At 38.0% G+C, this 110,451-nt stretch overlaps 10 protein-coding genes and 1 pseudogene across 32 annotated transcripts; 4 read left to right on the top strand and 7 right to left on the bottom strand.

Annotated features, from left to right (window-relative positions):
- The first annotated feature begins 10,942 nt into the window (after positions 1-10,942).
- On the top strand, positions 10,943-29,910 carry LOC103998755 (ASI1-immunoprecipitated protein 2). 17 transcript variants are annotated; one of them, XR_010479762.1, is made up of 17 exons: positions 10,954-11,350; positions 11,815-11,895; positions 14,596-14,676; positions 18,196-19,425; positions 22,171-22,256; positions 22,339-22,865; positions 22,993-23,445; positions 23,527-23,648; positions 23,728-24,347; positions 24,480-24,710; positions 24,800-24,924; positions 25,101-25,651; positions 27,920-28,040; positions 28,121-28,932; positions 29,073-29,118; positions 29,254-29,376; positions 29,461-29,910. XR_010479762.1 is itself a non-coding variant. In XM_065083873.1 (17 exons), exons 5-15 carry the CDS (start codon positions 18,331-18,333, stop codon positions 28,927-28,929), a joined length of 4,740 nt encoding a protein of 1,579 aa, XP_064939945.1. In that variant the 5' UTR covers positions 10,954-11,354; positions 11,815-11,895; positions 14,369-14,420; positions 14,538-14,676; positions 18,196-18,330; the 3' UTR covers positions 28,930-28,932; positions 29,073-29,118; positions 29,249-29,910. The 17 variants fall into 17 exon arrangements, 14 of the variants coding, with proteins under 14 accessions (XP_009418602.2, XP_064939945.1, XP_064939950.1 ...); XR_001975584.2 differs by having other exon boundaries at positions 29,249-29,376; XR_010479761.1 differs by having other exon boundaries at positions 29,230-29,376.
- A 15,324-nt stretch (positions 29,911-45,234) lies between these two features.
- LOC103998974 (protein HAIKU1-like) lies at positions 45,235-45,774 on the top strand. Its single transcript, XM_009420604.2, has one exon. It carries the CDS (start codon positions 45,235-45,237, stop codon positions 45,772-45,774), a length of 540 nt encoding a protein of 179 aa, XP_009418879.2.
- A 1,120-nt stretch (positions 45,775-46,894) lies between these two features.
- LOC103998754 (uncharacterized membrane protein At4g09580) lies at positions 46,895-50,468 on the bottom strand. Its single transcript, XM_009420326.3, has 4 exons — positions 50,102-50,468; positions 48,178-48,448; positions 47,476-47,646; positions 46,895-47,403 (listed from the first exon to the last, which is right to left on the bottom strand). The coding sequence occupies exons 1-4, from the start codon at positions 50,266-50,268 to the stop codon at positions 47,278-47,280; spliced, it is 735 nt and encodes a 244-aa protein (XP_009418601.2). The 5' UTR covers positions 50,269-50,468; the 3' UTR covers positions 46,895-47,277.
- Positions 50,469-51,363: 895 nt separating this feature from the next.
- Positions 51,364-59,280, bottom strand: LOC135593663 (cell division cycle 5-like protein). Of its 3 annotated transcripts, none has more exons than XM_065083871.1 (5): positions 59,163-59,280; positions 58,747-59,042; positions 56,304-58,025; positions 53,079-53,360; positions 51,364-52,793 (listed from the first exon to the last, which is right to left on the bottom strand). In XM_065083871.1, exons 2-5 carry the CDS (start codon positions 58,921-58,923, stop codon positions 51,639-51,641), a joined length of 3,336 nt encoding a protein of 1,111 aa, XP_064939943.1. In that variant the 5' UTR covers positions 58,924-59,042; positions 59,163-59,280; the 3' UTR covers positions 51,364-51,638. The 3 variants fall into 3 exon arrangements, with proteins under 3 accessions (XP_064939943.1, XP_064939941.1, XP_064939942.1); XM_065083869.1 differs by having other exon boundaries at positions 58,747-59,097; positions 59,163-59,279; XM_065083870.1 differs by having other exon boundaries at positions 58,747-59,053; positions 59,163-59,279.
- A 1,462-nt stretch (positions 59,281-60,742) lies between these two features.
- LOC103998752 (binding partner of ACD11 1) lies at positions 60,743-64,852 on the bottom strand. The gene is made up of 5 exons (XM_009420320.3): positions 64,718-64,852; positions 62,348-62,451; positions 62,189-62,264; positions 61,611-61,694; positions 60,743-61,523 (listed from the first exon to the last, which is right to left on the bottom strand). Exons 1-5 carry the CDS (start codon positions 64,721-64,723, stop codon positions 61,059-61,061), a joined length of 735 nt encoding a protein of 244 aa, XP_009418595.2. The 5' UTR covers positions 64,724-64,852; the 3' UTR covers positions 60,743-61,058.
- A 2,405-nt stretch (positions 64,853-67,257) lies between these two features.
- On the top strand, positions 67,258-72,324 carry LOC135594133 (probable transcription factor KAN2). The gene is made up of 6 exons (XM_065084548.1): positions 67,258-68,066; positions 68,157-68,233; positions 70,399-70,444; positions 70,563-70,701; positions 72,010-72,070; positions 72,211-72,324. The coding sequence occupies exons 1-6, from the start codon at positions 67,493-67,495 to the stop codon at positions 72,322-72,324; spliced, it is 1,011 nt and encodes a 336-aa protein (XP_064940620.1). The 5' UTR covers positions 67,258-67,492.
- Positions 72,325-73,889: 1,565 nt separating this feature from the next.
- LOC103998751 (DNA-directed RNA polymerases II, IV and V subunit 8B) lies at positions 73,890-78,505 on the bottom strand. Its single transcript, XM_009420319.3, has 5 exons — positions 78,367-78,505; positions 76,226-76,340; positions 75,507-75,664; positions 75,134-75,231; positions 73,890-74,189 (listed from the first exon to the last, which is right to left on the bottom strand). The coding sequence occupies exons 2-5, from the start codon at positions 76,296-76,298 to the stop codon at positions 74,078-74,080; spliced, it is 441 nt and encodes a 146-aa protein (XP_009418594.1). The 5' UTR covers positions 76,299-76,340; positions 78,367-78,505; the 3' UTR covers positions 73,890-74,077.
- A 1,402-nt stretch (positions 78,506-79,907) lies between these two features.
- LOC135593662 (uncharacterized) lies at positions 79,908-84,833 on the bottom strand. The gene is made up of 3 exons (XM_065083868.1): positions 84,279-84,833; positions 83,117-83,544; positions 79,908-80,594 (listed from the first exon to the last, which is right to left on the bottom strand). Exons 1-3 carry the CDS (start codon positions 84,441-84,443, stop codon positions 80,156-80,158), a joined length of 1,032 nt encoding a protein of 343 aa, XP_064939940.1. The 5' UTR covers positions 84,444-84,833; the 3' UTR covers positions 79,908-80,155.
- Positions 84,834-85,455: 622 nt separating this feature from the next.
- Positions 85,456-88,248, top strand: LOC135584928 (uncharacterized). Of its 4 annotated transcripts, XR_010479759.1 has the most exons (3): positions 85,456-86,647; positions 87,363-87,404; positions 87,521-88,248. XR_010479759.1 is itself a non-coding variant. In XM_065083865.1 (2 exons), exon 1 carries the CDS (start codon positions 85,481-85,483, stop codon positions 86,633-86,635), a length of 1,155 nt encoding a protein of 384 aa, XP_064939937.1. In that variant the 5' UTR covers positions 85,456-85,480; the 3' UTR covers positions 86,636-86,647; positions 87,950-88,248. The 4 variants fall into 4 exon arrangements, 3 of the variants coding, with proteins under 3 accessions (XP_064939937.1, XP_064939939.1, XP_064939938.1); XM_065083865.1 differs by lacking the exon at positions 87,363-87,404 and having other exon boundaries at positions 87,950-88,248; XM_065083867.1 differs by lacking the exon at positions 87,363-87,404 and having other exon boundaries at positions 87,753-88,248.
- Positions 88,249-89,199: 951 nt separating this feature from the next.
- On the bottom strand, positions 89,200-97,151 carry LOC135593660 (transmembrane 9 superfamily member 2-like; annotated as a pseudogene).
- A 149-nt stretch (positions 97,152-97,300) lies between these two features.
- LOC103998748 (ruBisCO large subunit-binding protein subunit beta, chloroplastic) lies at positions 97,301-104,478 on the bottom strand. Of its 2 annotated transcripts, none has more exons than XM_009420315.3 (15): positions 104,321-104,478; positions 102,518-102,772; positions 102,281-102,406; positions 101,302-101,439; positions 101,130-101,225; positions 100,764-101,006; positions 100,249-100,483; positions 99,980-100,149; positions 99,830-99,907; positions 99,609-99,680; positions 99,400-99,504; positions 99,172-99,264; positions 98,993-99,085; positions 97,636-97,759; positions 97,301-97,534 (listed from the first exon to the last, which is right to left on the bottom strand). In XM_009420315.3, exons 2-15 carry the CDS (start codon positions 102,767-102,769, stop codon positions 97,521-97,523), a joined length of 1,839 nt encoding a protein of 612 aa, XP_009418590.2. In that variant the 5' UTR covers positions 102,770-102,772; positions 104,321-104,478; the 3' UTR covers positions 97,301-97,520. The 2 variants fall into 2 exon arrangements, with proteins under 2 accessions (XP_009418590.2, XP_064939936.1); XM_065083864.1 differs by lacking the exon at positions 104,321-104,478 and adding an exon at positions 104,178-104,198.
- Between the last annotated feature and the right edge of the window lie 5,973 nt (positions 104,479-110,451).

The following is a 110,451-nucleotide window of genomic DNA, read 5'->3' as shown; positions in this document are numbered from 1 at the left end:
TGGGGGAGGAGGGAGCACGTGCGCGCGGTCTCCGAGTCTAAAGGCCGCAAGGGAGCGGCAGGTCCACTGTAATCATGTCGGCCATGTCTCGGAGACACCCCACCCCACCCCCCACCTCCTATTGCTTCGCTCCCTCCACCTCCTCCTCCTCCTCCTCCTCCTCCGCCTCCTCATCTCTCATCGGGAATGGCTCCCTCGTCCTGCTTGACTCAAAGTGGCGCCCCTCCCCGCCCGCAAATCCCGGGCTACGTGCACCATGAAGCGACCAGCAGAAAGATTGAGCTTTAAAGACTGATACACACCATTTAGTGGAGAGAGAGAGAGAGAGAGAGAGAGGGAGAGAGAGATCAGCCAATAACATAACACTAGTGGCAGTACGTATGTGACATTAACCAACAACGTAATACTATTTACAATTGAATAAAATACAAGACTAAAATCTTGTCTTCATCATTTATTATTTTCAAAAATAAAAAAAACATAAGTTGGATTCAATAACAAATGGTTTATAATATACGCAAAAGCAGAAAGGTCGATTAATATTGGATCGATGCATCAAACTGAAACACAGTAATATAATCTTCAGAGGGGCCAAAAGGAACAAAGCACGCAGAATGACTGACGCATACTTTGTTTGTCGCCTTCGTCTATCGCTATTGTGCCCGGCGGCCCCAACGCTTCCCGCTCCCTCTTCGCCATCCATCTCCTTCCACGTCAGAACCAACCCCACGTGTTGTCTCCCTCACCGCGTTCTGGTCCTCCGCGGTCTCATTCACGCCCACTGCCGTCGCCCCAAATATACTTAGGAGATTTCTCATTATTTGTAATTTATTTCTAAGATATTTCTTTATAAATGAACATAAATATCTTTGAATCACTTAATTTCAACCTTTTTCCCAACTCTTTTGATGCAATCTGTTTATTATTATTATTTTTTTTATCCTCCTCTTAATTATCAGAGATAATCAAAAGGGGTTTACATTCCTAGCGATGATTGACCATGATAGAGAATATACTATCGACTAGATATGTAACCATCAGATGGAGTCCAAGTCACCTTTTATCTTTAGATAAGAGTCCAAAGAATATTTCATAGAATATTTTTTCCATAATATTTCATAGAATATTTTACCCCCTTGAATCAAATACAAAAACACACTCTTAACAGAATGAGAAGGGAACTTATCTTTTTTTGGACTACTCCCGTCCATACTCTCAAACTTGTTACTAACTTGAGTATTGGAGGGATTAGGTCGAGAAATCTCTCCCGATTTTGATCTTCATTAGATGATACTTCGGAAACTCGATATTTTTACCTTGGAGGTACCTTGGACAATCATATATATACAAGTACAGACCATATTAGATTGATTAAAACGTCAATAATATATTCCCTCATCAAGTTGAGAGATCGTCAATAGCAATCTCCTATAATTAACCTCCGCAAGAGCAGTAAGCATATATATATCGATACATTAGAATACTGTATGCCGGTTAAAATGCCAACAACACATAATAACATCTGCCCTCTTGATCGAGCAATTGGACATCTCCCAAGTCGGTGTGCTCGGCAGATCAGTTCAGAAGATATCAACCCGTTCATCATGATAGATTGGTTCTTTGCTACATTGAGCTGTACATGTGAACCCACATTAATCTTTCTTGATCGATCGATGGCTTTACATTAACATATATGCGTTCAGCGACACTGCTGTCGCAACACTATTTATCTTCTTTCTCCTTCAATGGTGATCAAGTCATCGAGCATGGAAACCATGATGTATTCAACTCTCTTGACACGGCCGTACCGAGTGGCCAAAGTTGGTGATTCGGTAAAAGATTAGACGACGACTTCCACCATTTGCCGATTAGCTTTAGCTTTAAGAAAGTTATAACAAGTGTTCTTTGTTGTCAACGATCCCTGTCGTGATCTTATGGTGGCGTGAGAGACTTGAACAGGTTGATTCGGATTATTGACCGAAGAAATTAAGCCGTTCTTAATTCAAGTTGGTGGAAGTTATAGTCATTGTTTGAACTTAGAGTTGAGACCTTTTCCAATCTCAAGGTTTCAGCTTTGGTGCTCTTAAATTAAGTTGTGGAAAAGCTTCGATTAATTATTATGCTTCCTTACACACACTACATGCTATCCAAAAAGTTCTGTGAAAGGGCAATTGATAGCAACGATAATATTGGTAACTTCAAATAACTTGATGTACTTTAGAACTTATTGCCTAAATCCAAGGAAGATTCTCCAATCCAATCATTCTATATATGATGAGAACTCTCTTAGTATATGTAGAGATCAAGTGCTACCAATTAGATATTTGCAACATACATGGATCTTTGTAGCAGAAAGAAAAAAAAAAGGAATTCTTTTGTGGTTTTCTATAGGAAGAAAAGTTGATTGGAGTAAAAGAACAAGAAGACATAATCTATCTTCTCTATCAACATATTATAAACTCATCAAATGAGGCAAGACATTGTCTATGTTATTAAGTCAAATGCTAGAATATAAGAAACTATAATCTTGTGTAACCTTTATGTTAGAGTTAAAAACTGGAAACTAGTATCTTTTAGGGTGTCATGAAGTTAATTAATGTAGAGAATGAGAGGGAGCAAAAGGTAACTAATGAAATCCCTAAGCTTGTCACCTTCAAGCATTGATGCCTCCAACAAGTTCCTTTTCGAAGGTCAATTTTGATTAGATTATAAAATGACTAGATAAAGAAATTATTATTAGTTTAATAATAAGTGGCAAAGCTTTTTCTTAAACTATGTGTTTGTCAGTGAGATTTGGTTGGTGTATCAATTTTATAGCTATCTACATGATGAAATGATAAAGTTTGTCACAACCTAAGTTGGAAGCCAACAGATTTGCTTTTGGGAGATGCCATGACTAGGACTCAACTAGTGTTAATTATGGAGTTAGTATGTTATTTTAGGACTAATTATAGATTATCTTTGTAGTTATACCTGTTAGCATCTCGATTTCTAAGTTTAAAAAAATTTACATTGGAGTTCATATAATTAATCCTCTTTAATATCTTGATTCCTAGATTTAAAAAATTTATATTGAAATATCTATAATTATGAAAGTGAAATATTTAATCTCATTTACTGACAAAAGATATAGATCGAATCAAAATTATCTTTTGAGCTACCGTTTTTGTGTCGTTCATTATATCGATAAGGCCGATCATCATGTTGTTCTAGCGTATCACCATCACAATAGTTACCCACAACATCATCATTATCCATCATGACTATTAAAATTATTTTTTTGTTCATTATTTTTATACCATCCATACACATATTATCACGTGTTATATCTTTCAATAGTAAAATTGATAATGTTGGATAAATAGGATTAAATATCTCATTTTCATAATTATAAGGATTTTCGATATAAATTTATTAAATATAAGAATCAAAATATAAAAAAACTAATTATCGGATTAATATGTAATTAACTCTTTATTTTACCTTACACATTACATATAATTGGTGTTGTTGTTTTACAGTACCATCTAACTTAGAGAATGGAATCCTCACAAGCTTCATGGTTTCATAACCATCATGGAAAAAGAAGTGCCTCAATCAAGTGCAACACAGCCCAAAATTTTCTTGAACTAACTTGGGAATAAAACAAGGGCTCAAGTCTTGGTTGTCCAAAATTTGGACATTCAACTGATACCATCTTGGGTGCTGATCTTTAGGTTTGATTGGATATACATATACATATCGATCACCATATCGCTCCATGTACCAACACATAGTATGTTAATATATATATATGTATATATATATATATATGTATATATATATATATGTATATATATACATATATATATATATATACATATATATATACATGTATATATATATATATACATATATATATATACATGTATATATATATGTATATATATATATGTATATGTATATATGTATATATATATGTATATATATATGTATATGTATATATGTATATGTATATATATATGTATATATATATATATGTATATGTATATATATATATATATGTGTGTGTGTATATATATATATATATGTATGTATATATATGTGTGTATATATATATATATATGTATACATATATATATGTATACATATATATATATACATATATATATATATATAATATGTCCAATGTATTCCCCAGAACAATCCACTTGAAATGATATTTTGGTGGTACATATCAGTCTGGGTGTGGACGGATACACGGATTATCCTATTTCAGGTAATTTATATTAAAATAATAAAAAATTAAAAAATGATGGGCCCTAATCTATTTCGTCATAAAAAAATATAGTAGGCTCTTCTTGCGTTTGCGTATGAAGCCATGACACTGCCTCTTCACCATAGTGATGATGTAGCGATGATGCCTCTTCGTTGCTTCACTACTGTGATGATGCAATGGCATTCTCTTCATCGCTTCTTCATCGCTTCACTACTGTGATGTTGCAACAATGCTATCTTTTTATCGCTTCACCATTGTGATGCTGTAGCCATACCGCCTCTTCCTTTTGATGTTGTCGTCGTTGTCGTTACTTCATAGGTATTATTGCACTTCTTCTCCTAATTTTTTTTTTTCCCTTCATCCTCTTTGTTCTGCCATCAGACCTTCCTTTTCAATCTCTGTTTTTTTTTTCTCATTGAAGCATAGATATATATTAACATACTATGTGTTGGTACATGGAGCGATATGGTGATTGATCGACACTCTAGCTCAGATCGATAAATCAAACTTATTTATATATAGAGAAAGAAAGTATTTCTTATATATATATATATATATATATATATAGAGAGAGAGAGAGAGAGAGAGAGAGAGAGAGAGAGAGAGAGAGAGAGAGGATGGTCCAGCCATAAAAAAATGCCTTTCGCTTTGGCACGTTCGATTGACGACGGAACGAGCCTCGATGCGTGCATGTGCCCCCCATCTCGCACGAACAACTCATCCACGTGAAGGGAGCACATTAAACCCATCAAATAATAATAATATATTGTTCTTTACGCACGTTTCCACGTGAGCCAACCTACCTCTGTCCTCCATAAAATTTCAAGGTTTCTGAGTGCGAAGTTTGTGATCCTAACAAGACCTTAGTTATTATGGCCAATGAACACTTTTATATATTACTCCAAATTTGGTGTTTTGTTATATTTAGTCCATCTAAACTTTAGCTTAGCATAGATTTCCATGTAAAGCCAAGAAATTTTTTGTATCATTAAATAGTTACAACAAAGATGTTCAAGTTCTTTAAGGGTGATAATTAGTAATTGAATGTCATGTTTAGCAATGGTTAATGTGAGCTTTTTTGGAAGAGACATGTATGTTATACAAGCAAGTACACAAGTTTGAAACTTGGCAAGGATGATTTACCTAAACATATTTATTTTAGGGTTGTTGTGGATGTCAGAAGTATTTTGTGCATGATTTTAATGTGGGATTCCCCTAACTACATCCTGTATGCTTTTAGATTCCAACTCAAATAAATTAACACTGTGGTGCATAAAATATTTGGCTGTAAATGAGCTCTCTTTTGATGGATTACCTCATCACATTTACAATGCAGCAATGTAATTTAAGATGGTCTCTTTTGTTTTTGTTTCTTTTGATGAGGTATGATTTAAGCTGAGTAGGATGATGATTGATCTGTAGCTTTCTATCAGGTGGCAAACACTTACTGATACAAAAGTGTAATTACCAGCAATTCTTCTTATTTACATGTGAAATACCAAAGATATGTATGAAGCATGAAAGACAATTATAATCAAATACTTGAAATGTAGTCATCTTGTTGCATAACATATGCTGTATTATGCTAATTGAGAACATCACAATAAGATCTCCTCTTAACAAAGAGTGTGAGAGCAGTATGTTTGAACAGGTGGATTTAAAGGTTCACAGCAATAAAAGAATACATAGATCCAAAAACAATGCTACCAACTCCTCTTGACTGCTGAGCTAGAAATTATGGTAAACTGAAACCAGTCAACAGTGTAAGCCTGATGGAATCTGAGGATTCAATCATGTTTGTACAAAACAACAAAACTGAAAGTGTTTCAGTGGATCAGCAAAATGAGGAATTGTTGAGCTACTGCATGGTGAACTTTAGCTTTCTAATGCAATGATGCTGCTGTCATTTGCCACAGTGATTCTTGATGTTTACTCAACTTTTTTCTTAAATGATTGCAAGATGACCATTTTTATATGTTTTTTTTCGCTTCAGAGTATTTACAATGACTTGAAGCCTAACTTTCAGATAAATCAGAGGGATATGCATATCATTTCGATATATGTATTCAAGGATTCCTGCACTATGAACATACATTCACATGGGAAGTTTAGAGATAGCTTACCAATTCTCAATTTGTCATGTAACTTGGAAAGACTTGCCACAATTTATCTCAAAATTTAATTATGCTTTTTCATGAAGAAGCAAGGATTGATTTCTTGAGAAGTTTCTTTTTTTTATGTAATAGTTATGCCATTTATCCCTCACAAGCCTTTCACATTAGTACTTTTTCAGCAGTCACAGCAGAGCTTGAGACTAAGGCTAAGAATATTCATGTTCTCTGAAGATAAGGAATGTCATGTTGATTCAAAGAATGCAGATTTTATGGAAGGAATATATTTTCTGATTGAGATTGTGAATTACTTGCTAACTAATGAGGGTAGAACATAGAACAATGAAGCAATCATGATTTCAAAATTATTGTTGTCTTTATTAGGCTCTTGTTCAATGAAGACTATGACTTGGCAATTTGCTAGAAATTTAGTGATCCATGATTTCTACTTCAATTGTTGGAATCCTTAGCCCTTCTACTTTGAGGAAAGGAAAACTTGTTTGATGTCTTTGTAGATAATATTCTTCTGTGACATTCTTTCCCCACCTTATCTGTTATGTACTATGTTCAACAGCTGCCAAAAGAATCCTAATTGGATTTATTTGTGCTTCCATATGTTCTTTTGGCTGGCCACTGCACCAAATAGACATGTATTGGAGATGAGACATATGAGAATGATGAAGTCTACCATGTAATTATTTCTAGCAACAAAAGTTCATACTGTTCCTTCAAAATAAAAAAAAAAATTTATTAAGTTCCCACTCAACACCATCATATCTATACTCCAACAAAAGGACAAAATGATCCATTCTTATGATTAAAGATCATTCACTCATTTATCCAAGGACATGAATGAAAGATTATCCCTTGAAGAAACTCAAAAAATCTCATGATTCTAACATCTTTATTTGTGGTGAATTCATAGGCTCAAAGTGAAAAAGAAAATTCACAAGAAATTGGTTACTTCCATATGCTTATTCCAATGGGAACTGACAGTAGGAGCCTAAAGATGCAATTCCAACTTTCTGAAACTATCCTTCTTTATTCCAGCCTGGGAGGACATCAAGTGGAACCCTGGAAAATGAGTCACTAACTATTTTTGGCTCTTGTAATTTTGGAATTTTCAGAGAGAATATGGTTCTTATACAATTTGATGGATCTTAGTGAATGAAAGTGCACCTTCTTTCTCAAAAGAAAGAAAAAAAAGAGTACATACACATGTCTTGCTTGCCAGACTCCAAGTTAATACAGCATAATCAAGTTTTGGTTCAATCAAACATAATCAAATGGATCTACCAAACATAATATGAACCATCTGGCTTATGTTTGAAGGAACCAAACCTAACATGGCCTAGTCAAAGGCAGAAAAATCTTAAATGGACCTCAAACAGCTTAGTTGAGTCTGTCCAAGTAAGCCACCAGCTTATGCCATTAGAATACAGCTTCCTTTTCATGACTGAATCCAAGACAAACACATTCTTTTAGACTGGCCCAAGAATTAGTCCTATACTTAAACTTTCGTCAAACTTAGCTGGTTTCTTTTTCTTGTGTCAGCCAAAACATCACTGGATACATTAATGTACAAAGAAACAAGTCCTTCAAAAAGAATCAAGCTCATACTTTGAGTAGTATTGTCAAGTCCACATATTGCTTGGGATTCTGGACTGGCCATGAACAATGTGAGGTAAACATGTGTTGATAACTTTAAGAGTCCAACAAGTTAGGGAATAAAAACCATGATAAGGAGTTGCACTATTGTCATGTTTGAATGATCATCCAATTTTCCCCTTTGATTGAGAGAAAAAATGTATTTCCTCGAAAATTGGAGAGAGAAGCTTATGAGAAAATGTGGACGGAAGAATACAAAGCCAGGTCAATAGTCTTTTCTACTATGCAGGAAACCTGGCTTATTAAAGTTTGTATACTTCTTATGACTTCCAACTTGCTCTTCTAATCAGTTAAACAGATTGGTGCTTTGTTTTCCAAAGTCTATTCTTACTAATATGAGAGAGAGAGAGAGAGAGAGAGAGAGAGAGAGAGAGAGAGAGAGAGTCTCATAAAACTTCTTCAGAAAGTCAATGGTAATAAATGTAGAAAATAATTCTGAAATTTGGAAAGTAGTAATCAATGATATTGAGTGGTCCAAGAATCAAAGATGTGAAAGTGGTTGGAATTTATCTCAAGTGAAACAAACAAGTGGAGAGCCTGGATGAGATGAAGTTACTTGAGGGAGGAAGATGACAAGGAATACAATTTAGCACAGAATTGATGGTGAATCAGCTTTCCTGCTTTGGTCAGTTGGCAGCCTAATTGATGGCATGATTGATGATGGCATCACAAAAAGATTAGAGAGGTCACATATAAGCCACATGGGCTTGACATGGAGCTTTCTGACATTGAAGAATCAAGATGAAGCATTTGAAGATCACAAGCAAGTGGGTCTTATAGATCACTGATTTACACTTGCCATCTGCTTTAACCAGTCTTTAGGCAACTTTTTTACTTGGATGATGCTGGTATTGAAGACTTCTAGACACTGTAATGGAGATTAATTTATTACATGCTGCTTACTTCAAACACAAGACAAGGAAATCAGCTTGCAACATGTTGCTTTTCTTTGAATAATGGGGAAGAAAGCAGTAAACATGTCTTGATCAACTGCCCATGGTGGGGTCTTTTAAAATGTAATGCAATTTCTTCTTCAATTGAGCAGCTAAAGGACAAATTTAGAGACTCTTGAAAGAAATCTTTGCAACCTACAACTTGGTAGACAAGGAAGAAGAGCAATAGAAGGATATTTGGGAAAGTTACTGTGGGAATGTTCAAAGTCCATGCAAATGATAAAGACTCACATGAGTTTAGTAGTTCAAAATAAACTTATATAATCTTGACTAAGTAAAATCTTTTAGCAATTAGTTTCAAAAGTAGATAAGAATATTAGTTTCTAAAATCATAGTAATGATGGACTACAAAAAGGTAATATTGTTTGGAGCTAAAGTGAAGTTCTTTACATAGTGCATTTTTGTGGAGCTGATCTAATCATGTGCTCCTGTATGGCTTAAACCATTACTTTTGTTGGATTTCAAGATAGCGCAGGGAGAATACACAGACATCTTCAAAGACTGCTTCTTGACATTAAATTTGATTGATAGAATCAAAAGCTTAAATAAAAAATGTATTAAGTGTCATTTCAGTTTATTTTTTCCAGCCTACAAGCAAGAAAAAATAAATTGAAGGTATATGATTTGTAGGATTTTGTGCTTTCTTCTCAGTGCTTCTAATGTGTTCATACATTTTTCTTTTCCTTTCTAAATTCTTGGTGGAAACCAGTTATATAAACTATTATTTCCTTCCTTTAGTTTTAGGGTGTCATGACTCCACCATTACAAAGAACCAAGGATATGATCATCTTAACTCAACTTTCTTCTCCAGGAAATGGTTGCATTGAAGTTCCACACCCAAGTAGTTTCAGGCCTTTGGACTATTCCTATGTAAGAATACTGCAGTTGCAGAAATGCTATATCTGTAGCTTCAGCTTTGATCCAAGGTTAAGAGCTGAGGAAGAGTAATTATTCATCTAGCAGAAGCCTCATTTATGTGATGTAGTCTGATGTGGTAGGACTTTCAGCACAGTGATTACTGAGCTTTTGTGATAAGTTCTGAAACATGTTCCTAAAGTTTTGCACTGTTCAATCACATTCTTCCCAGAATACTTTCCACTGACAGTACATAAGAGATTCAAGGCTGGCTATGACTGCTTACACTTTACAGATTCTCTTCATTGCTGAATTCAAACCATTCTGACAGAACAAATGTGATTGTACTAACCAATTGGCATGCAGTGACTTCATTTTTCTTTGGCCATGTCAAGCATTCTCAATGACCACCCCATGGGGGGGAGAGAGAGAGAGAGAGAGAGAGAGAGAGAGAGAGAGAGAGAGATGAAAAACTACTGAATTTTTAGCACCCAACACTTTGATACAATATGTCAGTAATATTGGAATTAATATCTAAATTGATCATCTCAATATCGGTCAAATCGATGAGCTCCCAAATGATAAAAAAAATTAAATTAAATTTCAGAAAAAAGAAGATAAAATAAAAATGAATGAGTATCCATGAGCATGAATTTTCATTTTAATAATTCAGTCATAAATTTCCCTTAAACTAATTTAATAATTAAGAGCAACATTAATACTTAAATGATACTACCATTATATCAGTTTATGGACATAAATAATTTATAGTTGGAACTGCTGAAGTTTAAGGACATAAATAATTTTGATTTAGTTTCCGACTATTTCGAATCAATTCTCCATATAATTTAATTTTCAGGAAAAAAAATTGTATCATTAATATAATACGAGAGGGAGATTAGAATTCACGCCATAGAGATTTGCGTCGCCTCCCCTAAAAGAGTGCATACACGTGCGACTCACGTGCATATCATCACGTGTTTCACAGGTGCTACTTTGGAGTCGCACACAATTGACATCATGTGCAAGTCACGTGACAATGAGATTTTCTCGATTTTTATTATTTTTGTTTTCTTTTTTTTATTAAGAGGAGTAGCCTTCTCTTTCATCTCTCCCTTTGCCTCGCCTGCCCCCTTCTCCCCTTCTCTCCTTCCTCTCTCCCGTCTTCTCTCTCTCTCATCGCCTCTCCGCTTCCGATAAAGCCCACAAGAAAATTAAGCGTGACCCCCCATCGGTGCACGCCGATCCTCCCTTCCACCGGCTCACGATAGCCGTCGCACCCCCACTTCCTCCCCTTCTGTAACCCCACTCTCCAATCTGCGCCCTCTTCTTCTCCTAGGAAGCCTCGAAAGCCCTGATTCCGGTCGCGGCGGAGACGGATGGAACCCTGACGGGGGGTAATCCGATCGGGACCGATAGGGACCAGCGCGGGAGGGATGAGGAACCGCCGGGATCGCGCCCTGGCTGAGCTCTACGACGCCACCGAGAGTCTCTCGCGACCGGAGGCATGTAAAGAGATCCCCTTCACTGCTCTTTGATCGTGTTCCCATATTCGCCTCATCAGTTGGATCTGTCTCGGTCTTTGCGGAATGATTTGTTTGATTTGGTCCTTTTCTGCTCCGTTCTCCATCTTATTCGCGCGTGCAATCAATTGGAAACGGAAACTGGGTTCTTTGCAAATTTTCTTGTCGCTAGTTGGAGAAAGATTGATTCTTTTTTGCATATTAATTTGCTGTACTTTGTGGTTTTTAGGCATTTTGATACGGCCCCATGGTTCGAATTCTCTTGTGCATCTGGTTTAGTAGGTAGGAAAATGGATAATCATAGTAATGGCAGATCTTGATGTGTCGTCTGATGAGGCCTTTTGTTCAATGATTTAATAGTGGTGATAAAATTTTCTTTTTTGAATTAATGGGTTTGGTTCCTCTACGCTGATTGTTATAATTGATGTGGTCTGAACCTGCTCTAGATCACGCCAATACTGCAAGGAACTTGCCACATTCAAGGTCCTGTTGATGAGTATGACTATGAGCTTCAGGGGACAGATACGGTGAGACACTCAACCAAGATGAGTGAGTTGCATACTACAACGGCAATTTTTGATCCCTTAATTTTAGTCTTATTGCTTTTACAGCACTATCGTCAGAATTTTCTTTAAGGAGACAATATGATTGCATTATTGCATTCTCATTAACTACTTAACAGGAGTAGAAGACAACTCATTTGAGCATAATGATTGCAATCTTTTAAGTCACTTAGATAGTTTCTTTTAGCTTGCATGTGAGATTGGATAAGTTCAAGCCACATACGTAGTAAATATTAACCTTTTTCTGATGATTTGTGTGTGTGAGTGTTTATGTAGCTATCTTATCTACTTTACATTTCTTTTATAAAATCCTGTTGAACCAGTGGAAAACATTGTTCTCTTTTAAATCGACATCCTCCTTGCTCGAAATATAGTCAAATTAGCATTGTAATCATTTTATTCCTGCCAGTATTAAGTGTTGTTTGATACCTCAATTACATGACTATAGACTTCCAGCAAAAGAGCCGTATTATTTTATTGTTTCCTTGACTTTTTAGGAATCATAACTACAAACCTCACTTGGAACCATAACAAAGAAATACAAATATGATGGCTTCTACTTAATTTTCTTCTTGAAGAAATGGTTGCATAATTGCATTGGAGTTTCACGCCTAAAACCTACCTGTGCAGTGAGGTTTTTGGACTTTGTTTGTGTTAGATGATTTCAATTGCAAATAATCTATTTTATGCTGCAGCAAAGAATCATTCTTTGCATAGAAGATTATTTATGATGAACACTAAGTTATAATAACATTCCACAGTGCTCTCGGTGTTTTTAATTTTGATCCAAGGTTGAGATATGCAGTTTTTTATTACATAAGGTTATATAGAAAGCTTTGATAGTTGTGGAAGAATAACTATTAATCTAACAGAAACTTTAATGAAGATTCACATTTACATTGGTATGATATAGTTGGATATAGGATTTCAGCATAATGAACATTGATTTTGTTTTGAGATTTGAAATATTTTCTTGAAGTTCCACTACTCATTCATATCTTTCTCAAATTAGTCCGAGGTGGTACCACAAACTCTAAGGCTGATTTTGACTATATGTAGTTGTCTTCATTACTATATTTTACCATTCTGACAAAATAATTGTGGTTTTACTATTATTGGCTCTAAATTGTGAACCTTTTGATAGAGACTTAACTTTTATGGGGATGTTTGGCATCGGCAATTGTCACTCTAGAGGAGAAAAAACATCATAAGATAATAACAAAAGTAACTGTCTTTTAGCAAAATTTGGTATTTGGATCATCCAGTGGCATAAAACTCATTATCATCTAGATCAGTCGGATCAAATTGACTGTATCGGAATTGGCCAAAAAATACTGTATTAAAAAAATAAAAAAGAAGAAAGTAAAATTGATGAGTATTCATGGCTGAGTTCGTGTTTTGATGTAATAATATTTAAGTTCAAATTAAGCTTGTTTACTAGTTGAATTGTCTAATATAATATATATTAAATTGCTTAATATTATTATATATCACTTTATATATAAATCTAGTTTAAACTTATAAGTGCAATATAAATTGCTTAATATGCAAGTCACAGGTTTAAATAAGGGGAAGTTAACTTGTATATTATACATATATTATATTTCCTAATATAAATATATAATATGATACAAAAGTTGTATAAAATTTATGTTATAATTGAAATTGCATAAAATATAAATTTAAATGAAAAATTTCTTTTCGTGCTATTATTAGCTATTGATATTAGGTCCCCCACATGAGAAGCAATTGCAAGAACCATATATTATATATAAATTTAATTCAAAAGATAAATTATATTTGTTAGTTACAATTTGAATTTTGTAATATATAAATTATAATTGAAATTGCTCAATATATATGTTTAACTAAAGAAAATAAATTTGTTTCTTTCACTAGGAATCAAACCCAGGTGCCCCACACGAACCAGTTCCCCTAGCCACTGGACCAGACCAAACCTGACCTGAATGATTGTGTCCTTAGAACTAAATTGGCTAAAGCCCGATGTTCATTTTTATATTTTTCCAGTAGTAAGTCTAGGTACCATTGGATGGTTCATTCTTACCAATTTCTGTTGATTTCTAGCTGATTCTTGGCATTTTGCTAGTTTGTTGGGGACTATCTGATTGCTGTCCAGTCTGGCAGGGCTTTATGATGCCACCAGGAGGATCTCTCAACCGAAGGAATGTAGAAATGCCCCGTTACTGCCCTTGATCATGATCCTGCATTTGCCTATGTGATCAATTGGATCTCTTTTGGTCCTTTGGCTTTCTTGGTGGAATGATTTGTTTGATTTGTTTATAGCTTGCATTTTGATGCTATCTGCTTGTATAACTGATTGTTGTGGGAATTGGATATTTTTTTTCAGACACTATTTGTTTCTTGTTGGAAAGAATGATTCTTTTGCATATTAATTTACATAGTTTGTGGATCTTAGGCATTTTGACGTGGCTGCATGGTTCCATTCCCTTGAGCATCTGCTTTACTAGGTAGGGAAAATGATTGATGATGGTAAATGACATTTTTGGATGTGTATATTGATGAGTTCTTTTGTTTGATGGTTTACTGGTGGTGATAATTTTTTTTGCTTTTTCTTTGTCTGGTAGGTTTAGTTCTGCTATGCTGATTGTTATAATTGATATGGGTTCTGAAACTGCTTTCTAGATCACACAAATACTCCAAGGAGCTTGCCACATCCAAGGTCCTGTTAACGAGTATGACCATGAGCCTCAGACGACGGATTTGGTGAGACACTCAACCGAGATAGGTTGTTAGTCCTTTTTTTGTAATTTTTGAGCCCTTAGTTTAGCCTTATACTTCTTTATATATTGTTGACATTTGTCCTTCTTGACATAATTTTCTTAGGACATCTTCAGTAAAGCTAACTTCTTTCTTAAAAAGTAGCTTTTGAAAATGCTTCATTTGAAGGAGCTTTATGGATGGAAGGATGGTGAATATATTTGGTTAGAAAAGGCTTTCTAGTTTGCGAAAGTACTTCTCTTACAAAATAAATGTTTGACAAAGCAACTTCTAGAAAAATGTTGCTGGTAATATATCTAATAATGCCAACTGTGTTTTTTGCTAATAGTGGTAGCAGTGCTAGTGCAAGTGATAGCTGTGGTAGAGATGACAGTGGAAGTTATTGATGAAGATGATGCTGGTAGCGACAGGGGTAAAGGTGGTGGTGATAGTGGCAGCGACCTCAGTGGTAGTTGCTGTGGTTGTTGGTGGTAACAGTTATGAAGGTGGTGGCACTGGTGGTGGCAGGTGTTGATGAAGGTGGATGTAGAGGTAGAGGTGGTGGTAATAGCCATGGTGGCGGTGATCATGATAATGGTAGTATTGGTAGTAGTAACAATGGGTGGTGGCAATAATGGTGGTGACAATAGTGATGACAGAATCAATGATAGTGATAATTGTGGTGGTGGTGGATATGGTTGTAGTGGTGGTGAAGGGAGTAGCGATATTGGCCGTGGTAAATGATGATGGTAGCTAGAACAGCAGTGTTGGCTGTGATGATAGTAGTAATGGTGATAATGATGGTTGGTGATAGTGATAACCAGTGATGATGGTGGCAGTGGTCAGTGTTGGTGGCGGTGTTTGTATGAAGGTAGTGCTTATCAAGAAGTGGTTAAAGATGGTGAGCCGATGATGATGGTCGATGGGGGTGGTAGATGGTCACCATACAGGTGGGTGTCAGGATCAGGAGATATTTTATCATAAATTCTTTTATGAGAAATCAGGAGGTCTTGACCTCCTACTAAAAGCAATTTTTTAATTGCTCCTCCCAAAAGCCCTTTTCAGAAAATGATACCAAACACTCAATATTTTGTGAAATCAACTTTTTATATTTAAAAGTTGTAGAAGTCCTTCAAAAGCCTAAGCCAAACATGCCCTTAGGCCTAAGTTCAGTACTCACGGTAAAAGTACAATGTTGCTTTGTTAAAGCTTTCAGTTGTTGGTGGTATTCCATTTAAACTTCAGTAGTATGGAAGGACAGGTTTTAAGTTCTTATAGAATCCCACTGCATGTGGTTGACACGTAACTTTAACATTCTAGACTTGAATTTTGGCTAATAGATGCAATTGTTTTGTTGGATTTTCTTATAATTATGTTGGTTCTTATGTAAATATCACGGTATCCCCTTGATGCTTAACTCTTTTGCATGTCTTATGTGTGTTTTCCCCTGGTGGCTAACCCTCATGGCATTCTTATTGTTCTCAAACCTGTAACATTCTAGACTATAACTTTTCATTAAAATAGGGATGCAACTGTTTTGCTGGATTTTCTTACAATTCCCGACATATTATTAATACTTTGTTCGAACATGTATCATTTCTTTATGTATGATAATCCACTGGCTTCTTTAACTAAATTTATATTTTTTCCTTGCAAAACGCAGATTATTGATGTCTAGCAAAATTTTGTGTGTATAGCTATGAGTACAAACCTTTGTGAGAAGTTTTGTTTGTTAAGATTCATTTTCAGATTTATTATTTTTAGGGGTATTATGATAAAAAAATGACAAGCCTACTATATGTTTTGTCAAGTTTAAGATAAAGCAATATTGTCAAAAGTGCTAGGCTCCAAAAGACACTACGGTCCAAAAACGCTTGAGGTGCTAGGTGTTCCATAATATTATAATTTTAAAATTATATATCATGATTAATAAAAATAAACTAAAACTAAAATAACACATCAAACTTATATTCATTTAAAGTACCAAACTACATTGTCCTTATCTAATAACAGCAGGAAAGAGATACACGGGTCGTATAAGGAGGGGAAGAGGGAAGAGTGAGCGGGGAAGGGGGCATGCTGCGGCAACAACAGGAAAGCTCAATCACGTTCTCCATAATAATTGACATTTTACTATTGATTCAGTCCAATAAGCAAGTTGACTACAGTAGGAAAGCTCATATGAACAACTAATACCACTGTATATTTATAAGTTATATTGACAAACAGCAAAGAGGGAAATTGCAGCAACAAGGGAAGAGGGAAGAGCGATTGGGGAAGGGGGAGGGCTACAGCGAGGCGAAGGGAGTTGCAGTGAGAGGGAGGAGGGAGGAGAAAGAGAGAAATATACCAAAAGGGAGGGGAAGAAGTCGCCGCTAGAGGAAGACGTCGCTACTGTCATTGTTCACTGATGGGAGGAAGTTTGTTGCCATGTAGAAACACTGTGGGAAAGAGAGAGTTCTACATTAGGGCACACGACTTGTGTGGGGTGTTGGAGTGTTAGATAACTGGTTCAGTCGAACCAGATAGGAAACTAATTTGGTTTGACACAGGCTCGACTTGGCCTGAGTTGAACCACGTGGGCGCCTAGCCCACCGAACTCTTGGGCCCAAGCGAGCACCTGGATTGCACTTGAGTGAAGTCGCCCACCCGGCCCAATAGGCAAGTGCTCAGGCCACTCCTCGAGTCACCCGGCGCCTAGGTGAGCGCTTGGGCGCCTAATGACTTCACTAAGATAAAGCGGCTCAACACATGAGACTTCTGCCAATGTAAGTAGGGGTTTTGCTTCTTTGACTAGAGTGTTATCACCCAAGTCACAAAGGAGTGGCCTTATTGCGGCGCCAAGGCATGTCCTCTAGTTTTCTGTCAAGCTTCTACAATAATAGTTTATAATCTTTTAGGCATAATATTTCTGCTGTGTAATGTCAGTTATTTTAGAATTGAATTAAATTTTATTAGTTGCAATGTTGCTTGATAATCCATTCATGCCATTCTTTATGCTGGCCTTTCTAAAGATCACACCTCCTTTTCTGATGGCAATGTTGCAATGTTCCATGAATTGTTTCAAGTTTGAAAACTGTCATAACTATGTGAGTTTCTAGTGCTTGTGTGTACATGTGTGCTTTTATTTACAGTTATAGTTTTGATGGTGCATCAGAGCTCGTCTTTACTGTTGTCTTATATAAGCTTTTGGGTAATATCTTGATATGCACATGGTGTGTTATCTTGATACTGAAGTAGGAATTTGTCTCAACTTATGGATTCTTCTTTTTTATTCCAAATCAGATTTGCTTTTTCTGAGATTTCTGAGCACCTATTTTTGTGAGCTCAGACATTAGAATCTTCCACAGTTCGTTTGCTTTTGTTGTAACTCTGGGAACATAAAGTCACCCATCTAGAATATGGTGAACATGTGTGGTATTTTTTTGTGCCTATGGAACCCCTTGCTATACATATAATGAAATTTCAACATGAGTTCAAATCATGTGTCCAAGTTACATTTGACCTTTTTTTGGTTATTTACAGGAACAATTTCCAGTTGAAACTAAATGCTTAAACATACTCAAGGGTCCTCACACCAGTAGAGCAGAACCTGGGACATGCAACGTGTGCTCTGCTCCTTGCTCTTCCTGTTTGCACTTTAATCGACTTTCACCACTTATGGAATCAAAAATTGAGGACGGACAATCTGATAATATTTCTTCCAGAAAAGAAGATGATAGTAGCTCTTGTATTGCTGCTAGTGGTTATGTTGTTAAGAGCAGAGTGCATGATAAGCTGAACAATGCATTTTATGAAACTAGCCATTTATCTAGTTCAAGTTTTGATTCATCTATCGAAAATGCTGAGAGCAAAGAATTATCTAGAGCATCAGAAGCACATGATGCATCTGATAATGTTGTTGTAAATTCAAAGGTTTCTTTAGATGCCGCTGAAGATAATAATTTTCTTCATGAAGAAACTAGTTACACAACTGGTAATCCTTTTGTACTAAATGACAGTACAACATCTGAGTTGCATCAGAGGAAAGCTTCAGCTATTACTGTAGAAAAGAATAGACAAGAGTGTCATATAGAAAATAATTCACATATTTCTGGATTTAAAGATGCCAATAATGCAATTCATGCTTGTCTTGGGGAACTGGGTGAGAAAGTCATAGGAGGCAGCTCTGTGTCAACCGATAATTTGCTTGTCAGAAATGATGAAGAGGCAATTCAGAAAGAGGCTGCCCAACAATGTAATAATAGTGAAATTGAAGAGAATCAGAAGTCTAGCAGAAATGGAAAATCCTCAGTGAAAAATAGTAACACTTCTAGTTTTAGAGATGATGTCTTGTGTCAGAAGATTGACAACATCGAAGACCCATGCTCAAGTAGTAATATATCTCTAAAAGCACAATTTCCATGTTCAGGTTCCTCAAAGAACATAAGTCTTTCTCAGTGCTCCATGGATGATGAAAAACCTCCAGTAGAGGGAAAACTAGTTGCAGGTAATGTTGATGGTAAAAAAGATATCACACTTGGAGTTACCAAAGAAGATAGTGGAAAGAGTCAGCCTCAGTTAAGTTCTCTAAAAGATTCTGATGAATGTCTGGGAGCTGAGAATGGTGATAACAGTAGGTTCCAGCTTCACGTGGCAACAAATAGCAGGGGTGCTAACCAGCAATCTGATAAGCCTATGTCAAACTCACAGTCATCTCAGGTGCCATCGGAGCCAAACTCAATGTGTGAAGTTTCAACAGAAATTGAAGATGATGTAAGTTCATAATTTTTTTTTCTTCGGTTTCTGAGATATTTTTAATAATATTATTCATTTAGATTTTTTCTGCAGTCAGGTGACTGTCAGTGTGCTTAATGTGATGCTTGATTATAATAAAATACTAAATCATTTGCCTGTAGAAATAATTACTCGGAAACAAGATAAAATATGTCAGCTAAATGCACTACAGTCTCACCAATAAGGGGCCTAGGTTGTGCAATGTTTCATACATTGTATATGCTTAAGTGACAAGCAGGATTTCACATATGCTGTAAAATTGCCATTTTAGATTTGTTAAAAAGAATCTTTTGCTGTTCACTCTTTCTGCACTTATTTTTTCTTAAGATATTAAAGGGATTTCTAGTTTTCTACTATTTCTTTCTCAATGTTGTGTGCTTCTTAAATCTGTCAACCAAACATGTGGGAGTTCTTTGTTGATGAGCTTGGGTATGAATAAAAGAAAATTGCTCATGGCTGACTTTAAGAATTTGCAGAACTTCTATGAAGCTTTTGGCTATTGGATGAAGTGTAAAATGGACATCCAGCTCAGGATTCCTTTTGACTGTCTGCAAAGGGTACCTATTAAGTATTAACTATTTGACTTTAACAGGAAACAGAAATGGAATGTCTAAAATATTCTACTTTTACTGTTGAAATATGAAGAACAGTGCAGCATTAATGCATGAACTGATTATTGAATCAAAATTTCTGTAAGATATGTGCAAAATTTGTCATGGAATTTTATGATATCTGAATCAGCAACATAGGGTATATCAATTGACTGCTTGCAAATCTGATCAAATTCTATACATACAGCAACCATCTCCATAGAGTGACTACAGCCATAATAACCAATCTTGACCCTAATCAGTTGTCGCTATTTTCAGTTTTAGTCATGCTGTACATGGTAATTGCCATCATGAAAATGACTGAAGCCAGAATCTGAAGTAGTTCCAATGATATATATTAATACCCCTCATGTTAATAGAAGAGCCTGTAGAATATATAAACATAATGAAGTTGATGCTTATTAGAATCATGATATAAAAATTTGATGGTTGGTGGTAGTGCTTAAATGACTACTTGAACTCTCCCACCCTCTGATTTCAGAAAACTAGATGTGTTTTTGTTTTCTTTTTATTAAAGAGTAACTCCCATTTTTATATAAAGCATCTCTTCCATTTCCTCTTGTGGCCGCAAGGATGCTTTAGGTATAGATGTATACTTTGAATTCCTTGCTTGTTTGTTAGATCATTCAGAATTTTCTATAAAACACAAATTCTAACTTTGTGCTGTGTTCATATTAGATACTGTGTTGGATCTGATACTTACAGGATTTTCTGGACATGTTTGAGACATTTCCTAAGTATAATTATTAAATTGTCGAATAATTTTGGGGTACCCTATGGAAAAGTTTTGAATACTTGTCTAATATTGAGTTTGATAACTTGTTGGACCAATACAATACTGGTATTCCAGACAGTAAACCAACCTATATTGCCTGGCATAGAATAATGAAAACTAAATCTGAAGTGGTACTGAACTATATGTTCAATTTTGGGTTCCTGATCTGATTGGCAAATCTCAAGCGGTATGTATCTATTCAACAATTCTTTAAAACTATGCTCTAGGATGCTTTGTGAACATTTCTATACAACTTTTGTTCTCATTTGTATGTTGATCTCTTGACCACAGTTAAGATGGATTTATGATAAATTGAAGAATCATATTGTGATAAATGCAATTAAAATATTGCTCTTCATTTAATTTTCTAATATCTATCTTCTCTGTATTATTGGATTATTATGTTATTATTAATTATTTTATTCATGATTATAATTTAAGGTTGCTAGTCAGTTGCTTCATTTATCATGACAGGTAACTACATTTTTTAACGTTTGAAAGTTTTATTCCCTTGCTCCATTTTTAACCATGTCAAGAATATTGCATATTTCTATGTATATAATGTTTTAAGTACTTTTGTGTTGCCATATCCATGCCATGTTATATCTTATGGTTTTCAAGAATCAGCATATCATATTTGTGTCCTATATCTTTGTCTGTATTTTGTTGGAAATTCCAAAATCTAACCTGAGCAAATATCAGAATAGTTAATGTTGTCAGGCCACCATTTATTTTCCTCTTACTGCCTTTTGAAGCCTGAGCAGAATGAAACATTTTTATGGGTGATTTTCTAGGTTATATTATTTTTGTATCTGCAATCCCAAATAGTTAGGACTTCATGGCTTTGTTATTGTATCTATGTATGTCTGTCCTATATCTAATGTACGCTAAGCATGCCATATCATATTGGTTCATTTCTTATTAATCTTTATTTTTACGGTGAAACCAAGAAAAAATGAGGGAGAAAAGATGCTAGATGCCTCCTGTAAATGCAAAAAATTAGTTTCAATAATCCATTGATTCCTAATGTAAGAATGGATTTTGTTAAATTGTTTCCCATATGCTTGTGATAAATGTACTACTTATTGATTTTTTATCATGTAAATTGTATGGTTCATTAGCAGATTAGTAACACTAGTGGTTATATCAGATCTTTCTGCAGAAGGTCCAGTCAACTTTCAATTTCAGTATAGTTTTGATGCCTCATGCACATGACAAAATGCTTAGCAGCCTTGTCCATATTGATTATGCACAATTTGTTGATCCATTTGTAATTTACTTCTGAAGAGGTTGATAGCATGCAATTGGTTGTTATCTTCCATATTAATTTTATTGCAGGTAAAAGTTTGTGATATCTGTGGAGATGCAGGACAGGAAGAGTTGCTTGCTATTTGTAGTAGGTGCAGTGATGGTGCAGAGCATACGTAAGATCAAAATGAGTGAATTTTTTCTTATTGAATGCTTTTCATTGGATATTGCGTTTAACAGAAAATTTCTTTTGATCAGTTACTGTATGCGAATAATGTTGGATAAAGTTCCTGAAGGTGAGTGGCTATGTGAAGAATGCCAACTCAAGGAGGCTGAAAATCAAATGATAGGAAAATCTGAAGCACAAACTGAAGCAATAGAAGCACCATCTGTATATGAATATAATCAGATCACTGGGAGCACATCAAATAGTTTTCCTTGTGTAGAAAATAAGGGAGACAATGCAGATATTAGGACAGATAATAAAGAACTTGGAAACTCCAATTCATTTAAAAGGAAGGGGGAGAATTTGGAGGTTACCTGTGTTACAAAAGAGAAAATCTCCGAAGCATGTGGTGCTTCCACTAAGACAACCATTCCAATGAAACCTACTCTGCACTCCCATGAGAACTCCTCTAACAAACCTGATTTTGTTAAGGTAAAACCATCTGCCCTGATAACATCATGTGGTCAGCCAGAAGTTATCTCTCAACCTGTTCTTCGCTCACAAACTTCTTCGGTTCCTGATTTGTCCAAGCCACAAGCACATCTTGAACCAACAAGGGGTAATTTCATATTGCTGTATGATTGTAGATTTATATTCTTTTATTTTTTTCTTTTATATTAGACAATTATTGTGTACCATTCCTACTTCCACATATTTATAAACTTTACAAATTATAAATTTGGTAGGGCTTCTATCAAAGTCAGCTTCTTTTAACAACTCAAAAGTGCCAAAAGTGAAACAGTTGGTGGAGAATATTCCTCAAAATAAAAAAATGACCAGAGAATTTAATTCAAGCAGTATAAGAAAAGAAGGCCCATTGCGAACGATTACAAAATCGGCATCATTCAGAAGTGAGAGTTCAGGCTTCTCGAGTGTCAAGACAATGAGCAAAGTGCAGTCACTTAACCCACCACAGCCTGATGATCCTAGAGGTGTGAAACAGCAGAAAGAAAGGAGTGCCGTAGATCTTAAAGGTTCTATACCTGGTTCCCGCTTTGTCAGTCCATCAGCATCTACCACCAGTATTTCTCCTCTGAAGGTCGACTCAAAGGTTCAACAAAATGATCCCAGACTAAAAAGGACATCTGATTCCAGCAATCTTGGCAACAATAGAGGATCAAATGATGCAGCTACTTTAGGTAAAGTATCCTGCTTTGTTTTTGTAGCTTAGTCATATATTGTTCATCTTTTTAATCAAGTTAATAACTGACTGTTGGGAGGTTCATTAGCTAATGAAGTGAAGAAGCAGCCATCATCATCTTTGTCACAAACTTCTGCATGTACATCTTCAATTAGATCGTGTAAGAATGAAGATCAAAAGCCTTTTCAACTTGTACCCAAGGTAAATATCCACCAAAATCTCTGTTTTTCTTACTAGATGATGCAGTAACCTAATATTGCAACACTTCAATACACCTCAGGCTGCAGAACTGACACATAGAGATGATAAAACCAAGGACCACACATTTTCAAGCAATTCTAGGCAGGCAGCCTCAGCCAGCAATCGATTACCTCGTTGCCATAGGTGTAATGAAACAGGTCATTCAACACAGTTCTGTGCAGTTGACAAACTTCGCATATCTGCCATGAAGCCTTCTTCTGAACGAAGTTTAAGGGATATGGATAACAGAAATGTGAAGTCGAAAGATGGCGCTGAGGTGTTGGGTTGGAAACTTGTAACAAAAAGGACTTCTAGATCACCTGATCAATCTGAGGAAGCTTCTTTGTGCAGTGCCGATGCAAATTCTGAATTAACAGCTAAAGATTTTTCATCAAGTTCTTTAAATTTTAGAAACTTGCCATCCCTGGAAGGTACATCTGATGTGCAAAATTTTAGCAAAGCAACAAATGCCATTCATGCACACCAGAAAGTGGAAAACCATAAGAAAGCTATGCTTATTGCTGGAGAAGGGATAGCTCTTGACATTGGAGATGACTTGAATCTAAAGAAGCCCATCATACAAACCTTGCCCAATGAAGCTTCCATTCCAATGCATCCATTAAGAGCTTCAGTAATTCCGGAGCTCGACTACATTTGGCAGTATGATATGTTCTTTTTAGTTCATACGTTGCCTTTAAATTCGTCTTTAGCCATCTAATCTTATAGATGATGCAATACCATTTATAGAATTTCCAGCATTATAATTTTTCTACTTTTGTTTATTATGTGCAGAGGTGCTTTTGAGGTGCTGAGAACTGCCGAGGCTCCTACACTTTTTGATGGTTTTCAGGCCCACTTGTCTACTTATGTCTCCCCTAAAGCACTTGAAGTGGCATCTCAATTTCCTTGCAAAATCCAACTGGAGGAAGTACCTCGTCTAAGATCCTGGCCTTTGCAGTTTCACATAAACAGTCCTAAAGATGATAACATTGCTCTTTTTTTCTTTGCTAAAGACATTGAAAGGTGATTTATTAAGTACTTTCTCCCTGTGAATTGCCTTTTGAACTATATATTGACAAAATAATTGATATTTTGTGCTTCATCTTGAGCAGTTATGGAAAATACTATTGGAAGCTGCTGGAAAATATGCTAAAAAATGATTTAGCCCTCATAGGGAATATTGATACTGTGGAACTTCTTATATTCCCATCGAACATGTTACCAGAGAATTCCCAACGTAAGCAATGGCCTTAGCAGTAATATTCATAGTAAGAGGGAGAATGAAAAGGATTACTTTTGTCGACTTTGTTTTATAAGTTATCTAGATCTGCAAATTTCATGTGATCTTATGCATTATTTATATTTCTATAGCACTAATAATCATCTAACTTGTGGGTTGCTGTGCTGTTTCAGGCTGGAACAAGTTATTTTTTCTTTGGGGTGTATTTAGAGGAAGACAGATAAATAGCTTGGTGGACCTGCCTGGTCTGGAGAAAAAACCTTCTGTTTGCAATTTGAACTCAAAAACTATTATCCAAGATCTGCCAACCATTTTTGATTCTGGACTTTGTTGCTCTCTTCATGCAACTGATGAGGATTCTAAGGAGCTATCAGAATCTGACAGATCACCGAAGGAAAAGCCATCTAAATCTGGTGCCTGCACTGATCCTGTGGTTATTCCATCAGGAAACAACAATGGGATACACAACACAGAGAAACCTCCTATTGTCCAGAAGACCTTACGTCAAGTTGTTGCTGATGATAAAGTGCTGAGAGAGAAGGCTTCATGCTTGCTTTCTGAAAATTGCTCGTTTAAGAACATTACTTTTCTTCCTAGTACTCCTATTGCATATCCAGAGCCAAAGCTTCAGATTCCTAGTGTCCCTGTTGCTTATTCGGAGCCAAAGTTTCAGATAGATATTGAACGATTGCCTTCGGAAATCGAAAATGATCTCACTAGCCTAGTAAGCTCAGTTTTTTCTGCTGCATATTTTTTTATCTTTACTTTTTCCAATATCAATTATATGCCCATGCTTATTGATTAGAGAAGCATCTTTGATGGTTACAGCTACCGCTGGAAATTATTTACATCTTAGAAATAAATGATGGATCCTGTGTGTAATTGATCCTTGTGTTGTTTTAATAACTTACTCAACAACTATTATCTTTCTGAACTTATAGAAAAAATGAGATACCTTCTTTTCTTTCATTTCTTGCACTGAATATCAGATGTCATATAACAGTTATGTTTGGCCTGTGGTCAGATGCTTAGTGCTTACACTAAATTCACCATGAGCCCCATAGCCATATATTGATATGAGTTGTGTTGGTTTTGGTACCTTCTTACATGTCTTATAATTCACCGAAAAGAACAAATCAGAAATTATCTCTTATCTTTCTCGAAAACCATTCAAAATGGTATGGACATGACCAATGGAGATTAATAAATGCTCCAGTTACACAAGTTTAGTCACATAAGATTCATAATGCAAGGAGAGATAGAACACCTAATGAAGCTTTATTATAAACAATAAAAAGAGATTCAATTGTTTGTAGCTTGACTAGAGTTTAATAGCAGTAAATGATCCATGTTGCCAACCCTCAATTTTGGAATATTATGGTTGTTCGTTGTATTAGTTGGTCCTATACAAGTCCTAAATCATTTCTGTGCAGATCTAATGTGGGAATAAAAACACAAACGAAGCAGATCTTGATGATTAATCATATCTATTTTTTTTTCTTAAATGTGTTTTCTTCCACAAACAAGTTACTTGATATGTATATGTATTCTCATATCCACCTAGTTTATTGTCAAAGATGATCGACCTTCCAAAGATGCAACTTTAATTGTATCATTATTAAAATCTTAAACAATAGTTTAAACTAATATCAGTAAAAAAAGTGAATCCGAAATCAAATTTACTCTTGTTCATTGTATAGTCTACTGAAGAACACTTTTTCCATGCAAACATGACTTGATTGGATTTTCCAATCCATGTAAGTCTAGCAAAATAAATAAATATCAAGTAAATTGATATAGTAGGATTATATTAGAAACAAAGATGTATAGAGTTTCTTGGAGCTATATTGAAATTTATCAAGTTTCCACTCAACATTAATATGTCAGTTTCCATTCTTCTTTTGTTTTGGTGACTGCCCAAATAGTATTTTGCCTATAGGGTTAAGGTCTATTTCAGTCTCTGTAGTTTTGGTCGTGGACCTCTTAAGCTCTTATAGTTTACTCGTGTCTAAAATAATCCTTATATTTTTAAAAACGTAGCATATAAGCCCCTCCTGTCAAGTTTGAGTTAACAGACGTTAGAGTTTGTTTACGTGGCATACTGATTCACAATAAACCATTAATATAATGACATATGTAATTTAGGGTTAAGGTACATTTGAACTCCTGTGGTTTTGACCATAGATCTCTTAAGCCCTTATGATTTACTTATGTTTAAAATAACCTCTATATATTTAGAAACATAGCATATAAGTTCCTCCCGTCAAGTCTGAGTTAATAAACGTTAGAATCTGTTTATATGACATGCTGACTCATGATAAACCATTAATATAATGACATAATTTAAGTTTAAGAAAAAAATCGAGACCTCCATCAATGGCATGAGGAGGCGTCGTCATGGAAGAGACCAGCAGCAGCAGCAGCAGCAGCATCGAGCCGCTGTTGGCTAGCAGGGCGTCGGAAGCTCTTGAGCTCGTCGTTAGCACGACAGAGATTGCGTGCCTACAACGCCCTACTAGGCAGTCGCGGCTCGGTGTTGTTGCTGGCGGTCGCTTCGGAAATCGAAATCGCAGCACTAGCGTTTTTTTCTTCTTCCCTCTCCTTTTCCTCCACCATCTCCTCTTCTTCCTCTTCGGTACATAGGTGTACCAACACTCAGCGGTATCAACTGTACGAAATTGCAATATTTGAGACCCTCTATGTCTTTCTTAAACACTTGAGGCATTCTGGGATGTTTGCATGCACAGGTCTCAAACATGTGGTTAGCCAAGTGACTTGGCCTCCTTGCATGTAACTATAATCTTTGTTCAAATTGTACTGCATGCTGGTGTACATGAAATGGTCAACCTTCCTCCAAAGGGAAAAAAACTTGCAACAGTCAAGTATGTTGTAGTTAATTTTAAATCAAATCGAGTGTATTGATATTGTATCATGTCTTCATCTGTTGGCTCTTTAATCTCACCAATTTGGTTAACGTTTTGTTATGTGCTAGGACAATCTCGCTGGTGATTCAGATAGCAGAGAAGTTTTTGTACATCATGTTCCTGCTAATAATAAAAAAGTCAGTGATTATGAAGGCCCCACTTATTCAGTTTCATTAAATTGTGGCCAAGGTGAGTTGTCTTGAGGTTGACTTACATTTTATGATTTGTTATACAAGTGTTCTCATTTTTCCTCCATTTTCTGCATGCAGGGAATGACAGTAAAGTTCAGAATTTCAAGCAGAAAGAGAACTTCATTACAAGTGAATCTATTTTAAATAATCAATTATCAGAAAATGTTGAGGTGGACCGGCTTAGCTGGAAACTAAAGCCTAATCAGAAACGTGCACAACCCATCTCATTTGAAACAATTAAAAATTCTTCTGGTTGTATGTTAAAACGCTCTTCTGATGTAATGCTTTGGAAAGATGAAGCAAGCTGCACATCTCTGACTGATGAAAAGGTGCACAAAAAGATGAGGCTTGATAGTGGAGGGCATCTCCCTTGTATATCCACGGGAGAAAATCTAAGCAGTAGCATATCCTCAGAGATGCAACCTTTACTGTCTTGCTTAACAAATGATAGCATCTACTGTGAAAATGTATCTGAGAGCTTAAAAAATGCTGAAAGACACTTCTTCCCAATTGATCCAGGTCCTCAAACAAGTACAAAGGCAGACAATTTAGTATATGTCCTTTCATCGGATGATGAAGATTCACCTGAATCTAATGCCCCTGATCTTGAACTTGGTCTGGGAAGAAAGAAGAGACCAATAGAGCAGGATATCTTTCCTTTGTTATCTCCAAAGGTTGGAGAAAAGAGTCATCGAGATAAGATGCCCGCTTCTGCAGTGGATTGTGATGATTTAAGAGCTTCGCTTTCACTCTCACTAGCTTTTCCTGCCTCTGAGAAGGCACAAACGGTCAAACCAATTCCACAAGCAGAGCAGCTTTTGCCTGATAAGCCCTGTATTAATACTTTGCTTCTTTTTGGCGGCTACAAAGATTCAGAGCATGGATAGCTTGTAAGTTGTCATCTGTTAGTGTAGTCAGAATATAGTTTCCTGAGAATATTACAAGGCTTTATCAGGGCCTTGAGCATCTTTCACTGACAGTACAACATGCAACTATTTTAACCTTTTTTTTTCCTGATTTTTGCTTTCAGGTGCTAGCACCATGGTTGTGTATAAGAGAAGTCTAACCAGGATCAGGTTAGTGGGGCTCCATTGTTATGTTCCATCTATGTTGTCATGATTATATACTTTCTTTGGCTCTAAAGTTCATGAAAAAAGTTCTTTATGTGTTAACTCATGCATTTCTAGGTATAAATTCTTATTGCAGTACAGTCCTGTACCTGGGAATCAAGAGGCATGATGATAGCATGATGTTCCTGGGAATCAAGTGACATTGGTCATCCTTGAGCCAGCTGGCTCCATTAGCTTTACTTGTACATTGCTGACCGAAATGTGGTTAGTTTACTGCTGCCCACTTCCCCTTCCTGATGCTGAACAATGATTTGGAGCCTACCTGACAGCATTGGACAATTATCGCAGGCCATCAGGGTGCAGCAGATAAACCTACGAGATTGAAGTTAAGGCAAATATTGTCATTGTATCTCGTTTTTTAGTTCTTAGCTAAACTTTCAGAGTTAGGTTTCAAGTTCAGTTCATACATGCAGCTGAAGGTAAATGCCATCATGCCCTGTAATTAGTACATAGTTTGAAAAACAAGGAGAGGTCAAGAAAATAAGTCAGGGGATTGATGCATCCACAGTCATGCCGAAGTAGAAGTATTTTACATGCTGGTCTGTTCGGGAAGATGAATTTGGGTTCTCAAAGTATGGTGTACATGCTGGTCCGAATTAGCTCTAGTTTTCCTTTTTCTGTTTTTTTAACAAGAGGCAAGTTTTTTTTTTTTTCTGTTTTCTTCTTAAATGTCCGATAAGTGTCAGCACCAGATTAATGGTCCCGAATATGCAAATATATACTGTTTGTTGCTTCTTATTTTTGTTGGGAAGATCCATGTTGAGTCCATCTACCCTTGGAGAAATTAAAACTTTGAGCTTTGCTTTAAAGCTCTATTTCCAGCCAAGATCGCATTCAGCTGAGCTTGGTAATTGGGATCTGATAAAATTTTCATTCAGGGTAGGATCTTGGTGGGCTGATAATAAGAGCTTCAGTGATATCCCAATCTAGAGAAGCTTTGCCCATTTGTGAGCTGAATAATTTATAGTTCTATGAAACCTTGCAGTAATGTTTGGAACTTATCCTAAGGTGTTTCATCACATCAGATTATCCTGTGAATATAATCTGTTCTTATGTGCTAATCAGACATGTTATTGTTTCAATGTACAAAGCTATCTTGCATATAAATGGCAGGAGGTAATCGCTAAATCTTTGTGATCTCATATCTAAAACATTCTTTCAGGGTGAAGACAAAATGGAGACAATAAACAACTTTGCTAAGTTGGATAAATGTAATAGATTGGTGTGGGAACTTTCCTATGTAGGAGAAATCATTTATACACGAGATTTTTTTATTAATATAAATAAGGGTTATGGTTCATTTTAGTTCATATGGTTTTAGTCATTGATTTCTTAAGTCTTTTAGGTTTATTCGTGTCTAAAATAATTTTTATATTTTTAAAAATATAATATATAAGTTTCTTTCGTCAAGTCTGAGTTAATAAACATTGAAGTTTATTTACGTATCATATTGATTTATTATAAATTATTAATATAATGATACATAATTTATTAAAAAAATATTCATTTTAGTTTTGTGATTTGGATTACTTTCAACTCTTATGGTTTTGTTTATATTTAAAATAATTTTTTTATTTTTAAAAATATAATATATAAGTCTTTCTCATTAAGTTTAAGTTGATAAACGTTAAAATTTGTTTATATGGCATGGTGACTCATAATAAATTATTAATATAATAATATGTATAATTTAAGTTTTAAAAAAAGTCTATCTTGTTGAGGAAGAGGAAGCAATCGAGGCTGACGAAGGCGTATAAGCAACGGTAGGAGAGGCCAACGATAAAGGTAAGGGAGAGCTAGACTATTACATCGTAGGCGCGATGAGTGGGGGCACATGAGATGATGAAATGGGAGGTGGTGTGGACGAAGACGCCTAGGAGGAGGAAGAGGGAACAAGAGACCATTGTATGCTTAGCGTCGGATTAGTCGATGCACATCCACTTAAGACAGAACCGGCTCCTAAGCTCATTGTCAATGCGGGAGAGACTATGTGCGTATGATACCCTACTAAGTAGTAGTGACTCGATGCTACTACTAGTTGTCTCTACCATGACGATGTCTCCTCCCGTCATTGATTATGATCTTAATTTTTTTAATTTAAATCACATATATTATTATATTAATAATTTATTATGAGTCAACATATCACATCACGTAAATAAACTCTAAGGGCTTATATGCTATATTTTTTAAAATGAAAAGTTTATTTTAAACATGAGCAATATCTTAAGGGCTTAAAAGATTCATAACCAAAATCACGAGGGCTAAATAGATTTTTTTTTTTATAACTTAAATTACGTATGTCATTATATTAATAGTTTATTATGAGTCAACATACTATATAAGCAGATTCTAACCTCTATTAACTTAGATTTATCAAAATAAACTTATATATTACGTTTTTAAAAATATATGAATTATTTTAAACATAAGTAAACTTTAAGTGATCCATCCAAAAACTTGAGCTAATCAGCCACCAATGTTATGGTAAACCTATTTGATTTAAGTCTTCTATACTATGAGATCCATTCTTTTCGCAAGATTTTTATTTGACCTGTTTGAATCATTAATCAACAGAAATCAGTTGAGCTAAAACATTGCATGCATTATGCTACAGTAAATATGAAAATGGTGTAAAATTACAAAGGAGATTGCTATTGCCGAACCCCCCCTTTTTTTTATCGGCAATACTCTTATTTCATATGCTTACCTAAAATATATATATAATTTACTAAATATAATTCCTTAATTATCAATCATATCCTTATTTTTCATGACTTCTCAATTATCATTATTTGATACTAAAGAAAAGAATAGAAGATAAGAACAATTATTGAAAAAACTTTATGGAAGAAGCAAAGAAGCTTTATTGAAGTAACTTTAGCCTTATTGAAGAAATGAAAATACTTCAATTCATTAACATGTTTCCTCTCCTATTTAATACAATCTATTTCATTTGTTGGTCAATCATCCTCGCCAGTAGTGCTAGGACTAGAACCCTAGTTGTATCCCCTTTGATCATTTTCAGAACCTTAATTGCTCCAATGTTGCTTCAATCATCTCCAACACATGTCGATGATCTATGATGCCATAAAACATGTGAATGTGTCAATAGTGATGATCTTTGATGCTGCATCAACATTGCAAGTTGTCAATTCGTCTTCGTCATCGGATATCTCCCTAACGATTTGACACAAAGGTAACCTTAAATCGACCTCATCTCCCCTTGCCCTTTTAGAAGTCAGTTGACTTCCATCAAACGAATTAATTCAAAGGAAAAAGACATATTGTGTGTCCCAACTAAACCTTTTCTACCATACCCAAAGTATTTATATTTTGGGCTTTTTCAAGATACATCTTCTAAGCACCGCCTACATATGAAATTAAATAATAATTTAAGGATATTTATATCTATTTATCGATGGATATATCATGAATATTAAAAGTTCTTCATGAGATTGTAAAGGAGATTACGATTTGTAACCCCCTCTTTATTATTTACCACCTTATTTAAAAAAAATTAATATATCAAAACTATCCTTTTGGAAATGAACATAAATATCATCTTATAGTTTCTCCTTTTTTTTTTCTCCTTAGAGGATAGTGTCAAGGGGGTGACGAGTGAGGTCAAAGCACAAGCGGGGGTCGACAATCAATGATGAGCGTTGACTTGGATGTGATGATTGGTGGGAACATAAGTTAGGAGGCAATAATCGATGATAGGGAGTTAGGAAGTATCGATAGCTATAAAGTGCACAGGTGGCTATCACAAGGGATGTGGGGAATGAAAAAAAAAAAGAGTAATATTAAAACTAAAAAGGTTATAAATAAAAAATATATTATTTGATTAATTTTTTAAGAGATTATGAATAGTAGACATTGTCAATAGTTAAAAAAGTATTCTGATTAAATGGCTAACACTCTGCACCACTCTACGGAGCTAGAAAACCCATAAAATGACTATCTCGATGGCTTGTTTCTGGATAGTTTTGGCCTTTGCACGATGATTGCACTCAACATATATTTATAAGCCTAAAACGATCATAAAAACCAACCAAAATATGGTTGTCAAGCTTACTGCAAACCCTCTACATACTATGAAAAGTATGAGCAAAGCTAAAAGATACCGAGATACATGAGTATTATCAAACATCCAATGTATAGCTTTGTTCATGATAGCTAGTTTGTCTCATATGCCTCTTTAATGATTCAACATAAAGGTAATTTTAAATCAATCTCACCTTCTGCTACGCACTCGAAAGTCAATCGAATTCCATCAGAAGGGCTGATTCAAAAGAGAAGAAAAACGTGGTGTATCCTAAAATATATTTCAAGCATTTTCAAGACCACTCGGAAGATGCATCTTCTAGACACTTACATATGAAATTAAATAATAAGTTGAGGATATTTATATCTATTTATTAAGGGATATATTAGGAATATTAAAAGTTCTTCATGAGATTACAAAGGAGATTACTATTTACAACCCCCTCTTTATTATTTATCACCTTATTTAATTTCTTTTTAGATAAGTAAAACTATCCTTTCATAAATGGATATAAATATCATCTTCTTCCTCTTCATCCTCTTTTTTTTCTTCTTCCTCCTCTTCTTTTTTTCTCTCCTCGGATGATGATAATGATAGTGTCTAGGGAGTGACAAGCGAGGTCATAACATAAGTCAGGGGTCGACAATCGATGACGAGCGTAGACTAAGATGTGATGATTGGTGGGGAATACAGGTTAAGAGGCAACGATCAACAATAGAAAGTTGGGAAGCGTCGATAACGACAGGGTGCACAGGTGGCTATCACAAGAGATATGAGAAAAGGAAAAAAATAAAAGAGTAAAATTTAAATTAAAGAGATTATAAATAAAAAAAATATTATTTTATTAATTTTTAAAGAGATTATGAATGGTAAGACATTATGAATAGTTAAAAAGTACTCCTTGTAAATAATAAAAAGAGACTGAATATAAATCTTCTTTCAAAATAAATAATTAAAACAAAAGAAAAAATGAAATATTGAACGACTAAATCAAAGAACCCAATTAATGAGACTTGTAACTAACTGCAAGCAGTCAAAATTATCCAAAGATATCCTCTTTTTACTCGAAATTATCCGTCGGGATAAGTATTTGCTCGATAAAATGATCCAAAAGGAATTCTTTTCTCCTCCATAGTCTCTGTCAGGATAAGCATTCTAAGAGGTTTTACGTCTGTCTACCTCTCAAAATACCCTTAACATGGCATAAAATCACATTAATGCCCTTAACCTTTTCACTGTTATCCCCTTTGTCAAAGACAAAGGTGATGGCAACTTTGTAATATAAGGCTCTTCCGTGTGCAAAGATTAGAGCAACCCGGTCAACCCCTGGCACGAACACTTGCATGGTGCCGTCCCTCCATGGAAATGGCTCGACCAAAGCTGTGCAGGCCTCATCTCCTCCTCCGCCTCCACCCCATATAAGAGATCTTGGACCTTCATCTCCTCCCCAATGATCTCAACTCCTCCCTGCCTTCTTCTCCAACGCCGAGCAGAATGAGCCTGAACTGCCTATCGTGCGGCGGGCACTCGGAGCCCAGGAGGGACACGAAGCTGGAGCATGGCCGCGACGACGTCCCGTGGGCGGCGAGGTGCTTCGGGGTCGGCCGGAGCTGGTCGGGGGAGCTGACCCCGCCGCCCCTCTACGCTCACCTGAGGAGCAGTTCCATCCCCGTGGACCCCCCCGACGACAAGCAGAAGGGTCACCGCAAGATCGCGAGCACCGGCAGCGCTCTGTTCGGTGGCAGCACGGACCGTCGAGAGGCGGGGGCGGCGACGGAGGAGGAGCCGTGGCTGGTGCGCAGCGGAGGCATGCGGCGGGACTGGAGCTTCGAGGATCCGCGCGAACGCATGGCCGGGGTGGTGAAGGGTTTAGATAGAGGGGCGTGGTGATTGTGTGATGGGAACTTGGTGGGCTGCATGATGCAAGCTTGTCTCATATGAAGCTTTAGGGTTCGAGTTGACGGCTTTGGAGGATGACAATGGCGATGTGGAGTTGACTCACCGTGTTATGTAGATTCGTTTCATGTCACTGAATAGTTCTTTCTTTTTTTTTTTTATTGTCACGTACAAAATTGTAGAACTGATATAATGTTGTTTATGTCTGGATTTTGTTTATACTTTACATAATAGAGGACTTAAAGTAAATCCATTTTGATTAATTTTTATGATCGTTTTAAGTCTATAAACATAATTTATGTGTAATCATTGTATAAAGATAAAATTATCCATAAATAGATAATTCAAATGGTTATTTTGAAAGTTTTCTAGTTTCATAGATTGCTGTAGAGTGTCAATACACAAAGTGATAGATAGGATTTTCGATGTAATGCTAGTATATGTTTGTATCTTTCGATTTTATTCATATTTTACATAGTATATACATGGCTTAAGTAAGTTTGGTAGTCCTATTTTGGGTAACTTTTGTGGTTGTTTTAGGATTATAAATGAAAGTTACGTGTAATCATCACATAAAGATAAAACTATCCAAAAATAAACTATCCAAACAATCATTTTAGGAGTTTTTTAGTTCAGTAGAGTGGTATAGAGTGTCAGCCAATATATAGTACCCAGGAGCTACCCGGGTAGCATATAGTTGGATAGGCCTTTGGTATAGTGTATAAGGCTAGTTTCTTACCTTGTTTTACAACAGTATCAACTTGTGAGGGATTTTGACAATGATGAATTACTTTGGACTCTTTATTATGCAATTATTTAGAGTTTACGAAATCTATATTTGTAATTTGTATTATTTATCAAGTGTTTACTGAAATGACTGTTTATGGATCCTAAGTTAAATGATTGTACTAACTCGTCTTCTCTTTTACATATCTTTAAGGGGTCCATAAAGGGTTTCGAGAAGGCTGACCATTTAGAGATGGACATACAAGGGTGTTGCATGATTTAGGTAAAACCATCTAAATCCGTGACAGATGATATAAGAGTGACAAGCATATTTAGAAACACTTATCATTCAAACATAGAGGACCTAGCGGGTTAACATTGAGGGCAACCAGCACGCACGATCATTTGAGAGAAACTGACATTAAAATGTAGGGAAATAAGTTACTTAAAGGAATGAGTATATAAGATTGTCATTCCAATGGATAGTCAATCCTTCGCATTAAAGGCATCGTGAGGATAAGTAAGCTAGAAAGAACGCATAACACATAAAAGTTGGAATGATTAAGTTTGAGTTATGGCTCAATGTTAACAACTAAACTAAATGATGCTCAAGGCATGTAATGCTCTTAGTAAAAGATGAGACCATATAAGAAGATATGAGTTGCTTAATGACAAAAAGTTGTACAAAGTTCACATATATGTGAGGGAAATTGCTAATTCGAAAAATTCGATATACATACAAGAGTTTGTATATGGACACCGGACTATTCATGGTCATCCCAAGATGATCAAAACACTGTAGAAATCAAATGACTATCCATTGTGTATGCAAATTTCTGTCCATGTGTTTAGGATTTGACTGGATAGTGTGAGCACCTCCATATACAAAGATCCTTTTCAATACTTATCCATTGGTAATAGAAATCTTATTTCTCTACTTGATGATAATGTTGATTCCAAAGTAAATTCTTGCTGCGGAAGGTATAAGCATTCAGAATGATTAGCCAAAATCAGTCAATGACCACTTCTTGGAAGCTGATGCCAGTGCGTGAACTAAAACTATATTTTTCTGTGTTTCCTTCTTCTACCTCTCAGTTTCGTTTAGAAATAAGATGATATGCATAGATATCCAATCCTCAGGATTTTCATAGACTAGAGTAGCCATTCAATGGTGGTAATTAAGGCATTCATTTTGGAACCAAGGTCGATATTCTCAAAGTTAGCTGATACATCTCTCGACCAATGTTAGTAATCATCGAGCTTGAAACTGTGTCTTCTCCGTTGATTCTATTTAAGCCTGTTATTATTAGTGACTTTGTTTTATTTTCCGATATGTACCAGTTGTCAATTTGTGTTGTAGATTGTCAATAATTCCTTGTATTTAGTGTGAACTGATACCCCTTATTTAGAAGTTAAAATGTGTGTCAGATTGATCATCATAAATATTCCCAGTAGATTATATTTTGTTTTAACAGTAGGATGTCTTCTTGTAAGGTACCAAAGATGATGTAGTGAATTGGCTTTATGGACATGGTTTATGGAAACTAGCGAAAGAACCATACGATCCCTTACGGATCAAAGGAGGAGGTCATTGCAATTACATCCGTCACCTATGCAAGTTCATTCAAGAAATGGAGAACCTGACGACTGCAACCCGGCTCAAGAAGATCCGACAAACTCTCAAACTCCCTGTCAAAGCTACCGCAACCACCAGCACCACCACCTTCACGACCAACTATTGCTGCCAAATTAGATGCAGGAAACCCGATTGCTGGAGCTGCCCACGGAGAGGATGTCTGATGGTGCGATGCTCCAAGGGATCTGCATACCTGTGCAACTGGTGTTGTGGAGATTGGCATTGATGGTGGCATCCGCTTTACAGATTTGCTCAAACTTCTAAACCTATCTATTGTATCGAGTTATGTATTATGTAGTCATTGCCAATTTGACGATGGTGTGCTTATGTTGCTAAATATATGTAAGATTATGAGAGGCAATGGTGTGCACAAAATCTATTTCAATACAGTTGCAGCTCTGTTGTTCTCATTCATGGTTTAAAGTGATGTCAATGAGCAATCAAATACACTGTTCAGCTACAGGGCTTCATCAGTATCCTTTAAATCTCCACAATAACAACATCATGGATCACATAAAAATGATTTACTGGATGATGGTTAGAAGAAGTCATCCAAATGTCTGACTTTGATATATGGTCAACCCACCCATGACTGTTTCTCCCTGAGGACGGTGACCAACTATGATTTGTTGATGCATGAGGACGAGACAGTGATATCTCAAATTATGAGTTCATTAACTACACCATTTCATATAAATACCAACGTATGAAGGAAACAACAATACATGGGATGAAAATTGAACTTTATTGTCGCCAATATTTACATGAACATGAATTTTCTTTTCCTTCCAGTATTATGATATACATGAACAAACAACATTTTCCATACAAGCTTTCATACAAGCAAGCTACTGCTCCAGCCACGAGATCATTGCCGAATCCACAGGTGTGTCATCGGACTTCATGAGGGCATCAATCTCTTGCATGAAGTCGTCGACATCATCTACGTTCTCCGTCTCCTCACACCCAACAAAGTCGTTCGACGATGACGACGAAACCGCTTCGGCCGTGGTCGAATCGGTGCCGGTGCCATGAGACATCAACGAGACTTGCAACTCTTTCGGGGTTGTCGAGCGAGCGTTGTCCACGCACTCCGTTTGTTCCGCGGCAACGCCGGTTGAGGATGAGAGCGAGGCCCCTGAGATCGTAGTCGAGGCAGCGAAGGTGTCATCGGACATCAGGAAGGCATGGACCTCTTCCAGGATCGGAAAGAAGGGATCGTCGGTGAAGTACATCTTCTCACACGCGACGAAGTCGATCGACGACGATGACGAGGAAACCTCTACGACCGTGGTCGAATCAATTCGAGTATCATCGAGTATCAAGAGAAGATCGACAAGGCCTGACGGCGAGGCCTTCGGGATGGTAGTCGAGGCTGTGTCGGTGTCATCCGACATCAAGGAGGCTTCAACCTCTCTGGTGAAGAAAGCATCGTCGATGCAGTTCTGTTCACCGCCATGATCGACCGACGGCGAAGACGAAGCCAAGAATGCTTCGAGTTCTTCCGCAGTTATCACGAGCTCACCTCCACTGACATCCGTTGACGATAGAGCGGCGGATGGGACTCCGGCTTCGTTCGGTGCAACTGAATCGACCGAGGAAAGATGACTCTCCGGGGGTGTCACAGCACGAGCCAATATGGGATGTTGCACCACCGCGGTTGGAGGTGGTGAGACGTCGGACTGCAATGCTCCGCTGGAATGTGCTGGCTTCTTTGAGAGAGTCGATGCTTTTGCTGAGAGAGTAGAAGATTCCTCTCTATTTCTCTTCTGCCCAACGAGGCTGCCGCCGGAGACCGTCTCTGTCGCGGCCTCCGTGAACGTCGACTCAACCTTTTTGATGAAATTGCCGCCGGAGATGGCATGATGCGAGCTCTTCTTAACGTGACAGAGAACTCGTCTCTCGAAGCCCGAGGAACACATCTCAAACTCGTACATGGTCCACCCGGAGTTTTTCCGCCGGCCATCGTTGAAGGAGAGGAAGCTCTTTCGTCCCACCACCATCTCGCGCCCGTCGACGATGGACTTGACTGGTTCTTGCTTTTTGTTCAGAGTCCAAGAACCGGTGCCGGCCTTTCGATCGACGCGCGAGCCGCCGCTGTTCTTGGGCTTGCGCTCCGCAAAGAAATAGCCCTCCTGTCGATCGCTGCAGAGAAGATTCCACGGCTCGGTGCCGTAGACATCGGCGAAGGCGACAGCGCGGCTTGGGAGCGGTGTGCCGGCAACGCAGTTGGCGAGGTAGTCGACCACGAGTTCCTCCGCCGTGGGAAGGAACCTGTAACCACTCGGAACGAGGTCGACGGGCTCCATGGACGACTAAAGACGGTTTCTTGACTAAGAGAGGTGAGGAAATCAACGAGGAGGAGGAGAAGGAGAATGGAGCAGAGGAGAGGCGAGAGGCAGGCGAGAAGACAGAGTGGGAGTGGGAGAGGAGAGGGATACGCCTATATAGGCAATGGCCGCGCGGGATTGGACAGATTCGATTCTTGAATCGAATCCAATAAGTTAGTTCTGGAAGCCCCCAAATTAATTAGACTAATTAGATTTTATCGTTGCATTATATATATATTTAATTTGAAATTAACTTTCGCACGTGCCTTCAGCTTCTTTGTATGTATCGCCGAGATCCACCAGCGAGCCGATCGCCCCCTTCGGTCTTCCTCGGCTCGGGAACGAAGGTGAGCAAGCCTCTTCTTTCAGCGAAACGTATGGACTTTAGGGCTGATCATGTCCCCCTGTATGCCAATTAGGTCGGACCTTTCCACAACCCCAGGTGATTTCCTTTCGATTCTTGCGTCATTATCGGTTTCGAATTCCTCCTTCGTCGCTGAATTTGCTATTTAGGTTCGTGTTTTGCGCATCATTTGAAGCGAATAGATCTTTGTCTGTGTCCCTTTCTTTTCTTCAAGAATGCGATCATCTGTTTGCTTGTTTTGTGATTTAGAATGAACGCAGGATCATGAGTCGCTTTTGTAGTTTAATTTTATTTCTCTTAGTCGGTGGTTTTTGTTTTATCGATAGAAATACCGAAGTCTCCATTAAGCGTCATTCAAAGCTAAAAATCGTCTTTGATTTCGCATGCTTCGTGTTTTCGTCGCTCCGATCGTTCACTGTTTTGTAAGCTTATTTTGATTCGCGTGGATAGTTGCTTTTTCATTAAATAAGTCAAATTCCGCATTCAAGATTAGGGATTTGTGATCTTGGATCATTTGCATGCTTCTTGATTTCTGAGTCCGATCAAGCAAAGCTAATTTTTGAGTGCTTCATGTTTTAGTAGTGTTTCCGATCCTTTACCATCGATTGTTATTTTGGTTTCTCAATAGTTTCTTTTATGAAAAACCAAACTCTATTAAATCTCAGGGATTTTATACTTTGGTGTGCTTCACATTGTAGTGGTATCAGTTCTGCTGGTTGGATTGTGAGCCAGGCCCTGTTAATTCTGCTGCCTTTGACCCTGTCTTTGGCATTCTAATGATGCTCTTGTTTTAGGATATTTATCATTTACTTTTAACATTTCAGTGTTTCTTGAATGTGACAGTCATATTTCCCTTTTGCATCTGCAGCGAGACATATCGTTCCTATGACTTGCCATTCTGCTCACCAGGTTATTATTATTCACTTATCCTTACTGTTCCATCGACTTCTGAGCTGCATGATGAGTCCTGTTAGCAAACACTATTTGTACGTTTATGAGTGTGTACAACTCTTTACGAAACTTTGTTGATTTAGAGCATGTTACCGAAAAGACGGAAGCCCTTGGGGAAGAAGTTCTAAATGGTGATCGTTTGGTCGATGCACCGTACGAATTATATTTTCTTGGAGGAGCAGCAGTCAAAAGTCTCTTTGTCAAAAAAAACATGTCAAAAGAAGATGTTGCAAAGTTCAGACATGCTGCTGTATCAAAGGACTATTACTTATGATCTGCCTTCATGGGGTTTGATGGGCAAGATTGAGGGGGTCATTCGGGCAAAGACAAGTACTTTATCTTTAAACACATCCACTTCAATATCCTTTACGATGATGATCGGGTCATAGAGATCAATGTACAAACATACCCCAATATTAATGTGGATATGTCGGAGGATAGGGAATTGGATGTTGAGTTTTTTTTTTTTTTGTGACATGGAAAAAGGCTGATGTATCTTTTGAAGAAAGGATGGCAAAGTACTCAAGAAGGACATCCTCTATGCCCCAACATTTAGAGATTCATTGGTTCTTAATTGTTAATTCATGTGTGAACTGGATTTCTTGCTACTATTCTCATGTGTGTGTTCAAAAATGATTTTGTAAGGTAAGATATTCTCTCGTTGAGTTTGTTCAGCAAGGCATAGTAGTCTAAGGGGATGATGATCTTCGAAATTCTAAAGGGAAGAATGCGACGAGAAAAGTTGTTCCAATATGACATATATCTAAGAACGATAAGTCTCGATTCTCCAAAAAGAGAATCATGTGTAATGGATCACATATGTTGAGTAGGTCTTAAGACAAAAATTTTATAAAACTCAATGGAATAAGTGAGTAGCAAAGATTTGTCACATGATCTTGCATAAGGTAATGCATTACGAGATTGAGGGAGCGACTCAAGGCAATACCAAATGAATGCACACTTAGAGTTGATGTGAAGATTATACTCAACAGAGAACTGACCCGTGAAATGGCAGGTACGAGGGCCACCATCAACTCAATGCAAACCGATGATGGGAGCAACTTAAGTGAAACTTAGTGAAGTGAACAAGCCACATAAAGAGAGTCGACATAGAAAAGAGAACATGATGCCAAATTTGAATAATACTTCGAGGAGTATGCATTTTATTTCGACGAAGCATTTGATGGAGGAACTAACGTGACTCACCTTACAAAAGCAAAGTTGGGGCTAAAATGTCTTAGTACGAGAAAATAGGGTACAAAGGTAGATACTCTTGAAGAATATCATAGTACTACCATTTAAGTTGCTGCAAAGGATATGGTGCGCAACAAAAATTATGTTGGGGGGTAGACGCCTAGGATCTAAACAGTGGTGCACCAATTTCAACGAAGTCAATGGCCTTCGAGGGCTGCTAGGCAACGAACTATCTTAAGGCTATACTTCATCCGGGTGTGACCCGAGAGCGGATGGATGAAGATTGATTCTCAAAGGAGCGAACACAATTAAAGGTGACAGAGGACCTACGATGTGCTAGCAAAGACCACATATGGAGATATTGTACTCCGAGTTCATCCCACAAAGATAAAAAAAAAGTAATGGAGATATTACTAGTAGGTGATATGGTACAATGGATCATGGTAGAATAGTTCAATCCTTTACTCTTATTGAGGGAGAGCGCTTGGATGTGAAAGAAGCCCAGGAGATAGAGAATGCAAAGCAAACTCCAAGTACCAAGGTAAAATTAAAGGGTAGAGGCTAGGGAACTTCGTAAGACTAGTGTTAATGAGCTTCTCATCAATATTGGCAAAAATGAGAGACTTCGGGGTAATATATGAATGCTCGACTAAGGAATGAAATAGGCAATATATGATATTATACTTTTTCTACTCAAAGGAGTAGGCGACAGAGATAATGGAGAAGATAGCATAATCCTAGAGGTGACCAAAACTAATGGACACTTACTCTAAGTTAGGACAAAATTTTTTCTTTTCGAGTAAAACTTTTAGCATTCCAGAAATTTGATAGGAGTGAAAAGGTGAATTATAGTAACTAACTCAATATAATGAGTACAAATACTTCGAGTATTTCAGAAGTATAAGTAAAGAACAAGCGAAGGCTAATAACTAGCTTAATGCATAGGGTGTAACTCTCAAGGTGATGAGTGAAATTAAGTAATCTTTACCTTCTTAACTCTGAAGAGAATGAGTAAAACCGAGTATTTCAGTTCTCCTATTTATCTAGTAGATGAGCTCTACATACATTCAAAGACCTTTCGAAGAAAGTGAAAGATAATAGTTATCAAATTCTCACTAATGGTGATCGGTTCTATTAAGAGTAGATTGTTCATTTTATTTTCCAACAAAATATCAATCGAAAGCAAAAGTGATGCAAACTAACTTAGACACGACAACTAAGTAGAAGAGAAATCGATAGGCTAATTTTGTGGAGGAAAAAGCAAAAAAATTTAAAGTCTATGAGGCGATGTTTATTAAAGCTCTAATAGGCATTCACCTAGTTCAAGTAGCATGAGATGTTTGAGAGATTAGTACATAACAAGAAAGATATTTTTCGAAGAATTCGTAAGAACCAATTAAGATTAACACAATTTGGTCGATCTCATACCACAATCAATGTCATTAGCAAGTAGAAGTAGCATGGTAGGTCAAAGTTTGACTACTCAGCAACAACGACAAAGAGCAGCTAAGAGCCAAGAGGCGTGTTGCAATTGGAGCAAAAGATTGAAGATTCAATAAAGGCGAGGAGATACAGCATCTACAAAAGCTTCGACGAGGATATTGAAGGAATAAATGAGGGAGAATATTATTGACAAAGCTATAAATAAAGTATTCGATGTAATACTCATGTGCGTCCAAGTCTTTCAATTTTATTCATACTTTACACAATATATAGGTAGTAGATTTGGTAGTCTATTTTGATTAACTTTTATAGTCATTTTAGGCTTATAAATATAGGTGTGTGTAGTTGTCTCGTAGATGCATAACTACTCAAAAACAAGTCATCCAAGCAACTATTTTAAGGGTTTTCTAACTCTAAAGAGTGGTGTAGAGTGTCAAACAACACAATACCCAAGAGCTACCCAGGTGACACATAATTGGATGAGTATTTGGGGTAGTGTCGAGGTCTGATTCACTGTCTTGTTCCATAGTAGTGTTATGTGGGAACTTTTGATCATGGCAGACCACCTTAGATCCTTTGTCGTGTGTCCGTTTAGAATTACGAAGTTTGTAATTTACATTGCCTAGTATTTGTTAAAATAGTTGTTTGTAGTTCTCGAGCTAAATACTTTCTCTAATTCGTCTTCTCTTTTATAGATTCTAAATGAACCATAATAGGTTTATGGAAGACTGACTCTCTGTGGACAAATACGTAAGGATACCATATGGCTTAGACAAATCAACTAGGTTCAAGATATTATGGTATAATTAAAATAGATACTAAATTTTTAAAATATTTTATGAAAAAAATACCTCTCAAACTTTGTGTCAAATATCTTCAATAAATCAATCATCTCAAATTCATACGGGGATACAATTTCGATGTCGAATAGATGAAGTAATATCTAATAGACGATAAGATTATATATATATATATATATATATATATATATATATATATATATATATAAACTGCTGTTACCACTTAGGCTATCTATATTCCTCGATTGATATAATACCAATAACAACGTTTGGGGTCGATTGATGATTTATTAGTGTGATATCGGTTGACATGAATACAGTCTCTTGTGTTTCCCCTTCCTCACCATTCCCTCCTTGACTCTCCCTGCCCTCTGAAGTCACCCCAAAGAACAACTCAAAGTCAATGGTCAGAGCTCTATGTATAAATGAACTGATGTGTAAGCATCTACATGTGTAATATAATGTGTCTTAACCTTTGACTCATTGACGTCCACTATCTCTCTCTCTCTCCTAAATACGCGGTTTTAGATACTTATCCTCCAACTTCCCCATCCTAAACGACAGTCTGAAACAAAGACCAACGCAAACCTCTCCTTCTGACACTGTCTTATCGATTCTCGCAGCTCTCTTTGAATCAAGCACAGAGGAAAGGAAGAAGAAGAGAATATCGAGGAATGGAGAACTCCAAGAACCACAATGGTCTCGGAGTCAACAAGGTCATCAAGAAGGAGGCCGCAGCCGTCAACCGCGGGCCGCCACTCCCGCGCCAGCCGCGCGTCTACAACATCCGCAGTAGCGACTTCCGGTCAGTGGTTCAGCAGCTCACCGGCGCCTCCTCTGCCCTTCCTCGCCCGCGCCGCCTCAACCAGTCCCGTCCCCCGCCGCTACAGGCTCCCGTTCCTCCCCGCCCCGCCCCTCTCGCGCCGCCACCCGCCGAGTCTCCCTTCTCCGCCTACTTGCGCTTCCTGGAGACCTCCCTCCTCCACTCCGACGGGCCCCGCCGCGCCGCCGCCTCGTCCCTTCATCCTCCTTCTCCGCCGCCGCTCGACCTTCAGTCGCCCAGCGAGTTCTTGCACCTGCAGTCACCTGGGTTCCTCCACCCTCAGCTGCCTCTCTCTCCCAGCAACCCGTTCTCGCCGCTGGCCTTTCAACCTCTGCCGCCGCCGTCGCCGGACGTGCTCTTCCCTCGGTCTCCTATCTGGAAGGATCTGTAACATGTTTCTTGCATCCGTTGGTTGATTGGGAGTACGAAGGACGAAATCTTCCCATTATATTTCTTTGTTTGTAGAATTAACTTCATGCAGTAGAAGAAAACTGCAAACTGAAAGCAGTTCATATAATAATCAACAAAACCTGTCCTCCTTCTCTTGCTATGAAGAACATGTGAAGCTCTAAAGCACGAGTAAGTTGTGGACAAAGCAGTAATATCCTAACTATTTAAGGTCTCTAATATATGGATCTTTTACGTTAATTAGACTAAAAAAAAAAAATCAATATTTATAGTTTCTAGTAAAATCTATTATGTCTATTATCTCTCTCTATCTCTACATACACATATATCATCTTACTAGGGTTATACTTAGTAAGATATTAGCTATCTTACATGATAAGATTCTTAATTCTTCAAAATATGATCCCTTGATCAAATTTTACACACACATAAACATATATATATATATATGTATATATATATATATATATATATATATATATGTATGTATATATATATATATGTATATATATGTATATATATATATATGTATATATATATGTATATATATATACATATATATATATACATATATATATATATATGTATGTATATATATATATATATATATATATATATATATGTATGTATGTATATATATATATATATATGTATATATATATATATACAAACATACATATATATATATATATATATATATGTATGTTTGTATATATATATATATAGATGTATATGTATATAACTATCAAACATTGAGATCCATATAGTGAAAAAATAAAAATAAACATAAAAAACTATTTAAGTAGGTTGGGATTTATGCATGGCAGCATGTGTATAAATTTCATTTTATTGTACATGCACAACAGCATTAAATAAAATTTGCAGTCAAAATTTGTGCATACATTTCTTGCAGTCAAAAATAAATTTAGAGTCAACCTGTCAAGATTTAAGGAACAAATGCTGATTAATTTTGATTTGTTCAACTGTGTAATAGCACACGGGCTTCTTGCAATGTTTGCTAAAGAAACAAGTCAACTCATCACAAACTGACATAGAATGAACCTTTGATTCAAGTGTCTATCCAATCTAACATTATTCAAGTGTGACTCAGCACATAGACTTCTTTGATCATTGCAATAATAAAACATCAACGAATTCAGATGAGTTCAGCAGCATAGCACTCAACAGATGTTTCTTAATCATTTAATGTGGCAGGTCACAGAAGGAATGGCTGATTTATTTGATTACATGTTCAGTAGAAGCGAGCATCAGAAGTTGTTCAGATAAGTTGGGTCAACTGAGCAAACATAGCATAGCATCAGAGAATTGACTCCAAGCAAAACCCATGTTGGCTATTGCCACTGAAGATTGAGTCTTCTATGAGGATTGGAAGAGAATGGTCTTCTACTGAAGTTGAAATACACAGATGGATGATCAGATAACTTTGCATCCAAGGAATGATTGTTTCCAACTGAGATCATGCACTTCACTTCTGACCCTTGCTTAAAAATGTAGGTGTCAATGTAACAATTCCTATGAAGAAGATTGTAGCTATTGATTGGAAATCATACAGGTCGGCCACCGACTTTAATTCACCAAGAGCTGTTCCTGCCTGGGAATCAAACAAGGTGATCAGTACCTACTTGGGCAATTTCATGATGAAGCAGAACGGAAGGAATGATACCCGCACGGTGACGTATGCTGCAGGGATGAGCCCAATTGAAGTAGCCAAGAAGAAAACACGGTAGGGCACATTGACTATGGGAGAAGCCATGTTAATGAATGTGTTCGGCAGTGTCGGCGTGACTCGAAGGAACAGCAGGTAGTTAAACAACTTCTCTCTTCGTTTTGCAACCTGTCAGCACAGATACTGCATCAAGCAGATTAAGATGCAATGTAAGATGCAGAGAAATGAGGAAATACTATTTTGTAAATTGTGAGGAAAGGATGGGCAAGATAAACAAAGATTTCAAGATTTCAAATGATCAAAATCTAACATAGCAATGAGAAATCACAGTTCAACATTCAAGGTCATAAGTATAAATTTAATGCCTAAATAAATTGGTAAGAACAAATTGAGATGTCTATGCTAATGAGAGAACATAGGCGATATCATATATGCACCACTTAGATTGTTTGCTGCTGTAGAAAATTTAAATTGAAGATTTTCTAGATGGTACAAGCAAGATGAATCAATCAAATCCCTTAGAACATAGGGCAGTGTTTCTCGTAGCACAACTCTTAAATCAGAATGGTTATAAACATGAAATTTCAAGCACTCAGTAAGCAAGATTGAATTAAACCAATTTTAAATTCCAAGTCCTGGTTATTATAAAGGACTATCATGAAACTTATGGTAGCAACACATAATGTTCTTCCAGTTTACCTGAGCCTGGAAAAAAGTCAGCTTATCTGGCCACAATGAGAAAACCAGGGGCCTTCCTATCATCTTCGACAGGAAAAAACAGGAAGAGGCACCGGCAGTTGCAGCAACAATCACCAAAACCATGCCTCCAGCAACTCCAAAGAGGGCTCCAGCTAGTAGTGACATAAACACAGTTCCTGGGATCATGAAGGTCTGCATAAAGATGTAAACTGTAAAGTAGCACATCAAGACCTGCATAGTGTAGTCGCTTGTGTAGCTTTCTAGATGATCCCTGCACATGGTTCAAAATTCTCAGCGTTTGTCTTGGTTCATAAAAAAATTCCAACTTATGCAAGAGAACATTTGAAGTGAACAAAGTTCTTAAGGCATAATTGTTGAATTTAGAACTACTAAGTTTGCAGTTAGTAACTGTAGCTAGTGACCTAAATAAAGTAAAAGAAAATCTAGCATACCTTGTCTTTATCCAATTTGGAGCTGCTAGGATCAGAACCAACAGAATGTAAAAAAGTATAGAAAGCTGAGGTTGTACAAAGCTGACATATGGGCACATGATGGCACACCACCAGCAATATAACACAGATAAAGTAATGGTAACAAATAAATTGGCATGAGGTAGTGTGTCCACTCCTCTAACCTCAGCTTTCTATACTTTTTACTAAGTTTGCAGTTAGTAACTGTAGCTAGTGACCTAAAGTAAAAGAAAATCTAGCATACCTTGTCTTTATCCAATTTGGAACAGCTAGAATGACAAACCACAGAATGTAAAAAGTATAGAAAGCTGACATATGGGCACATGTAGTGTGACCACTCCTCAAACCATTTTGCATCTGACTTTTGACCAGAACTAGTGTTACATCTGAGAGGTACAACTTTCTACAATTTAAATTTTAAGATAAAAATTATTCAAGAGTGGGAAAAGGGAAATCCTAATCTTCGGGCCCAAGTGAATTATGAAAGAGTTATGCCTTGAAATTTGGAAGAAGACATCCACTAATGTGTACTTTTAGCAGCTTTCTTTGACCTAATGGCTGCTGACATATGACTCATAGGTTTTAATCTTTGTCAATTTTCTTAAAGACATTGAGTAGTCCGATGTCAATTCAATTTACTGCACAACTTCAACATGGTCTGGGTCATTGCTTCACATGCGCAATAAATATACATAACCTTTTTTCTACTTCTTTCTAGAATTAACAAATAACTTAGTTCATCCCATGCAAATATTAACCAAGCCAAATTATTTTGAGTAAATTTTCATTATTATTCTAAAAAGTTTAAGCAAAAGGTGATTCTTTGCGAAAGCCTACATGAAATCTCTAACACTAGGTACCTAAAAAATACTTAATATGTCAAGATTTAAATTTTTTTTAATGCAGGTGACTATGAAAGTTAGATAGATCATAAGCAAGCAAATAAACCAAAAAGTGGTACTTGACAGAATAAGGTAGCCATCTCTGCCTACCCAGAAAGACCACTCGGCTGTGCTCAGAAAAATTACCAATCTTTCTATGAATCTACAGAGCATTCTTCTTCAAACAACTATCCTCTTGTCTTGACAAATTCTAACGCACGGAAGGTTAGCTCATGGAATCAAAATGTGAAATATGTACATTGTTCTTCGTAAAGATACTGTAAATTGACAATTACGTAGCTCATTACCCGTTTACACATTCACCAACTCAATTCACCGAAGCAATGCAATATTCAAAAGAAATCCAAGAAATAAGATCCACATAACAATATAGGTACTGCTCCATTCCCTTCATCGAGATCTAATCGGTGAAGAACAAGCAGAACCGAATCAAGAACCCAAACAATCAAGCCACCCGAAAGACACCCTTGAACACCAAAACATAAAAAAGCACGCGAACTTTAAGCCAAAGATGAGCTATCGACGACGAGGAAAGCATATCCGGGTCCAAACCTGAGGATCCGGAGGTCCTCGAGGGTGCGAGGGAGTTTAAGGAAGCGGTAGTCAGAGGCGGGCATCGTCAGGTACAGCCCCACGAGCCCCAACATGTAGCTCGCCAAAACCCCCGTGGCCGCCGCCACCTCCAGGCGGGACAACGGGAACCTCCGACGGCCGCCCATCTCCCGGCTTCCCCCCACCCTGTACAGATCAGACCCCGTTCCCACGGAAAGAAAACGGCGATGCAGGAGGGGAGAGGAGGAGGAGGAGAAGAAGAAAGGAAACGAAAGCCTCGGCCTTTCTTCTTCCGCTGCCGTTTGGAGGAGGGGAAGGTGGTGGTTTGTTATGAGGAGTTTAGCAGATAGCGTGTTCCGCAGGGGCAGAGGAACCCGTGGCGAATATTCTCCGTCACCGTGGTATTAGACGCAACGGAAACGTGTCGGTCAGTTTCTTCACGTGACCGTTACCTCCAGTCGGATCCGTGTCACCTGTCCCGTCCGAAGCCACCGAAGTCGTATTTCGACAGCACCTGTTGGCGGGGCCCAACTGTTGACGAATCATGCGTCTAATTATGTCTATTTGGCCGCTCGGTCAAGACATAGAGACAAGACATAGTAGCGCATGTGCTTCACAACAGCGGTTCCTTGAGAGACTTGCTTCTCATCGTGTGTGTCAATATGCAAACGTGAGTCACGGACGTGAAGAATAGCACCACCTGGTATTATAACCCTATTAAATATTACGATCATAATCATATAAGTCATCATAATTTAATCCAAAATTGTCCCTGTTGCTGGTGCTATAACATTCGACTTCAACGTCAACAACAGCATCAATTAATAATAGATAAATTATATATAAATATTGGATTTGTCTCAGATAGATATTTATACGAATTGTGATTATTGAGATGTTTGACTGATATCATAAAACAAACATATCTCGAGTTATTTGGATACCAAGCAGCCAATGATGGCAACCAAGAAATCATATATCTTTAATTGCAATCGATATAGCTTCTAGATTCTGTAATGTTAGTTTTCAAACTTCTAATATCTGGAATAAGTATGTGCACACATCAAACACAACCAAGAAATTTAAATAAATGCAAGCATCATTTTGAAATATTAAGTTTCCTTCAATTTCTTCCGCAAATACTTATTAAAAAGAAGACAACAAAGTATACTATTTAATGGCATTAAAATGATAAAACATGTCAAATTATGGCCTAATGGAATATGAATGACAAACTTGCAAACCAAGAAACTGCAAACGACTGCAAAAATAGATGCTCATTGTCCATAAAGGTAAAAGAGGTGATGCCCCTTTACATTTTAATTTTCAGAACTAATCGGGCCGAACTCAAAAGGAGGAATGCTAAAACCGAAACAACAAGTTCTAAGAACAACATGATTAAGAAGTTTGCAGATTAATAGAGATTACATATACCTAATATTGCCAGCCGTATAAAATCTAGTGAAAGATGGCTGCAACTGGCTAAAGACTCTGCATCATTGAAGAAGTTCTGACCTTCCACAATAATTGAAGAACATTACACCTTTGCTGCATCATGATCCATCGAGTTGCCAGAAATCTGAACAGCAGGATTGGCCGATATCTCTGAACTAATCATAACTGTTTCTGAACTCAAACCACCAGATGCATCATCGGTCACACTTGGATTTACATTTACATTGTCCACATGAGCATCTGCGTTAGAGACACTACCATCTACTACAAGGTTGCCAGAGTCGACCAACTCCAACCCAACTTGCTGCTCGTCATCCTGAGCCATCTGACCGCCTATGTCAGAGGCAGAAGCTTCATTTGTGTTTTGCAAAGACAAAATAGGTTGTGTCATTGATGCAGTAACTTCTTGATTACTGACATCTGAAATTGTTGCATCCTCCATGCCAACTGAAGCACCAACAACATCTGAGTTTAAAACACCAGAATCAGCTTGAGGAATAACAACGGTGCTTTCAACCAGAACAATGGGGAGCATGTTGTCATCAACTGGGTTCAGAGTCATCTTATCATCAACCATCATTTTCTCTTCGGTCACAAGCTGAGGCATGTCACCAGACACAATAACACTATTGGCAACAGGCATCTGCTCCTTGAGATCATCCGTACCATTAGAAATAATACCCACACAATGGGTAGCTTCACCTTGAATAGGCTCTTCGTTAGAAGTGCCATCTTCAGCATGATCTGAATCAAGATGATCCTTCTTATCTGCCAGTTCCTCATTCATTGCATGATTGTTCGCTGCCGTTTCTTCCCGAGTAACATTTTTCTCAGCAGCTTCCTCCACAGGAACAGGATTCCTTGCAGCAGCTTCCTCCTCAAGAGCACGATTCATTGCAGCAGCTTCCTCCTCAAGAGCACGATTCCTTGCAGCAGCTTCTTCCTCAAGAGCTCGGTTCCTTGCAGCAATTTCTTCTTCCATACGCAGCCGCATCTTATGTTCCTCAAACAGCCTTTTAACTCGATCATGCTCAGCCAAGAGATCCCCATAACGATGCTGTAGATTCTGTTCTAGTGCTTTTTGCTTGGTGACTTCTTCAACTAAGCTATTAACTCTGTAAGTAGCTGCTAGCAGTTCCTGCTTTTGTAACACTTGAAAGCATTCAAGTTCTGTTGCAGCGGTATCCACTTGCTTGAATGTGGCCTCCACCTGTGACCATAATTTTCCAGCCCTTGCCTGCTCATTCAGAAATGAAGAGAATTAAACTGATATCAGGCTGACAATGAGAAGCAAAGAATCACGAAAAGGAAATGAAACGGCAAAATTTTTGGACAAAAATAGTTTTCAGTATGTTTAAGCATCCAACTGGTCTTTCACCGAGACAAGCAAGGGTACAAAATTTTATTAGCATCGTTGTCAATAAAATCTTGTTCGAAAAATTTAGGCAAAATTGTCAAAGTCACATGACATTTCAGGGGAAATAAATACTATATTGAAAGCAGAAAAATGATTATAGCATACTTGGTAACCATGCGTGAGAATTTTAATTTTCTGTTCAAGTCGTGTTGCCCTCTTTGCTTCATCATCCATTCTCTTCTTCACAATCTCAAATTCATTTTGTAAAGCAGCAAGTTTCTCATTGTTCCCAGCAACACTTGCAAGACCATAGGTACTACGAGCAGGAAAAAACATGAGATCTTCCTGGCATGCATCACGTGCTTTGACAAAATCATCAAAAGACTCATTCTCATGCCCCATCACCACTCGCAAAAACTGAATTTCTTCCTTTATCAAAGAATCAGCCTGCAAAAACAGCGAATAACAATTACATAATTTCCGATGATGTGCAGGCTTCCACAAGAATTGAGGCATAAACAAGCAAGAATATCAAAAATATGAAGTTGTAATTTTGGAATGAAAATTGCAGATATATCACTTTGGAATAAGTTTTCTGTGTAGTATATATAGAGAGACAAATTTTGTAGCCGGACTATGGAAAAGTACATTGAAAAGAGGTACACGAAACTATATATATATAGTAGACAAGAACAGAAGCAATGTGTGTACCAACAAACATGATATTGGTTCAGCCACAGAGGTCCATTAGGCTTAGAGAGAGAATTTCAGCCAAGAGAAACATACGATTGCCAGAAAATAGCCATACAGGTGCCTTACTTTCCCTTTGAAGTTTTCCAAGAAATCCAATTGGAGTTCAACCCTCGTACAATCAGAGGTTACACAAGCAGGGACTAAATTGCTTAGAGAAACATTTAAATGTGTTACAATGAAAGGTGCAGGCTAGCACCTCATGAGCAGGATTTGGCTTCGACTAAACCTGCTAATGGCTAACTTTGCTCAGTAAGTCATTTACCAGTACAAAAAGGATTAGACAGCCCTGTCTGAGAGCATACAACTCCAGATGAATCCTGTTCATATTGCTAGACATATTCAAACAATAAGAAAATCAGTGAACAGCGCCACGGACACAATGAGGAGCTTAGTAGCTGTTTTACCAAAAACTATGAAGCAAAAGGAAAAGTTGTTAGGGAATTGATGGAAGTCTAATATAGTTAGGATTAGAAAGAGCCATGCAAACTCTTCCACGAAACTATTGTTCCTCTTCAGAGTCTTGAGTCTTATGAGGCATCACTAAACATACTCAATGAGAATGACTGGAAATCAATCCCATGAGTTCTACGAGGAGCACAATACCGGTATCACCAAAAACTATGAAAAATGGTAAAAGGGAAAATGTTATTGATGGAAGTCTGATATAAGTAGGATTAGGTTTACTTTAATCTAACAGAACTCTTGTAACCCTATCCTCGAACTACAATTCATCTTATTTATTTGTCCAGCATTAAATAAGTTATTTTACTTTAGTTTTAACTTATAGAGGCTTTTCTCTTCCTCCGCCTAGAGAAACACCAAATACGAGATGTCATCCCCAACAAAATGCTGATATCATTAAAATAAAAACAGCAAGCTCAGCCTCAATTCTTCTACAGCTTCATTTATTTCCTTTTTAATTTCTCTTATTTTTCATGTTCTCTCAACAAGTGACAAACTTATGTATATTTAATTAAAGAACAGTGTACTGGCTCTATGTTTATACTTATTTTATTTGCAGGATCAATTTGGTTATCAAAAAATGGATACTGTTAGATGTCTTTCTTTTTAAAGTGGCACTACCAAAGTGAAAATCAAAAGAACACTGGTATTTTTGTGATGTAAAATTGTTTGATCGGAGTAACTGAGAGATGACACAAACTTCCTAGATTCTCTCTCTAACCATAGACATTAACATCACAGGCCATTCTTGAGAGGCCAATCGACGTATCATCGAAAACTGTTAAATTTTATTCAAGTAACTAGAAAATGGGGGCCCAAATGGTCAGCAATGCAGACTTTTAGAGTTGGCCGTCCAAACTGCTAGTCAATGATCATCGGCCACTGGTTTCCGAGAGGGCACTATATGACCAAAGAATGTTATCCCTGCCTTGAATTTCCAAATTCCAGATTGTATTGGTGTATGGCTGGGGATTTTTAATACATATTAGCAGTTTAACCTGAAATACTCAACACCATTATCCTTGAATTTAACCCAAACCCCCATATTTTGGGCAGATGACAGGAATCACTATGATGCCTAATCTCAGTTGGAGATTAAGATTGTTTGAATGAAATCCTACGAGTTCAACATACCTATTAAGTCTTCAGGCCAAATAGAACCTTAGTGGCCAAATAATGTTACTTTCTTATTCCTTTTATCAGTATTACCAAATTATTGCTATCCAATATCAAACATGAGTTTTGATGATTAATATGACCGCCACCATCTCAATTTATTCTTATATAGTTAAGGCCTGTTAATGTCATTGATGAGAATAAACATCATGAATAAATTCTGTCTAATAGTGCTTTTCTAATCACTGTAATTGTGCACTCGATTATAGATTCTACATTATAATTAAACAATTTAAATACTTTGCATGATATGGATGTGAATCATGATTGTATACAAATAATCACAACCTCTCAAACACTGATCAAATCAACTGTTAAATTTAAAGGCACAATGCTCCCTTTTAGGTTTTCTCCTTTTCTTTCCCTGTACTATTCAGCATGCAGATTCATTTATTGCATTTAAATTCTCCAACTTACCAGAAAACAAAACGAGCCTAAAAGAAACAGCATAACAAAGAGAGAAGAGTACTCTGCCCCCAAAACCTCTTTTAAGAATTGTGGAGCACAAACCACAAGATCATTAACAACTTAGTAATCAAAATGACCAAATTACTTAACTAAACTAAGAAGGTGATGTTCAACAATCTACATAGCATGGTTTCAGATATCAGTCAGTACGCACCATACCAAGCAATATTTATCAGTACAACCAAGGATCAGTAACAAACCACGTGGTCCAGACCATTTTTTTTAAGGTGATATTGGATGGTGCAATATTGGTATACCAGTGGTACAGGTTGGTATCCATCTTGACTATCAATACCATACCAGTCTGGCAGATTACTGAAACCGACATTAGACCGAGTTCCAAATCCTTGGTCCTCAGCATGCTAATTATCAAAGTGACCAAGAAGGTGACACATAATCTTGAACCAGATATCCCAAAAAAATAAAATTAAAAGGAACAACAACCTACAAAATACAAATGGCCTAGTGACTAAATACAAATAAATGAATTTCAGCAAAATCAAAAACAGAAGACTAAAAGCAGCAACATACCTCCTTCAGCTGATCTTCTTCCAAATCTTCAAGTTCAGGTATTGCAGAAGATTTACCATTTGCCAAATGCTTGGTCCCTTTCTTTTTCTTCTCGTCTGTTTTATCATCAATTGGATACTTAGCATTGTCATGTTCTAGCAATACAAGAAGTTCCCTATTTATCATTTCATCAGCCTGCTCAAATGGAGTAGGGGGAACAAACGAGCTTCTATCTTCATCACCCCTCATCAGCATCTTCTTGATAATCTCCAGTGAGGCAGTAGGAGGTCTAGGAAGCTCTCTCTGAAGCACTTTGGATCGCTTCCTTAGCAAGGCCTCCTGCCTTGCTTGTTCTTGTGCCTTCTCCCTGGCTAATCTGTCGGACATATCCTCTTCGACCTTCTCCTCATATTCTTCATGCTCCTCAGGAATGGGTTGGATAACTATCTGATACTCATTCTTAGGTTGTGGAAGATTGTTTAAGCCAAAACGCAAGTTTCTTTTCAGCTCAGCCTGCCGATGCAGCTCCATCTTTGCAGTATCCTGCATTTCAATATCTTCATTTATGTGAAGTTCATCCCTGAAAGGAGTCCCCTTTGGTGTTATACCAAAAGAATATCCATCTCTGGAAGGTGTCATGCCAATCCTGGGGGTAAGACCCGGTCCAGGAGTAGCCGAAGGAGTTGCCATGGGATTCGGAGTTTGAATTTCCCTTTTCCTTGGTGTGACTCCAGAGAAATCTGAAGGGTGTAACTCTGGATTCTCCCCACCAAAAAGAGGCGTCTGAGATTCTCTCAACCGTGCAAGATTTTCAGCCTCCATCATAATTGCATCACCTTTTCCACCTGGAGTTCTCTGTGGGGTTCGCAAGGGAGTAATTCCCGGTCTTGGAGTCTGAGAATAATTTGCAAGGAGAGCATGTGTGGCACCACTACCTTCATCAAGCTCCTCATTGGCTAAAACAAGATCACTTGCATAACCCATTTTTGCAATCTCCTCCAACTCCTGATCTGAAATCTGAGGCGCTGGCAGCATTAGTTTGGACCTCTTCCTGACTGCTTCTGGATCATTAAGTTTGTTAACTTGCAATATTGCAGAAGGGGCATCTTGTCTTTGTGCAATCTTGTTTCTGGCAACGTCTTGCTTCCTTAATTGTGCTTCAATGTCAGCCCTCCTTTTCCCTTCAAGTTCCTCAATTGTTGTTGGAAACTTAGGTTGTTCCACGGGTCTCTCTTCTCCTGAAACATCAAAGAATCCTTGGGGAGGTCTCTTCTCAAAGGGTATTTCTGCATTATAATCAATTCCTTTCCTCTTCCTCTTCCTATGCCTTGTGTCAATTCCAGCTGCTTTCAATTCTCTTCGCTTCTGCAAAGATGCAAGCCTCCTTGCCTCTTCAAGCTGTTTCTCCCTTGCCTTTCTTTTTGCCTTCTTGCCTCTAGTGTTAGCTAACCGAGCACGTGCTTCTGAAAGCATTTCCTTTTCATCCTCATCCATATCCACAGGATCAGGACGTGCAGGTTTAGATTCAGGATTGGGATCAATCTCTCCTGGGCGCAACTTTCGGGGGTCATCACCCGGTTCATAGTTCTCATCTTTTGCACATGCAGCATCAAGCAGCTTTTCATAGCGTTCAAGACACTGGGATGGTGTTCGACCCACAATTGGGGCAATTGTTCTCCACTGAGTGGGCATAAGCTTGGCGAGATGAAGCAATTTCTCATCTTCTTCCCTTGTCCACTCTGTCTGGTAGATCAAACATAAGTTCAATTGTTAGTTATTTATGTCAGAAATACAAAAGAATAACTAAATAAGCATTAAAATCTATAAGTCAAAGAATAAATACAAAAATGAATCATCAATAAAAAGCTAATTCCACCAAAAATTTTAATCTTTCGTATTATCCTAAGCTAGAGTTCATATGAGTGCAACGTATATTTTCTGAAACGGAAGGAAGTGAAAAGAAATAAAATGAATACAGCAGACATGGATCTAAACTGTAGTACAAGAAAGAATAGTATTTGCTGCAACTTTTTAAAATAAATCACAAACATGCAAAACCAAAAAGTTGCAGGAAAAAAATATAATCATGACCCTTAAACTATGGATGACTCAGCAAATCACAACATTAAGAAGATGAGTTCTTTCAAGGCTGAAGATGGAAAATTCAACATAAATCATGTGCTTCTTAAATAAATTATGATGAAATCTTGCTCATGTGCTTCTTAAAACAAATCATGATGAAATTTTGCTCCAATCATTAGAACCACAGAGAACGTCGACTCTCATCTTATATGCAACCAAAACTAACCATTCCAACATTTAAACGCTCCACCCATGTGAATAATATCCAATATAAAACCAAACTTTTACTGCTTGCTAGTGTTCCGACCGATCATCAAAATATGTTATATATTCAATAAAACGAAATCAATTTAAACAACTGAAGAAGAAGCAAAAGAAATACCTTCTTGATCGATGGGTCAAGCCACTCATACCATCTGGCCTTGCATTGCTTGGCGGACTTGCGGACAAGAAGGGAAGATATCCTAGCCCACTGGTTCTTCCCATACTTCATGACCGCCGCTTTGAGGATCTCATCTTCGGTGTTCTTCCACACACCACCCTTTATCATAATCCTCATCTTGCCGGCTGTTTAGTTTCCCCCTTCTTCCTCCTCGTAGCCTAGGGTTCGTCTAGAGTTCTTCCAATCGGAAATAGAAGGGAGGATCTCTCTTCTGGGACTGGATGTATCTTGGATTCCTGCTAGCGTTCTTGGAGCTCTAGGGATTGAGTTGGATCTTTGGCGATCTCTCTCCTAGGGTTCTTAAAATCGACGAAGGTGAGAGGAGGAGAAAAGGGATAAGAAGAAAGAGGACTCACCGGCAGCGAACCAGTGACCGATGGCGGCGGGCGCAAAGGCTGGGACGGTGAGGAGGGTGGACGACCGGAGGAAGGGGAGACGAAGCCCGGGCACGGAGTGGGTTGTGCGACTCAAACGAAGGGGAGTGGGAGGCGGCGATGTGATGGCGATGTTATATACTTAGGAGCGGATACGGATTTGGGTAAAACCGTATCCGTACCCGTATCCGATCGGTGTCCGAACACAGTTTCTAATTTCCATTATAATATTGATGTTATATGTAACACTATATGTGCTCGAGTGAGCTGCTTTACATAGGCAAATCGATTTAATGATAAATATTCTTAAGAAAAAATAAAAAAAAAGTTACATATATATATATATATATATATATATATATATATATATATATGCATATAATTAACAAAACTAGAAAAAGATTAGATTTTAGAAAGAATGCCTTTTGTGAGAAGCATTCCATGTCTTACTATTCATTTTATCTCTACTGTTAGTTCTCTCTCTCTCTCTCTCTCTTCTCTCTCTAGTAATTCAAAAAGAAAAAAAAAGTTATGTTAAGAATAAGTTAATAAATTATTTATTTTTTTAATATTTTAAAAATTAATTTAATTAAAATAATTTTGTTAAAGAATAAGTGACGAAGATGAAATTCAAGTTTACGATCGATAATCTGTCAAAGTTTTTATCTGTTAAACTAGTTAATATCTTCAAAATTATATCAAAATTTCAAACTCCCAATCTTTTGTAAGTAGATTAAGTATATCACCACAAGATGTTTTTTTTATAAGTTATCTTATATCAAGAAAAACCAAATAAATGGTTTTTTTTATAAGTATGATATATTAATATATTCATGGTTTATTATTCATTAATAAATCTCTCTTTTATGTAGCCTTTTGTAAGCCAAATCTATTGATCATTAATGCTAGTAAATTCCTTTTGGTTTCCTCATCAAATTATTAATTTTTGTTCTCAACATTCTTTATCTAATAATTTATTTGAATTAAGTTATTTTCTTCTCAAAATATCAGAATTTAGTACAATCTGAGAAAATAATATTTTTCTCTCCCAGACAAGTTTGGGTAGTTATATGAAAATTGCATGTGAATCTCACAAGCAAAAGAAGCCAACCAATTGACCCATTACTTCCTTACTTCTACATATTAATACTTTAAATCCTAAACCATATTGGCATATCCCATAATTTTATGACCTCCATGAAATGACAGATTAATCATTCATGTCACTCGAAGCCTCAATTGATAATAATTAATGCAATGAAAAGTTGAATAAGTAGAGAACAGAAACTATCAAATGTTCTTGGAGGTAAAATACTTAGTATTCTAATTTTATATCAGCAAGTCATATCATACATACACTGCTGTCCAACTATATGAACTGATGTTCTTCCCAGAATGATCTCAAAATTCCAAAAATAAATATTGGCAAGGATAGGGATAATTACTGACTATTTCTTGTCGAATTGATTTGTAATTGGCAGATTGTTCTTAGTGACAACAAGAGCTAATTTTTTTTCAGTAGACAGCAGAAATATATGGTATTGTAGAGAAAAACATCATGCTTGGACATACCAATGAACTCTATAGGTTATTTGGTATCATTCAGCAACATTGTTTGGACACCAGTGTATAGGCACAAAATCCTTACAGATATGCTCAGAAACAATGTATCAAAACACAAGGTGTAGGACTATTTTGTTCAATATGCATCACAACATGGAATAAAATTGGCTTATCTTCTTCAAAGGCAAGACTCCGTTCTGTAGAAGATGTAACGAGATCAAGGAATTGATACTTGAACAGGTGCATGCTTGGCAGGATGCTCTACTGCTACAACCCTTTAAAAGGTCTCAAAGATACTATCAAGCCGTGTATCAATTATATTCTGTGTTCCTGTTCAGCAGCAACTTTCTCTTTCGTCTTCGATCCCACATCACTTGCAGCCTTGGCAACTTTGTTGAATGCACCAGTTACCCAGGATGCTCCGGTGAAGACATACCTGTTCTTCATGATTGCAGATCCTGCAACACTTACTTTCTGCTCAGCTGCAGCAAAGGCTGACTTAGTCTTCTCGGAGACCTGGAACTTCTGATCCATTTCCTTGACCTTTTCATTGACAGCTGAAGTACCCATGCTGATCTTCTCAGTCAGGCCAATTTTTTTGTCGAATGATGAAACCTTGGCGCTAGCTGTGGATGTGAGTTGGTGCTTCTCATCGAAAGCTTTTGCTTTGCCGATAGCATCTTTGCCTAGAATAAAGCCCTTGGCGAGCATACTGGTGACAACATCTTCTGCTTTATGAGAAGCAGATTCACCACCACCAGTGACTTTGACCTCTTTATTCTAAGAAACAAACAAGCTTCATCACACAGTAAAAAAAAAGAAAGATGGAATAATGGTTCAAGAGAAGGCATGTGTCATGCACTCTACCACAGTAGGAGCTGAAACAGTTACAGGTAATTGGTATTCTGGAGCAGGTGTAACAATAACAGAGAGATCAACTATTGTTGCCCCCTGTACAATGAACAAATGACATCTGAGAGAAGAAGATTTATAACCAATAACAGAAACACAAACCAAGGTCCCTTTGTTGGTTCTACAGAACGCAGTACAACTTTGAAATGAAAAATTACTCTTTTTTGAAACATTTTTTAGATAATAGATGGCTAATTATATTTGCAATAGTTTACAGACAAAAAAAAAACAGAATCTCCTTCTATATCACATGTAATCACTTACTATCCAGACCTAGTTTACATAAACAACCATATCTCTTAATACTTGAGATAATTTAGCATCTGATGGTGGACATGTGATATGGACAGCAAAGCAAAAAGAGAAGAAGATGTGCATGCAACAATAGAAAACAAAAATCTCAGGAACGCAACTTAATATGTATGCATAAATTTTGTATGAAATGAATCAAGAATACAAATTCTTTGATATGAGTTAACTGAAAGGGCAGTAACGATCTCAAGAAAGAAAATAAAGATCTTAAGAAAATTTACTGAGAGAAGAAGAGCTGTTTCTGCTCCCTGTGAATCTTTGAAGGTAACATAAGCAATTTGAGACCATTCATCCGCACTGTTGAAAATTGATGGTGAGCTAAGATTGTCCAAACACCAAAAAGTCATCATAAAAGAAATATGATCATTATCAACATGAACCTTTGCATCTCAACATATTCGATGTCCCCAGAAAAGGAGAAGAACTCTTTAATATCATGCAATGATGCACTCAGAGAAACATTGCTGACTTTCACTGTCCTTGCCTGCAATGCATACACTAACTGGTATCAGAAAATTTTCATCAAATAAATGAAAACAACAAAAAAAGAACAATACTAGATTTCTTGTAGATTTTAAGCATGGTACATAATCTGGTTAAAGCACAGGAAATACACTCTGTATCTAGAGTACCAGAAGATTAATCATATTATGCAATAAGAAGGGCACAAAGGAAGGACCTTTGACTTGCAATTTAACTTATCATGTTCAACAACAATAACAAAACCATGATACCCTAAGCATTTGAGGTCGGCTATATGGTTATTTTACCATTATTAAGCTATGTAAAAAGTCATATTTAGTTAAAGGGTATTTAAATCTCTATTTATAGTTTCTATAAGATCTTTTTAGGTCTTCCTCTATCTTTCCTCATACTATGCTGCCACTCTTCGAACTACGATATCTACATGCCTCCTTAGCACATGCTCATACCATGACTTAGATTTTATGCCCTCAATTTTTTGTTAATTCTCAATCAACAAGCTTATAGTTGGATGTATATAAAGTGAATAAATGTTGTTACTTCATTATCCATTTATCATATGTCAACATGAACAGGAAATTACTACATAGTCCAAAATGGTTGAAATTTGTCTGTTACCAACCTATATCGATCAGTAATGGTCGGATTTCGACCGAAATCAAACAAAAGCCTAGACTGAATTGGTTCCAACGGTCAATTTGATCGTTGGACCCATTTGAATGCCTACTTAACCCCATTCCTCCCCTCTCTTTCACCCTATTTCAATCTCATATCTTCTAACTCTCTTTCTCACTCAATCACTCTCTTTTTCTCACATATTCTCACTCTTGTTCAATATCAATGGAAGAACCGTTTGAAACGTGCCACAAAGTTGGCCATCAATGTTCAGAAAAGATAAATCCACTATCCATTCCTTATTTAGATTTTTTTACTGAAATAGAACTAAATTTGCATTTAGTTCTAATTAAAATATCCTAATCTAGGTTTTTTAACCTAATTTTCATATATTTTCGGAGATTTTCTTGACATTTTTTGGAATTGTCGGCATGGTCCGACGTACCACGTGTCAGTATGCCGTACTGGACCAGCCAAAGACCAACACGGCAGGCCGGCCGGCACGAAATTGCAGTCCTTGATTACAACACCTTTTAAGATCTATGAATAAAGTTTCTCCACAAAACAATTTCATAAGTTTTGAGAAAGACCATAGTTTGAGTTGCTTATCAACAATATGAATATTCACATATCATTGTCGATTTGAGAGTCAATGATGCTGCAGATAGTCTGCCTAGCTTGGCAGACTGCACAAGAGAACATTTTTTGGCATAATAATCTATCTGCTGAATATTCTCATATTTTAAGCCTGGTACATTTAATAGAATCAACTCCTTTTCAAAAAGTTCAAGCAAACACCTCTTCCATTAGTTACAAGAGCGAACATATCTGATTAGGCAAAGAAAATTGATAAAACAAAGAAACAAATAGATTGAATGATTAGTTCTAGCATTAAGGAAATAGTAATGATCCAAAGCACTTCCTTAAGCATTACACTATTTCGGAAATCTAAGGACTCAACCATATGAATATGTAAAATACATGTCACCTTGATGTGGTGGAAGTCATCAGTTCGAGTCTGATTATCCCTAAACTCAATCAGATTTTTATACTTAGACTTGCTTCCCCTGCCACCGGAGTAACAACCAGTTTTGGTATGTTGGGAGACAACATTGTTGCTGGGCTAGTTTTGGAAATGTTTAAAAGCCATTCCAGTAAACTGTCCTCTTCCCTTAATTACAACAGGTAATATGTCTGATTAGGTAGAGAAAATTGTTAAAACAAATAAAGAGGGGACTACATATTGTAGATCTCATGGGTTTTTGATGCTTAGTGACATGGCGGATCAGAAAATCTCATCTTTTGATCTGTTGTTTTTTGAAAGCCCAACATAATTGTTGGAGGCTTCATCTTAAAGCACAGAGGACTTTTCTGATCCACTTAGGCAATGAAACTTGAATCTTAGGTATAAAAGATCAAACTTTGACATAAGTCAAACAAACATCGTCCACAAAAACGACACCCCCTCTTTTCTCCTTCTCTCTTGCAGAAGTTGTAGATTCAGAACGTCAATTAGTGATATCAAGACAGTCTCATTATTTCCAATTCTCTGAATCATCTCAACACATAAATCCCTAAAAGCAAACCTCAATAAAAGCGATCTAAGCACTGAACATAGAAATCAAGATTCAAGAGAACCAAGCAGCACTCACCGACATCGGAGCTCCTACTGCTGCCGCTAGCGACGAGATCTGCAGGGAGGTAGCCGCGAAAAGAAGACCTCCAGCTGCTAAGGAATCGAGGGTGGGCGTTTACTTCAGGGCGGCGGGGTCAACAAGAATCGGTGGGATCCGCTCCAACTACCGATTTCAACGGTTGGTCACAACAACCAACGGCGAGTGGAGCGGGTCCTAATGAACGGTTCCGGTATGGACATGTACACGATCGATTAAAGAAACGTCTGTAGAGGATCCGCTTTCACAAAGGAGCTCATACCCGTCGATGGCCATCCTTTGCACGGTGGATCTCACATTCAATCTCTATGCGACCGTTGCAATGGCCGTCCGATAGAGACGCACGGTCGTGACGGGGGACCGTGTCGGGGCACGTCAACAACGCGTTTCTTTTGGGTACAGTTTGACCGTATGGTCTGACTGTAGCCAACGAAGCCGTCTTGCCCGTCCAATTCCATCAAGCTTGGGTCGATCGAACGGTGACGGATGGTCCAACCCCGGACACTACCTCGGAGCCCTCTACACTCTCATGTCAACTTGGAACCTTAGGAGACTAAAATGGCTAACGTAATGGAAGCAAAAACATCTCCATGCTAATATGGGAGATCGTTCGGATCACAATGCTTGCGAAGTCATCAAATAGGTTGACGAAAATGTTGCATGGTTGCATGGGATTCTATTCTGTACGTAAGCCTCGTTGAAGGAGGCTTAACATGAAGAAGAAGGAGTATCAATCTTGCATTTGAATGCCTTCTTCTCAAAACACGTCTCATGAATCTGATCAGCAAAAGAACAAAACATCACTTCGTGTTTCTTGTCTGTGTCTCGAGAGGATCCCATTTGATTAAACAGTCAGACAACATCACAAGCACGTATACATGTGATGGTTTCCAATGTTCTGTCAAATGAAGCTATAGCTTCTTCTTATCACCGTGCAGAGTCTTTTTCTCCATTGGGATTCCCATATCGCAAGCTTTGGGGACATGTCACTGTGTTGGAATCTAAGTTCCTATTGAGCATATCACAACAATGAAGAAGTCATGTGATGTTGCAGTGTGTGTGTGTATATATATATATATGCATATAAGGAGTCAAAAGATCCTTTAGATATGAAACTATGCTCTTTTAATTCTCCTCAGCAAAATTTTCTGTGGAACGGTTGCTGTCCCACATCTATCATATTGTGGAATCTCGATATGTATGGTTTTGGAAGTGTAGTTTGGATTCAGAAACCTTTGTTTACTTCTTGTTTCTCACTCTTCTGGAATGACTTCCTTTTTATGAAGATGATGATTGTGTTTACTATGAAAGATGGCATTAGAATTGCATCATTAAGAAGCAGAAACAACAACAAACACAAGGTTCCAAAGTCAACCTTCCTCATTATCTCGATCATTCAAAGAAGAGTGTTTCATCTGCAGTGTCTCCAGGAAAGAGGTTGTACAAATTTGATGTCCTCTTATTACCCATTGCAGAAAACCATCAACTGTAAAAGAAATGAATCTTGATGAGAAGGTCCTCCCAAGTAAATTTCTAGTTCATGATGGCTGCCATGATCACAAGAACTCCTTTGGTTGGTTCTTGCTGTGCATCTTGCTAATCATATGATGGTAAGTTTGGGATTGGAGAGTAGATCTTTTATCCTACTACTCAGGGACATGGCTTCTGCTCATTCATGCAATCAGGAACTTGTCATAATGCTTAACAGGTCATAGCATTTAGCATTTGATTTATAGGCCCTATAAGAAGAACAAGTAAGGTAGGCCAAAGTGCACCATCAGAAGTAGCTCATGGTTGAGAGGAGACAGTAAATTAAGATTCTCCTTTTTGCAACAATATATCAGGAGATTGATTTCAATATACAGTGGGAAAAATGCTTAACATGTGCCCTAAGAGCAAGTTGTCTGCAAGTATATATTTGACCTGTTATTTTTATGAATTATCCTTCAAATTTATTAGAGTTAGATGCATCAATGTCACACTTTAGAACAGTTATCAAAATGTCTTTATGAGAGGAAGCTAAAATAAGGAGGAAGAACATGGTGTAGTTTACAGTCTTGAAGATGATGATAAGGAGCAAATGAAAATATTTCTCATGTAGTTGGAAATAAGCCTTCATTTAGCAGAAAATTAAAGAATAGGTTGAAGAAAATTCCAGTAATCTACAGTTAGTGTGTTTTAGAAACAGAGAATTGGATTCAGAGAAAACTCCTACTGAAGTGTTCTCTTATCCAAACCTAATGCAGCACAAGAAACCTTTACATGGAGTGGCTACCACCAACACAGACAACTGTGCTTGTGTTCATTTCTTTGGGTTAGCATGATTGGTTGGAGAAACACACAGAAAGTTCAGAACTTGTAAGTCAGATATCATCTCTGCACAAAGTGAAAGCACACAGACAACAAGGGGAATCTGAGCAGAAGCTCTCTCTCTCTCTCTCTTTCATGTGGCCATCAAGCTAAGTGTTATTCTCTCACACTTTGTCTCTTCACACTGAACTCATCTGCATCCATAAGTTTCACCCTTCATGTTAATACTGCATGCATCTTCTTTACCTCATACATTTTGCTACTACAGCCCTATGATCATTTCCCAGAAGAGAACCTGCGACCTGAAACCATAACCGCATCCCCCTCATGCCATCAGAGGCACAGCTATCTCCTTCATAAGATTAACCCAAGAAAGAGGAGGAAAAGATCTCGAGCAGATAAAGAAGAGCTAGAGCAAGTTCAGATCTGAAGTTTGACTAAGAGATGGATATTTTTCCTTCACAGCCTGATCTATCTCTTCGAATAAGCCCCCCAAACACCAAGCCGATATCAGATTGGAGAAAGCAAGACGGAGATATGGAATTAGGGTTTATGACCTCTGAGAGCAACATGAACACACCCTTGACCTTTGAGAGCCCTTCAGAAGGCCGCAGTGCCACAGACTCCACCATCACAGGCCAAAACACTCTCCTACTTCATCCACAACCCCGCCACCACCACCACCATGACCCCCTGCATGAAGTGCACCACCGAGACCCTAGCTTGCTGAAGCCCATAAGGGGGGTTCCTGTCTACCAGCACCCACCTTCCTTTCCTCTACTGCCACCAGACCATCATCACCATCACCATCACCATCAGCAGCAGCAGCAGCATCTGTATGAGTCTTCTTCTTCCACTGATTTCGATCGCTCTGCACCGACACAAAGCTTGTCGAGATCGAGCAACTCACCATCAAGGATCCCCATAAAAAGAAGAATGCGAGCTCCAAGGATGCGGTGGACGACCACCCTTCACGCCTGCTTTGTGCATGCTGTGGAGCTCTTGGGAGGGCATGAAAGTATCATCTATAGCTTCTCATCCTCTTATCTCAATTCAGATGGATGTAGTGATCTTACCTTTATTCCCAACGTGATCTTCTGGTGTTTAGGGGCTACACCAAAGTCCGTTCTGGAGTTGATGGATGTAAAAGATCTGACACTGGCTCACGTGAAATCTCACTTACAGGTAAAGGATCTCTCCATTTCTTCAAGCCTCAAAAATGGGTGTTTGATGTTGCACTTCAGAGGAATATATTCTACTGTTTCCTTTGCCCGTAGGTTGAGTGCGGTCTCAGCTTTTTCTTTCAACATCTTTCAGCTTTGTTTCAGTTTTCTTTGGTCGTATTATTCCTGCTGTTTTGTTTTCTCTGCCTGCTGTTGATCAAAGAATGTGAGTTCTATTGGAACAAAGAGACCTACACACTTCCTTTGTTTCCACAAACTTCATGATGTGTCCTATATATTGTCGATCTATATGTTTAGACATATATAGTGCAAGTATCATGTCATGTTTGCATCTCTAGTGCAAACTTGGTACTAAAAGAAAATGATAGTTCTGAACTCATTCTAATAAATTGTTTTGATGTATGAAGGAAAACAAAGAACAATGAGTGGCTGAATGAAGTAGTAAGTGTTTAATGAGTAGGTAGTGGATTTCTTTTTCTTTTTCTTCTTTTGTAGTCCTTTGATCCACCATAACAAAGATGCAGTCTTCTGATCCACTGTTGTTGAAACCATAATATGATAGTTTCTGTTAATGCAACTACAAAACCATATTAATAATTTCCTATGGTGTAATTTATATGCATAGCTACTGCTGAAATATAAAACCAGAGTGATTGAATTTTATATTAGACAATTTATTGACCATAGTAATGCTCTTATTACTATAGTTTTGTGATCAGTATTTGTGTGCTTGAAATTTTGATTGCAGCAATAAGCAATTGCTGCACTTCATACCACTGTGTGTATGCAAGTTTAGGGAGTGCATCAATTGCTTATCACTGTCTGAATGGCACACAGATCATAGCTTGAGGAAGAGGACCTGATTAATATCATGTCTGCTCATTGGTCTATAAAACAAAACAAAAAACTATCATAACTATGAATATTCATATAAACAATGTTATTATGACAAATAGATATTTATGTGAATGGCTAAAGCCATATCTCTTAAACAAACACAACTACTAACATTGTTACATAAAGCTAATAGCAGTCAAAGACAAGAGATAAATTACTTAGAATTTACCTAAAGATATAAGCAGTTGATATATAGGGCAAAAATCTAATTCAAAAATTGGGTAGAAAGTAAGATCAGCTTTTGTTGATTCTCCAAATATTTCTGGATGTTTCACAACAGAAATTTTTTAGACTGACAAGTTCAAAGTTCATGAATGTTAGATCAGAAAATTAATGCTGAACTAAAGACAGCTTGATGACCAAAGGCAGCTAAGAATCTAACAACTAAATGCAAGAGAATTGCATCATTAGAGCTCAGAAAGAGCTAAAGAGAGATAAGGAGTTCATGAAATTATATATCCTTTATAGTATTTTATTGCAAAAACATTTGATCAAAAATAAATAAATTCAGCTCAAAGAGCATGCATAAATGGCCAGATTATGATTCTTGTGATCTAAAACAGATATCAGCTGCAATGATACACACCTAATTCTTGCAGCATGCTAATCATACTGTGACTATGCAAATTGTAGACCTCAAAGTCCTTGTGGGGCTTATGCTTGTGAAATATCTCATCTTAATAGACAACACTTTCTTTTTGTCCTTGATTTGGCAACAAGTATGGAAGAGTCCTACTATTAGTACTGACAAACAACATTGATATTAGTACTGTCAAAAAACAGTGTTATGTTTAGCACCCAGTTGTTCATCAACCTCTCCACCAGACTTAATTATCTGATACATAAAATAAAAAATCTCTAGCATGAGCATCTTATACTTCTATTTTACTTAGTTCTATGCTGTGTTACAGTTTGTGATATAGGAACTCAGGTGTTCTACTGAGCCACCATATAACAATATAACATCTTTGTTTGTGAGCAAATCATTCAAAGATGTAAAGATACTTGAGTTGGTTAAAAAAGCTAATCTAAGGTATTCATTCTAAGAGATTTGGGTTCGATGACGGACCTTAGTGCAATGATGAGATTGCTCATTTCTAACTTGTGAGTGTTAGAATCCGAGTCTCGGAAATAATTTCTCTAAATATAGAAAAAAAATTGTGTAGCTTAGACTAAACCGATAAAATGTTGTAGTAGGAAACAAAACCAAGATGAATGACATGTTTTGTTCTTGCTAATTATGTTGAAGATCATGATGTGTGTCTGCAGATGTATAGGACAGTGAAGAACACTCAGAGACCAACAGTTGCTTCAGGTAACCTTGACTTTGTTCTGGCATGTTACATAGAACCTTGTTCAAATGATTCCAATATGTTTTAAGGACTAATATTGCTCGTTAAATAATGGTTTCATTTATTATCTTTGTCCTATAGGTCGATCCGATGGTTTTCAGAACGAGTGGTCGGGAGAAATTTCTGATGAAAGATTGCTCAAAATTCATGATCTCCATACTTCAGAGTTGTCAACTCATCATGAAATCAATCAAATTGGTTTATGGAACAGTTCTTCCAGGTGAAAATTTCTTCCTACAGAACAGTTATTCGACGAATACTAGTAATTTTGTTTGATCTATTTGGAGATACTTCATCATAATGTCAGCCTTGTGATCAAGACAAACATATTGAATTAAAATTAGGCAATTTAATTTGAATTTTAATTCTTTTTAGTACATAAGTGGCTGCTGGATTATATTTTCTTGGTTATTCAAGTAGGTTTCTAAGAAATATTCTTCTGTTGGATTGAGTTCTTTTTTCTGAAAAGGAAAATATCATATGTAGGAATCCATAAAGTCTTTGAGGAATAGGAGAGAGTGTAAAATGAACAGCTGCATATCTTTAACAGAGAGTGTCAATTGATTTCATAGAGCAAGTGTCATGAATCCAACCATTTTTTTTCCTTCAAACTATAAGTAACACAAGGTCATACAGATCTTTAAAATGGCTCTAATTAATGATTTTGATTTCTGAACTCTAGAACAATGCAATTCCAATTAGTTCTAACTTGGTCAAAGAATAGAATCTGCAGATATTGGAGTTCATCTTTCAGTAATGCTGGTGTGTCATCTATAACTCCACAAAGCAATAAATCACATGAGTTGTTAAAGCTGAGAGAGAACTAAAAATGCTGAGATATTCTTTGAAGTGTAAAACAGGCCTGTAGGCACCATCCATTTCAATTCAAAATATCTTAGATGTGTAAAAAGAGACACTTGTGAGAGTTGTCTGCTTGCTGGTAGGTCATGTGGTGCAGATTCCAAGATTGGAACTCTAACCTGCATGATTAAAGAATTGGAAGAGAGAAGTAGCATTAACTGAGTGACTGTTTCTAATATTGAGCTCCAGCATCCATATAGGGAAGCTGAAAACTGTAAATCATTGGTTGAGTAGTTCAGTGAGGAACAGTTTTTTAGGTTTGCTGAAATGAAAAACCCAGAGACTTTGGATTCTTCTTCATGTCTTGAGAAGGATGGAGTAGCTGAGTCATTTATATGGCTCTCAAGGAAAACCATTGACAGGGCTAAGAAGGTTTCTGCCACTTGATGGCTGCAACTTCCTAGAAGCAGTCAGTTTTATGGACTTTTCAGTAGAAGCTCTCTTTCATTTTACTTCTTTTCCATCTCACCTTACAATTCATGCAAAGTGCTCAGAAAAAGTAGGGCTAACTCTCTGCAATTCCAATGGAAGCTCTTTGAAGCTAATTGTAGCATAAAGATTACTTTTAGTACATTACTGATTTGATGCAATGGACTTCTTTCTATGACACACTATTTTAGTGCTTGGACTGTATTATGAGTAGAGACTTTTTTGTGGTCTTCAGCAGGGAAGGCTACTCTAATGGCTTAGCAAATGAAGCTACAAGAGGAAGTACTAAGTCCCTTAAGGTATCAATTCAGATCTTCCATTCACATGTCATACTTGAATCATTAAGCATCTCCTGATAAGTAGCAAACACTGCATACTGACAAAAAAAATAGATATCATGTGGAGTTGATTGGTGCATTGTTCCTGCTTTCTTCTGCAGGACATGCAATCTAAGAGCTTGGAAATGCATTGTGGTTTGAACTCATCATGGTTTTCAGAGACAGCAAGCCCAGGCAGACCCAATCTTGAGTTCATGTTGGGCAGGCCACACTAAGTCAAGATTTGAGTCCAAAAGAGATGGAGCAAGAAAAGAAAGAAAGAAAGAAAGAGAGTGAGAGAAAGAAGACATGGAGAGAAGGATAAAAGATTGGGGCAAAAGCACAAGAAAGGAATGAAGACTGTGTTCATCTCCTCAAAAGCATATATATCTAAGGCTGACATGAAATTTCATTGCCTCAAATTGCTAAAGGGAATTAAAGCTTCTTCCACTTTTATGAAGTGCAAAAGGCCAGATTTTGTTCATCCTCATGCATGTGCCATGTCCTGCTTTATAGTGAATTGAACATCTGAAACATTGCAATAACTTTGTCTTGTAATATAAGACTTCATTGGCACATTCCTTCACTACTTGGCTTCAGAAACTAGATTCTTGTGATGGCAAGTATCTCACCATCATTCATGGGTGCTGTTTCTATGTGCAGATAATAATATTTCAGAGGATGAGGACAATGTTTGCACAAGCTATGTTTTTGAGTTACATCAGCCTAAAGTTTTAGCCTTATAAACATATATATATATATGGACAAATCATACATGAATGATTGCTAAAATTGTTGTATCTCTGCTTACTGTAGACTTTTAAAAGTGTTGGTCTCACTCCTCTTCCTACTCCCCCTTTTTCTTCGCTGGGATGAAGACAAACAAAAGAGAGGGAGTGCGTGCTCCACTTTCCGTGAAGTGACCCCTCATTGATTCCTTGCTTTTCCCACTCCTTCCGGCATCTTCTTGCCTCTTCCCCATGACCTGCAAGCATAGACAAAGTGTGCTCAGCTGCTCTCTCTCTCTCTCTCTCTCTCTCTCTCTAAAAAGTGTTGCGTCATGGTCAACTAAGTTATAGTAATGGCAGTCAAAAAGACCATTGACAAAATTGTCTGATTTGTGACACGTACAACCTTTTGAAGCTGGAAACAAATGGTAGAATCCAAACAGTAAGGATGGGTATGTATGTAGTGTGTGTACTTAAGAGTAAGCTTTGCATGAGTTGTAGCCATTTGATCTCCCATCTCAATGAAGGATTTCGTATGTGACCTTTGGGGTAAAAGCTTTTATTCCTATAGTTTTCTTGTCATGGATGGCAAAATGGGCTGATTTGATATCTCAACTTGATGAAGAAGTCAAATGTTTGTCCACTTCATAGCTCCTAATTATGTGAACCAGAGATTGAAGCCCCATGGATAAGCTGAGGTGAGCTGAACCAGAGGTTTAAGTCATGAGATGAGATGAGATGCAGTAAGGATGGCTAAGGGAAATCATGGAGATGATCATCCACCACACCTCTGATAGGGACAAATAAAAAGATACCTTGTCTCTAGATAAAAAATTTTCTTTGTTTTTCTAGGGTTTCATTAGATTTAGAGTATTCGTTACCTCGAATGCCTCGGAAGAAAATCCCATCGGATAACCGATAACTCAGCTCAATCCACCTCGGGCACCTGCATATTATATGCCAACTAGCTTAGGCTGGTAAAAACTTTAACTATACCAATTTCGATCAAAAAACTCGATAGGCTGTTGTCGGTTCAATGTCGCAACCCTTATAAGAGGCAAAGAACACAGGCAGAAGGAACCAGCTTTCCGAAAGATCTACATTCATAACTAGTCCATATAAGAGGCAACACAGCAAACAAAGCTCGCATCATTCAAGTGTTCGGAAGTCGATAGGTTAAGTCCCTTTGTCTCCTAAAGTTTTCGAGTTCTCCATATCTGAAGGTGTTCATCCTTAATACAAGAGTAATTTGAGGTAAGATTTACACTTTCCTCATAAGAAGAAACAGCCTCTGGTCCAACTCGAACTGAGCTGCATTGGAGGGATCCCCCTTGAGCATCATCAACAGTCCACCAAAAGAAGCATATATTTCACTGCATGAAGAAGAACAAGAAAATAATATGAGAACCACCATACACAGAACCATCAATAAAAAATTCAAACCAGTTCTCAAACTTAATACTGCCTCCTGCCATAATATACATTCATTTCAACCATTTCAATACTTGTAGCTATTCCATAACAAGAAGAAAAGGCAACATCTTGATTCAGCATATCTAACAGTGGAATTAAGATGCTCATTGCCAAGAACATGAGAGTACTAAAAAAATCCATTGGCAGCTTTAAGAAGATCACCATCAGTTGAATTCAATTAACAAAATAATCTGCTTGGTGAATCAGGTTCACCTACCCATGACAATGTTCTAATGAACTCCATGAGCATAAAGTTAACAAAAATAATTCAAATACATGCATGAACCAGGGAAGAAGATGAGAGAGAGAGAGAGAGAGAGAGAGAGAGAGAGAGGGATTATCTTCTGAACTATTAGTACCAAGAAGAATATGAAGTTAGTCCAAGAGTAAAATTTACAACCAAATTCCAAAGAAAACAATCCACACTTCAAAAGATTTGTGAGATGAATATCCTATGTCTATAAATGCTTAGACAGAATTCTCATGTAATAAAGTCTCCAACTGCATAACCCTGGAAGATTTGCCAAATTTTATCAAAGATTTTGCATGGCATATTACAGAATAATTGATGCGTGAAATGCCATGACATTAACACAAAAAAAGAAACAATAAAGGAAACAACTTCTGTCACATTTTTCACCAAATTACCAATGTTAAGACCTTAAAGCACTTAAAACACTAGTGCTTTTAATTTTCATACTTACCACCAGAATTGTTATAGAAAACAAATATATTGTTGTAGAAAACAAATATAACAAAAAGATATGCAACCTTGATAACTATATTTTTTCTTCAATCTATGAGAATGGGGAAAAAGATGGAATGATCTGAGAAAGAAACATACACTTTAACATTAGGTCCTCCGGAAGCCTCTTCTGAAATCTTATACAGCTTCCCATGCATAACATACTCAAACTTGTCTGCAAGAGACTTTCTTCCAGCCTGAGGACAAATACTTGTTGCTAAAATCAGAATCTAAAGTGAAATGATGGGAAGGAAAATCCAACTCTATCAAAAATGTTCAGCTTCAACCGAAGATGTTTCTTCAACCAGATTCCAACTTAGCACGTGCAAATAAATTGTAGATACATGATAAATTAGGTGCAAGGAAGTTTCTCAGGATGGCTACAGATGATAATCAAATATCTAGATGCACTTTTCTAATATTTCAATGTTCAACCAACCAAATGAACACAAATAACAGAACAACCTTATACCTGTGTAAAGTAGCCTGAATCAGGGGTTCCATCCAGACTGAGAGTTGGAGTCAAAACCATGGTGAATTTATCCCCAACATTAAGTGGATAAATTTCAGTGTTTACATCTAGCTGCATATACATATCGAACTGTTCACTGCGTGCTTCAATCCGAGAAACTAGATAAAAAAAGGAAAAATTAGCCTCAACTTGAATTAGAATGCCAATGAAAAGTAACTATAGAAGCATTAAATAAAAATATCGGATCAACAAACTGGAAATAACTATCATATAACAAATTGAATATATCTCAATGTAAAGTGATTAAGTTAAATACAAGACAAAAAAATGAATCAAGAAGTTAGTTGAAAATAAGAACTAGTTGGAGCCTTTTCTTCCTAGATCTATTCTTTTCTTAGGCAAACACCAAACGCATGGAAAACTGAACAAACAAACTATAGCAAAGAACACCTACATAGTACAGCCCAGATGTCAGTATGGAAATCTACAAACTATGCATACCAGGCCATACTCTGGCACCACTATGTCTAATCTCATATTAAGTTTTGTGATAATACGCTTAAGTTTTGGCTAAACAGATCAACACATCATAGCATTTGACAAGAATCCAGCCGCATGAACTTCTCTGTTATGACTTTAAAGAACACTGCAACACTGGTTCTATCAAGTTTGAAAAAGTATTTCAATACATATGAGAATGGTGAAAGAATGTATCATACCTTTATCAAACTTTTTACCATCCGGATCCAGTCTCGTCAAAGTGAAGATGTCCTCGAAAAGAAGCTCAACCATGATTCTCAAAGACTGGTCTCAGCAAGCACCACAAACACAAATCTGTTTTAAGACAAGAAGTTTACATCATATTAACCTTAGCTACCCCTCCAAAAAATGTTAAAGAGAACATTTATGATAACAATAATATTATTAGCAAGTAAATTTCTTCAATTCATCAAATATTCCACCTATTCCTCTTCAAAAAGATGAACAATAAAAAAGTGAAAACACTATGTCATATAATAAGCATCCACCCTCTCATTAGTAGCTTTATATACATCATCTAGAGCAAGATAATTATCCACAATAATATTTACACTAGAGAAGTATTAAGTAACAAAATTGCATTAGCACGTGACCAACTAGGTACTTCAACTGGAGCAAGATAAGAATCTAAAGAGAAAGATCACCAGAGAAGTGATAAGCCACAGAATTACATCATCACATGACTGAAAAATACAAAAATAAACATACACAAGAACCTTGATATAAAAATGCATGCAAGCAAAATTTTTCATTTCTTATGTTCTAATAAGCAACTAAATACAGTTTGCATTACCAACCTCCCTTGCAATGATTTACAATTCATTTCTCTAAGTTTTAAGAAGCAAATTGAAAAAATATTCCAGTACAAACAGCCCCTTTCTATCATTAAAGTCTACTGAACTTATTTCCTATAATGTGCTCTCTGTGTTTGACAACAAGGAGAAAACAAAAGAGAGAAGAATATAAAGGAAAAAAGAAAATGTATAAATAGACAATCAGAAAGCTAAGAGAAGGTAAAGAGATCGAAAAAACCACTCAGTTAGATCTGCCAGTAAGCAGGAGAAACAAATTGACTTCATTTGAAGGGTTAAAAGATGCATATAATACATAAAAAAACAGGGCTAAATGATATTAATGACCTGCTAGGAAAAGAAATAGAGAAAGAAAAAAAGAAGGGTACAAAAAGAAATTAAATTTGTCATTGCCATCCACCACCAGTACTAGCATCACTTCCCAAGTCCACCAAAGAATCCAACGGAATTAGGTACAATTCCATTTAGGATCAAAAGAAGCTTACACCAGAATAGGGAGAATCAATACTCCAAAACGTGACCTGTGGAGTCATATATGTAACTTCATATCCATACAACGTCATATGATTGCTTCACACAAGGCTATATGGCTGTATTCTACATAGAATTAATAAGTTATTGCACGTATGTGGTCAGAAAAGTCCTAAAACATGATCACACATGTGGTAAATATGACTTATACCATACAGGCTGAAAGCAAACATTAACCCCCCAAGGTCTCACTGGTACCAGACCCATGATTGACCACGGCACAATTTTGGTTAAGCTCAGCAGCATATGCAGCTTGACTTATTACTATTCTGTGACACAAGCAAACAAGTTTTATGGCTTCTTACATATCTCAATAGCGGCAAAAAATCCACCCAGCAGACCCCAAATAGTTGGGTCTTATGGTTTTGTTGTTGTTACTAAGCAAACAAGCTCAACTTTCAGAAAATTGATGCTTAATCCCCTTTTGGCATGTGGATGCAGCTCAGGCGGGTTGCACCAGGTTGGGTTGTATAGAAACACAGACTGAACACAAGTGACAGGCTACTTGCTCATGCCTTGACCCTCAACCCAAACTCTAATTTCGTTGCAATTCTGTTACATGTCACCGCTGCTCTACTAGTAAACAACAGAAACAAAACAATTAATCAAATGTAGCATACAATCACACATCTTGATCTTGCACAAGAATGCTTAGGAAAAAGCACTGTTGTATATCAAGCAGCATTTACATGACACTGTCGGTCAAACAAGATCAACTATTTAACAGAAACCATGATCTTCCTCTTACTGCGGTCTGTAACGCTGATAATGATCTCAAACACGTATAACTATTAATTTCATCAGCCATCAGGCCAATATCCAAGATCCCAGTAGTCAAACAACCAAGCAAAACCTTTAAAGAGGATCGAAAATCCACCAAATTAAAGAAAAAGATCCACAGGAATATGACGGAGTCGGACGGAAACCCTAACCTCAACACGCTTACCAACAACAGACACAAGGGATAAAAAGAGAACCTGGAGGCTGGAGAAGAACCGCCGCGGATGACCGCCCGGCGTTCGTCGCCGCCGATGGAGATGGTCGCGACACGAGCGGCGGCCGAGAGACCGTCGAGCCAGAGGGATTCGTCTTACGTTAAAGCAGCATCAAATACCTATACTTATCTCTATTTAATGGAACCAACGTGCCTTCCTTTGAATGGTGAACAAAGTGGGCTACCTTTGGGCCCTATGGGCCCCGTGGATTGTCACCAATCACAAGACAGAAATTGGGCTAAGCTAACGGAGTCATCGGTTAAGCTAAGCGAAGTGGACCGGTTGATACATCAGTCCAGGCCCAATACCGTCTTCGGTGCGGTCTAACGGATCGGTCTTTTCGGGGAACCACACCAATCCGACCCGCTTAAGCAGTATAATTAATGTATCCATCCATTAATCAGGTTTGAAACGATAAGATATATAGACAAATAGATACCGAAATCAGATTTAAAACGACTTGAAAGACTTCAGTAATTAATCCAATTCTTGATTACTGGAAACTACTACTGCAATCGCCTTCCATTGTTCTAACGTTTTATCGTTATTGGTACGATAAGCTCATAAGGAATCCTTCACTTAGAAGGAGCTCCGAAAAGTATATCTAAAAATAAGGATTGCGAGTCATTGATTCCCCTATTTCTAAATCAATATAGGACTAAATATTCTTATCAGTGATTCCTCGGGACCTAATTGCTCAAGATATTCCTTTTAACGTCAATATGATAAATCATATTTTGTTGTCATTGATACGAATGGCTCACGAGGAATTATCCGCTTTGGATGATAGATGTATCCATACGATTTTATTATTTCGAAGCTCATAAACTTCAAAAGACATCTCTAAAGGTAAAGATGAACCGACGGATTGATACGAACGACTTACGAGGAATTGTCTGCTTTGGACGATGGATGTATCCATACGATTTTATCATTTCGGAGCTCATAAACTTCAAAAGGTATCTCTAAAAGTAAAGGTAAACCGACGGATTTATAAACACTTAATTCTTTACTCTTCAACCAATATAGACTAAATATCTTTATCAATTGCAATTTGAAGTTACTCATCTATCAATTAGCAGAAGTCTGTCAACAGGAACAAGGTGTATATGGGTTTTTGACCATATTCCAATATAGTTTCATAGCATTGATATGCTTAATTTGTCTATCAGAGACAGCAAAACTGCTACATGTTACATTTTCTGTATCCATCTCACCATTCCTTCAACTAGAAATATTGAACAGCCAAATCCCTAAAAAATGATCATAAACATTCCTTTGAAAAATGATACTTTTGGCAGCTTGATTCCACATGACCATTAACTTCTCACGAAACCTGTTTTACTCTTTCAGAAAAAGGGCCAAGGATATTTGCCATGACAGGAGAGTTCAAAATCAATATGGTTTCCTGGATCCAAGCATCCGATATGCAAAATCTACTGTTGGACATTGCTACCGTGATTGCCATAATGTACACAGCACGATACTTATTCATGCTGCATGATCAATCATGAAACCAACAGTGAAGCAGAAGGTTAAAACCGATACAGTTCTTGTAATGCAGTCAAAAACATCAACATAGGATAAGCTTTTACCAACAACATCTACTGTTGCCTTAACAAGGGGTTACAAAGATAACAGAGATTGATAACCTAACGAAGAACATAAGTTCAACTTCCAAAAACAAAAAAGAACCAAGAATTTGGTAGATTGTTTGGAGATTGGCGATGAAAGCCTTTTCTGCAAAGAAAACATCTTGTATTTTTCATGATCAAGCTCCCAGAACACGTCTGATATCTGCCTGCTGCTGCGGCGTCAACCTAGATGGGAACTTCACATCAAACTTGATAATTAAGTTGCCCTTCTTCCCTGGCTCCTTCGCGATTGGCATCCCTTCCTCTGTGATAATAAGTTGATGGCCAGGGTACACTACATTACTCACATTGATTGCCAAATCACGCCCGTCGAGGGTTGTGAGGTTTATTGTGGTCCCTGCGAGCGCATCGACCAGTGAGATCTCTTGGTGAACAATGAGATCACTGCCATCTCTCTTGTACACATCATGCGGCTTCTCATCAATGATAAAGACAAGGTCTGCTGGGAGTTGGTTCACTTGCTCGTTGCCTTTGCCAGGAAAAGTTATCTTGGTGCCTTTTTTCCATCCAGGCTTGATTTCAATTGTTAAGATCTCTGTTTCTGGCACCAATCGTCTAATTGTTGAACATGACAAATAAATGGAAACACGGTCAGAGAATTCTATCGTCTAATTTAACAAACTCCAGAAGTGCTGTATCAATATGTTGTTTTTCCAAAATTTGGTTTCTAACAACATAAAATGTTCTGAGATGACATTAGTATTGGCTATGGTGACAATATCTTTATAAACAGTTGTTCGTATCAAGAAACGGTACTATCTGGAGATATAGCATATCATATTCAAGTTTATAAGCTATAATTCAGCAGACAGAAGTATAAACATCTACTTGATGACAAATTAAAACAATCAAAAATATCTTCAACACCATTATAAATGCCATGAGACAAAAAGACAACTTGTAATAGGAAGGAGAAAAAACAATGGAAAATGAAAACTGCGACTAAGGTAGGGTAAAGCCAAACGATGTTTGGTATTCCAAGCAAGATAAGACTAAGCATGAACAGGTAAACAACTAGAGACCAAACACAATAAAACAGTAAAACATATCCAGATTCTGACCGTGGAGATATATCTACATGCACATCAGACGGAACTAAGAAACCTCACTCTATATGCCTAACACGATTAACTGGTCCAAATTAATAAAACATATTAAGTCAACAACACTTCACCCTCTTTCATATCCAAGGAGAAACTTCAAAGTCTCCCAGAAAAGGTAATGAAATTATCTTTCGGGACAGTCTCATTTTTAACAAGTTTAGAAAGCCTATCACAACTAATGGAAACAGTTTATGGGTCATTAAGGACAGATTTTAGTCAAAAGAATAAAATAACAAAGCTATTGGTTATTTGAAACACCACACAGCATGGTGAAAGATATCATGTACTAAGAATTTCTGAACATTAAACAAACACATGTATTGACGCAACAAGCCATATAAGGTTGCAAAGGCAGCAGTCACAGGTACTCAAATGTTTTGCTAAGAATGCCAATTGTAGAAGATGAAAGATATATAAAACCTTCGGCAAAAGTTCGAAGTAACTGAGATTGTCCACAAGAGTATTACTAGAAAGCAGTCTAGATAGTTGCATAATAAAATATTTGTTGGGTTAAGAATGTGTTAAAAATGATATTTCTTTATTTAGCATGCACAAGTAGGGATGCAACTGGTGATCCATAGGATGTCATTTGTTCTTTATTATGATATCAGAATATATAGATTTAGATCATAGGATGTCATTTGATTCTAAATGGACATTCAAGTACCAGATATCAAAATATATAGATTTAAATGGAAAAAGTGATTACATGGTTAATGAATTCACATGCAAAAATTAGGAGTTAAAAAATTGCCTTAAAGGGATCAATATATATTTTATACAATATTTGTCAAATATGCTAGCTAATTAGGACCAAAAAAAGGTGTTTAAACTTTAAAGTCACCATATATGTTGATTGAGGTTTACTGATGAACACACAGGAGTCATAAAAAGTCGATTAAATAATCCAAGTCAAAGAACATAAAACTTAAATCAGGTGATTCATCAACAGATAAAGGGGAGAACAAAAATAAGACAGATGCTAGCAATTAATCTGTATAACTCTGAAAAGGGAGAATAAGAAAGAAAGATAAGAAAGAAGGAAAGTTCCCTATTATTAAGCCACTGATTTAAAACCATTTCAAGAAAACTCCATACTAATAATTCATAAGTAACCATTTCAAAATTAACCCTGTATGATCAATATGTACCTCAGATGCCTCAACATAAAGCATGGACAAAAAGCAGTAAACTCATTGGTTCAATAAGCATTAATTCATAAATTGATGTTAAAACTACAAGATTCATCATCTAATCTTCTTCAACCAAGAGAATTTGAAACAGGTGAAGTTTTGTTTACCCCAGAACAAAAACTTCATTTGACTCTATAAGAACCATGACCAACTACCATTGCTGAAAGCTATACTGATAACATCCACAACATAAAATCAGTACAACCAGAAAAGTAACTAAACAGCTGAATGGCATCAGCTGGATAAGAACCAAAGCGACTTCGAAAATCATTGTTCATGACCAATGATGCAGAGAAGTGGTTTTTCTACATTAGGATTTAGTTTATTTATCAGTCAATTTATATATTTCACATTTAGGGACAGAAAATGTCCTTTACAATGAAAATACTAATCAGCTATCTTTCTTATCTAAATTTTTGCCAGCTTCTTGAATCAGAAAGAAACCAGAAAGCATTTCAAACTTCAGATGATAGATTGAAAAACCTGCAAAACAGTGCAGAACTCAGCTGCAAACTGTAAAAATACTAGGCAAACAGACAAAGATTGTTCCGTTTCCTAGCTGGGATACAGTCATGTATAGTAGAAATGGAAAAGGGAAAAAGATTGCAATATGATGCTTTGTTCAGTTCAATCATAAATTCATGAAGCAGTTTACCCTATGCATGCATTGGTCCACTCTAAATACTTAAGTGGCTCAAATGTGCTAAGGAAGTCAGCAATATGTGAATCCAATAAGCCACAAAAACATTCAATTTAATAATTTGAGAAGAAGTGCTTATACCCATTGGGTCGTGAGACATTTCTAGATATCTTCATCTTTCTTTTTGATCCCATGTAGAGATCTTCAAGGCTGCACACCAGATGGTTCTCCACAACTGGTGCTTTCCGTGTCTGGCTGCCACTAGGACCAGCTCCCTCAGCATATGACCTGTAGGTGCTATCTGTCCTACCAAAGCCACCAAAAGTTCCACTTCCATCTTTTTGGAACCTCACGGACTTTGAACGGTTCATAGACTCAAAACCAAAAGGGCTGCTGCTCCCAAAAATTTCAGCAAAGATATCTTCAGCATCCCGAGGATTAAACTGGAAGTTACTAGGACCACTCGAGCCATTAGATGCTGCACTTTGTGAACCAGGAGGGGGCATGCCCTTCAAGCCCTCTTCACCATGCTGATCATATATTGCCCGTTTATGAGGATCACTTAGTACCTGGACCAACAGTGTTGAAATATCAGAAAGTTTGACACAATTTCTATCACTCTAAATGATCTCAATGCCTAAGACCTATTTCTTCCTTCAACCAACAGAAAATTCTATTGACTAAAGTATTCAAATATGTAAAAGATGCATCTTGGAAAAATAAAGACAGCATCAAAGATTGCAAAACTCAGTTCCACGTGGGATAAAAAAGAAGCAAAGAGAAAGAGTAATCAAAAGTTTTGCTTCACTACTTTCATTTCAATTTGCCTATTTTGCTTTGTAATTTGATATTTACTTCTTTCCCCCAGATTTAATGAATTCAGAACCCTTGAAGAAAAACCATTTAAATCAAACCAGAAAGGAGAATGTACAAAATGCAACAAAGAGATAATCAAGATTTATCTATCAGGTTATTTGAGGTAACGGTACTATATGATTAAGAATAAAGCAAGTTTAATTGAAATTCTACTTTCCTAGCCATGAAATTAATGCAGCCAAAAATAATCTGTTATCAGTGAACATATAATTCACAAAAAGGGCCATGAAGAAAGAATTCAGCACAATCTAAAACCGTTCTCAGTAATAAATCAAAATTTCTATACAATATCCAGTTTCAGAAATTTGATTCAAGGATAATAAATTCTAACATGGAAAGCAAATGAGACATTCAAAAGACCAATAAAAATTACATCGTTCTTCTAAAAGATATCCTCATCATGTCAGAGCTAACTAAAGAGACTTGCCTCGTAGGCCTCGGACATCTGCTTGAATTTGGCCTCCGCCTCCTTCTTATTGCTAGGGTTCTTGTCGGGGTGCCACCGCATTGCCAGCCGCCGGTACGACTTCCTGAGGTCATCATCGGTGGCATTGCGATTCACCTTCAATATGTTGTAGTAATCCACGCCCATTTCGATCCGAGCATCGAACAAACCCACGAACAGGCAACACCAATACCAAAACAAACGGCACCCTCCACTTCAATCTCTCTAATTCCCGCTTGGTGCTCCCAAAAATCCCTCCTTTCAGCGCCGATCCTGTGGATTCCGATTAGTTCTTCGCAAGAACAGGAAAAATGCACCAACTTTGCGGATCTCTTCAAGCGTCGGGATGTAATCAACCCAAAAGAACCGAAACTTTTGCCACGGACGTGAATAGATCCCGAAATCTTTCGATTAGTTTCGGATTAAGGAACATAGGAGTCGAATTTAAGGATGGAAACCGGGGATTGGAGTGCATTGGGAGGGAGGAATAGGCAGAGCAGATGGCCGTCGCCTCCAACGCGTTGGCGTAGGCACGAATGTAGCAAGAGAACAAGAATTCGTTAAAAGAGATCAGAGTCTGAGGCAACCATGAAACCAGTATCTACGTGACGGGGAATTCCCATACCCCCAAACGTACCCAACATGTGCAGTCAGTGACGTCCCTCATTCCGGAACCTCCATATTTCCAATCACAGCGCTGGTAACGTAATGGGGATACGCAGGCAGGTAGAAATGCCACCGCTGTTTCGAGAAACGAACAAGGAAAATATAGTGACGTCCAAACGACGCCACCAGTTTTGCACCGGTTCTCGACTCAGACGAAATCACTGTGGGGCCCTTCGTGAGTGCGGGAGGTGGACGCCATCGATGAGTAACTTAGAAGACACGATTTCTTCTCTAAGTAATCACAAAACAAAACAAGGGCTTAAATATAAAAAACATTGTGAAGAGAGAACCAAATCAATATATAAAACAAGACAATGGCTAAAATGTAAAAAGCGCAAACAGATGCAAAGCGAGCTAATTTATTTTTTGAACTTATTAGGGGGGAAATTGAAATTTTGCCAACATTAGAAGTGTTTTCACTGAATAAAAGATTAAAAAAAACATTTTTCTGTTGCCAGAAAAAACACTATTAAACCCGTTGGAATTGGCCGCTTCTACGCCTCTCGGAATTGACGACGATGAGGGATAGATCTCGCAGCGACAGAAATAAGCGGCGGTGCCGCTCGCCCTCCGCCTCTGCCGGAAAATGGGCTGACCTTCTCGACCCGCTTCTTCTTTCCGTCCTCGACCGCCTCCCCTCCCTCCGCGACCGCTTCGCCGTCGCCTCCGTCTGTCGCACCTGGCGCGCCGTCTCCCGCCCCTCCCTGTCCTCGGCCACCGGTAGCTGTCCCCCTCTCCTCTTCCGCCTGTTCGTTGGCCCCTTCCACCGCCGGTCCCGCCGCTGCCACCAGATTTCCCCCCGCCGTTGCGACCTCCTCTGCCCAGCCGCACCCTTCGCGCCCTCCCGCTCCGTGGTTTCCTCCGGGACCCTCAACCTTTTCCTCCTTGGCTGTTCCTATGGCCACCTCATCTTCTGCAAGGGCCGTCGTGCCATCCTCGCTGACATCTTCACTGGCGACGAGCTCCGTTCGCCGGACCTCCCCAGCGATGGCTGGCGTTTCCACTACGGAGCCCTAACTGGTTCTCTGTCCTCTCCCGGCTCCAATCTCCTCTTGAGTGCTAACGGGAACCTTCTGCGGTGGCGGATTGGAGACAGTAAATGGGAAGAATGCTCATTCACACCGCTTGATGTTCACATGGAACGTGTAGTGGCTTTCAAAGACCACGTTTTTGCGTTGGACAGTGCCGAAAGGCTTCGCGTTCTCCAGTTCTCGCCTTATTTTAGCATCAAACAGATGGCAGTTGAGTGGGCTGGGCGAAGCATTTACTCGGGCATGAATATTGGCTTCACTCAGCAGCTGGTTGAGTGTGGTGGCGAGCTCATGCTGGTGCAGGTCATCCCTGCAGAGCAAATTATGCATCTGAAGTTCGAAGTGTACCGCTTGGACTTGTCGGGACAGCCAACATGGGTGAAGGTGGATGGTTTGGGAGATTGGGCATTGTTCATTGAGGAGTCAGGCAGATGCCCGGCATCGTGTCCTTGCCCAGGCAGATGGGGAGGACGGAGCAATTGCATCTATTATGCCGGACATGGACGTGGTCGTTGGCATGTGTTCTCATTGGACGACACGTCTATCGATACTACTGATCCAGAATCTCCTCTGTATTTTGACAACCAATGTGTTTCGAAGTGGCCTTCGCCCCTTTGGGTTTATCCGAGTATGTTGTATTGATCCCTTTGATAGGTATGCCTTCATGTTCTTAAAATTGCAATTGGATTCTTGCTTTTTTTTTTTCTGCTTCTTTCGTATTAACATCTATGTTTTTTTTTAATTAAGATGCTTTGGTTCTTCAAAAATTGTTATTAGTTCTATTCTACCGTTGTTATTGTAAAACATGTTTTTACAGGTTGCTTGTTGATTCTAAGCAATAATTTGTAAATAGAATGAGCACGCATACAAGTGACATTTCTTTCTATACTCTTGTTTTATATTGCTTAATGCTGGTCATTTCTATTTTTCTTTAATTGCATAAGTTGTGTGACAAGATAGGCCATCTTAACAAATGTTTTTTTTATATAAGTTGGAATGTTGGATTTACTTCCAACTAGAGAAATTTACATTTTTTGATTGATTTGATTCACTGTTTATCCCAGTTCCAAGAAAAGAAGGTTAAGAGCTGTGCATACGAAATGCGGGACACATTCATAATGATTTCCTCAATTTATGCTTAAATGAGAGCTTTATCATATTCAATTAAAAAACAGCTGTTATACTCATGCATGGTTCCTATGTGATAATTTGTGCAATGTAATCCCTGTGTTCCATTAATTAAGTTTTCTCTACAAAAAATTCAATTCTTCAGGTGATGCCACCATAATGTGTTAGTAGAAGAACTCTATTACCAAATGGCATCTTGTATTGTTTTTTTTATAGATTTTTCTTTCTCTGCTTTGATCAGGTTGGAGTGCTTGTGTCATTTGTTTTGATGTGTGGTTAAGAGGTATAGTGGTGATATCATAGCCGTGGTCATTTCTCATTTAATGACTAGTCTAAAGATGTAGAAGATTTAATCTTTATGTTTTTCTTTGGTTTCCTCCTCTCTTTCCAAGCTTCCAGATCTTGGCTATGGAGAGGACGATCAATGTTGAGACATAAAATTGGTGATAGCAATAGTGGCAAGGCATATGGAATGGATACACATTGATAGTTATGGAATTAAAGACACATATGCTGGAGCAATTGCAAGTCTTAAGCGTTGCACTTATATTATGAATAGTCTTTGTTTATGCAGATCTTTGTTTAATTAATTTAGCATATTACTTTACATGTTGTGTTGTCCTTTATGCAGATCAAAAAAAGGAGAATTTTCTGTACAGGTATTAGCAAGCATAGGGAATTATGGTCATCCAATTTCATTTTGTTGCTGGATTTGCTAATGTTGATGCATTTCTGTCACTTATGCAAACTAGTTTATCCTTTCTCTTGACTTTCTGGCATTCATGAGAATGATAAAGTGTTCTTTCCCTTACGCAACACTGAACTTAGGGTGTCATCAAGATTGCAGTGGAGCAAAGGGAATTTTTGGTGGATTGGTGACATGCGTAGAATGCAAATAGAACAACAACGGTGAAAGCACTCTGCTGTATCAACACTAACATTGAGAGAAGGAAGCAAGGGGACCAAATGGGACTAGTATGTGCTATCATAATATGTTCAAGTTCACCTTTTTTTATAATATCTGGTACAGTGAAAGCATTTTACATAATTTAGGCCCAATTTTAGTATTTTATGTCTGTTACAATACCAAAACTTCAACAGTTATAAGCTTCGCAAACTTCATTCGATGTTTTTTTCTTCTTCTTTTTAATATAATTTTTAGTCACTAATTACACATGCATTTAACAAATAATTTTTCCATTCATTGTGTGTTGGTTCTTCCTGTAGCAAATGTTTCTGTATCTTGGAGTGCCTAATTTTTCTTGCTTAATCAATCATGCATGACTTGTTCTTACTGCCTATATCATAGACACACACAATTGTATATTGGGAACTTTTATGCCCATAATCTTTTCAAATTCAGACAGTATGAAATATTGGATCACCATCTTCTATATCTATTTCTATACAAATGGTAGCAGGACAGTTCTCTTCACCAAACTGTTCTTGCGGCATAAGAGAGCCACTTGTTCTTTGTCAGTATCATTTGGTTATTATTCACATTTATGGGAAATGGATTGTGACTCAGTAAATGTTAATGATGGTTTTGCTTCTCTTTAAATTGCTCTCAATTGTCTCAAAAATAGAAGATATAGATAGCAGGAATTGGAGAAGCATATTTTGCAAAAGCAGGAGATATGGAGATGTATCTTCAAAGTAAGTGTTTTCCTTTTGTTTATTCCTTTAATTTTGAGTTTTTATATATTTACTTACATATCCTTACAAAAATGTAAAAAAATTAGTTAATCTCTATCAATCTATTGCAATTAGAGGCATCAAAATTTTTATCCATTTAAAAATATTCTCTGAATAGGATTGAGTGATGTGTATTGATTGTTAGCAAAATTTTAGGTACTGTTAAGTTTATATTTTGTTAGCTCAAGTAAATTATACTCGGTCATGGTTTGTAATGATCAACTTAAATGTTGTGTGTGTATATATATATATATATATATATATATATATATATATATATATATATATATATGTGTGTGTGTGTGTGTGTGTGTACTATTCATAATCTCTTTATAACCATTAACAATCACTTGTTATGGATAATTCCTAAAAATAATAAAAAAAACATTATTTTATTATTTACAATTCTAATATTATCAATTTTATCTCTTTTTTCTTTCTTCACAATCCCTTATTAGTCATTGTCGAAGATGTTGCTTGCCATCATCGTCACTCCATGTTGTATGACCTTGCTCATCGAGGAAGAAGAAGAAGGGGAGGGATAGTTTAAAATTTTTTAAATGATATTGTAAATAATAATATCTTATATTTATATATGCTCTCAAGCCATTCGCTTCCTCTATCTCATCTCATTCCTTTTACCTGCCTTGCAATTGGATTTGCCGCACAGGGCCCGTGCTGCAGCCATCAGAGGGGAAAGAACACTGGTCACAAAGTAAGAGCAATCTAAAAGTCTCTGTTTCCAATAAATCATTAATGCAATTTCAAGTATCAATAGATCTAAGTACTCATTAAAACAAATGTTCCACTAGGCATCAACGTGAGAGAAGATCAAAACTTCACCTCCACCACCACTCAAATGCTGTGACAATGATGAGACTGATGAAAACGATAAAAAGAATGCTATATATCGTGTAGATTTTATGACCCCACACGCTGGCAAATATGTAGTAAAGTTCAATGTAGATGGCACTGAAAGGAAGGAAGCCTGCCACTGTCGTCTGAGGTAAAGTGCCTCGATACCATGACAACCGTGGAATCTCTCTCGGGTACTTTGTTGTTCAGCACGGAGCTTGAAACACCGTCGTGCCACTCTTACCGGCAATGCCACCCAACACAAGTAAAGGAGAAGTTACCAGTGCCCATATGAGAATCACAAGGATAGTACCAAAAGGCAATGCTGCAGTGTCACTATACATTATAGCAACAGTATTTTAAGGAAGCAAAATGTCAAGAATAGAGGTCCACAGAATAAGCAGCCTGTCAATATTAAGTTCCTCACCTGAAACCCAAAGTAAGGAGGATTACAAAGGAAAAAATGTACCAATGACAAAAGAACTTGTTCGACTCAATATACTCATACCCAGTTAGTCCCTTCTAGTTGCATGTATAAAGAGGTTGCTGTGTAACCAGCAATTCTGGAAGTAAGAGCATAGATGACAACAAGTGCTGTGAATAGGGCTCCTCGGTTGTATGGATAGAACACACCAACAAGTGCGAGGAGGAAGAGATCAAAGATCAAAATTCAAAAAGCATGCTACTTGTTCTTACAGTGCAAGAAGCTGTGTGCCGGATCCAATAAAAGCTGAAAACAGTGACTTCCTCTTTGGAAACCGGAAGACATCCCCATGAATACACTTCCATCCCGTTTCCTCTTGGTCATCATGAGACTCATCATCATTAGAATATCTTTAAAACAATTACATTTAGTCGGGCAGGCAAAAGCAATTTAAACTAAGTAGATTCACTAGGCATAAAAGCTAAAGGAATGTAGTTATTACCTGATAAAGTCATTTTTTAGCACACGCATAAGGATTGTTGCAAGGAAACTAGTTAAGAGGAGGACTATCACACATGAATTAACAATTGAGAACCAGTGGATCTCCAAATGCTGAGGCATGGAGGAAACTTTTGAGTATTTCTCCATCCTTTTCTCAAAAGGAACGCCGGTCTTTTTCCATGTCACAGAATAGGTGAAATCCACATCAACTTCCTTGTCCTTCGAGATATCCACAAGCATGGTTGGGTCAGGTTGGATGCTGATTTCTATCACACGTATAGGATATCAAACTGAATGTGTTTAAAGAGCAGGTACTTGTTCTCGCTTGAATCAACCTTGTTCTTATCAATCCTTCCCAAGAATCCCGAAAGAGGCAGGTCATCATAGAACATCTGAAAGTAGTAGTTTTTTGAAACGGCGTTTCTGAGCTTGGTGACATCTTTTGACATGTGTTTCTTACAAAGAGACTTGGACTGCTTATCCTCCCGGAAATTTAACTCATATGGTGCATCGACCAAACGATCACCATTTAGAACTTCCCCAAGTGCTTCCTTCTTGTCAGTAACATGCTCTACAGACGAAGAATTTAAGAAGAATTCGGCAATGGCAACACTTTCAAACAAGGTGAACTACCAAACCTGGTGTGCAGAACAGTAAGTCATAGAATCGATACGTCTCACTGCAGAACAAATGGAAAATTGACTCATATTTAAGAAACACTAAGAAAATCTATCTAAAGAACAATGAGAAACAATGTGATGCAAAAGGCAGAATAATTGTGCCACTTAAAAACCTGTCAAATCCAATAAAATGCACATGCAGCAATTTCTGGACTGAATAACAAGGAAATGTGAACCGGTAGAACAAGAAGCAGATCAAGACGAAGACTTATTAGCATTATAGTCTAGTCTAAAAATGATTCTACAATGTTCGATGCATATAGTGGAAAGAAGTAAGCAGAAGCAACCATCATCAAGAACTACCAACTCCTAGTACCGAAACACACTGTTGAGGCAATCAATCAAACACCTCATCCTCATCAAAACGAATAGGAAGACACAAGTAAAGGACCCATCTATTCATATGCTGTCCAAAACGCAAACTTAACAACCTATTGTCACGGACTTAGTTAGTTTTGCCTAAGTCGTGCGGCACCTTTGCGTGTCCGTCCGCAAAGGTCAACCTCCCCGAAGCGTCCCATGGTCCATTAGGACCCACAAAAGAGAGAACGGGATAGAAAAAATGCCTCACTCTGGATCCACAAGCAAACATCTCCGAAAACACTTCATAGACAATGCAAATTACAAACAGACTTTACAAGCTATGAACAGTTACACAACAAAAGGTAAAATGATCCATTATAGACCGAAAATCTCTCGCACGCATCCACATGACACAACCTTTATTTATAAGTCTAAAGCGGCCACCAACCTAACTAAAATGGGACTATTAAGCCTTCGGTCGTCCCTCTACATGTTATGCAGAGCATGAACATACCAAAAGACACGGACATACATAAGCATTACATCAAACATCCTATTTAGAAGTTTATCCGTGACATTCTCCCCCACTTATTCCTTCGATGTCCTCGTTGAAGCTTTTGCCGACACTGCAACTCCTCGCCTTTGCTGAGTCTTCAATCTTCTGCTCCAGCTACAATGCGCCTCTTGGCTCCCAACTGCTCTTCGCTGCTGTTTTTGAGCAGTCGAACCTTTGATCCGCCATGTTGCTTCAACTCGCCAATAACTCTGACTCTAGTGTGAGGTTGGCTGAGTTGTGTTGATCCTTGTTGGTTCCTGCGGATCCTCCAGATAAAGGAAAATACCATCCTTACTGCGCCAGTCTCTCAAATACCTCATGCTGCTTGAATTTGGTGGATGCTTGTTGGAGCTTTAATGAGCATCGTCTCGTAAATTTCTGAAGTTTTGGGTCCTTTCTCCACAAAATTTGCTCATTGACTCTTCTTTCACTTAGTTGTCGCATCCAAGTAGGTTTGCATCACTTCCTCTTTCGATTGGCATTTCGTTGGGAAATGAAAGCGGACAATCTACTCTCAGTAACACTGATCACCGTTGGTGAGGATTCGACAACTATTGTCTTCCATTATCTTCGAAGGGTCTTTGAACATATACAGAGTTCCTCTGTTGGATAGATAATAGAATTGGGGTACTCGGTTTCGCTCATTCTCTTAAGAGTTGAGAAGGCAAAGGTTACTTGACTTCGCCCGCCTCCTCGAGGTTGTACTCCATGCATCGAGCTGGTTACTGGCCTTCGCTTGCTCTTTGCTCACACTTCTGAAGCACTTGAAGTGTTTGCACTCTTTGCGTTGAGTTAGCTACTGTGATTCACCTTCTCAATGCCATCGAACTTCTGGAATGCAAGAAGTTTTCACCCCAACTTGGAGTAATTCTCTAATAGATTTGGTCGCCTCTGGGATTATACCGTCTTCTCCATCAACCTTGCCACCAACTCCACTTAGTAGCAAAGGTACAACACCGCGTACTGCCTGCTTCGTTCCTTAGTCATACACTCTTGCCTGACCCGAAGTCCTTCACTTTCGGCTATCATGATGAGAAGCTCGTTGACACCGGTCTTACGAAGTTTCTTGGCCTCTGCCCTTCAGCCTTGTCACGGTACTTGGAGTTTGTCTCTGCATTCTCCACCTCCTTGGCCCCTTTCACGACCAAGCGCTCTCCCTCCATGAGAGGAAGGGATCAATGACTTTCACGGAAGTCCCGCCTCTGTGGTACCATGGCGTTGTCATGCCCATGGCACTACTATCCGTCGCCTCGCATATGCATCTCTTTTCTTCACAATCAGTAGATATGCCTCTGTGGCACTCCTCCGAGTCCACCTCCATTCTAATTGATGCTTGATTTTGGGTAGCTAAGTCCCTCTGGACTCGTCGTCGCTTCCTCGCCCCTTTCGACCCCTTGCTTCAACACCTCGGTGTTCTCCAAGCAGATCCCTTTGGTCGATGGAAAGACAGATTGTAACTCTCATGCATGGCCTCTGCCATCGCATTATAGGGTTTGCATCGATTCTGTTCTCCTTAGCTTCCTTGGTAGCAACGTTCGCTTACTCGACCTTGTCCTCTGACTTGCTGAGCTCCCTTAAGCGAATATGAGCTCTGGAGCAGTCCAACTCTCTAGTTGCTTCGATCATACCTCTGTATGATCAAGTCCCTCCCACAGGACTCACTGGTACTTGCATTCGAACTTTTCCCTTGGTGGAACACAACCCCCATATGCTGATGACCAAGGTTTTCATCCGATGCAAAATTCGATGCACGCACGGAAGACCCGCCTCTGCGGTACCATGGCCTTCACTCCTTGAATCCATAGCCCTTCTTACTGTCGTGTTGTTCACCGAAGTGGAGCTTCCAGTAGCTCCCGATCATACCTCTGTATGATCTAGTTCCTCACGGGACTATGTCGTGTGTATCGCATTGCCATGAACTGTTCCACCACGATCCGTTGCACCATGTCGCCTCCTGATGACATCTCTATTGCATTCTGATCCTTGTAATATGAACTCGAATTGTGAACCCTTCATGTGTGGCCTCTGCCAATACATCACAGGGTCTCTTCCACCTTCGATTTTGTTCGCTCCTTTGGCAATCGACCTTCATCCACCCACTCTTGGTTCACACCTAGATGAAGCACCGCTCTAGGACAGTCCGTCGCCTAGTAGCTCCCGAAGTCCCCCGACTTCGCTGCAATTAGTGCACCATTGTCTAGATCCTTGGCCTCTACCCCTACCAGCACAATCTTCACTATGCACCGCTTCCTTCATGGAAAATTGAATAACAACACTGTGGCATATTCTTCAAGAGTACCCACCTCTGCATCCTCTTGCCCCGTGCTAAGGCCTTCTGAACCCAACTTCACCTCCACAAATTGAGTTGCCTTAGTTCCTCCATCAAATGCTCCTCCGAAATAAGGTGCATGTGCCCAGAAGCTCCCTTCGTCTTTGGCACCATGCAAGATGAGTTCGCCCCGTCAGAATGAATGAACCATGGAACAACATGATCCTACTCTTGTCTCTGCAAGAGTTCATATCCTTGACCTGTGTCCAAGGAAAGCACTATGCCTCCGCTCTATGTTCCATCTTCTATGTTTGCTCCCTTCATCCGGCTTGGGTACTTCGCTAAGTTACACCCAAGTTGCTCCGCTCCTCGTTTTTGCATTGAGTTGATGGTGGCCCTCGCACCCACCATTACATGGGTCAGCCCTCCCTTGAGTCTGATCTCCATATCGACTCCAAGTGTGCCTTCATTTGTGTTGCTTTAGGTCACTCCCCCACTTGATCTCGCAATGCATCCACCAATGCATTCTCTCGAGCGAGATCATGCGACGACTCCTCATCACTTGCTCAGTCCATTGAGCTTCGTGGAGTTGTTGTTTGTTGAGGTACTCCTCCTCAACGTATGAGGTCTGTCCCATATGATTCTCCCTCTGGAGAGCCGGGACTTATCCCTCCTGGATAACTGTCCCGTTGGAGTAACATCTCTCTTCGTTTCGGAGACCACCATCCCCTTGGACTACTCAAATCTACTGAACAAACTATGCATTGTTCTGCCTCCTGCAAACGCACTTGCTAGATTGCGACTCCACGTTAATACAGCCCTCGCTGCACCACTCAAGGCCTAGCAACATGCTTAACTCGTTGCACACTTCAGCCTCCTACGGACGTATCCTTCACATGCCGAAGAGAAAGTTTCAATGCTCCATAGCGCCGAGTTTCGATCACCTTGGGATGGCCATGAATATTCCATCGTCCGCATACAAGCCCATGCATGAGGACCAAATTCTTCGAGCTAGCAATTCCCCTCACCTCTGTGAGTTTTGCATAACTCTTTCGGTTGTTGATCAACTCATTCCACCTTGTATGGTCTCATCCTTTACCAAGCGCCTCACTTGCCTTGAACACCATCAAGTATAGTTGTTAACATTGAGCCGTAGCTCAAACTCAGTCATCCCAACCTTTGTACGCTTCGTATTCTTCCAAGCTTGTCTGTTCTCGTGATGCCTCTTGCGTGAAGGGTTGGTCATTCCTCTGAATATCAATCTCAGATGTCCGCTCCTCCGAGCGACTCTTTTTCCCTACATCTTCATGCCTGTTTTCCCCCCAAACGGTCACGCGTGTGCTGACTGCCCTCAACGCAGCCCCGCTAGGTCCCCCACGTTTGCATGCTAAGTGTTTCTATGAGTGCTTGTCCCACTCTGATACCATCTGTCACGGACTTAGCTGGCTTTGCCTAAGTCGTGCGGCACCCTTGCGTGTCCGTCCGCAAAGGACAGCCTCCTTGAAGCCTCCCATGATCTATTAGGACCCACAAAAGAGAGAACGGGATAGAGAAAACGCTCACTCGAGATCCATAAGCAAACATCTCTGAAAACACTTCATAGATAATGCAAATTACAAACAGACTTTATAAGCTCTGAACAGTTACACAATAAAGGATAAAATGATCCATTACAGACCGAAAATCTCTCGCACATGTCCACATGACACAATCTTTATTTATAAACCTAAAGCGGCCACCAACCTAACTAAAATGAGACTATTAAGCTTTCGGTCGTCCCTCTACATGCTGTGCAGAGCATGAACATACCAAAAGACATGGACATACATAAGCATTACATCAAACATCCTGTTTAGAAGTTTGTCTACGACACTATGACGGAAAAGTAATCAGGCACTCGGAGATCGATGAGCATGGGTAGAAGAAGACTCAAATTACCTTGGGTTGTGGAAAGGTCCGACCTTGTTCGCATAGAACGGGACGCGATCGCCCTCCTTGTACCTGTGATTAGATCCATCCGCACCGGCTCTCAACCCGCACGCCAACAGCAGACGCAGCAGCGCAGCTGACTCCGCCTTCGCCATCACCGAATCAAATACCTTCTTCGTGGGGTGAGAATATCCAGCGAAAGCAAGACAAAAATTGATCTTCAGCCGGTTAACGATTCGCCGGGAAAGGTTTTAGTTGCTGGATCTACGGGAACAAAGATATGTCAACGTGCTTTTGTACCCGCTTACCCCCCTTAACTTGCGGTACAGGGATACGACGTCGGCCCCACCGATGGGTGCAGCACAGGGACCGAGCGACATACCCAATCGTATCAACTACTGACGAGGCGGGTAGAAATAATGGGTTTGAATAGAGGAGGCGAGTAGCATATAGAGGCGGTGGACGGGGAATGGGCGGAGGCGACAAGTGGCGAGGAAGGCGTCGAACAAAGGGTCAGGCCTCGTAATGACAACAAGTGAGCAGGCGACGTCGACGAAGGGAAGGCCATGGACAGCGAAAGGGGAAGGAAAGGGGCATTTACGAAATTTCAATAAATAAGAGGCATTATCTGAAAAATAAATAGAGTCGCCTTCCGAGAAAAATAAAATTCATTGTTTTGCTAAAATGATTCTTAGCACAATATTATTAACAAAATACTAAGCAACATGTCTAAAATTATGCCCTTAATGAAACACTCAGCTGCTAAAACATGATATTTAAACATTTGGATGAATTGATTGCAAGCATTATTGTGGTATATTACTTTTTGTACGTTTAACTTTTTTGATTGCATACAAAAAGTTAATGAAAGCATAGCGATGTTTACAACAAGTCTGGCAAGAGATTCATTAGTAATAATTCCAAGCAAAAACACGAACAGATATCGGCGAAGGTTGAAAACAAGCAATAAAAAGCAAAGTTGTTTCACTGCAAAATTTCGCATTCATAACACTACTATCATGTAAAATACTGATCCATTGAACTGAGGCTCTCGTGCTATGCCTGTTTGAATCTCCGCTACCAACTTGGAAACCTAACTTAGATCAGCCTCATCTAATGATCCATCCTCTCCAGTCGAAGTAATTCAAGAAAAATTTGCGGCAGAAAAGGATAATACCATCGTGTAATTAGTAGCCATAACCTGACGACAAACGCCATATAACACACATCACATCAGAAGGCAAATGAAGTGGAAAGCAAATACGAATAAATATTCCGAGTGTCGTTTGGTAATGAAAATACCTGAGTTGTCCATTGGATTTCCTGCAGGAAGAGTTTCGGGCTCTTTGATGTCAACAACCACAACGTCTGATGTGAGGAAAGTCTTGGCTACTGAAGCAGCATGTTCCAAGCAACATCTCACCACCTGTTTCATTCATAAAGGTAAGCTCGACTTCCTACAGCAGATGCAACAGTTGGGTTTGGAGCGGGGACATATTCACCACTATTTGGTGTCAACCAATCATATTAAAACAAAGAATCCGATATGCACATGATTTTTTTTTTTTTTCATCTACCACCGAATAAATATATAAGGTAACTAGACATTATTTTGGTAGCAGTTTAAATGCAATGCCACCAAACATATGTATGGTCTCCAGATCAAACAGTGATGTTAAAGGAAATTTAAATTTCAAATTTGTCATTCACAAATTGTTGCCTATGTTTTAGCAGGACTTTGGAACAGAAGAGTTTTCTTGTTGCTGGTTATATGGGCTTCTACTGCCACTTGTACAGGGGGTGGAGTTGCCACCCTTTTGTATGGCCCAAGGATGGGCCTGAATCAACCAGGGAAAGAAAAGGCATGTGACAGACTATATCTGTAACCCAGAAGCTTATGCTCATAATATCCATAAAGAGGTTTATTTTCTTTCTGGGTACATCGTTTGGTACCACAAGGTCAGAAAGTACTAGAATAACATTCGGACTGGGCTTCAAGGGTCCTCAAATATTAAGTAAATTAAATTAATATTTCATATCCATGCATCATTTAATGATTATACATATTATAGTAAATTTCACTCTTCACAGCCCTGCACCAAAATTACCTGTCTGCTCCAATACCTCACTTTCAATGTTACCTTACTTTCAGGAAGAAGAATCCAAGTTCACATATTAATATCTTGTACTGCGATAGAACAATACGATTTAGACAAACTAACATTCCTTATGCAATTTTAGATTGCTTAAATACAAGCAAAAAAATTCTGACTATGATTCTGATGACAAAAGTCAAGAATCCTAATCTCTACAAAAAGCCTTCAGCTTGCAAGTGCATTTGTTCATTAAACAGGAAAAGCTAATTATAATTGCTCTAATTGTGATTGATTCATAAAAAGCCTTCAGCATACTAGTGCATTTGTTCATTAAACAGGAAAATAATAATCAAACTATAATTGATCAGCCGAATGGATGGAAAATGCCAGTAAGGCACTAAATTACTAATCCTGTAACAGCATGGAAATGAGATAGGTAGTGACCCATGATTCCTACTGCAAAACATTACGAGTTCTTCTGAAAGAGTTACATATTACCAGACAGGAGATTTTTGTTTCATGTAAACAAGGGACACCACTTGCAGGGAAGGAAACATACGAACCTTGGTAGGATCAATTATACCCGCAGCCATCAAATCCTCATATATTCCCGTAGCAGCATTGTAACCAAACTTGAAGTTTTCATTGCTCAGCACCTATTGTAATTATCAGTCAAATGAGTTGCGTAAAATGCAAATCTGTTTAACAGACACTAATGCAAGAAAACCTAAGGCATCGATACCTTCTCTGTTACCACACTTCCATTTACACCGGCATTTTTAGCAATCAACTTAAGTGGGTAGCTCAAGGCCCTCTTTACTATGTCTGCTCCAACCTGCAAAAGTAACACAAGCAAGAAAGCATTGACATAACAAGTCTTTGCCTGTCAGTATTTAGAAAAGTTTGCGTTGCACATGAACCACAAGTGTCTTCTCCTAAGAGAGGAATTTTTATTATGTGTACTGCTAACCTTTTGCTCATCATTATCAAGAGTCTCCTTGATGGCATCGACTTTCGAAGCAAGCCTCAGAAGGGTACAACCACCACCAACAACAATACCTTCCTCAACAGCAGCCTAAACATAAAATTATAATATGAAGATGGGCGATAAAGATGTAACTCTTATACAGATATGGCATACCCAATGATGAAACTCAATTTGACAGCTAAAAGACATACCTTGGTAGCATTCAGGGCATCTTCAACTCTCAATTTCTTCTCTTTTAGCTCTGTTTCTGTTTGTGCTCCAACCTGCTCAAGTTTGAAAGAAGAATGTAAAACACAATGTGCCATTTATGTCTTACCACGGTGCCTAAAATACATAAAACAAAAGGAGAAAGAGAAAGAGAGAGAGAGATATGGTGTAACCTCAGGATAAATGCATAAATGCTTCAGCCTACCTGAATGACTGCAACACCACCAGAGAGCTTTGCTACTCTCTCGTTTAGCTTTTCCTTCTCATATTCTTGCTCTGCAGCCTAGAAAAAGAGATGGATAGAGTTTAGGTAAGCTAAACAAAAGAAAGAAGCATCGTTTTCATAGTCTATAACCTCAATTAGATTCTTGATCTGTGCAACTCTTTTGTTTACTTCCTCCTGTGTAGTCCCGTCACCAACTATGGTACTCGAATCTTTCGTGAGTACAACCTTTGCAGCAGTACCCAAGACCTCTTTTCCCGCTTTATCCAAGGAAAGCCCAACTTCATCTCTGATTACAGTGGCTGCACAAAACCAATGGTCTTCATGATATTAGAATGACTAAGTCGATACAGAATGGATGTATCCTAATGAGTTAATTATGAAGAAAAAGACAGATCAACCTCCTGTCAATATCGCAATGTCGTCAAGGTACTGACTTTTGCGTTCCCCAAATCCAGGAGCTTTAAGTGCAGCAATCTTCAATGACCCTCTTAGTTTGTTCACAACAAGGGTTGCAAGGGCTTCCTGTTCAATATCTTCTGAAATTATCACGACTGGGTATCCCCCTCTTATGGCATCTTCCAACACATTGATAAGATCTCTTGCATTTGTAATTTTCTTGTCAACAAGAAGCAACTGAAAATACAATGTGATATGACCATAAAAATACAAGATTACCATCATATAGATAGAATGGAAAAAAGACTATATATTTTGATGCCAATTACGACACCTTATTGAACCAGTGAAGTACCAGCACATCATGTGATATACAGGCATGACCATGTGGCATCATTGTGTAGAAAAAAAAAATACCAACTGGTACAAAGCTATATGGTTCAGTACTTGTACGACTGTTATTTAAGACCTTGCTTATGACATTATAAAATATATTACTCTGAATTTGAGATCAGACCTTGCAATTCTCATATTCAGCGGTCATCTTTTCACTGTCTGTCACAAAGTAAGGGGAAATATAACCCCGGTCAAACTGCATCCCCTCAACAACATAGAGGTTGTTTTCAGCACTTTTCCCTTCTTCAAGGGTAACCACACCCTTCCTCCCAACCTTGCTCATTGCCTCAGCTATCATGTTCCCTATTTCATAGTTGTTACCAGCACTAACAGCTGCAACATCTGCAAGTTCACTGTCCTCAACCTGCAACATGATAACGCACGATTACGAAAAGAGAATTTCATGACCATTACCCTATATTTATGCTAGCCTGGCATGGATATTAGGTAAGATGAGTCACAGTCTCTGACAAAGTATTCAATTTACCTCTTTAGACATCTTCTTAAGTTCAGAAACTAGTGCTTTGGCTGTTTTCTCGATGCCACGGGTAATCTGAACTGGGTTGGCACCGGCTGCAACCACCTGCATGAGTTACAGGTAAGAACCAAGAGACTCGATCACCCTCCCATCATGACAAAATTGGATTAGGATGATGTACCTTAACACCTTCTGCAATCATCCCTTGAGCAAGAACAACAGAAGTAGTTGTCCCATCCCCAGCCAAGTCATTGGTCTTGGCAGCCGCTTGTCTTACTAGCTTGGCACCAATGTTCTCAACAGGATCCTCTAGCTCAACCTGTGAATCAGTTAGAGTTGGCCAAGAATCCAATTAAACCTCACATAATAGAGTTTTATTCTTCATGACTTCGAGGTTCAAAGCACCAAACATCAATTTGTTTCAGAATTGAAGAAAAGGGATGGAAAAGGCATGCTGTGAATTCCCAGTTATAGTTACTACTTACTAGACTGTTGAGGAGGAGCACGATAGCAGTCACTGACAAATGTCACTCGATATAACAAAGGAGATACTACCAGCAACAATTGCAAACAAAGAAAAACAAAGGCAACAAGCAGAATGTGTGAAAAATGCAAGAGGAAATCCTTAGGTTATTGATTATTTTCTTAATATGCTATAACATTAATTCTCCTAACTAAATATCTCAGATGTGCAGTTTCCCAGATCCAAGCATCCCTTTTGAACATGCTTGAAACAGGAAGAAAAGTCATCGTGGAGAATGCATTTGGGTAAAGGTCCCTATGAGGAACTGACTCTTCCATGCAAGAATTTTCTCCCAGAAAAGGTATCTACACTTGTCATCAGGCTTTGTTTGGCTCCAGAAAAGAAATACAAGAGAGACAAAAATCAAGGTGCAATTTCTCTAGATATATGGTAGTCTGAATATATACTCCACCTTAAACAACTCCTGTATGTTAGAATAGTTGTAAACAACCTATCAACAAGGTCCAGGCATCTATTAATTCCATGGAAATGACACCGCAATTAGTATATATACCAAGATGAAGGACACAATTAGCTACAAGTTCAAGAGTAGGCCATCTAATATTTTTATGCACAGCAAAATCAAAAGATGGAGCATATCATTATACCTTGGACATGAAATACAAGAAACACCCACCTCTTTTGCTACTGTAACCCCATCATTTACGATCTTAGGTGATCCATACTTGCTTTCCAAGACAACATTCCTGCCCTTAGGACCAAGTGTAACCCCAACAAGATCAGCAAGCTTGTTGACACCAGTCTGATATTGCATCACAAGAAAAACATGAAGGGATTAGAAACAACAAAAAGAAATATTTTATTGTTAAAGGAAAGATTTTATTGGAAGAATTATATCATATACAGAACACACTTGTAGCTTTTTGATAGCTGATCCATCTTTGTTGAAGTATAATTCCTTAGCCATTGCATTAATCTTGCAGTTGCCTCTTCTCAGTGAACCCAAGCTCTGTCTCCTGCTGCTGATCGAACTGGATGATATAGATGCAAACGAAGAAAACTGGGATAACTTTTGTTTGGAAGCTAAGAGCTTCTTATCTGTTCTGAAGTTGCTAGGAGAAGCAATAGCACCAAGAGTAGACAACGTGTAGGAAGCTGAGGCCATTGCCTGTTAATGAGAAACGCAACAATTTCATAGGTCATAATGATGCACATCAAATAGTCACCTCTACAGAGGTCAAAGTTTTATAAACACAATAGTGTCCGATGAAGCAAGATAAACATATATTGTTTTGTAGGCAGAAAGACAATAAGCATGGAGCACAGAAATGACAAAGAAACATAAAGGCCCAAAAATGCTCCAAGATCCCAACAGTGGTAGCAGAAGATAGTGCATATTATATTCAAGTTCAAAAGTATAATATGATGCCACTTGTTCATGCTGCAAATTGATGGTTGGATGTTCAATTATCACCATAAGCAACTATTTATCTGACAAAAGGAACAGGTCAGAATGTGGAATTAAAAAACTCACTGCAAAAGTTGGATCCCACATAACTCGGGCATAAATTTTATTGCACTATCACACAAACTGAAAATAACTTCCCAGCCAAAGGGAAACAAAGTATAAGAGATGCCATGCTGATATAGGTCATTCAAGTATAAATCATGAAACCTGTAGAAGACTTCGTAAGGTAACCCACTTCCTACGGCTTGCAATTGTGACCATTATTCAGTTAGGTTAGGATGGTATGATCCATGGAAAACCTATCTCAATAACCATATTTTTCAACTGTCAGAAATGTCAAATATCACAGGCCATAGGTCATAGGTCAATCAGTCTAGTAAAACTGCAAACTCTAAATTCATGTCCTCAGGATCTTATTCCTGCTATGGTCAGTTCAACCAGACTAGTAATATTATATATTCTAGATTTGCATCCCCCCAATTTTCTTCCTGCTATTGGACCTAACACAATGCATGTACATGTATCACTCACCTTTTAGAACCTTAGTTGCCCACCTTCTCTTCACATCCACACCCATTGCATCCTTATCTAGTCCCACTATCAATTTCAGAACATGACTCACACATGCACTTCCTCTAAGCATACACGTTATGACTTAATTCTCCAAAGCATGTGCAGAATATAAAAAAATAAAATTGGTGAAACGTGAAATTTTTAGAAATCTTTTCTTGTTTAACTATCTTTGAAAAACAAAAATGATGCAAGTAATTCACTCAATCCATGAAAACTAGAAGGGAACTATTTTTAAATAGTTCATCCCATTAGCTAGCAACATCTCAGTCCAAAATAGTTTCACCTCAAATCTGTTTCATCTTTTCTATCTTCTTCTTTCTTATTCTTACTCAAAAAAGAAGAAGCATCTCCCATTCCCCATTCCCCAGACGAAAAGGGAAAAACGAAGCAATCATACACGCAAGAAGTAATAAGAGATATAATTCCACATTAGACAAAATAATCGAAGATTTAAACATTTGAATCACAAATAAAGCCCCTACAGAATAAAAGCCCATCGACCATGCTACAGAACAAGGCTCAACAAACGAACCAGATACGAAATCAAGATTCATGAGCGAATCAAACTCTTCATGGCAACAAGGTAAACCCCACACCCCCAATCGAATCCAGAACAAACAAAGCCAGCTGAGGCTAGATCGAAGGCGGGAAACGGGACGGCAACAAATGTCTCACCGTTAAAAGCGATCGAAGGGCTGCAGATTGCTTGCGATGCGGAGAGTTTGGCTGCCGGCGAGGGTACCAAAGTCGAGGCGGATGAGATTTTATGGGAGGAGAACGAGGTTTCCGATCCGCTTCGTTCGTGAAGATTCGGGGCGATCTCGGCCGTTGGATTCAGCGATGCGAGTTCTGTTCCGATGGAACTATCTAGAAGTCGAAAGCAGCTGTCAGTCCGTGTACTGCTTCGTCATAATTACGAATTAACTAGCTTCTGTTACATGCATTCTTTTATGGTAATATAGTAATTTCAAATTATATATATATATAGTAATTTCAGAATTCTCTTCTACTTGCACAATAATCTTTGTCTTTTTTAATTAACTAAAATTTATTTAATAAAGGATAAATTTTAGAAAAAATCTCTAAAGTTTAGAAAAAAATCTGTAAAATTTAAATTTTTACATGTAGCATCTCAACTTTGAAAAATCTTTATAAAACACTCCTGATTATATGAAAAGATCATTATACATCTAAAAATTTTTAAAAAATATTTTTTTATTATATTTGTCATTGCCTCCATTGAACCCGTTACCACCTCTACTAATTTTGACCTTGCACATTTTGCTCATGCACCTCGCGTAAGGGCTCATCCGAATACTCGTCCCTCAACTCGTGATTGGCCCTCACACAAAAGCCTATTATTACTACTCACAACTCTTAAACTCAACCAACCCTCTCTCCGCCATCACAGTGTTAGGATCGAGAGCACTAAGAGGGGGGGGTGAATTAGTGCAGCGGAAATCTTTGAGCGATTAAAAATGAAAGCTGCGTTCGTTCGATAAAAACGATTTCGATGTAAAAGCCGATTTTAAGATCACTTAAGATTAAGCGCAGTTTTACTTCTAAACGCAGTTTACGTCTAAACCCAGTTTGCGTCTAAGCGCAGTTTACGTCTAACCGCAGTTTGCGTCTAAACACAATTTACGTTTAAATGCAGTTTGCATCTAAACGCAGATTTACGTCTAAACGCAGATTTACGTCTAAACGCAGATTTACGTCTAAACTCAGTTTATGTCTAAAACGCAGTTTTACGTTTAAACGTAGTTTGCGTCTAAACGCAGTTTTACGTCTAAACGCAGATTTACGTCTAAACGCAGATTTACGTCTAAACTCAGTTTACGTCTAAAACGTCTAAACACAGTTTGGGCAGTTTTACGTCTAAACGCAATTTTACGTCTAGACGCAGTTTCAAAGGGATCTGAACTTAGAAACTCGTTCGTAAAAGCGCAGAAGACAGTTTTGCAGAATCAAGGCGTAAACGTAAACTGCAATGTAAATATCGTACGAAAACACTGGTTTACGTCTGAAAGCAGATTCGGACAAATCAGCACTTAGAAACTTGTTCGTGAAGGTGCAGAAGACAGTTTTGCAGAATCAAAACGTAAACGTAAACTGTAATGTACGAAAACACCGATTTACGTCTGAATGCAGATTCGGAAAGAATAGCACTTAGAACTTGTTCGTAAAAGCGCAGAGAGCAGTAGTTATGAAGGAGGTTTGCAGTAATGATAAAGTGCTAAAAAATAAACGCAAACCAGAGATTTAGAGTGGTTCAGTCAGTCTTGACCTACTCCACTTTTGGCTTCCTCCACCGACGAGGTCACCGACGTCAACTAGAGGCCTTCCTTCAATAGGCGAAGGCCAACTGCCCTTTTACAGTTTCTCTCCTTTTGACAGGCTCAGGAGACAACCTTTACAGACCTTTCTCTCCTCACTTTACAACTCAAAACTTGAAGAACAGAATGAGGAGATTTAAAGGTTTTACAACACTTTTGAGCTCTTAGAATCACAGAAAAGATCAAGATTTCGGTGTAGGTCTGTATCTCTTCAGTGCTGAATGGGTGGGGTATTTATAGGCCCCAACCCAATTCAAATTTGGAGCTCAAAACGATCAAATCCCGGAATTTCGGGATCAGGCGGTTGTACCTCTTGACTGGAGAGGTTGCACCGCCTGGCAGAGCTCGAAGACTGAGCCCAGGCGGTGCCACCTCTTGACTGAGGCGGTTGCACCTCTCTGCCAGAGCTCGAAGACCGAGCTCAGGCGGTGCCACCTCTCTGTCAGGGAGGTTGCACCGCCCAGTCTTGCTCGAAGACTGAGCTCAGGCGGTGCCACCTCCTGGCTGGGGCGGTTGCACCACCCAGTCTCGCTGGGAGACTTAGCCCAGGCGGTGCCACCTCCTGGCCTGGGCGGTTGCACCTCCTGGTGCAATCAGGGTCCGAATGGTTAGCTCCATTCGGCCCAATTTCAGTCTTTCAGGGGCCCAATTGCCCCAAGATTAAGCCAACGGGATCACCTCCCATTTTCCAACTTAATCAACGTGCTAACTACGATTAAATCTAAGACAATTTCTGCAGCTTTGCTTCGGTGCGTCAATCGCTTCTTCCGGCGAGTTTCCGGCGAACTTCCGTCGATCATCCGATGAACCCTCGGTGATGCTTCTACGGACTTCCGGCAAACTCCTGGACTTTGCGACGATCCACTTGGCAAGTTCCAATGAGCTTCGCTTGGCAAGCTTCTGGACTTCTCGGATCTGTTCTCGCAGAACCTCCGACGATCGTCCGAACTTCCGTCGAACTCTCGAACTCCCAACGTGATCATGATCTTGACTCCGGCGCAACTCCTGCTGCTTGTCTAACTTTCATCGTAGTTAATCCTGCACACTTATCTCAACACATAGATTAGACAACAAATGACAATTGACTTCATCATCAAAATCCGAGATTCAACAATCTCCCCCTTTTTGATGATGACAATCAATTGATAATGGAGTTATCCTTAACTCCCCCTGTCTATATGCCATAGTTGAGATAAGTCAACATTGAATTCAAGACCCAAGAATTCAAGTGACGTATTGATAAGTTAGATCAGTTAAACTTATCAATACTCCCATCATGATACTCATCATGATGTATCTCTTCAAAGATGATGTCAAGGCTTGACATACATCATCAAGTTTGTATGATTGTGTTTGTAACTATTCATAATGTAGTTTGAACATTATTATATAAAGCTGTGAAGCACTATTACATGATGCACACATTTGAAATATTCTAACAAGTTTTGCATTTTCTTCACATGATAAGATATCAACTCAGGGCATAATGCAAACTTTAGCACATGTTCATATATTTCTTGGTGATGCAAGGATGGCATAATCATAGCAGTGTTTATAGCATCACTCATAGTATTTCTAATCATAGCAGTGTTCATATATCAACTCAGGGCATAATGCAAACTTTAGCACATGTTCATATATCTCTTGGTGATGCAAGGATGGCATAATCATAGCAGTGTTTATCAATTCATATATTTCTCCCCCTTTGTCATCAACAAAAAGCATAGTAATTATGATACCAGGAAAATAATATTAGCAAGCTTATAGAGGAATTTTACATAGATTACTTTAAATACTTCTTCCCCTTTTTGTTATATACGTAAAGATTTTGCAGGATGGAATACATACACATCACTTCATCAAATTTATTCATGAAAGTGTACGAGAAAATCTGTTTTATAGCATTCGAATAAATAAGATGCATTCGGACAAGATTTTGTTGCAGATTTTCACATAGAAACATGGCAATCAAGTGATTTGATAATTCAATATAGTCCAAAAAATGATTTTAGCAAGTTTATCTATTCGGACACATCAACATTCCTAATTCTCTTCGAATGAAATCAAGCCACAAGGTTTTCAAAACTTTTAGTTTCAAAGCACAACATTCTTAATTTGGACACATCACATACCAACCAGTAATGATACCATAAAAATCTGAGATAACTTTTACCACAAGGCGCAAGATAGATGTTTACAGCCAGCACATCAGAAGTGAGTAACATAAGAAGTTTACAACAACAACAGGTGTTCAACAAGTTCATTGATGAGGTGGAAAATTAAAGTGCCTAAACAAGGAGTCAAATTGACTATGAATTTGCTACAGCTCAGATAGGATTTGATCTTATCGTTGTTCAATCCGTTCTTGTCTCTGTTCGAATCGATCCATTCGAATCCCAATTTCTTCGATGGATGTATGAGTTTGCTCAACTGGATGTGTTTCCTCAAAGGGAAGGGTCGGAGGAGATTGGGTACCCCTAAATACTGGTGTTTCCGGTTCTGGTTCAGGTTGAGGGTGATCAGTCCTTCTAGGGATTCTAACCCAGTTACCATTTCTATAGTAACATCTTAGTCGGTGAAGTAGATTTTTGTTTATTATGCTGAATCTATCTGCTTTCATTACTTCTTCTTCTGGTGGTATTAGAATGTCGTAAGCTTTCATTATTCTTGTGATTATACCACCATATGGGAGCATCATATCTTTCTTAGATAATTCTAACATGTTTTGTTGGATAAGATAACCAAGACAGATGTCATGTCCCTTCATGATTAAGTACATAGTTCCTAATTCTAATTGACTTACTTCATCATGATGGTATTGTTTAGGAAGAATTATACTAGTCATGATATGATAAAATATCTTAGTGTTCAAAGGCAATAGATATTCACAACTTTTAGGAACCAATGCTATGTTTGGATTGGCAAAGATTGTTCCTAAGGCTTCAACATAGGATGTTCCAATACTTTCATCATCCCATGATCCTCTAAAGTAAAGTCCTATACTTTTTATGGGAATGCCTATCATATCACAAATGAACCTATCAATGATTGAGATGTGTTGTCCTAAAAGATAGGTGGACATCCTTTCTTCATCATCTATTTGTATGTTATTGTAAAATAATCTAACTAGCCTAGGATAGATGGGTTCGTTAATCTGCAAGATTGGAAGTAGATCTAGGTTTGCAAACCATTGGATAGTCTCTAAGTCTCTTAGTTCATTTAGATATACGTATTTTCCCTTATTGATACTTCTAAGTTCGAAAGAGGGAAATTTTTCAGCATGGTTTTTTGAATCGAAAAGGGTTAAATCAAACTCTTCTACTAATCTCCTCTTTCCCTTGTCCCTTGAGGATCTTCTAGATCCCATAACTACTGCTGTTTAGAGGGATGATGATGAGCAAGAGTAAATGAAGAACAAAACAGAATTTAAGGGCTTCTTAGAGAGTACCTTTGTGAAATCTTCAAGAGAAGGAAGGATTCTTGATGTTTTGCTCCGAAATGGGAGGTATTTGGAAGGCTTAGAGGAGTGAAATGAGAATGGAGGTGACTTGGAAGAGTAGAGGAGGAAATGGGAGTGAGTTGGGGTCGGTTCTACCGCCGGCCCTAGCGTGGGTTTAAAAAGGCAGAGTTGCGGGCGGTTGCACCTCTGGCTGGAGCGGTGCAACCGCTGGCAACCCGTGGTAGCTGGAGGTGCCACCGCTAGCTGGAGAGGTGCCACCGCTTGCAGCCAGTGAGCACCTAATGTGATTTGATCAGGGAGCCTTTGCCTTGAGGAGAGTTTTTCATTTCAGAGCATTTAACGTTTCTTACATGATTTCGTATGAGTTTTTATTTAAGGAAGAAGCTCTTGTACGATCAAGATAGATCTTTTAACGTGCGTATGTCGTACGTATGTTGATAGTTTGTTTGGTATCCCTTTTAAGATCATGACATATTTAGTTTCTTCATGATACAAGAATTAATTCGTAGATGATAGAGTTGACGGGTTCGAAGATCAAGGGGATATGTGAATTTGGGAATCATATGTTTCTAATAAGGTTGTATCCCAATCGCATTTGTGATTTCATAACTTCCACTTGTTACTTTAGTGTTGCGAGTTCCTTTTTGACTGTTGGTTTATGACTATCGAGAATCAAGGAGCAGAATATTATTTCTTGCTCCAGCCTAAAATTTTAATGGTTTTATAGGAAGGGATGATTTTTAGGTACCCATTTGCTTTTGGGTGTCTCACAAATAGATCTACATTTCCTATCATGTTGCATAGAATTTGTCATGGTTCCTTTAGGAACCCAAATCAATTTGTTTGGACATATTTTCTTGAATGGACAACTATGTGTCTTGTGTCTAAATTTGCAACAAAAGTTGCATTTGTTTTGATGTTGAACATGTAAGATGGAGCCTTTGTTGGGAAATCATTGGGGAGCGACATCATATGCGCAGCGGAAGAACAAGAAAATAAAAATCCCCGAT

This window comes from Musa acuminata, chromosome BXJ1-9 (genome assembly GCF_036884655.1).
Source record: "Musa acuminata AAA Group cultivar baxijiao chromosome BXJ1-9, Cavendish_Baxijiao_AAA, whole genome shotgun sequence".
Lineage (NCBI taxonomy): Eukaryota > Viridiplantae > Streptophyta > Magnoliopsida > Zingiberales > Musaceae > Musa > Musa acuminata.
Note: the sequence above shows the minus strand (reverse complement) of the source record. Positions and strands in the feature narration are given on the sequence as shown.

Bases quoted from the DNA above. Each gene is read 5' to 3' on its own strand.
- LOC103998752 (XM_009420320.3), bottom strand. The intron at 62,265-62,347 runs GTTCATGTTGAT...AATTTTCAACAG, and splicing joins GAATATGTTGAGATGCAAAG to TGCGGATGAATGGTCTCAAA. The intron at 61,524-61,610 runs GTAGAGTGCATG...TTTGTTTCTTAG, and splicing joins CTGTTTCAGCTCCTACTGTG to AATAAAGAGGTCAAAGTCAC.
- LOC135593662 (XM_065083868.1), bottom strand. From the start codon at position 84,443: ATGGGCGTGGATTACTACAACATATTGAAGGTGAATCGCAATGCCACC. The intron at 83,545-84,278 runs GCAAGTCTCTTT...CTGTTGGTCCAG, and splicing joins AGATGTCCGAGGCCTACGAG to GTACTAAGTGATCCTCATAA. The intron at 80,595-83,116 runs GTATAAGCACTT...TTCAACAATTAG, and splicing joins AATGTCTCACGACCCAATGG to ACGATTGGTGCCAGAAACAG.
- LOC103998974 (XM_009420604.2), top strand. From the start codon at position 45,235: ATGGAGAACTCCAAGAACCACAATGGTCTCGGAGTCAACAAGGTCATC.
- LOC135584928 (XM_065083865.1), top strand. From the start codon at position 85,481: ATGAGGGATAGATCTCGCAGCGACAGAAATAAGCGGCGGTGCCGCTCG.
- LOC103998751 (XM_009420319.3), bottom strand. From the start codon at position 76,298: ATGGTTGAGCTTCTTTTCGAGGACATCTTCACTTTGACGAGACTGGAT. The intron at 75,665-76,225 runs GTATGATACATT...TTTTTTATCTAG, and splicing joins TGGTAAAAAGTTTGATAAAG to TTTCTCGGATTGAAGCACGC. The intron at 74,190-75,133 runs GTATGTTTCTTT...TTCTTCATGCAG, and splicing joins GGAGGACCTAATGTTAAAGT to TGAAATATATGCTTCTTTTG.
- LOC135594133 (XM_065084548.1), top strand. From the start codon at position 67,493: ATGGATATTTTTCCTTCACAGCCTGATCTATCTCTTCGAATAAGCCCC. The intron at 70,702-72,009 runs GTGAAAATTTCT...GGTCTTCAGCAG, and splicing joins TTATGGAACAGTTCTTCCAG to GGAAGGCTACTCTAATGGCT. The intron at 72,071-72,210 runs GTATCAATTCAG...TTTCTTCTGCAG, and splicing joins GAAGTACTAAGTCCCTTAAG to GACATGCAATCTAAGAGCTT.
- LOC103998755 (XM_009420327.3), top strand. From the start codon at position 11,282: ATGAGGAACCGCCGGGATCGCGCCCTGGCTGAGCTCTACGACGCCACC. The intron at 11,351-11,814 runs GCATGTAAAGAG...AACCTGCTCTAG, and splicing joins AGAGTCTCTCGCGACCGGAG to ATCACGCCAATACTGCAAGG. The intron at 24,925-25,100 runs GTAAGCAATGGC...GTGCTGTTTCAG, and splicing joins GTTACCAGAGAATTCCCAAC to GCTGGAACAAGTTATTTTTT.
- LOC103998748 (XM_009420315.3), bottom strand. From the start codon at position 102,769: ATGGCCTCAGCTTCCTACACGTTGTCTACTCTTGGTGCTATTGCTTCT. The intron at 100,150-100,248 runs GTTGATCTGTCT...GGTTTTGTGCAG, and splicing joins CATTGCGATATTGACAGGAG to CCACTGTAATCAGAGATGAA. The intron at 99,681-99,829 runs GTAGGCTGAAGC...AAACTTGAGCAG, and splicing joins GTGGTGTTGCAGTCATTCAG to GTTGGAGCACAAACAGAAAC.
- LOC103998754 (XM_009420326.3), bottom strand. From the start codon at position 50,268: ATGGGCGGCCGTCGGAGGTTCCCGTTGTCCCGCCTGGAGGTGGCGGCG. The intron at 48,449-50,101 runs GTTTGGACCCGG...AACCATGTGCAG, and splicing joins GAGGACCTCCGGATCCTCAG to GGATCATCTAGAAAGCTACA. The intron at 47,404-47,475 runs GTATCATTCCTT...TTTGATTCCCAG, and splicing joins CAGCATACGTCACCGTGCGG to GCAGGAACAGCTCTTGGTGA.
- LOC135593663 (XM_065083871.1), bottom strand. From the start codon at position 58,923: ATGAGGATTATGATAAAGGGTGGTGTGTGGAAGAACACCGAAGATGAG. The intron at 58,026-58,746 runs GTATTTCTTTTG...TTGATCTACCAG, and splicing joins TTGACCCATCGATCAAGAAG to ACAGAGTGGACAAGGGAAGA. The intron at 52,794-53,078 runs GTATGCTATAAT...CTGAATGAGCAG, and splicing joins TTCTCACGCATGGTTACCAA to GCAAGGGCTGGAAAATTATG.